The sequence below is a fragment of the Phascolarctos cinereus genome, unplaced genomic scaffold (genome assembly GCF_003287225.1).
Source record: "Phascolarctos cinereus isolate Bilbo 61053 unplaced genomic scaffold, phaCin_HiC Scaffold_3;HRSCAF=262, whole genome shotgun sequence".
Taxonomy (NCBI): Eukaryota; Metazoa; Chordata; class Mammalia; order Diprotodontia; family Phascolarctidae; genus Phascolarctos; species Phascolarctos cinereus.
This window is the reverse complement of record NW_027555736.1, coordinates 119,064,086-119,184,478: the sequence shown is the minus strand read 5'-3', so window position 1 is coordinate 119,184,478 and position 120,393 is coordinate 119,064,086. Positions and strand designations below refer to the sequence as shown.

General features: G+C 40.5%; 6 protein-coding genes across 15 annotated transcripts; 3 read left to right on the top strand and 3 right to left on the bottom strand.

Moving 5' to 3' along the window:
* Positions 1-2,696: 2,696 nt before the first annotated feature.
* On the top strand, positions 2,697-7,338 carry LOC110192018 (ras-related and estrogen-regulated growth inhibitor-like protein). Its single transcript, XM_020963044.2, has 4 exons — positions 2,697-2,885; positions 3,298-3,351; positions 4,713-4,789; positions 6,309-7,338. Exons 1-4 carry the CDS (start codon positions 2,747-2,749, stop codon positions 6,732-6,734), a joined length of 696 nt encoding a protein of 231 aa, XP_020818703.1. The 5' UTR covers positions 2,697-2,746; the 3' UTR covers positions 6,735-7,338.
* Positions 7,339-8,717: 1,379 nt separating this feature from the next.
* Positions 8,718-34,802, bottom strand: PLIN1 (perilipin 1). 7 transcript variants are annotated; one of them, XM_020965112.2, is made up of 9 exons: positions 34,778-34,802; positions 22,415-22,473; positions 19,756-19,960; positions 18,673-18,755; positions 16,919-17,183; positions 15,926-16,110; positions 14,585-14,773; positions 13,727-13,966; positions 8,718-11,628 (listed from the first exon to the last, which is right to left on the bottom strand). In XM_020965112.2, exons 2-9 carry the CDS (start codon positions 22,457-22,459, stop codon positions 11,215-11,217), a joined length of 1,626 nt encoding a protein of 541 aa, XP_020820771.1. In that variant the 5' UTR covers positions 22,460-22,473; positions 34,778-34,802; the 3' UTR covers positions 8,718-11,214. The 7 variants fall into 7 exon arrangements, with proteins under 7 accessions (XP_020820771.1, XP_020820742.1, XP_020820735.1 ...); XM_020965083.2 differs by lacking the exon at positions 34,778-34,802 and adding an exon at positions 23,200-23,400; XM_020965076.2 differs by lacking the exon at positions 34,778-34,802 and adding an exon at positions 23,228-23,400.
* Positions 25,296-34,862, bottom strand: PEX11A (peroxisomal biogenesis factor 11 alpha). 2 transcript variants are annotated; one of them, XM_020965139.2, is made up of 3 exons: positions 34,778-34,862; positions 31,714-31,829; positions 25,296-27,216 (listed from the first exon to the last, which is right to left on the bottom strand). In XM_020965139.2, exons 1-3 carry the CDS (start codon positions 34,831-34,833, stop codon positions 26,648-26,650), a joined length of 741 nt encoding a protein of 246 aa, XP_020820798.1. In that variant the 5' UTR covers positions 34,834-34,862; the 3' UTR covers positions 25,296-26,647. The 2 variants fall into 2 exon arrangements, with proteins under 2 accessions (XP_020820798.1, XP_020820806.1); XM_020965147.2 differs by lacking the exon at positions 34,778-34,862 and adding an exon at positions 34,067-34,590.
* A 214-nt stretch (positions 34,863-35,076) lies between these two features.
* Positions 35,077-46,732, top strand: WDR93 (WD repeat domain 93). 3 transcript variants are annotated; one of them, XM_078151132.1, is made up of 5 exons: positions 35,077-35,205; positions 39,887-40,192; positions 42,562-42,757; positions 44,628-44,692; positions 46,616-46,732. In XM_078151132.1, the coding sequence occupies exons 2-5, from the start codon at positions 39,929-39,931 to the stop codon at positions 46,706-46,708; spliced, it is 618 nt and encodes a 205-aa protein (XP_078007258.1). In that variant the 5' UTR covers positions 35,077-35,205; positions 39,887-39,928; the 3' UTR covers positions 46,709-46,732. The 3 variants fall into 3 exon arrangements, with proteins under 3 accessions (XP_078007258.1, XP_078007257.1, XP_078007256.1); XM_078151131.1 differs by having other exon boundaries at positions 35,077-35,291; XM_078151130.1 differs by having other exon boundaries at positions 35,077-35,325.
* Positions 46,733-47,631: 899 nt separating this feature from the next.
* Positions 47,632-81,004, top strand: LOC110193322 (WD repeat-containing protein 93). Its single transcript, XM_078151620.1, has 13 exons — positions 47,632-47,665; positions 48,385-48,566; positions 52,292-52,324; positions 53,050-53,131; positions 53,769-53,940; positions 56,519-56,589; positions 60,109-60,279; positions 62,025-62,156; positions 71,859-72,069; positions 72,435-72,498; positions 72,994-73,150; positions 77,465-77,654; positions 80,255-81,004. Exons 1-13 carry the CDS (start codon positions 47,632-47,634, stop codon positions 80,355-80,357), a joined length of 1,602 nt encoding a protein of 533 aa, XP_078007746.1. The 3' UTR covers positions 80,358-81,004.
* Positions 81,005-96,165: 15,161 nt separating this feature from the next.
* On the bottom strand, positions 96,166-98,402 carry LOC110192340 (mesoderm posterior protein 1-like). Its single transcript, XM_020963450.2, has 2 exons — positions 97,341-98,402; positions 96,166-96,683 (listed from the first exon to the last, which is right to left on the bottom strand). The coding sequence occupies exons 1-2, from the start codon at positions 98,046-98,048 to the stop codon at positions 96,621-96,623; spliced, it is 771 nt and encodes a 256-aa protein (XP_020819109.1). The 5' UTR covers positions 98,049-98,402; the 3' UTR covers positions 96,166-96,620.
* Positions 98,403-120,393: the final 21,991 nt, after the last annotated feature.

Sequence of the window (120,393 nt, the reverse complement as noted above, 5' to 3'; positions counted from 1 at the left end):
TCTTGCTCCACCCTCCAGTCCTCTAACCCGAGAGCATTGAGAAGGTGTTGAGTATCAAAAACTGAGCTAACCTGCATGGTTTGAGATTTCAGGTGATCTGCTTATCCTGGAGGAGGCACGATGTTTTGTAGAGTAGAAGCCAAGCAGAGCTGCTAATGGAAAATGGAGAGTCATTATGCCTTGCCTTGAATAACGGCATCAGTGGTATGCTCACCATATCTGCAGATGACCCAAAGCTGAAAGGGACAGCTAACATCCTGGGTGACAGAATCAGGATCCAAAAGGATCTTGAAAGGCTGGAACATTGGGCTGAATCTGGCAAGAGGAAACTCAATAGAAATAAATGCAACATCTTGTACTTGTTCACCAAAAAAAAAAAATCAACTTTATGAGTATAAGATGGAACAGGCCTAGTTAGAAAGCAGCTATTCTGAAAAAGAACTTGGACTTCAAGGTCAAAATGAGCCAGCAGTGTGATCTGGTAGCCAATTTTATTTTTTAAAGAGGTAGTCAAGCTTAAGTGACTTGCCCAGGTTCACACAGTTAGTAAGTATTAGAGGCTAGATTTGAACTCAGGTCCTCCTGACTCCATGGCTGGTGCTGTATCCATTATGCCACCTGGCTGTCGTAGTAGCCAAAATTTAATATGATCTTGGGGGTTGGGAGGTAGGAGACAGGGAATAAAGCTTATAAGAATATGGATTATAGGGGCAGTTAGGTGGCACAGTGGATACAGCACCAGCTTTGGAGTCAGGAGGACCCGAATTCAAAATTGACCTCAGACACTTGACACTTACTAGTTGTGTGACCTTAGGCAAGTCACTTAACCCTGATGGCCTCGCCTCCCCCCCCAACTTAAAAAAGAAAATGAAAGGGTTGGATTCCATGATTTCTAAGATGCTTAAGAAAACAGAATATGGATTATGATAGTCACACTGTACTCTGTCTTGTCAGACCTCATCTGAGTATTCTGTTTAGTTTTGAGCCTCAGTGTCCTGCATCTGCAAAATGAAGAGACTGGATGAGTTTTTAGGTACGTTTGACTGGACCATCTAGTGCACAAAGAGGAGTAATAAGACTGGAAAGATAGAGCTAGCACTTCCCATGCCGAATAGACAAGTTTGTATTAGAGTCTAGATATAATAGGGAGCCACGAGAGTTTATTGAGTAGGACTATTGTAGAGGGCCGGCTTTGGGGAGTTGGAGGGCTTAGGCCAGCCCGGGTCTTACCTGCAGCTTGTACTAAGCCTGACAGCTGTGAAACTCAGGATGTCGGCTCACCACTTCCCTGTTCCATCTCTTGAGAACAGGATGCAGGAAGGGAGGAAACGGATGGGGTACAGGACAGGATGCAGGAAAGAGTGTAACAGACAAGGTACAAGGAAGTAAGGAAATCACTTAATTAGATTTGTACTTTTCATGAATAATAATGTTACTGTTGCTTGATCCAGTACCATATAAGCCTGAGCCCTCAGATCAGTAAACAGAGTTTGTTCTTCACTGCTCTCACCTGGCCCGTCATTCTTTCTCTCTTCACACTCAGCCGGCATCAGACCACAGCCGGGGATGCAGGCACTCCCGGCAGACTATAACATGATTGGACTGCCCTTTAGGGAAACCTTTTTGGCAGCTTGTGGCGGATGCATTGGAGGGAGGAGAGAGTCTTAAAGAAGGTATAGAAAAGTAAAAATTAGCAGAGCTTGAATTCAAATCCAGGTACTCTGATTCCAAACCATTCTTTTTATAGGATAAAAAGAGGAGCGGAAGAAGCATGTTCAGAAGCCCACTGCCTTGTAATGACCACAGTAAAAGGGTATTTCCTTAGGAGGTACCAACACCACCCCCAAAACCTCATCTTTTCATAAACCGCATGGACCACATGGGTGGCTGGGGTGGGATGGGGCCAGTAAAAAGATAATGGGCCCAGGTTATAGGGCACAGGGCAGCTGCTGGGATGGTTGGGTGCCCAGGTTATCCCTGAAGGGACAGAGCCCCAGGATAGAGCATACTGTGTGTGTCTGTCTAGCCCCATCTTTCTATAGCTCACAATGAACAACATGATAGTTAAATGAAAATCAAAACTTGAATTACAGGAAAAGAAGTCACAAGGAGGTGGGCAGGGGAGAAAAAGAAAGGGATGGTCCTGACTATTTGCCTCAATGAGGGTAGATAAAGTAGATGTTCTTTCTAGGTAGAGTATATATATGTATGTATATATGTATAAAACCTGAGTCCTTTAATAAGCCCTTTTGCTCTTCCCCACTAGCTGCCTCTCAGGATGCTAGTCAAAAGCCTTCACCACGTTCCTCTCCACTCCCAAGGTCCCCTACCCCTCAAATACGGGGCCCTAGGGATAGTGCCAATCCTGTGAACCTTCAAGATGGCTTTGCACACTGTCCTCTCTCTTCTCTGGTGCCCCTCTCCTGGCTTACCTCAGCATTTTTAGAACTACAGATTGTAAGCACCATGGGGGTGGCGGGAGGTCCTGGTGTGCAAGCATGCCCACTCTAGGTGTATACTTGCTAGGTGTCTTCTGCATGGTGCTGTGCTCTCTGTATACATACTCGGAGGGAGTCTTACCTAATAATAAGTGCTCTGTAGGTGTCCTCCTCCTCTTTCCTGTTCACTTTTCCCCCCTCCCCGAAATGGTATGACCCATGTTGATTACCTGTGTCCTGGCCAGGAAGGGAGTCTGCATTTCAGTCTCTTCAGCAGCCCAGGCAGAAGGGCAAGGCTGGCTCTCCCAATGGTCCTCCGGTTCCCCTTGCGCCGAAGTGCCAGCTTTACCCTGGAGTGCAGGACCTTGTTTGAGACACCTGATCCCACCATTCTTACCATGGAAGCCAATGTGTTGGTGATGGGAGCAGAAAACGTTGGGAAGTCAGGTGAGAACCCTTATCCTACACAAGTCTAGATCCCTATGCTTCTGCCATACCAGGAATGGGTACAGAGGGCAGAACATGGGAAGGGGAAGGATGATTGCGTGACTCTGGTATTGGGTGAGATTAATCTGTTGGCAAATTGACTATCTGCCTGGTGTCCTTGGCAGAGAAGTGCAAATATTACCTGGTTAATTAAACCTTGGTTACTGCCGATGCATCTAGCCCAGGGCTCAATCACTGATAGTCACTTGAACCAATATTCAGCTAGCACCCAACAGGTACCCTTCTGGGAGCAAGACCTAGGTATACAGGCAGCTCTCTCAGTGCTTAGCATCAGTGTGAACTAGGGTCATCCAGGCAATATGGATGCTATCCCTGACCAAGGGTCTTCCCTCTGTTTCCCTTTGCCTTGCAGCCCTGACTGTTCGTTTCCTGACCCAACGATTCATTGGAGAATATGGCGACCTGGGTGAGTCCTGGCCTCATTGTTGCTGGGTAGATGCTGCTGATTGCTTCTTCCATGTTCAGGGCAGAAAACGTGGCCCACTTAACATATTGGGAGCTGTTGGTTAATTGGATGAGGAAGTGAGAGAAGTGATAATTGGCACAGCCTCCGGTGTCCAGCCCTAATTATGACCCTCCTGGGGACTAAGCTGCTAATGAGACTGATGAGGCTCTCATCATGCTCAGAGACCTTTTGTCACTTTCCTTCTATGAGCTCAGGAAGCCCCCTCCAAGTTCTAGATTTCCTCTGGAAACCTCCATCTCTCCTTCTTCAGCTCCCTGTGCTCTGTCTCTTCTTTATGGTTAGAATTCTCTCATTTACTTTTCTTGACTGGCAGCTGCCCCAAACATATAACACGAGAGTTTTGTCTTTTTCTATCCACGACAGCCCCAGCACTCAACACTTCCATAAACACATGAACCTTTTCTCATCTTATTTGATATCAGCATGCTTAGTCCTACCTGGCTGTCCTGCTCCCCCTTGTCCTGTCTTTACTGCCTCTACCCTGGTCATATGACCAGTTCTATCACCCGTTTGAGCCATTCCTTTGAGTTACTTATCCCACCTATCTGGAGGAGTCTCTGTTTGGAGGATCTACTCTTCCCCAGCAGGTTAGTGCCCAATCCCAGGCCAGTGTCAAAAAGGCTTCCTCAACATGGAGAGAGAAGGAAAGAAACATGAGTATAAGGTAATGGGATTGGTCAGCATAACTGGCTATATTCCAATGAGTGTTATCACTCTTAGAGTCATCCTCTAGAGAAGAAAGCTATGGGCTCATCCCAACCGTACAGCTACTAAACATTTCAGGAGGCTCCAGAACAAGTTCAGGAATCTTAGATATCTCCCTCCTTCACGGACACTTTGGTTCAGCTTGGCAGGCTAATTACCACTCCAAAACTAAAATCCTCTCAGAGAACGAAGATTCACCACCATCGATACCAGAAGATGATTTTTGCAGCTCTGAATAGAACACTATACAACATGAATTTATTAAGTGCCTGCTACATGCTAGGTATCGTACTGGTCAGTAGGGGTACAAAGACAAAGAAATGAGTAGGTCCTACCCTCAGGGAGCTTGCATATTACTAGAGACAATAAAAATGCTATGTTGCAGAGAGAATGTTGTTTCCTCTGGACCTACAATATCCAAATCTTGTGCTCCTTCCATGCTCACATTCTCCTCTGCAACCTTGGTGAGATGGCAGAACTGGAGATAATCTGGAATCTGCGTGATAGGGATGAGAAGATAATGGAAAAGGAAAAGAGTCTTGATGAAGAAGGTTTCTGATATTGAAAAACATGGTCTCTTTTGTTCTCTGGCACAGAGTCAATCTACAGCCGAAGCTTGGATGTGGAGGGCAGGAAAATTCTCTTCCACATCTGGGACTTTCCCAGTTCCCATGTAAGTATACTCTCACAATAGGAATTAACACTTCCTTGGTGTAAGGAGAGGCCAATAGAAGTTTCATCTTGGGCTCTGGGGGCTAAGAGAGAGAGAGTACCAGACAGGCCTGTTGCATGTGCCACGTAGAGCAATCTCTTAAGCCTATAGCTCTTGCCTAATACATTACAGTCAAGAAGACCTTGGGCTCAAATCTTCTTTCTTGCTAGCTCAGTAACCATAGGCAAATAACTTGGCCTCTTTAAATATGTTTCCCCTTCTCTAAAATGGGGATAATGGTATTTTGCAGTCTATCTCATAACGTAGTCATAAGGCTTAAATGAGGAAACATATATAAAGTGCTTTACAAACTTTAAAGCACTTTTAAAAAGTCAGTTATTATTCCATGATGCCCCCTGCCCCAGCTGACAACCCAATCATGCCTCATGAGGAGCTATGTGGACAGGCCTGAGTGTTGGTCTGTATGACGTGCACATCAGAGCAGGTTTTCTCCTCAGAGATTCTGGCAGCTCCTGACTTTGGGTACACATGACACAATATTTTTGTCCCAGTCTCTGATACTAACTAGTTGTGTGACCTTGGATGAAACATTTATCTTCTCTGGCTTTAGTTTTCCCACCTGTAAAATGAGGAGCTTCAAGGTTCTTTCTAGCCCTGATATTCCCTGATTAGATGCTATGTAAAGTTCATTTCTATTCTACAATTCTGCCAATCAACAAGCATTTATGAAGCCTTTACTATGTGCCAAGCTCTGTGCTAAGCACTGGGGATATAAGCAAAGGGAAAAACAAGGTCCTTGACTTCAAAGAGCTCATGTCATGATGGGGGAAACAGCACACCAATAACTATGTATGTCGTATAACTATGTACAAGAGAAATAAATTCTAAACGGGAGGCAATTGCAAAGGAAAGGCCCTTGCAGAGGAGGGAGGCTAAGGAGAAAGGGGCACTGGAGAGGAACTCTTCCAGAAGTTTCTGTAACACGGACCTTGGGAATAAAATATCTCGGGAAAGGAGAGAGTGTTTATTAGGATATAGATTGATATACTCAGTTTCCTAGTTTCAGCCTTGCTTCCAAGTATATACATATCATAAAACCAAAGAGCTCAGGCAAAGCAGTTATTTAGTGGTTTCAGACATGCCTGATTGTGACCACGTTTGGGGTTTTGTGGGCAAAGATACTGGAGTGGTTTGCCAAATGAGGAAACTGAGGCAAATAGGGTTAAGTGACTTGGCCAGGGTCACACAGCTAGTGTCTGAGACCAGATTTGAATTCATGAAGATGAGTCTTCCTGATTCCAAGCCCAGTGCTCTATCCACTGTACCGACCCAGGTATGTTGACAGATGACGAATTACCAGGAAAGAAGAGCTTAGAAACACCTACCTGCCCTTGGCCAATGTCTCAGGAAAGGGGAAGGAAGCGGAGCATCTAAGACTTCCCTAGATGCACAGATTCACCTTCTTAGTGGTTCTTTACTCTCAATACTCAACCTCAGCTTCTTTTGTTCCTCTTCTCAGGGTCAGGCCGACCAGGACTCCACAGAAGAGAAGAGGATCCAGTGGGCGGATGGCTTCATCTTGGTCTATAGCATCTGTGATAGGGCCAGTTTCCACGTCCTTCCCACCAAAGTGCAGTTCATTAAGGTGGCCAAGGAGGGCCAGAGCCCTGAGAAGGTGCCTATCGTCATTGTGGGCAATAAGAGGGACCTAGGGCACCACCGGGCAGTTTCCATTGAGGAAGGGCGGCTTTTGGCTCTCACCCTGAACTGTGACTTCTATGAGGTGTCAGCAGCTGAGGCCTCTCATGGAGCCCTTATGGTGTTCCAGGGGCTGGCCCAGCACTTTTGGCAGGCTCGACTGCCACCCCGAAGAGGTATTGGGATCCGAGGTATTGTTAAGAGTATGTCAGCAGTATTTGCCCGAAAGAGAACAGATTCCTTCTAGGCTGGTTCACCCAGCATCAATTTCCCTCCTAGTAAGTTATCTTGGGCAGTCACACATTTATTGAGCACCTACTATGTGTAAAACACTATCTGGGACTGGGATAAGGTAGTAGAAAAGAAATAGAGTGCTCATTCCTGCCCTCAATGAGCTTTTAATTCATGTACCCAGTGCCCACTCGACCACTTTCAACTACCATCTCTAGGGAGTTAGTTTACAATCTCCCAGATTAACATGCCGTGATTCCAGCCAAGATGGTACTGGCTTCTAGATTAGACTTGGCGTGTAATTGAGCCTCTTATGAAGCCCATGGGCCATTTTCTTTAGGTATGATCCCACTTTCCTAAACTCTAGGAAAGACTAATTGTGAGATGTGGCATCAGTGGTTCTTACCTATCTGGGGTCTTCCATATTTAGGATCCTTTGTAGCCTGGTAACTCTGGTCATAAATACTCAATATGACTGCCCTAAGTCAAGGGCAATGCAATGTGGCACAGTGGAATTAGAAGTGAATTTGGAGTAAGAGCGACTGACCTTAAAACCTGGCCATGTTTCTCTGACCTTGGGAAAGCCATCTTCTGGACCTCAGTTTCTGCTTTTCTCAAATTAGGGATGGGACCTGATAATCACTAACATCCCTTCTAGTTCTGATACAGGTTTGTAAACCCCAGAGGCTGGATCTTTGTGAAGTTGTGTTTTGTGACTGTAAAATAAATTCCCTATGATGGAGACTTTCTCATTGTCCATAATGACTTGGGAAGAAAGGACAACACTCACAGGTCAGAGTTCCTAGGTCCCTGTAATAGCAGGAACCCAGGAATGTTTACCCTCTCAGAGGTTTCTGGTGGCCAGATCTACTACATACACACACATCCGGCATTTGTCAGTTTGCATCAAATTGCCTAATCCCAGCTTGTATATGTCTCCTTCTGTTCTCCCCTGACTCCTGGGGGTCTTTTTACCCCTCTGTGGCTAACCTCAATTGGGCACTTTTTGCTGGGAATCCCAGGAGTGCTGTTGAAGACAGGCAGAACACCCAGCTTTGATATTCCTGCTCATATCCCAGAATCTGCTGCTTCCTACCAATGAGAACTCCCAGGGCCCAAACATGGGGCCCTTAAGTAGCTAACCACTGTCCCCAGTGACCAACTCTCCATTCTAGAGTCCTTTAGTTACGGCCAACCATGACAAAATTGTGGAGTAGATAAAACTTATTTTCATTGTCCCTCCAAGTCAGTCATCTTTCACCCTCTCTATTCCCATTCTTACTCAATGCTTTCATGTTTTCTGTCACTTGGCATTCTACAGATTCTCACAGCCAAGTCCTACCAAAATCAGGCCTCATTGGATCCTAACTTTCCTTTCTCTATGCCATTTAAAAAATTAGCAATGGGGTATGTCATTCCTTCAGAGCCCTATTAAGTTACTTGCTAATCTTATCAGCTCTAAGGTGCTAAACCTGCTAGAGCTATTTATGTTTTTCAAAGGAAGATAGTAAAGAAATTAATTTCTACTGGTAGGAATTTCAGAAAATTGAAGGGAGGTTGCTTAGCAGGCCCCTCAAACTACACTTTACATAAAAATAAGCAATTCCAATAACCCCATGTTCACAGTGGTCTTAAGGCCCCTCAACCATCTTGCTAATCTGGACCAGAAGAATATTAATGCCTTCCAGAGCCCATTTTCATACACAAGGACTTGGCAGAGGCCTCTACTGGGATAGGAAAGTCCTGTGAGGGGGTCATGTGCTTCTGGGTGTGACTTACTCAGCAAAAGAGTGAGATCCTGGAAGAGTAATTCAGCCACATTCTACAAATAAGAAATGTTTCCAAGGGCTTTTGTAAAATTGGGCAGCTCAGGAAGATGAAGAGACTTAAGTCTTGCAGCCCTAGGGCTGGCCTGACCCCCCCCTCCCCACTGCCCACCTCCCCAGTAAGATGTAGGAGAAAGAGACAGGGGAGATCCACAGCCAAGCCAACAGTACAGTAGCTTATTATGTTGTGTTTATTGTACATCTATAATAGTTGAGGCACAGGAGTAGTTATAGGTAGGGAGATTTTGCTGCCCAGGACAGTCTCTGGCATCAATCCCAGGAGGATGGTAAAGGGATGGAGGGGAGAAGCCTGAAGACTTCCCACAGAGATGAAGCAGCAGAGGGTGGCTTGGAGACTGAAAAGTAGTTTTAAGTGGTTCCCTGGAACAAAGGAATGTTTCTTGGTTGCATTTCTTTCCATGAACTGTGACATAATTGTGTAGCATATGAAGAGACACATGCTCAGGACCTTTGCTGAGAACAGACCCAGGGTATGATATGGGTGTCTGTCTTCTTGGATGTTGGTTTTCCCATTCCCTGTGATGAAAAGCTAAGAATCTCTCCACCTTTCCTGACATCCTAGACTAGATCCACCTTTCCACCTTGCCTGGGCCTTTCAAACAAAGGACAAGGAGAGAGGTAAGAGGGGAGCTGAGGTTTGAAAACCTCTCCAAAGACTTTTCTCATATTCTAAAGGGTCTCAGGGAAGCCCATGTGTCCTGACAGCTCTTCCTGCCCTCCTCTTCTTTCACTCCCCATTTTCTCTTTCTTCTGTTGTCCTTTGCCCAGGCTGCCCTCTCCATATTTGGATTACTTGACACTCTTCCCTACTTGGCAATGGGAAAATGATCCTCATCTTTCTTAGGATCAGACTAAGAGTATTTCCAAATCCCCTCAGAGTCTCTGATCACTCCCTTCCTGTTCCATCCTTGGCCCTGCCTCTTGTCTCCACAGTCCAGGTGCATAGAGCTTCTCTGTCTCCATGCACTGCATAGAAGTAATTAAACAGGAATTACGCCAGACCACTAGGCACAGACTGGGCATCTCTGAGGCCTAGAGATACCAATGATAGTGAACTAAGGCCCACAAAGTGATCACACTCAAGCTCTCCCCGAGGTAACTAAGTCAGTTTGCAGGAACACTTCTGAAACTGCTTCCCCCTACCAGGGAATTCTCATGGGTTGCATGGGGGTGGAGCTTTTGTATTTAGCAAAGTATACATATACATACAGGTAAGAGGCATCAGTGAGGGTCAGTGTAAGAGGAGCCTAAAGAAGCTTAGGGAAAGGGTGCTATGGGGATTAGCCCAAATTCTAGTGATGTAGCTAAGCTAACAATAAAGAAAATGGTTTAGGATTCACTGTGGTTGTGCATAATAGAAAAACAGGGTGGAAGAGAACCCAGAGTGGTCATCTTTTTCATCACTCTGCCCTTGGATAACCCTGAAATCAAAATGCAAATGGAAAACCTGAGAAGGTAGGGGTTATTTTAATAGATAAAGAAATATGTTTATAAACAGCCAACCCACATGCAATGGAAGGAAGGGTTACTAGCTAAGGTGATACTATCAAATTATGGCACTTTTTTTTTAAAACCAATGTCCTACATTTTACATGCCCAAATGAGTATAGTCTCCCTCAAAGAAGTCCCTTGGAGAGTCCACACATTCATTCCAACACATGCTGCCATTGCTCAGAACACTTTGGGGACAGTTCTTTGGGAATTCTCTTCAGAGCTTGCAACACATCCTTTTGAATAACCTCATTGGTGACACACCTTTCCTCCTTCCATGATGGAGTTGATTTTTAGAAATAGCCATAAGTCATTTGGAGCCAAGTCTGATAGGTAATTCATGTGGGAAATATAATTTGGGGTCAAAAGTAAGAGACAGGTGGATGTTGAACCAAATGGTCTGAGTCTACATCCTATGTGACCTTGAGCTAGTAACTTAACCTTCCTGGGCCTCCATTTAAATACTCATCTGTAAGATAAGCCAGTTGAACTAGATGATTTCCAAAGTTTCATCTAGGTTCCTATTAGGGAGTATGACTATACAGAGAGAAAAGCTGGCTTCCTTGTGTGGCTGCAAATAGGCCTTAGAGGCTATTGCCAAAGAAAAGTTCTAAATGTGTTTGAGCAAGGGTTACACCATTGGAAGACTGAATCAGCTCCCAAGAGCAGTACTCTGAAGGGCACAACTCCGATTTAAATGGATGAGTCAAGTTTAAAAGCACAAATATCCTTAATCCCCCAATCTCATTCTTCATATTTAGACCTGATTCAGTCAGCCTGGGAGCTCCTGATGTGCTGAGTCTGTGGGTCTCATCTCACTCTTTGGTTTTGATGGCTCCAAGCCCAGAAGCCCTCAGCTTTTGCCCTCAGGTTAGTCTCAATGCTGATGGTATGCTTCTGGCAAGCAGGCAGGCAGAGGGGGAATCCATCTCTACTAGGATATCTAGGATTCTGCCACAGCAATGAATAAGTAGGTAGGTTGTAAGCAAAAGCAGAGGTCACTGGATTGAGTTCTCTTAGGATGCAGGCTTTGCTCTTCTTTGTGGAGGCAGTGGGGATAAGCTGGGAGTGGTGATGGTAGCAGGGCATGAGCACTAACCAGTGGGACCAACTGAGGGCACCAAGGAAGGACTGGTTCTGCAGGGACCTTGGCCTGGGTCAGTTCTTCTTGTAAAGCTGGTTGTGGTGGACCCGGTTATAGATGGGCTCCATGATGCTGGGCCGGTAGAAGCTGTCACTGACACGGCGGGTGGGTTTCTCTCGGTGGTAGGAAGAAAACATGGAGCGGCTGGTGACAGGTGTCTCAGGCTCAAAGGTGGGGCCACGATGGAGGGAGCTGCGCTGCTGGGGCACCTGGTCCAGCACTTTCTGCTGGGTAAAGAGTTTGTCTTCTAGGCCCAGGAAGGAGAGAGCATTGCAATTCCGGGTACTCCTCAAGCTTCCCCGGTGCTGTAGTTTGCCTGGGAACTCAGGGGTGGGTGAATTGGCACCTTCACTTCGATCAGTCTCAGATGGAGGGTTATCTATGTCCTGAAATTCACTCTCTGGCTCCATCAGTGACAACCTGGGGAGCTGAGGAGCCAGGGGTCAAAGTTAGAGAGCAGGGCCTTAAATTTGATAATCCTCACCTGAATCCGCCATCCTCTTTACTTTTCCCTCCATACTCCACTCTCTCAGTTATGTTAGGTTCAATATTTTTAAAATTCGCTTTACATTTATTGAGCATCTGCAAAATGCAAGGCATTGTAGAGTATATAGATAGCTCAAATGTCTATAGCACTTTAGGCTTTACAAAGCATTTTCTTCATAACTTTCATATGTACATAGGGCCCATATTATTACCATCCCTGTTTTACAGACGAGAAAACAAACTCAAAGGTTAAGTGATTTCTGGTCAGGATCAATGGCAAAGTCACAGAAGGGCTGAAAACACCAGGGAGGCCCCAGACACAGCTGCTGGCCATGGCCATGGGCTGCTTGGAAGAACTTCCTAGTGATTAAAAATGCTTGAAAATGGTCCTGGGTGGCTTCTGTGACTTTAGATGACCACTAAAGCCCCTCGAACTCTGAGGTTTTACAGGAGCCAAGATGAAGGTCTTCAGGGTAGCTAAAGTCCCTCAGAAGTCCTCCATACACTCATTAGAACATCACTGTCACCACAGATCCTTTCTCAGAAAGGATAGTTAGCTCAGTAGTATTTCCTGACAGCTTAATAATACCTGGAATTTATATTATAGTGCTTTACATCATCTCTGGGGCAACCTCTGGATGAATTGCTTTCCTCTGCAATTATATCTGTATTAAAAACGCCAGTTTTGTCTGAAAGTAGAGCAGCTAATTGTCACAATGAATGAAGGGCTAGACAAGGGATCAGGAAGACCTGAGTTCTCAGCCTGCCTCAGACACGTAGTACCTCTATGATAATATAATATAATAATATAAGCAAGCCTCTTGGCCTCCTTCAGCCTCAGTTTCCTCATCTGTAAAATAGGAATAATAATTAGCATGCACCTAACCCTGAGTGGTTATTGAGAGGATCAAATGAGACAACAGATGTTGGTGCTTTGCAAACCTTAAAGTGCTCCATAAGTGCTAGCTATTAACTACAAAGCCATGGTAGGGGAATCAGAACAAAGGGGAGGGAAGAGGGCACAGCGTGGCACCTAGAGAATTCAAGGATGGGAAGTATGACTCTACCTGGTAAGGAGGTGAGGAGATTTTAATTTTATTTTTCTTTTAAAGCATTCCAACAGAAGCTGGGAGAGGAGCTTCTTGGGGCACTAGGCCTTAGTTTGGGGGCCATAGAGTTCAGGAGGTTCCAGAATTAGAAATCTAGCCCTAGCTTTCCCACTGACTCTGTGTGTCAGGGTGTGCAGTGAAGAAATCAGAGGACCTGGCCTTGTTACTTGTTGCCTGTGACCTTAGGGAAGTCGTTTAACACCTTTGTTTCCCGATTTGTAATGTGAGAGAGTCAGGTCCCTTCCAGCTCTAAATTTATATTCCTGTGGCCTTGGACAACTCACTTAACGACTCTGGGCTTCAGTTTCCCCATCTATAAAATGACAAAAGAGCAAAGTCTCTTCTAGCTCTCACAATCTATAATGTTCCCTGATCTAAGTAAGATGCTTTCCCAGACTCCTGGGGCTAAGACTTCCAGTCTCCACAAGGGGGCCCTGACCGCCGCTCCAAATGATCCTCAGTCCTATGGGCCAGAGGGGGAAGAAGAAAAAGGAAAGAGGGAGCCTAAAGATGAAGAATTGTTAAATATAGAATCACAGAGCCAAGAAGAATTCTAAAATCATCCAGGCCAACTCCCTTATTTTACAAATGAGGAATTTGAAACTCAAGGAGGGAAAGTTGGAATAGAATCTTGATCTAAGATACTTACTGGTTTTATAACTCTATGATGCCATAATTCAATTTTCCTAAACTAGTTAATGAGAACTGAGATTTGAACAGATCCTTCTGTTTCTTTCTCCAGGCCTGATTAGAGGACTCGACCCTAGTATCCAAACTGACCTCAAGACTTGGCATTCAGCCCTCAATGCCCATGTTCACCTGGGCTTAGGCTCAGCATTCTCCCTTCCCCCCATGACTGCTCATCCTTCCAGTAGACACTGGGCTTTTGCCAGGCCTCCTGGGATGGGAGTGGCCATAGGGGACTACTCACCGGTACATAATGCACCACTGTGTCCACCACATTATCCGTAACACCTTTCAGGGCATCTGATAATGACATTGCCCTGCCTTTGGCAAAGGTCTCCTGACCGGAAGTGAGGTGAAGCAGTCTTCCAGCGGTGTTGTTCCAGATGGCAAAGGGTGCCCACTTTACAGTGGAGACAGTGGTCAAGTAGGCAGACTGCAAAGTGTGAACCACACTACCTAAGAGGCTCTGGTTACTGGACATGGTCTGTGAGCAAGAACTCAAGTTAGTAACTTCACTGTGAACCCCTGACCCCCAAACACCCTATTACTCTCCATTCCATCCAGACACTCTCTTTCACATACATCTTCCAGAACTTGTTCACCAGAGCTATAAGTAACTATTTTTGCTCCCAGGCTTATGTACCTCCATCTTGTACCCACTGGCTCCTTCTATTTCCACCTCACTCTGTGGACATCTCTCTATGGGATTAGGGAAGCATAAATCCACTTCTGGGTCAGGAGGCAAAGAGCAGTTTTCAGGTGATGATTGAGGAGGCAACGATAATGGAAAGAATATTCATTGGCTTTGGAGTCAAGGGACTGGATTCAAATCCTGACTTTGCTATTTACTACCTATGTATCTTTGAGAATGTCACTTAATCTTCTGGGTTTACCTTTCCTTATCTGTAAAATGAGGGGTTGAACCAGGTGATCTTTATGTAACCTGAGACAGTTTGGTGTGCAATGGAAACAATGTCAGATTTGAAATGCCAAACATATTCCTTCTATCCTAAATCTGATTAGCCTGGCCCTCCCGGTCCCTCTCCTCCTCCTCCTTTCCCTGCCCTAAAAGACACAACTCTCCTTGGCTCATTCTTTTCACCTCATTTAGTTTGTTCTCTTCCTTCTTCACTTCAGGTTCTTCTTCCTCCTCCTCTTCTTCTTCCTCCTCCTCCTCATCCTCATCCTCCTCTTCCTGAGCCTGGTTGTACTGCCAATTTCCACTTGATGTGGATCGGGGTCTTGACACCACCTGCAGGGCAGCTGAAACACCCCACTGGGCCATACTGCTCTGTGAGGAGGCCAAACAACACTGGGTGAGTGAGGATGTGCATTGGGGAGGAAAAAGGGGTCAGGAGGGAGGAAAAGGAAGGGGCAATAACCCCCAAAGAGTGTACAGACCTTGCCAATCCTCCTGATACCCAAAATCAGAAATACACAGAACTTCTAAGTTCCAGAGTAAATATTCCTTTGTGGAAGGGTATGGGTATTTGTTATTGTTGTTCAGTTGTTTCAGGCATGTCCACCTCTCCCATGACCCCATTTTGGGATTTTCTTGGCAAAGATACTGTAGTGATTTGCCATTTCCCTCTCCAGCTCATTTTACAGATAAGGAAACTAAGGCAAACAGGGTTAAGTGACTTGCCCAGCTAGTAAGTGTCTGAGGCCAGATTTGAACTTGAGTTTTTTGAGTCTTCCTGACTCCAGGGCCAATGCGCTATCCATTGCACCACCTAGTATGTATGTACAGGTATATAAATACAACTATATATAAATAGATTTTCAAAGACAGTTCAGATTTTTAAAAAAAGAAAATATATTTTAAGCAGTTTTGAGGCAAATCCATTTCCTTATCTGAGCTTCAGTTTCCTCATCTATGAGATAAGGATAATAGTATCTTCTATTCTTCTTCATAGGGTCTATCTTCCTCATAGAGTCACTGTAAGGAAAGCACTTTTAAAACAGTCGAGGATTATATAACGTGAGCTATTATCAAATATCATGTGAACAAGGTAGCAATGCCCACCCTTTATTCACCTTTCTTACTTCCTTCCCCTACCCTTGCTCAGATGACTGGCCATCTCCCTGAATACCACATCAAGAAATAAAATTAGATTTTCAGAGTCACCAATCCCTGGGTTCAAATCCTGACTCTACTAATTACTACCATTAGGACCCTGAGCAAAGAACTTAACTTTGCTGGGCTCATCTGTAAAAAAAATCCTCTAAGGTTCCTTCCTGTTTTAAATCCTCTGATCTTAGTATCCCAACAAGCCTTTGTGTTCAGGAGCTCCCGGTCCATTTTGGAGAATGAGCTCTCTATTTTGGGAGAGTAGAGCTAGGATTGAGGGACTGGGGGTAGAAAGCAGGAGCAATGGAAATAAAGACAGATGAGTTGTGCATACCAATTCTTGACTGGCCTGGAGACCAAATGGAAACTCACCAATGGAGCCACACCTGGAATCCACTTGGCTAATGCATGGCCCCAGCGGAGGGTCTGGACTGTCGTCTGAAAAGTGTGCTGGGAGACAGTGTTGGTTAAAGTTCCAATTCTTTGAAGGAAGCTGGGCTTTTGCTTTGGCAACTTCTGCTGGGGTTGGGGAGGATTAGGGTGCTCCAGCACTGTGGCTGAGTTAGAATTGGGGTAGAAGGAGAAAAGAAAAACCAAACAAATGGTGAGAAGTGGATCCAGGATATCTGGAAGTACTAAGAATATCCTTTTGGGAAGCAGCACAGTCTAAGAAAGGTGTTCTTAGTCCATGGACCCCAATAGGATAGAACCTGGCCAACTGTAATGGGAAAAAATGAAATCTTTATTTCACTAATCTCTAACTGAAGTTAACATTTCTAATAATTATGAATGTAGGCAACAAACTATAGTAATATTATTTTTATATTACATTACAGTGGTTGCAGATATCTCAAAATATCACCAATACTCATTGCTACTTAAAATTGCTGATTGTTATTAAATCTGCTGGAAATATTACTATAATTTTAAAAAATATTTTGATAACTATTTGATAACTGGTAGAGATCATACTATCTAACTCCCTAATTTTTGCAGATGAAGAAGCTGAGGCTCAGAGAAATTCACACAGTTACAGGGGCTCTACAATGGCAGAATAATGACGCCAGATTGCTGATCTTTCTATTGTATTCTGATTCCTCTCTGAAACCTTGCTCCCTGGCCCCAGTTTTTCAGGCACAATGGAATCCAGGCTAGTAGAACAGATAAACTTATTTGTAAAATGATGGGTAATAGTTAAGGTTCCTTCCATCTCCAAGGTCCTCCGTCCCTAACCTTTCCACATCATTTCTGATTTTCACGGAGCTGAGAGAGTCTGGCATTCTCCAGCAAAATGTTTCTGCTTAGTTTCTATCTTAGTCTCCCTGCCTCCCCCCACCCCTGCTCAGCTTTCTAGACATTGGATACCTGGATTTTCCTGGGGTGCTGGCATCAAATAGTTCACCACCTTCTCAACATTGCTTAAGGCCAAGTCTGCCCCTCCAGCTGCCAGCTGACCCACCCGGGTGCTGGAGGCATAGTTAGCTGTGTCCCGTGCCATACCCCAGGCAAGCTCACAGCCAGCCAAAGCTGTCCCCAGGACCTTATCTGAAGTGCTGGCAATGGGGACACTGAAGCTGTTTCTGGCACTTCGGATCCTAGTGGAGATGGTTTCCTTTAGTTCAGAAGCAATCTGTAAGCAGATGAAAGGGCAACACAAATCACCCTCAAAAATATTTTTTAAAATTTTATTTTAGAGCATCTTATATCATTTTCATGTACCTGCCAAATCCTAATTTGTACTGCATTTATCTGTATACCTACCATACTCCCACACTAGAGGGTAAACTACTTTAGGGGAGGGATTATGTCATATCTTTATATCTCTCCTACTACTAAGTACAGCAGGATCATTGGATTATACAGATTTAGAGCTGGTAGGGACCTTAGAAGTAATCAAATCCAACCTATTAATTTTACAGTTGGAGACACTGAGGCAGAGAAAGGTTAAGTGACTTACCCAGGGTTACTCAGCTAGTAAGTATCTGAGGTGGGTTTGAACCCAGGTCCTCTTGTTTCTGAGTTCACTGCCCTATGCACTACACCATATTGCATATGGTAATACTTAATACCTATTTGTTGAATAAAGGAGGATTTTCTTTGTAAAGGTCTCAGGCATGGAAGGCTCAGAGCATCTCTTGTCTGTTCCATATTTCAAGGACCCTAGCATTTGGATGAACTTTTAGACATGTGGTTTTAGCTGGAAAATGGATGATCCCTCTCCTGTGACAACTGTAGATATACTTCCTAGCTTCTTTTCCCTAGGACCCCAAAAGAACCAAATTTCAAGAACATGGATCTCAGCTCCTAGGGGATCTTGCCTATTTTAAGCTACAGCCTTAAGGGGCACCATCTTCCCAGTCATCTGAGCTCATAAACTTTGAATCACCTTTGACTCTGATCCTCAGCTCTCATTGACAGTCAAGGAGTTGCCAAGTACTATCATTTCTATCTCTGCAAGATCTGTACAATCCGGCTCCTCCTCTCCACTCCCACTGCAAATACCCTGGCACACACCCTTATCTCTTGTTGGGACTTTTATAATAGCCTCCTAATGGTCTTCCTGACTTTAGTCTATCTATTCTCCAATATAGCCTTCAAGCTGTCTCCCTAGTAATCTTCCTAACATACTGCCCCTGCTCTATTCAAAAACTTTCAGTGATTCCCCACTATCTATCAAATAATTTAAAACTCTTGATCCTGGCATTCAAAGCCTCACAACCCACCTTTACCCTACTTCTGTAGACTTAAGCCCTAGTATATATCCCTTTACATACTCTCTGTTCCAGCCAAACTGAACTACCGCCTTCTGTTAAATTGACCAAAACAAAGTTATAGAAGCCATGGAAAACTCACAGGAACACCCAATCTGAGAAACATAGGGTCAAAGAGATAATAGGGTTCATCCCTAGGCTTCAATGAGGTGATATTTCCGTGGATGAAAATTGAATCTTTTCACAATTCTCTTCTCCCCACTCCCTACCCCCCCCCATCCAAACATTATTTTATCTGTTCTTCAGGAAGTAGAAGAAAGTAATTCTGACACTGGGAGTAGAGTTGTCTGATTGCCTGAAAAGAAAGCAGGCAGTGAGATACAAATCATGGGGAAGACATTTCCTTACCTTTTCTGGAGGGTATTGGAGAGCAGGAATCTTTTCTTCCAAGTGGTCTAATCCACGGCAGGCCAGCTCGTTGGCAGCTGTGACTGAAGCAAAAAACAGACAGCGTTGAAGCTAACAAATCCACCTTACTTTGAGAAAACAGAGTTTATTGGGAGAGATATAAGGCTACAGAATATTGCCAAATCACATATCACATAACACCTGTCATCTTCATGAACAGACCTGAACCCTAGAGTTTAATCCCAAGTAATACCATCTCCTTGGGATCCTTTGGCCTGATTCTGATCTGGGGCCAGGAGGGACCACCCTGGGGTTATTTCACTTCTAGGTCAGCTTTGGGGATATATGATAGATCAGAAAAAGGTCTTTTGTCTATAGTGGTGGAGGCTTGAGGATTGAAGGCTAGAAGGGAACCTGGTGAACAGATATTCCCTTTAGAAAGTTTTCTCTTAAAAAAAAAAAGAAAGTTTTCTCTTTATTGGCCTATGAGGTCTCAGGGGCTGCATATTCCCCAAGAAGTGAAGGAACTTAATGCAGTGCCCTGGAAATCCTTATTCATTGGATCAGGAATGTCAATTGAAACAAAAATTTGCTTGGTACATTGAAGTATTCTAAAATTCTGGTCTTTCTACTGTTAAATCTGCTTAAAATGTTATACAAGATCATAGAGGCCTGGGTCCAGGATCAAGGTCTTTCAGTCTGACTCTCTTCTTATTGCTGACCTCTGAAAGTCTCTGAGATACATCTCTCCTTAAGAGAGTGAGAGGTGCTGGACCAGTAAAAATTCTGTTCAATGTAGAGAGAATAGTGGACTCTTCAATACTTATATAACTTCTGAATTTTCTAGGGTTGGAACTATAGACTTTGAATCTATGCCAGGCTCAACATTGCCTCATTGCTCTCGATGGGTGCATTGCTTAAGTCAGTGGTTCATTGGTAACTGGCATCTTCTCCCATCCAGTGTGTACAGATCTCTTCCTACTCCACCTTTCCAAAACATTTCCTTGGTGGAAATAAAGTATTCTCTGAAGGCTGAGTAATGAAATTCAGACAGAGAGATAGCCCAGGCTCCCTGCAACTTACACTGTGTTGACAGCCGTCGGACCACAGGCTCCATGCTCCATGCAGCCAAGTTGCTGGCTCCTTGTATACCTTTCTCATAGGCATTACATACAGAGGCCACAAGTGGATGGGCTTCTTTGGTGCTGGTGTAGGTCTTTTGGAAACACTCACAGGTTCCACTTACCACAGGCAACTGAAAGACTCTCTGGAGTACATTTTCCTGCTCCTAGAAAGGAAAGGAAGCATAAAAGATTTCCTTCTTTCCCCCCTTCTTTCTCCCTCTCAATACCTCCCCTTTTCTGTCTGCAGAACCTCATGCTCACCTTTTCCTTATATAAGATTGGACTAACCTGAAGAGTCGGTGTCAGAAGCAAGGGAAGAGAGAATGCTATCATGCCAGGGGCCTCTGGGCAACCCACTCATTACATGAAGGAAGAACATGGGTAGAGAAAGTAAGATGGTGCACATGAATGTGAAAGCCCTATTATTTACAGCCCAGGTTTTCAGCAAAAGCCAGCCTCTCTTTGTCAAATAGCCAAGCTATATTTTCCCCCCCTTTCAACTGAAATACAAGTACATCTTTTTTCAGAAAGCCTTCCATGACCAACAACACCCAACCTTCCAATCCACTAGCAAAATCTTCTGCTCTTTTTCCTGTTTTGAAAATCAGGACAACTTAAGATAAAGGTGTTGTAAAAAAAATACAAATGACTGTACCATCTAGTTGATGGTAAAACTTTGCCTCATACCTCTTGTTCCCCCATTTGCCTAACATTCAGGAAAATGAGAGCTCTGAGCTCTATGTCTACATTCATACTTTTAACAGCATAGGAGTGGGAGAGAACATATTAGCATAATCATAAACTCAGAGGTGCTGCACTCAAAAAGTAAGCTTTGTTGGCAATGGAATGACTGATTAATCTTTGTATCTAAGTGTCACTAAATACTAGAGGGCACTTGATAATGAAGACGGAGTCTTTAATTAAAATAGTCATAGGAGTAGTACTGAATTATCTTTTATGATGGTGAAATAGAGAACAGACTCAGGTTCAAATTGTAGGGACCTGAGGTTTGAAAACAGGATCCTCAATGCTAGAATGTCCTTCTCACACTAATCCAACAAGCCAGCCAGCAAAGTTTGGTTAGACTCCTAGATAATGGTGCAAATCCCCTTCCTGCCATAGACTCTACCCAAATGGAAAAGAAACCATGTTCCTTGTACTACATATCAGCGAGTTGTTTTTCTTTTTTCATTTTTACTGAATTTGATTCTGAAGTTGCTGCATCTCAACTGGGAAGAAATAAATGTTGTAAGTCTTCAGAGAAATGCTATGATTTCCATAGGCTATGCGGTCTTGGGACCATCTCTCCTGTAACATAGTCATACATGTGTGTTTCTCAGTCACAATTTTTTTCCTTTTGTTTGAAGCATGACCACAATAGTGTTAAAATGAATAGTGATAAAATTATTTTCTCAAGAAGCCTGAGGCCAGGCACCTTGGACAATGTAGGCAGATTAGAGCAGGGCAGGCATCCATACTTTGGGTTTAAGAGATTAACACGAACTTTCTGATCGAAAAGGGAGAAGAAATATATCTGTCAAGCAGGAATGTTAGATGACTTATTGCCAAGTACTTCATGTGTTTATGAGGAAAGTACCTTGGGCATTTATAGAATAGAGTGAACTAAAAAAAAAAATAGCTCCCTCTCCCTGGGGTATATCAGAAACTAGAAAATTATATGTATATAAGCAAGAAAACACTATCTAGGATACCTTAAATTGAAATTTTAGACACATCTGTGGTAAAGCCAAAATGTAAAGTGGTGCTAAAAGGGTAACAGAACCTCCTATTCTGAATGACTTAGATGTTTACCTGACTGAAGCTGAGGCCTAGCTGGCCCAGGTGTTTTCAGGTCCTTTCCAGCTTCATCAGTCTATGGTTCTTTGTGGCATTTATAAGAACAATGGTGTTTTAGGGTTAACTTTAGGATAAGGAAGAACACTGTTTCAGGGACATAATTTTGAATTTCCACAAATGACATGAAGTGAGTCTGAATCATAGAGAGCTTGCTGGTCACTGGCAATACACCCTTGTTAAGTGTTGAAGCACTTCTTGTAACAGAAGTTCAGAGATACTTTAAAGATACTTAAATCTGGTGACATTAAATCACTTAACACTAGCTATATTATGGTGTAGTAGAAAGGGATTTGGAATTAGAAGATCTGGGCTCAAAATCTGTTAACTTACTCCCTGTTTGAGCTTGAGCAAGTTATTTCTACTTTTCTAGGTCTCAATTTCCTCATCTGTAAGGAATGTAAAATGAAGATGATGTTCTCTAAGGTCCTTTCTAGTTCTAAAATCCCATAGTACTATTTTTGAAACTTTTTAAAAACTATGATAACTAATATAATTGTAGAATGATTTTTTAAAAAGCATATTTCTAGCTAGTATTTCTCTACCACCTTCCTTAACTACCTTGCAGATATCAATTCAAATCTTACATTATCATACATGCATATATACATATTTTTGAGACACCAAGATAATTTCCTCATAGTCAGGAATAGTAATATAACCTGGATATATTCTGTTATTGAATCCCTAAACCTATACTCCCTGCCTACTCTTGTTCCCCTCCCTTAGGTCCCCATTAATTGCCTCAAACATGCACAACTTACTGGGTGGTTTCCATCCATCGCGGTTGGGCTTCTGTTGACTGCCATCTCAACACTTCAGTCTGCAAAGTAGAAGATCCTATGACTATCAGTGTCCAGTCCTATGCTCTCAAGGTTAGCCCCTCCCCCAATACTTGAGGTTCTGTGGATAGGCCACCACAGTAGGTGGTTGGTAGTTCTGGTTCCTGGCATAGGAAACACGGCACAGAATCACTGCAAAGAGGTTACCTTTAACCTCCTGTAGACCTCAACGGCAAGGCTTCTACTAGTCAATAATGGTTGTAGCTGGTAAGGACAGCATAAAGCAAAAAGGCCCAGGTAGCTAAAAGTTGGAGCATCAGGGAGGGAACAAGACACATTAGCAAAAGTGTAGAGGTTCTTATGTTAGTAAAACTAGGAGGAAAGTAAGCAAATAGGATAAAAATATCCTATTTTTAGTATCTTTTAACATAAATAGATACTGGATTCTTCTTGATACAGACCAGCACATCTTAAAGTCCCTTTTTTTCCATGCTCAGATTAAAAAGAAAGTACTCAGTCTATAAACCAACTGAGTCTTCCTTCTGAAGGAAGGCAGAATGGAGGGGTATTTGCCTGGCTCCACTGTACCTGACATAAGCTGAAAATCCCTTTCTGTCAGAATCCCAGTTGCTTCACAGTCAGCGCCCTTTTCCAGTTACTACTCGAGGGCTATCATGACACTCAACAACCTTCCAGAAGCACTTACTACTAACTCTGTTCCTCCTAAGCAATGGGAGCAGCACAAATGAGATGCCCTTCCAGCATACCTCCCTACTTACTGCCTCTCCAACTCACTCTAATTGACCGTTACCCCGTGCTGGGCCAGCTATCCAGCAGAACTTGCAGAGTGGGCTTCTCAGGCAGTATTATCTCCAGTAGCTCTGGGGAGCCAAGTCTTGGAAAGTCCTAATCACTTCCCCAGCCAAAGGAGACAGGGGACAAAAGAGGTGTGTCAGCTGGCTGCCATGGTAATTTGACCAATGGTCCCCCTGGACAAATCCTAACTTTTACACGGATGATTGGATAGCTGAAGGGGTGGTTCCTAGAATTGAAGGGGATCCAGGTTTAGAGAAGTTGCTGTTCCAGGCTTTGAACGTGGAGGGCAACAAATATTCTGAAGCACATCCCATACTTTTTGAAGCCTGGGTCTCTAGATAATGTTGTCAATGTCTCTTAAGACTTATTTCCTAATCTAGCTCCCTTTCCACAAAAGGTGCTCTCAATTTGCCAGTTTCCAGGTGACCAAGTCAATTCTTGTGATTTCTTTTAGTTACTCATGAGAGGGAGCCTTGAGGCTGGATATTCTGACAGATGAATTCCCTTGGATAATCTCATAATGAGTTTGTCTTAAACACCTCTGCTTGTGAATATGGAACTAAACTACTGAGTAGAGAAGAGACTTTGAACAGGTTATTTAGCACCAAACTCATATGTGTCCTTTGGACAAATGACTTTCAATTTATGACTCTGCTCTGCTCTGTTACGTATTTTGCTGGGCGTAATCCACCAGGTAATTCTTAAGTCATAAGTTATAAGACGCTCCCAAAGTATAGTTCAGGAGTGGCAACTTTTTCCCCCAGCCTTGGAGAGCTAAATTTTGACTGGTTTGTTCTGCCAAGAATAGAAGCCAGACAAATAAGAATATACACCTACCCATCTCTCTTTATACAAGAGGGCAGAGCAAATATAATAGTACTGAGGAGCTAATACTGGGCTGACCCTAGGAAGACAAAGAGGAAGGCTATATTAAGTTCACAAGAAGGTACTTAAGTACTTGGCTTTGGTCTTACACCCTGATTGAGAAGTTGGGGAAGGATAAATACTTATTTTCCTGGCTATTAATAGAAACCTAATTATCTCACTTCTGCCATGACCTGTGATAGGTCATTGGTGGTGGCAAATAGGTAAGAAGACAAAGAAAGCCAAGCAGGTGACACTCCACCTAAAGCTTTAAGTACAAAGAATTCCAGTTATCTGCCTAACCAGAACTTTTTAAGTCCTTAGTTTATAAAAGTGTGAGAGGCATAAAGGATAAGCCCTCTGATCAGGGCAGCTTCAGGGCAAATTTTTAAGGTTCTGCAACCAGTCAGGGACAGAGGTCAGTTAAGTGTTTGGTGTAATGGCTTGGGGCCAGAGGGAGTATAGGGCTTGATTTGTAAATATTGCTCTGCTGAGGGAGCTGTGTTTTTGCCCTTTGGAGCTTAGAGCCCATAATGTAAGTGAGAGGTAAGGATTGGTAAAAGGTCCTGGAAAGGCTGCTGAGGTTGTGAAAGAGCCTCACTTTTTTCCCCTACATAGGAGGCTGAAGGGCATCAGCAGCTATTATTCTGAGATAGCCCCTAAGCTGGTCTACAAATCTATTTTATATTTTTTTGGTTCTAAGAGCCTTCTGATAAGAGCAGCTTTCTCGTTTTAGGATCTAGGACACTATTAGTTCTGAAACTAATTCTGAGGACACCATGTTTTTCACAAGTTTACCTAAACAAACCAATGCTATCAATCTTAGGAGGCAAACTTCAGAGTTGTTTGGTTTTTTTTAGTGAGGCAATCAGGGTTAAGTGACTTGCCTAGGGTCACACAGTTAGTGTCAGGTGTTTGAGGCTGGATTTGAACTCAGGCCCTCCTTGACTTCAGAGCGGGTGCTCTATCCACTGTGTCACCTAGGTGCCCCTGCTGTCTTAATTGAGGCTGATTTCCAAGATCAGGTTCTCCCTATGGATAGTGATCTTATCTAGCTCTGATGTTCTCTCTACAGAATTACTTTCCTGTGTAAGTGAAAGAGCCTGACATTAATGAAGGGGAGTTACCTGCCTTACTTTCACCTTCCTATACTATCTTCCAAACACATACAAAAACACAAGAATTCAAATCGGTCCAACAATTTATTGGTCACAATTTACATTACAATTGAGCATCATGATATAAAAATAGGGTTATTGAGATAATTTGTCTTAGCCTGACATTTTCCATTTTACTTAAAAAACCCCCAAACCCAATATTTTTCAGATCTGGTGCCTTGCCTGAGAAATGGAATTAAGCCATGGACTTGAATGTGCTCTTCAAGAGCAGGAGTCAAATCTCTTGGAATTTGAATTCATATGGCCTATTAAACATTTTTTGTTTTGGAGAACCACTCAAAGGAGCAAACCAGACCACTCACCAACCTCTTAATTGATGATGTGCCATATCTGATTCACTTCCATCCTGTAACTCCTACAAGAGCAGAATTAGCATATATGTATCAATGACTCAAGGCCTTCAGGCCTTCTTTAGAAGGTACTGCTGTACAGTGAGCAATGGCATCACAACTTGCTTCTCACTATAACTCAATATTCCAAATCTGATCATAATAAATTATGCTTTTTAATGATTGTCTTTCCCCTCCATTTTACTCCTTACACCTTTCCTTCTTCTTCCTGCTCTCTGCTCCCTCTCTTTCCCCCAGGAACAATCTACACACCCCACCCTATAAGCTTAAAAACCTGATTATCACAGAAAATTGTGAGTGGCTCACCCATACCCAGTTTCTAGATAAACAGAATTTCATTTTGTGAAAGCAATTATTTGCAGACCAACTACCAAATGATGGAACCTAGCATTAAATTAGGCAGCGGAGACATGGCTATTGTGAGCGCATGTTTTGAAGGATACTTATAACTAATAAATGTGGCTTACTCTTTTTGTGGGGTAAAACGAAGCAGAATATCCTAAAAACTTCATCAATAGAGTGGCTTTCCCTATATCATCATTAGTTCTTACACATCAGATGTTAGAGATCTTATTATATGGACCTAATTTATACCACAGATGGGGAGGGTAGAGGGTTTAAGAATTGTAAACTCATTTCTGTCCTCTCTCAGTAGTGAGAGATGGGGGAAATGGGAAAGGAATAGGCATTTATATGGCATCTACTATGTGCCAGGCACTGTGATAAGCGCTTTTTACAAATATTATCTCGTTGGATCCTCACAACAACCCTTCAAGGTAGGTTCAGAGACTGCCTCTGAACTTATTTTCTTTTAGTGCTGTGGGGAAAGGGACAGAGGAATACATATATAGTCTGTGTACCCACATAAGCATAGGGAATTGAACACTTTTGTGAAAAACCAGTTTAAACACAATGAATGTGACATTTTCTCAGTCATAGGCAAAATGCCCATCCCACTGAGAGGGTCACCTTTTCAAACAGGTATTAGTACCCAACACGACAGAACTTCAAGTCCTTAGTTTCATCTGTGGATAAGCCACTGTTATCATGCCTATTATGGAGGATAGGAGGCCTCCAAGTCCAATGACCCCAGAATTAGACTTATAAATATCAAGTTGGTCCAAAGGATTCAGGATATCACACAGGTTCTTCACTGTGTCCAATAGCAAGGGGGGATGCTTCCTCAGAGATCGAAACAAGAGAAGGAGAAAGGACTGGAGCCACTCTGTTTCTTCATCAGCTACACAAGGTCCGAGGTGGTTCTGGGGCATTGATTTCTCTCTTTTTGCCTTTTCCTGTGCAACGTGCTCCATTTGTAGGGAGATCTCATACACATCTCTGATGATGTTCAGCAGGAGTGAATAGTAGTAATGACGTGCAGCCAACTTTCGCCATTTCTCCTTGTTGATGTCAGAAATGAGTCCTACACTCCTCACCCAAAGGATAGTGTCACAGACAAAGTAAATCACACGGTTCAGGTTGGCTATTGTTAGGCAGAATCGGGGAACAAGTTCAGACACATGAACGCTCTGTTTAGTTGCCTGGACAGCGTGTACCACGTTACCTAGTCTGAACCCTGTAAGAAAAACCCATGAGTTTTAGCATAGCTTCTCACTGACACTGAAAACAGAATCACTGAGGACAGATTATTGTTGTGGTAATAAACTGACTTTTCATCAATTTATTGGCCTTTTCGATTCTGTACCCTAATTGAGGGAAATACTTTTGTAGAGTATAATATGAGTAGTTGGAATTATTATGAAAGACATTGAAGTGTTTTGTTGTATGCCTGTCTCCTACCACTACAATGGATATCTCATTCTAATTCAAGGCCATTAACAAATAAAGACTGCAATGTCTGAATTATACAGAAACATTTCTCTGGAATGAAGGAGTTGTTGAATTATCACTATCATAACCTTCAGTTACTACATTCTTTTTTACCCCCCAATCAACAAGCATTTATTAAATGCCTTTGTGCCAGCCATTGGGAACACAAAGGCAATGAAACAGCTCCAGTCTTCAAGGTGCTTATAACATACAAGAGAGATAACATATATATGCATTAAATGCTTTATACAAAATAAATACAAGATAACTTTGAGGAAGGAATCAGCAGCTGGGATGGGAGGGATCAGAAAAGACCTCATAAAGAAGGTGATTCTCCCCACCCCCAATTTATTATTTTTAATATTTTTTTTTGGAAATTTTTGAGTTCTGAAATTTCTCTCTCCCTCTCACCCCTCCCCCACTCTTTGAGAGGGCAAGAAATAGCAATTATACATATGAAATAATAAAAAACATATTTCCATATTAGCCACATTTCAAAAAAAAAAAGAAAATAAAGAATTATGCTTTATTCTGCATTCAGATTCCATCAGTTCCTTCTCTGGAGACAGACAGCAATTTTTCTCATAGTTTTCTTCAGAAATGTCTTGGATCATTGTACTGCTGAGAATAGCTAAGTCATTCACAGTTGATCATCATACAATATTGCTGTTACTGTTACAATGTTCTCCTAGTTCTGCTCACTTTACTTTTTATCAGGTCATATAAGTCTTCCCAGTTTTTTTGAAACCATCCTGTACATCATTTCTTAAAGCACAATAGTATTCCATCACAATCACATACCACAACTTGTTCAAACATTTCCCACTTGATGAACATCTCCTCAATTTCCAATTCTTTGCCACTACAAAAAAGAGCTGCTATCAATATTTCTGTACAAATAGGTCATTTTCCTTTTCCTTTGATCCCTTTAGCATACAGATCTAGTAGTGGTATTGCTGGGTCAAAGGGTATATACACAGTTTTATAGCTCTTTGAGAATAGTTACAAATTGCTCTCAAAAATGGTTGGATCAGTTCACAACTCCACCAACAGTGCAGCAGTGTCCCAATTTTTCCACATTCCCTCCAACATTTGTCATTTTCTTTTTCTGTCACGTTAGCCAATCTGATAGATGTGAGGTACTATCTCAGAATTGCCTTAATTTGCATTTTTCTTATCAATAGTGATTTTTCATATGACTATAGTCTTTGTTTTGTTTTTTAGGCAATTGGGGTTAAGTGACTTGCCCAGGGTCACACAGCTAATAAGCATCAAGTGTTTGGTCTGAGGCTGGATTTGAACTCAAGTACTCCTGACTTCAGGGCCAGCGCTCTGTCCTCTGTGCCACCTAGCTGCCCCTATAGTTTTTATTTCTTCTGAAAACTTCCTGCTCATATCCTTTGACCATTTATCAGCTGGGGAATGACTCAAATTCTTATAAATTTGACACAGTTCTCTACATATTTGAGAAATGAGGCTTTTAACTGAGAAACTTGCTGTAAAATTTTTTCTCCCAGTTTCCTTCCTTTTTAAAAATTAATTAATTTATTTATTTTTAGTTTTCAACATCTCTTTTCCTTCTAATCCTGGCTGCAATTACCACATTCTTCAGGGGATTTGTTGTTTTACAATTTAATTACTCTAAGACTTGCTTCCCATGTCTCCTTCCTTTAATATATCTTTTATATCTCTGACAGATTAATCTTCCTTTTTTTCTCTACTATTTCTTTATTTATAGCATTTTTTTAAAAAATGATTTCAAAAAACAAAAAAATTCTGATTTCCAAATTCTCTTTCCTCCTGCTCCCTCATTGTAAAGCAAGCAATCTACCAATTATAGTAAATGAAAGAATTTCCATATTTGCCATGATGCCAAAAAACACACCAAAAAACATAAAATGAAGTGAAAAAAAGTATGTTTCAATCTGTACTCAGAGTTCATCAGATTTCTCTCTGGAAATTGATAGCATTTTTCATCATAAGTCCTTTGGAATTGTCTTAGATCATTGCAGTGATCAGAATCGCTAAGTCTTTCACATTTGATCACCACTACAATGTTGGTGTTACGGTGTACAATGTTCTGGTTTTGCCTTAATTCATATCTTCCCAGGTTTTTCTAAAACCATTCTATTTTTCATTTCTTTAGGTACAATAATATTCCATCACAATCATATGCTATAATTCATTCAGCCATTCCCCAACTGATGGGCATCCCCTCAATTTCCAATTCTTTGCCACCACAAAAAGAGATGCTATAAATATTTCTGTACATGTGGGTTTTTTTCCCCATTTGTCTGATCTCTTTGGGATACAGACCTAGTAGTGGTATTCCTGAGTCAAAGGGTATGCAGAGTTTTATAGCTCTTTGGGTGTAGTTCCAAACTGTTCTGCAAATGATTGGATCAGTTCACAACTCCACCATCAGCTCATTAGTGTCCCTATCTCTCTAAGTCCTCTCCAGCATTTACCATTTTCCTTTTCTGCCATGTTAGTCAATCTGAGATGGTACCTCAAAGTTGTTTTAATTTGCATTTCTCTAATCAATAGTGCTTTAGAGCATTTTTGTCATGTAACTATTGATAGCTTTCATTTCTTCTTCTGAAAACTGCCTGTTCATATTCTTTGGCCATTTATCAATTGGGGAATGGCTCTTACTTTTTACAAATGTGGCTCAGTTCCCTACATATTTGAGAAATGAGGCCTTTATCAGAGATATCTGCTGTAAAAAAAAACTCCCCCTCACCAATTTCTTGCTTTCCTTTTGACTACCTTTTGTTTGTTCAAAAACTTGTAAATTTCATTTAACCAAAACTACCCATTTTATTTCCTGTGATCCTCTCACCTTCTTGTTGGTTATACATTCTTCCCTTATCCACAGATCTGACAGATAAAATTTTCTATGTTCCCCTAATTTCCTTATAATATCACCCTTTATGTCTAAATCATGTATTCACTTTTACCTTATTTTGGCATACAGCGTAAGATGTTGGTCTGTACCTTGTTTCTGCCTAACTGTTCTCCAGTCTTCCCAGAAATTTTTGTCAAATGGTGAGTTTCTGCCTCAAAAGTGTGGATCTTTGGGTTTATCAAACACTAGATTACTATGGCCATTTAACACTGTGTATTGTGTACCTAATCTATTCCAGTGATTTACCATTCTATTTCTTAGCCAGTACCAAATTGTTTTGATGATTACTATTTTGTAATATGGTTTGAGATCTGGTAATGCTTAGGCTGCCTTCATTCACATTTTTTCCATTAATTCCTTTAATACTCTTGACCTTTTGTTCTTCAGACCAATCTTTCTAAAATAATATTTCTGTGTTATTCCCTTGTTCAGAATTGCCTCTCAAAGCTGAGAGGAATAAACAGAGAAAACACTTGTAGAGGAATCAGCAATCCTGGATTCTAGTCCCACCTGTCACTAAGAATAGGCCTACACAACGTGTGGCCCACTTATGGCTCATGGGCCGCATTCCAAAGGATTTTAGGCAGCTTGAAAAAAATGTAGAGAAAAATATCTCCTATATTTTTCATGGACCACCTGAAATCCTTTGACATGCGTGCAGGCCACTCAGGCTGTAGGTTGTACAAGCCTAAACTAGAATATCATTACTTGTGATGACAATGACTTAAACAGGTGTAAAATGCTGACAACTTGTATATTTTATATATATATTTTTTAATATATATATTTTTTATTTTTATATTTCCTAGCCAGCTAGGAAAAAAGCCTAAAAAGATTTACTCATCTCTCCATCACTTACTCCAAGTGAAGAGTAGGAGGAAGAAGAAAACAGGGAGTCAGAAATATGTAGTGGGAAGGCATTAGAAGGGTAAAAATTAAAGTATGACAGCTCTACTTTTTCAAAGAGCCTGAATATAGGTCCTAGAAGCTAGAAGAATGTGAAAAAGTTGCCTTTCTTGACTTGTCCAAACATTTCAATGATTTTAGGGTAAAAATGAGCTAATGGTCCTACTGGTTCTGATTACGTGGGAAGAAATGGCATAGCACCAAAAAACTCAGCATCATGCCTGTGCGATGGCCCTTTGTTACTAAATCATTTACTTTCTTTGTCTCTTTCAGTTGCCCCATCTGCAAAATGAGGTCAGCAACACTGGATAATAGCAACAAGTACTATCAAATACAAATTATAATTAGAAAGTGATATGAACACTACATGTTCCAAGGCTAAGGATTCTCAACTAGGAGGCTGTGTTGCTCAAGGGACAGTGTACTTACATTTACGGCCAGTGCTCACACTAGATTCCAGTTTCTTGAGCTTCATTACCACCTTCTCTCTATCAGCCTTAGGCTCTAATAAATACCTAAGCAACATGCATGTGTACTGAATGGCTCTGGAATGGAAAAAAAGTGAGGAGAATGATTTATAAGTTAAACAAAACAATTCATCAGAAGGGAAAGAGAAAGGTACATTGCTAAAGGCAAAGTACTCAGGATGATTTCTATGAAGCAGAACTTATAAGAGGAATATTCTGCACCAGCTGCACAAGGCCAAAGGGTAGCACAAGTAATGAAAATGCAACACAAAGATGATGGCAAAGGACTTTGAAACAATCCAGCAAAAAGCAACCATTTTATTGACATGAGTGGTAGGAATAAAAGTGGATGGGGATTAAGGACAGAAATAGCTCAAAAAGCCATCTCGTGTTTGAATCAAGTATACAAAAGGGACCAGATACAAAATAAAGGCCCATAAGAGACTATGTACAACATGACTAGTATAACAGACTACAGAGGACTGGCCTTAGAGTCAGGAAGACCTGGGTTAAAGACCTGAGGACATCCTAGCTCTGTAATCACTGACAAATCAAGCAACTATCTTGCTGATTTGTACTGGGAAGTTGCCACACCAATGAGTTCCTGCACTGATGAAATGACAGGCCCAGGAAAAACAATATGTATTATTACATACAGAAGAAAAGATATTTTCTTATACGTGGCTTTCAAATGGGGTTAAATCTAATAAATAAAAAGATATAAAATATAAATGGAAATCAACTTGAATGAATACTCCATTTTAATATTCAGCTCAACAGAATGTTTCTTCCATGTTATAAATCTACAGCCCCAAACATTGTTTCATAACATAGACACAATGAATTAGAAACCCTGAGTCACAGATATTCACAAGCCCCAGCACATTTAGCAGTCCATATGATTAGCTAACTACTTCATAGCAAAGTGCTTCTTTTTCCATACTGCATTTCTGTAATCACATTTTAATATCTATATATTAAACATTCTGACCAAAATTTAACATGATATTCAGAACGTTGTATCAATGATTTGGGAGCCAAAGGTTTATCGATAAATTTGGGGGTTTTTTCCTTTTCATTTTAAAAAAGAAAAGTGCTTTCTAGCCATCTGGAAGTACACAAAAAAAAGCTATACCCTTTGACTTGGTAACCCCACTGAAATATAATCCAAGGAAATAATTAAGCAGAAAAAAAGATTTAGCTGTGCAAATATATTTACAACTGTGTTATTTATAATAGCAAAAAACCTAAATCACCTAATCGTCTTGGGATTAGTTAGGATTAAACAAACTATATTAATGCAATAAAAGCATGATGTCACTGTAATATATGAAAGTTGATTAAGAATAATAATAGAATTAAGTCCTGTATACATACTGACAAATTATGTTGAACATTTTTCAGCATGTAAGGCTAAAGAGGTTATGAGTATTATAGACTTTTATCGTATAGTTAAGTAAACTCATATATATGAGCTCCTTGGCTATAGATCCTCAGATTAGGTCCAAAAATAAGATATTTTCCCTGAAGGAAAGTTTAAAGACTAGAGGGAGACCCTCTCATTTTAAAGAAAGTCTGCTCCTGGGGCAGTTAGGTGGCATAGTGAATACAGCTCTGGCCTTGGAGTCAGGAGAACCTGAGTTCAAATCTAGCCTCAGATAGATACTTAACACCAGTGAGTGACCCTGGGCAAGTCACTTAACCCCAATTGCCTAAAAAAAAAAAGGTTTACGCCTATTGTTAGTGAGGAGATTGGATAAAGTTCTGCAAAATAATAGAGCAGAGATCTGGGATCTAGCAGAGTGCATGTATAATGAACAACTGTACATCCATCCTGTGTATGCTTATGCTGATATTTTATTGAAGTGTACTGAAATATAGCATTTCTGTTGTACTGGGAAGCTCATCATAGAAGTCCAAGAGTATTAGCAAAACTGGAAAAATAGCCAAATGAAATTGTAAATTTAACTACCTGAATTTGAATTTGGGCAGGATGATTCCTAATCAAGTTTTTATGAGGCACAGTAAAATACTTTCTAATTATTTGTGCTTAACATTTTATAGGTACAGAACTGTCAAATCCTGTGGTGCAGTGAAAAAAATGTACTGTATCTCAAATAAGAAGGCCTGAATTCAAATTCCTGCTCTGTGTGACCTTGGGTAAATCATTTATGGCTCCATGGGTCCGTTTCCTCATCTTTAAAATAGAAGTTAGGCTAAATAATCTCTAAGTCACAACTCTAAATCTATGATTCCCTTTAACTAAAAGCTGGGAACAGGGAGTACTATCAGGGGCATCTCATTTCTAAGCATACCATAAAAAGGGATTCATCACAGAATTCTTTCTTAGGACATCTGACATCAATGACTCTTGGTTTGTTTCCCTTCTCAGAAGAGCAAACCCTAAAGTCCTCGTCTTAAGAAAACTCCTCCAGGACAGACTGTCCAGTGTTTCCTTTCACTGGGAAAAACTATGAAGAAACAAAGTCCTCGGTTTTGGTTTCACGATGTTAATGGCATCAGGAATTTTGCAAGAATACACTGATTTCTAAGCTGAAAGGCATTTATACAACAGGTCCTTTGTGTGAAGAGAGGCTGAGATGGGGCCCTGGGGCAGGAGTTTTCACTCAAATTGGAAGGGTTTGTGGTTTCCTCCGGCTTTATCTACGTTTTCCCCCCAAGTCATACATTTTTAAGCATTTAGTCCGTCTAACCCTTTCCTTCCTTCTGATGAAACTAACTGGGTCCTAGCGGACCCGAAGTTGGGCAAAAGGAGAAGTCAAGGCCCGAGGGAGTGTGTCCTTTCGCTGGCTCGCCACTTTTCACGTACATAAAGAAATGTGACCCCAGGGCAGTTGAGGGTCAGCAGGGCCAGGGATCACGCGGAGGCCTCGGGTATCTGCTTCGGCCGCTCCCCGGCTCCCGGGGGAGGGAGTCGGGGCCTTTGGCCGGACTGGGATGGGGTCCAGTTAGGTCTGCAGGCGCGCACTGTGCAGCGGCATGTGAGGCCGGAAACCCAGACTCACCTGAAGAGCCGGTCCCTGCCCTGAGTCTGGTTGGTGAAGCGAGCGAAAGCGTCCATCTCGCCGGCCCGCCCCCCCACCTCCCCACCGACCTCGGTCAGGACAGGCCCGAGTAGGGACCGCACCGGAACAGAGGGCGCCGCAGTCCCCCGGGGCCCGGGTGACCAGACGCTCTTCGGCCCCGCCGGACCGAGCTCCCTCCACCCTCACGGGGACTGCACTACCAAGGGCGAGGGCGCGGGCTGGAGGAAGGAGGGACCGCCCCCACTCCGCCTCACCCCTCTCCGAACCTAAAGCCTCAGCCAGAGGCCGGCAGAGGTCGCAGCTTCGAGGACTTCCAGGCTTGAGCCGGAAGTGAGGGTTACCGCGGCAACAGGGTGGAGAGACGCCGAAAAGAGAGCGAGCATTTTCCCGGCAGAGCCAGATACCAGGTTAGCCTGGCGACGGGGCTCTAGTTAAGACGCCTCAGTCCTACCTTTCCGGGACAGCGAAACCTCCGTGGCTGGTGGCCTCCTGGGTGGGTGCTCCTCCCGTCTCCGTGCGTTTCTCGGGTGCGTCCAACCCCGTCCTAGCGCCCTCCCCTGCCCTCTCTCCATGCGAGAGCTTCCAAGAATTTCCCTTGACCACGCCGCCTGTGTGGGGGATAGCGCACCGGGCATAGAGTTAGGAAGACCCATTTTCACGAGTTCCGTTTCTCCACTTACTCATTTCTGATGAGCGCCATCCGCCCAAACTACACAGAAGTGGTCATACCCATCAAGATCTTGCCATCATCCACAAATGTACCATTCCCAAATTCACAAACTATGAAATTAGTTTATCTGATCACAATCTATTGTCATTCCACCTCTCTCTTTACCTTGCAACCCCAAAACCTATTTCTTGTCACCATAACTTCTAATATTTCCAACTCCTTGGTTCTTTTCCCGGCAATCACCCCTGCACTTCTCCAGCGTACCCTGTATGGATCCTATTTGTACTTAGCAGTTTGCAAGTTGTTTCCTCTTTTAGACCGAACTCCTTGAAAACAGAGACTGTCTTTTGCCTTTATTTGAATCCCTGTCACTTAGTATAGTGCCTAGCACATAGTAGGCACTTAATAACTACTAGTTAAATGACTAACTAAAACTTGGTTGCTTACAGCATTTAAAAATTGAGTCATCCTGCAGGTCTAACTTGCATTGAATTCTAGACTATCTAGTTTAAGTTTCAGCTGCTTGGTCAATTTATACCTTAAAAGTCCCTGCCCAGTTTTCGTTTTCTCATTAGGAAAGAATTAAAGCTTCTGAGTTCATGGATAAATTATCTTTTCTCAGATAGAGTGTTTGTGGTTCTACAGAATAGATAAAGTCTGTAAATTATAGAGTGTGGGGCTTTGGAAATCAGGGAGGAGGAAAGATTATCCAGAAGGGTAGTCAGCAGTCTCAAATGCTGCAGAGAATTTAAGGAGGATAAAGAAAGAGAAAAGGCCTTTGAATTTGCCACTGAAGAAGTCATTTAATGTCTTTTGAGATGGCACTTCCAGTAATGATGGGGATGGAAGCTAGATCTCAAGGTATTGAGCAAAGAAGTATTTTATGCAGTAGAGCCATGAAGTAAAGATATTTTTCAAGAAGTTTAGTGCTGAAGGGAAAAAAAGAGATCAGATAGTACTTGGACATAGGTAGACGGATTAAGGAAGGGCATTTTTTATTGGAGAGACCTGAGCATGTCTGTAGGCAGATGGGTAGGAGCCAGTGGAAAGAAAAACTGAATGTCCGTGAAGCAGAATGTACAGTTTTTGGAGAGAGATTCTTAAAGAAAAGTGATGAGGAGATGGAATTAAGAGGACAGGTAGAAAGAGAAAGGACACTTCTTTTAAGGCAGGAGAAAGGAAGAAGAGAGAGCAGGGAATGATAACTGAGAATTTTTGAGAAGAGTTTGTTAACAGGTTTTTCTGTGTAGTCTGGACAGGACTGGTCTCTAACCTGTGAATATCTAGAGCCACACAAAGCAGGCCTAGAGACAGGAGTGACAGGAATCAAGTAGCAGTTTGATTGATCAATTTCAGAGTAAGGAATGCTCTCTATACTGGAGTAAAGGCACAGCTTATATACATAAATCACAAGTCGGGGTGGGGGAAAAGGGGGATTACAAAGCAACAATTTCTAGGGTTTGAGTGGTTTCCCACAACGAGCCCAGAAGTCCGAAATACAGGTGTTCTGGAGTCCTGTGGGAATTGCATTGTTTCAAGTCTTTGGGGTTGTTACTTAGTGGGATGCAGGACCAGAGTTCTGTGATGAGAACAGGTTCTACCATCTTTGATTCACTTCACTTAACATTCATGGGCACAGGAATGTAGTGATTGGGAGAGCTTTGTCAAGGGTTTGATTGGTCATTTCAAGCTACATTGTAAGTCTCTGACTCCTAAGCCAGAGTCTCCTGAGAAATCTAAATTATTAGTATATGCATTATACATATCATAGAGATTGATAGAAAAATCATAATTCCCTTCACAAGTTAAAGGATCAATTATCTTGATCTCAATAAAGTAGGCTTAGGTCATCCACTGTAAGTTGGGGACTTAAAGAAAGAGTGAACAGTTTGGAACAGCCACAGTATGTAATTTTACAGATGATGAAAGGAGGCCCAGGAAGATGAAGAAGGAATTTTTAAATAACAGAAAATTTGATGTCATTATTTGTTAACCAGTCAGTCAGTAAATATTAAGTGCCTACTTGTGCCAGTCTAAGCACTGGAAATACAAAAAGAGGAAAAAATAGGCCTTGCCCTTAAGGACCTCACAGTCTAAAGGACTAGGACTACATGCAAACAACTATGTGCAAACTACGTACAGGATAAATTGGAGATAATCAATAGATGGAAGGCACTAGAATTAGGGAGGAGTGTTTAAATTGTAGCATGATGTTAGGCATAATCACTTTTTTTTCCGCTTTTTTTGGTGAGGCAATTGGGGTTAAGTGACTTGCCTAGGGTCACATAGCTAGCGAGTGTCAAGTGTCTGAGGCCGGATTTGAATTCGGGTCATCCTGACTCCAAGGCCAGAGCTTTATCTACTGGGACACCTCCCTGCCCCCATAATCTCTTTTAATAGAGTTTGGTGAATACTGAAAAAGCTTTACTTGGGGAAGCTATGCAATATTTATTTTTCTTGGGAACACTGTAGTAACTTTAAGCAGATTAGTGTCTCTGAAGTTTAGAAGGTGAGAAAGAATTCAACAAACACAGTACCTGCTATGTATAGAGCACTGTGCTAGGTGCTGGGAAAAATACAAATTTTAGATAATGAGCATTTTGACAATTCATATTTAAAACACTTTAAGATTTATAAAGTTATTCCACCCCAATAACCCTATAGAGTAGAGAGGTCAAGTCTCATTATTTTCATCTTACAGAGGAGACGTGTTCTTAGAGGATAAGTAACTTCTCCATGTTTATACAGCTAGTGAGTGCTGGAACCAAGGTGTGAACCTAGGCCTCTCAAACCCGAAACTCTTTTCCTCTACCATTTTGCGTCTCTCAACATCATCCTTGTCCTCTTGGACATTATAGCCTAGTAATGAGGCATAAAAATAGATAACACACTATTGTATGATAAGTGCATTAGAGAAGTACCAAAAATGGTACTATTGGATTTTGTGGTATTCAGTCAGAGGCTGATGAGACAACTTGTCAGCATATTATAGAAGGGATTCTTGGTCAAATATTCTTCAAATTCTAAGATTCTGTTTTTCTGCCTAAGATTCAAAGTTGATATTAACAGGGAAGCTCAGAGAAAACTTCACGGAGGAAGTAGTATTTGAATTGGTCTTTAAAGGATGAGTAGGAAGTCAGCAGACAAAGATAAAAGGAGGGTGGGCAGCTAGATGGCGCAGTGCATAGAGCACCGGCCCTGGAGTCAGAAGGACCTGAGTTCAAGTCACTTAATCCCATTGTCTAGCCAAAAACAAAAACAAAACCCAAAGATAAGAAGGGAAGACATTCCAAGCTAGAGTGAACAAAGGTAGACGATAGATATGGTAACAAGGGGCTTGAGAGTTCATCTCAAATTTTTGTGAGTTAGTGCCCAAAGTGAAAATAATAACTTTGGATGTCAGAGTAACAGTAGTTGATGGAAGGCAAGAAAATGAGATTGAGTAGTTGGAATTGTTTTCCTCTTCACAATCTTTAGTTTGCTCCAGGTAAGTAAGTAGTATGATGAGGAAAGTGTTATCAGATATCATTTGGGTCATAGGCCTTGGAACGTAGGGCACGTCTATTTACAAAGACCTGTCATCTTATCAGAATATGTGTTTTCTCCACTACTGCCCATTATAACTCCTCCATAACTTTTCATCGTGTATGTTTTTTATAAAAAGTTTTATGTATGTCCTTTGCATTTACATCATGATTGTTTCAACTTTAACCCCAGATTGACAAGAAAAGCCCTATTCCTTGTGACAAAGAAAAACAAACAAAAATATCCCCTACAGTGACTGCATCTGACAATATATCAAATATTCTGTTCTAGTAGTCTCCCACCTCTCTGCCATGAGGTAGGAAGTATATTTCATTATCTGTTTTCCAAGACATTTATTGGTTCTTTAGTTTATTCAAAATTCAATTTTGTTCCACATCTTCGTGTTTACTCAGTATTTAACTCTGTGTTTTAATTGTGTTTCTTATAAGGAGCAAATTGTTGGGGGGGGGCTATCATTTTCCATTCCTTTATCCTTTTTATTTGAGAATTTAATCCATTGTATTTAGGATTTTAATTGTTAACTTTGTGGTATAGTTCCAAATTTTTTCCAAATGTGTGAATTTAATGATAAGTATCAGGAAAGCTATTGAGTATCAGTAGAGAAATTCTCACCTTACATCACAGCTGACAGTGGGGAATATACTTGATAAATAAGGTAAGGAGCATGGTATAATGAAAGTTCAGGTTTCCAGAGAGAATAGTCTCATTATGTTTGAATTAATAGGAAATCAGGCTCATAGACATTGTGTGTTATCCTTAGAAAGCTACTTTTTATTTGTTTTCAAGCATCTCATTCCTTCAGTAACGATTCAAAATTTTGCAGAAGTTCCTGGAAAGGAAATTGCTGCTTTCTGCCATTATGTCTCCCACAGAAAACTTGTTTTGAGCAGAACAGGTAAACCAGTACGATCAAGATGCCAGTATATATCCGGAAAGGACCCCTGGAGATTCCCACTTATGAAGAACAGGATTGGATGAAGGATGAAGAAGGAGATTATTTCCTAAAGGATCCAGATCAAATCCTTGATTCCCTGCCTCAGCCCTTCCGGATGATCAATAAACTAGTGAACCTACTGTTTGACCGGGCATGGGAAATCATTGAGGAGAGAGAAGCAGCAAAGGCAATTACAATACTTAAGATTAAGCCAACTGTCTACTTACCAACTAAAAAATTCCAGGTATATAAATTCATTGAAATTAGGCTGGTACAATAGACACCACAACATTTAATAATAATAGCATTTATATAGCATTTGAAGGTTTGCAAAGCACTTTAAAACTATAATCTCATTTTATTCTCACAACAACCCTGGGAGATAGGTGTTATTATTATCCCATTTTTCAAATGAAGAAACTGAGGCAAGACAAAGTCAAGTGAATTGATCGGAGTCATGCAACTAGTAAGTACTAAGTACCTGAGTATTTGAACTCAGATCTTCCTGACTCCAGTCTAATAGTCTGTCTACTGCAACATCTAGCTATCTAAATGTTATGTTAAGTTTAATGTAACAGTAAGCAAATATAACTTGGGGACTATTGAGGATCTCATCCATTAACTTCTGATTAGTGGGAAAAGGAAGGAGGAAGATGAATCTACTTTGGGGGAGACATTTTCCTAATATGGTAGAAAGCCAGGGTTTCCTATTGCTTCTTTGTTTTTCCAGTTACTTAGGTCTGACTTTATATGTGTGAAAAGTGTTTTGTGATCATGTTTGTATAGTTCCCGAGTTTGTTTTGGTAGGTAGACTCCTAAATATTTTAGGAGTAACTTTGCAGTAACTTTAAATGGAATTTCTCTTTCTATCTCTTGCTGTTGGCCCCTGTTGCATCTTTGGTGAGAAATGCTATCAGGTGTAGCTTTTTTTTGGTTTGTCAGCATTATGTGGTGGTTTGAGAGCTAGCCTAGGAGCCGAGAAGACTTGGCCTTTAATACATGCTGATTGTGTAACCTCTGGGCAATTCACTTGTCCTCTGACACTATGTTAATGAAAAGGTAACCTTATGGGTAAAGCGAATGGCCTGCTTGGGGAGTTCCCAATACCAGTAAGATCCCAAGTCCAGTGCCTATCCTTATCTGTGACAGTCATGACTTAATTCAGTAAAGGTTTATTTAATACTTGCTGGGTGAAGGACACTGTGTTAGCCTTAGGGATATAAAGCCAAAAAACAACACAGTCCCTGCCTACAAAAGGCTTCCTTTGGTGTGGAGGATAAGACGTCTACCCAGGTAGTTAAAATTTAAATTATAGTGTAAGTGGATAAGAGAAGTCAAATGAAAAGATAAAATATTAAGGAGAGAGGGATTGTTCCAGGCTGGATAGGGCAAGGAAGACATCACACTGAACAGTGTCATGAAGGCAGAGAAGGATTTCGTGGGCAGAGAGGTGGGTGGTGCTCATTTTAGGTATGGGGGAACGGCTGTGGAAATGCACAAAAGTAGGGGAGGTCAAGATGAAAGAATAGAATCTGGCTGGAACATGGAAAAATGTGAAATAAGCCTGAGAAGACAGGTTGGCATCAGCTTCAAATAAGAGGGGCTCTTGAGGATCCCTTTGCTCTATTGCTCTTCCCACCTACATGTTCACCCAACACATACCTCTAGATTGTTCTGTGTTCTTGACTGTTACCTAGCCTTTGCCAGCTTATTTGAGGTGGGTGGTGGCATGATGGATAGAGTACTAAGTCAGGAGTCAAGGAGACCTGGGTTCAAATACAGCCTCAGCCTGTGTGACTCTGAGCAAGTCATTAAATCTCTGCCTGCCTCAGTTCCCCCATCTATAAAATGGGGATAATTGTAACACCTGCCTCTCAGGGTTGTTGTGAGAATTAAATGAGATAATATTTTTTAAAAGCACTTAGCATGGTGCCTGGCACATAATAGATACTATATAAATGCTTATTCCTTTCCCCCCTTCATCTTGTTCAATATCTCTATATTTCCTTGCTGGTGCCTAAAAGCATCTTCCTGAGAATTTTTTTCCTGAAAGGTATAAGCCCTTTGATACATTTTAAAATTATCTGTTAAAGACATGTAGAGGGGCAGGTAGGTGGTGCAGTGAATAGAGCACCGGCCCTGGATTCAGGAGGACCTGAGTTCAAATCAGGCCTCAGACACATAACACTTACTAGCTGTGTGACCCTGGGCAAGTCACTTAACCCCATTTGCATCACCCCCCCCAAAAAAAAAACCACATGTAGAAAAGTATTTTAACCAACAGGAATGCAGACTATTGTCTCTAGAACAGGAGTTTTGTCTGTGTGTTCTGTGAAAAGATACAAGTTTGAATGAAGGAGGCTTCTTCCTCCATTTATCCCCAGCTATGTAGTTGTATGCTGTAGAGGTGAAAGAATACTTTCATAAAATAAATCATTGTTGATTCTTGAAGATTAAAATGAATAATGTGAGGGGTTTGAGGTAGAATATGTTATATTTATGAAGTTTTTTCTCCCCTTCAAAGCAGCTTGTGTTGCAGAAGATTTCTGGACTTAAACATAAGAACGGTTGACAGCTGATGATCGTATGTTGTGCTCTGATTTGTCTTCACAGCTTTCGAGTGTGCCCAACTGCATTGCCATATGTAAAGACTATGTGTTTGTTGGGTCATCCAGAGGATTGAGAGTCTTCAATTCGTTGTTCAATTATGCATGTGTTTGTAGTTGGGATTCAGTCAAAGTTGAGATCGTGTCCATCTCGGCTGCAGAAATTGGGAATGAAGTATTTGTTGCTACCGTGGATGAAATGGGTACCTACTCTTCCTGGGTTGTTTTTGGGTTTTGTTTTTTATTCATTCTAGAGCTGCCTATAGGTTTACATTGAATCAAAAGGCAACCTGTCTTCTGACAGGGATGTGTACATTTTCTGTATGGGTGGAATTGTATTGGCTACACTGGGGTCTGCTTTTCTCTCCTAAATCTAAGCATGGACATCTGAATCTAAACAAATGTTAGGCTTTATATGTGAGTAATATGACAATTGTGAGACTATGGAAAAACACAGAGTTTCTTTGGGGCCCCAGTAGTACTTACATGAAAATTATTCACAGTGTGCTTCTTTTATACCTAAAGGATCCATGCTTTAATCTAAGTGAGTAGTCTCTCTTCTGAAACAAAGCAATTCCTTTATAGGTCTAAAAAGTCATTGTGGCTGAAAATTTAATCACCCTCAAGCCTCTTTGAATTTAGTGAGGCTGGTTCTGTATGTCTGTATGAGAGATGTACAACCATCACTGGGCCTATAATTGAGGCCTTTATAGTGTGTCAAGACCTATCTGAACCTATTCTCTATTGATAAAAACCTTCATATTAGAGCATCCGAAATAAATGTTGCTTTTTAAAAATTTTTATTTTTATTTCATTTATTTTTATTTCAACTTCTTCATTTGAGGTCAACACACTAGGGACCTATAGTCCTTACTGGGCTGCCACTGGTGGTATGCCAGATACTTTTGTAATCCTTATATTGTGGGGATGGAGACCAGATTAGAAATAGGGACCCAGGTCTGCAGAATGAGAAATGATGACATGCAACTATATATTAAAGCTCCTTTTAGGCTAGGCATATAATGGTAACAGAAGAACTATGGTAATTCAGCATATATACCTTATAAATATTTACAAATTATATACATATTTGCAAGTATATGCTTTTTTTGTTTGTTTGTTTTAGACAGTTGGGGTTAAGTGACTCACCCGGGGTCACACAGCTAGTAAGTGTCAAGTGTTTGGTCTGAGGCCTCATTTGAACTCAGGTCCTCCTGACTTCAGGGCCGGTGCTCTATCCACTGCGCCACCTGGCTGCCCCAAGTATATGCTTCTAATGAGTGATCCGTATTCTCAAAATGCTTTATAGTCTTATTGAGGAGGCAAAAATATACACACTCTTAAAATTTTAACAATACAAGGGAGTATGTGATTAAATGGCAAAATGAGTGATATAGGTGATAATTTTTAAAGCAACTCAGAAAAGGAAGGTAAGAATGAATTAGGGCAGTCGAGGAAGACTTCATGGAGGATATGTAACTTCAGCTGGGACTTAGAAGATGAAAGGTTTCAGATAGGTGGAGAGAACCTGGGGGGGGGGATTTCAAGTAAGAAGAATTATATTAACATTTTAGGCTGGAGGGAGTGGTAGAAGCTGAAGTGAGTGTGGTAGGTTTGGGCAGGACAGTTGGGAAGCTGGGATAATGCATGGGATTGCTCTATCATTCAAATTAAATTTCAGTTTAATTAAATTCAATTGAGTTTTTTTTATTAAGGGCTTGCTATATGCCAGCCATCGTCTCAGGCACTGGTAATACAAAGGCAAAAAGTAGGGTATCCTTTGTCCTTACTTAGCTTGCTTTTTGCAAGGGAAATACAGTCATGTCCTATCCTGAAAGGGAGGGAGCAATGTGTTGTAGGTGGCTCAAAGAGGCTCAAAGAGGTGGAGGCTTGGAAGGTTGGAGGAACAAAAGCTTTGGGGTATGCAATGGAGGGTTATCAGGAAAGACAAAAAAATAGTGTTCAGTAAGTGCCCAGTTGAGATTATTTAACACAGATTGGGGCAGGAATTCAACTACATAATTAGGAAACCAGACTGCCTTGCCTTTTACAATGACCTGTTTTCTGTTTCAGGTATTGTTCGTCTCTTTTATTTTTACAAAGAGTTTCTTTACCTCATCAAAGCCATCAATGAAGTGGTGAGTCTTCTGTTTTTGTTACTCATCCAAAGACTTCATTGGAACATCGGAGGGGTGTGTTGGGCTAGAAGGAAAAATGAGCTTGTGTGGCCAAAGAGAGTCACCTTTTCTTGCTACCCTAGTAAAGACCCCATCCCCCTATTAACAATGTTTTCCATACCTATCAGAGAATATATAATATACTCTGGTAGAGAGTGAGAGAAGAAACTTTTTACTAACCCAATTGTTCCAAAAAAAAAAAAACGAAACCAGTCTTGCCCCAAAGTGTCCTTAGGGCCAAAGGAAATATGTGATTTTTTTAAAACAGAAATTTGTCTTATAAAAACTTTGGTGCCTAATGAGCAGACTTGCAGAGAAACTCATGGTAGGGCTACAGTCAGTCTATATCCTATTGAATATCAACACTATCTTATTTTTTTTTAAATAATATTTTATTTTTCCCCAGTTATATATAAAGACAATTTTAAAATATTTTGACTTCCAAATTTTCTCTCTCCCTCCTATACCTCTCCCTTCCCCAAGACAGTAAGCAATTTGATGTAGATCACACATGCTCAGTCATGCAAAACACATTACCATGTTGTACAAGAAAACAGAGAACCAAAGAAAAAAAATCCATGAAAAAAAATATAGAACATGAAAAATAGTATGCTTCAATCTGCATTCAGATTCTATCAGTTCTTTCTTTCATTTTTTGGCAAGGCAATTGGGGTTAAGTGACTTGCCTGGAGTCACACAGCTAGTAAATGTCAAGTGTCTGGTCTGAGACTAGATTCGAACTCAGGTCCTCCTGACTCCAGGGCCAGTGCTGTATCCACTGTGCCACCTAGCTGCCCCGTCCCATCAGTTCTTTCTCTGGAAGTGGATAACATTTTTCATTATGAGTCCTTTGGAATTGTCTTAGATCGTTGTAGTGCTGAGAATAGCTAAGTCATTCACAGTTGATCATCATACAGTATTGTGTTACTATGTACAATATTCTCCTGGTTCTGCTTACTTCACTTTGTATCAGTTCACATAAGTCTTTCCAGGTTCTTCTAAAATCAGCCTGTTTATCATTTCTTATAGCATAGTAATATTCCATTACAATCATATACCACAACTTGTTTAGCCATTCCCCAATTGATGGACATCCCCTCAATTTTCAATTCCTGGCCGCTATAAAAAAAGCTGCTATAAATATTTTTGTTAAGAAAGTTCCTTTCCCCCTTTTTTTAATCTCTTTGGGATACGGACCTAGTAGTGGTATTGCTGGATCAAAGTACAAAGTTTTATAGCACTTTGGGCATAGTTCCAAATTTCTCTCCACAGTAGTTGGATGAGTTCACAACTCCACCAGCAGTGCGTTAATGTCCCGATTTTTTCATATCCAACACTACTTTATTTTAATGACATGTCATTTTAATAGAAATTTGTCTTGTAAAAATTTTGATGCTTAATATTGAGTAAAGTTGCAGAGAAGCTCAGTAGAACTATACTCAATCTATATGTTATTGATGAGCAAAGCTACCTTACTTTTAGTGTCAACAAGAAACTCCTTCTATTCAATAAAGTGAGGTATATGGCTTTGGTCTGTATTTGTCTGCTAGTCTTTCAAGGTATCAGGTGACATGAAATTTTCCTAAACCATTAGGAGAATTTGGAAAATCCCAAAGATTTTGAACATAAAGATTACATATGCCCTTGTCCTGTTCCCTAATTGAAGCAGAAGAGCTTTAAGTATTTTTATATAATGCCTAGATCGGTATTCCTCATTGCTTCTTTCAGCAAATGCTTTTTGGAAAATGCCTTTAATATGAATGACAGATTTGAGAGATTTGTTTCTCTAATGTCAACCAAAAATACAGCAAAATATATTTTCTCTCTCATTGAGCTGAACCTAATCTGTAATGATATTTCTCTTTTTTCTTTTTCTTTTTCCAGGAAGATATTAGCAAACAGACTACATGTTTGAATTTGCAAGTTTCTCCTGGAGGGAATTTTATGGCCGTACTTCTCCAAGGCAAGATAGACTAAAAACCATTATTAAAGTGTGCAAACTTACAATCTCTTTCAGACATATATATATATATATATATATATATATATATATATATATATATATATATGTATGTATTTTTTTTTCTTTTGGGAACATTCAAATGAGCTCTCACCCCACATAGGAGCAGCAGTCCAGTTCTGATATAGTTTCCTATCAGGAACGTGAAGTTTTTATTTCCACATGAGCAGGTATTAGATGTAGAGACTCTGTTTTCAAAATCCTCCCAGTCCAGCAAACTTCCATAGTCAGTTATCTTCCCTGATATTAGTCAACCAGTTAGTAAGCATTTATGTTCCTGATGTTATGCGAAGTACTAGGTATAGAGTGACAAAAGTGAAACAGTCCCTGCCCTCAAGAAGCTTGTAATCATCATTACCACCACTACCATTGTAACTAGTTTTTACATAGCAATTTAAGGTTTGCAAAGTGCTTTACAAAATTATCTCATTTAATCCTTACAACAGCATGAAAAATAGGTGCTATCATCCTTATTTTACATATGGGGAAACTGAGGCAAGCAGAGGTTAAATGAATTGCCCAAAGTCACACATGTAGTAAGTATCTGATTCCAGATTTTAACTCATATCTTCTTGATTCCAGGTCTTGCATTCTCTCCATCATGCCACCTAGCAGCCTACAAGTGTACAATCGACATGTGTGTGTACATATATACATAGATATGTAGACAAAGATATATAAATATATACAAAATGAATACAAGTTAGGAGGGCACTAGCAACTAGAGAGATCTGGGAAGGTTTCATGTAGAATGTGGCACTTAAACAGAGTTTTAAAGAAGCAAGGGATTCCAAGAGGCAGAGGTGAGGAGGAAGAGCATTTTGGGCATGGTGGCCAGCCAGTACAGATGGAGGAGATAGAGTATGTGGAGATAACCAATATGGCTACTGTCGAGCGTATAGAGGGGCGAATGTGTAAGAGGATTCAGTGGATAGGAAGGGGCTGTTTGCGATGAGCATTAAGTGTCAGAGGATTATATATTAGATCCTAGAGGTAATGGAGAGCTATTGGAGTTTATTAAATTTGGTCTGCCAGCCAATGTCTAGCTGTCCTATACTTCTGTCATATTAATGAAGGGGCTTCTTTATACTTTGTAAAGGGGTGAATTTCTTTACATTTACTTTGTACCTTTATACCTCATGGTCTCCATTATCTGCTTCTTACATTCCTCATTTTCATCAAGTGGACTTAGAGGAACACAACTGATCAGAGATCCCACGATCATTTCCCCTCCCCCCATGTATAAGCCATCTTCTTCTCCAGACATTTTAATTTTATAGTTAAGTATTAAAGGTAGAAAACAGAGGCTTAATTTGGAACACATAAAACATTGAGACGAGGGCCCAACACCAAGACAGCTTAAGCAAAATTTCTACTGCTCAAGAATGAGGGGTCTGATTTCTCATAAAACTCCATATGACTGTCCTTAATCTTTCTAGCCTGCAACCTCAATAGTTTGATGATAACAATTGAAGAGTTGTATAGTTGAATATTCATTTCTAAAGGGTCTTATTACAATGTTGTTCCTCAGTAGAAAAAATCCCTTCGGGGGTCACAGCTTGCAACAGTGATTGCATCATCCTTCCCCATCTTACCAGGACATAAACATTCCCCTGCCAGAAGTTCTGAGAAGGCAGACTATTTTACAAAAGACATTTTGCCTATTTAAACTTGCTCAATGACTGGTTTCCCAATGCAGGAACTGGGGACGTTTGGCTAGATGTCTATCGATTGCCCAAGGACTCCTGGCTTAAGGAGATGGAGCAACCTCATCCATCTTTTCTATCAAAGAAGAAAATTAGCCATTTTCATCTAGTAAGAAAATGTTTCATTTTTGATCTGTATATTTCTCTCTAGGTTTACATCTGCACCCCAAATCCTCACCACATTCTAGGCCGAATACTAGACAGCAAGAAAAAGATTAGAAACGTAGGTCACTGGTTACTTTCTAGCCTGGCTCTCCTAACTATTTCTCTAGCTGGAATTTGACATTCAAGTCACAGTGCTTTCAGTTGGGAAATCTTCAATATATAACTTAACTTTTTATTTTTAGGTAGAATTTTTCAAGTCTAACATAACATTTTTTATAAATTTAATTCTCATCAATGGATATTTATTGACCTTTCTTTTTGTTTGTTTGTTTGGTTTGTTTTGGCTAGGCAATGGGGTTAAATGACTTGCCCAGGGTCACGTAGCTATTAAGTGTCTGAGGCCAGATTTGAACTCAGGTCCTCCTGAATCCAGGGCCGGTGCTCTATCCACTGTGCTACCTGGCTGCCCCTATTGACCTTTTTCATAAAGGCAGTGTGATGTAATGAAGAAAGAAAAAACCCATCTCAAATCCAGGAAGACCCAGGTTCATATCCTGCCTCTGACATACGCTGGCTATGGGACCCTGGGCAAATCACAACCACTCAGTGTTCTAAGCTGCTCTAATCTCATAAGTTGCAGAGAACATGCCAGCCTGCTTTGGTAAGGAGAGTTCTCTGCACCAATGAAATCACAGGTCTGCTCCCTGTCTTGATCTCCCTCTGTGCTAATTGCTATGGAGTATGCAAGGAGGCATGATGCATGATCTCCATAGTCCACTGGTAGAGATAATACATATACAACACATATTCATAAACATACATAATGCATATACACATACATATACATATACATATACATATGTGTGCATTTGCCTTCTGTGACAAGACAGAGGAAAACACTTTGTCCTGGGCCTGCATTTCTCAGATTAGCTTCACCAACCGTAGGTAAAAAGGGAGGGAGCTCTTTTGATGATATTTAGATCTTCGCCATTCTTTCACCAAAGTCCACTGTGAACTAACACACAAATGGTTGAAATGCAGCATCAGATTTTATTATAGTAGAGTAAAATTGCGGGGGGAAAAATATACTTTTAAAGTAAATCCTATATACAGCCTTATATTATTAGAATATCAATAACAAGATTATAGTTTTAGAGCTGAAATGTCTCATGGAGGCCATCTACATTTTATAGGCAAAGGAACTGAGGCCCAGAGGTTAAGTAATTTGCCCAAGGTCACAGTGGCATAGTTGGGCTTCAATGAACCCAGGTTATTTGATTCATTATCGAGTGCCCCCTTCACTACGAGGTCTCTTTCTGTTTTGATTCTATGTTCTCCTTTTTCTGGATTCTGGTTAAAACTCCTCTCTCTGCACCCACCTCCCTTGCCAGTGTATCTGGTGTCTTCTTGGGGTTGCACCTAAGCTTACCTGTTATTTTTCTCTCCCTCTTGTTCTTGGGTCCTTTGCAGTCTTTTTCCCTGCTGTATTATGGATCAACTAATTTTTTATTCCTTACATCTCTTCTCCTCATGAACCTCCTGGGCTTAATTATCATTTCTATGCAGATCACTCTCAGAACTACATATATAGCTCCATCCTGAGCTCTATTCCATAACACAGATTGCCTATTGCCATTCCAAACTGTGTGTCTCTTGACATCTCACCCTCTGTATATCCAAAGCAGAGCTTGTTAATTTTTACCCCCAAACCCACCCCCTCTTCTGAACTTTCCCATTTCTCTTGAAGGCACCACTATCTTCCCAGTCTTCCTAGGTCTGAAACAAAAGTGGTTTCTCACTCTGTATGCCTTACCCACTGTATAGCTCTGTCTACCCAATCAGTTGCCAAGTCTTGTTCCCACCTCCATAACGTATTTCACATGAGTATCCTCTCAGTACCAAAACAGCTGCCACCTTAGGTCAGGCCCTCATCACTACTCGACTAGACTCTTGCAATAGCTCCCTAATTGTCTTCCTGCCCATCTGCTACATAGCTGCCAAAGTGATTTTCCTCAAGCATAGATCTGACCTGACACTTCTCCCTCTTAGTAAACTCCACTATCTCTCTATTGTGATTCTGTGACCAAAATCCTTCTCTCTCCTTCTTCTGAACTCCTATAGTATTTAGTCACTGTGCCACTCCTTTGGAACTGGCATATACTGCCCTTATTGTCATTGTTGTTTTGGTTTTTTGTCGAGGTAATTGGGGTTAAATGACTTGCCCAGGGTCACACAGCTAGTAAGTGTCAAGTGTCTGGTCTGAGACCAGATTTGAACTCAGGTCCTCTTGACTCCAGGGCCAGTGCTCTATTCACTGTGCCACCTAGCTGCCTCAACTGCCCTTATTGGCAGTTATCTTTTTACATCCCCAACTTGATCATAAGATCCTTGAGTGTAGTCAACATATTTTATGCTTCTTTATATTTCTCCCAGGTCCTAGAATAATGACTTGCACATAATAGACGCTCAATAAGTATGTATTGGTTTACTATTTGGGAATATAGCTTTGGAGTAGAGGTTTGTTCCCTGTAAGTAATTCAGTCTCTGTACTGAGATACTACTAGCTGAGTAATGGCAGTCCTCTTATTGTAGACAAATGCCATAAACAGCCTCTAAAAATCTGCAACCCCATTGAAATATTTACTGATTACAAAGGTAACTGTGTTCACTTCATATTAAGTCACTTTCTTACTAGTTTGCTCATCTCTCCTGTCTCCTGCTTCCAATTCATTTTATCTAAAACTATCAGATTAAACTTCCTAAAATAGCTCTTCTCTCTTCAAAAAACTTCAGTGGCTTCACATCACCTATGGGATGAAGCCCAAACTGCTTAGTTGAGAATTCAGGACCATTCAAAATCTGACCATCGTCCCTTTTCCTAGTACTCAATAGTATCAGTCCTCTGTTCCAGCCAAGATGTTCTCTTCACTGCCATTTGAGCACCATGTTCATCCTTACCTTTTAGTCTTTACTCATGCTGTCTCCCTTCTTCTCTCCCCTCCCCACAACATCCCTGTGGTGCCTTGTCTCTTTTTTTTTTTCTATTCAAAATTCTGTCCATCCTTCAGGGCTCAATTCAAGTCTCATTTCCTTCATAACCACTCCATGACTTCCCTAACCACTCCACTCCACAGTAATTACTTCCTCTTCTGGACTCCTATAACATTTTCTGTTTGCATTATTCCTATGGGCGGCAAGGTGGCACAATGGGTCTGGAGTCAGGAAGACCTGAATACAATTACGGCCTCAAGACACTTATTAGCTGTGTGACCCTGGGCAAGTCACTTAACCTGTTTGCCTCAGTTCCTCAGTGTATAAAATGATCTGGAGAGGGAAATAACAAATCACTCCAGTATCTTTTGACAGGAAAACACCAGATAGGATCACAGAGAGTTAGACATGGCTAAGACAACTAAACAACAACAACTACTACTATGGTATTTAATCATGTGCTACCTTTTATTATGATTTTGTTGTTTCGTGTCTTCTCAGTTAGATCATAATAATCTCCAGAGGCCATCTGTCTTGTAACTCTGTATATCCTTGTAAACCCTAGCACCTTGCTGTGCACATGGTGGTATGCAGTAAGTGTTTGTTGAATGATTATACTTATTGGCCTCCAAAGTATCTAATTTTATTGGACCATACTGGGAAATTAGAAGGGGCAAAATGATAATATGTCAAAGGTGAACACATTTCTGTTTTGTTTTTGTTTGTTTTTTCCTGCAGAAATCCGTTGAATCGGCAGATCTTACAGATATGGTAAAAAAGCTTTAAGAAAAATTTCCAAAATTTGGATTGTATTTTACAGATTTACTTGAAGACTTACCTTTAGTATCAAATTTGTTATTTGTTCTAGGCTCTCCATTCAGTTCTAGGCTCTCTTCAGGTAAAGGTCCCTGGAGGGAGGAAGAAGCCAACATGTAGAGGAGCCAGCACCTCAATCATATCTCTATTCCCAACTTACCACACTAGAAAAATTGGGGGTTTCCCTCTGGATGAGGTTGAGGACTCTCTTTCTCTTGTGGTTGAGCTGGTACTGCCAGCTTTTCTATATGTTGCCTTCTTCCTGAAGTCTTTCTCACCCTCTGAGAACCTCTCCCTGAAGAAAGCCTGGAGTTACATGTTTCCTTTCTTAATGCCTAAAGACACAAGAACTCACATCTCTTCTCTCCCAAGCTCTTGTCAATTCTATCCCTCACATAGGCATGGAGCATCAAGTTGTCAATTTCCATCAGTGAGAAGACTCTTATGAAAAATGAGCTTGAGCCCTGAGTAACAAAAAGATAGAGTAGGTTCAACTCTGAATCCTTTGTTGTGTCCAACAGGAGTATTTCAGCATAGTCCCAGGTGGATTTCCAAAATGTAAGCTTCCCTTTAGGGTCTTTCCTATATCAGGCTGGTGGGTATGGATCACATGTCCCTGTGCCTTGTAGTTCTTGAGATCTCTGCCTTCTGCTGTGAAGCTCTGTAATTCTCTCTTACAGGAAAATCATTCTATGAAAACAGATATTAAATTAAGTGGTCCAGTTCAAATAATGAAGCTTAAATCACCCAAACCAGTTACAGGTAAGTAACATTCAATTTATAACTATTTGTTTCTTCTTTCTATATAGTAGGACACTATTCAGATGGTTGGCATAGTGCCAAGAAGAAAATGAATAGCTTCTTAATTTCTGGTATTGCAGATGCAAAGATTATGAGAGTAAGAAGAGAGGAAAAGAAAGATGGATTAATATAAAGAAAGAAGAAATGTGGGGTTTTACTAATATTTGCCTTCTGTCCAATAAGTAGCAGTGAACTACTTCTGTCTCTGGCCAGGCATTATGAGGCTCTATCTACTATCTACTTTAGGAGATAGTTCAACGATGGATCAGAGTAAATAAAGGTAGTGGAGATATGGAAACATAGAAGAACAATTGGTGTTTGCATGCCAAAGAAGAGGGGAATACAGAGTGTTGGAGGTATAAGCAGAGAGCTTAGTGTATCTGAGTTTTTAAGACTGAGTAGAAGGCAGTTTCAAGAGAAACTAGAAGTGTTGGAAGAAATATTAGAAAGCCAGGAAGAAGGAAAGGGAGAAAGGTAAGAGAGGGGAGAGTAAAAGAAAAAAAAAAAAGACTACATTTGTAGATATAGGCAACCTAGTCCTTAAACTGTTAAATAAAGTTGGATGGTGCAAATAATTTTTTCTTCTTCTTCAACACAGGTACTCCATTTAAAAGCCCACTGGAAGTCTTTCAAAAGATAGAAGATTTGAGTGGGTTGGGCTCTGGGCAAAACCACATGATTAAAGATAGCCAATTGGAGCAGCAGTCAGCAATCTTTGAAATGTTATTTAAAAAGTATCTGCATGTGGAATGCCCAGAGGAAAGTCCAAGGTGAGATGGAGAAGAAAAATAACAAGGGTTTTAATAATCTCTAGAAACTTTGTATAACTAAGATTTCTAATCTTCCATGGCTTAGAAATTTAGGCAGGAATTAATCCAGGATGTCATTCATTTCAACCAGCATTTGTTAAACACTCACTACGTACAAGACACTGACTGGGGTGCCATGGAGTCAAAGATAAAAGACAGTATAAGTCCTTCCCTCAAGGGGTTTACACTACAGTAGGTGGACAGAACATGTGTCTATTAGTAAAGGATTAAATGCATTGGAGAGGTCAAATGGAGTGGCTTGAGAGGTTCAAAGAGAGGGAGAATCTTCTAACTGGGGGAACTGAGGAATGCATCATTTAGGAGATGGCAGTGAGAGGGGCTTTGAAGGCAGGACAAAATTGGGATGGATATGGAATCCACCTTGGCTAGAGTGTAAAGAGTATTAGTGAGGCAATCATGGAATAATGTTAGAAAAGCAGATGAAAGCCAAATTTTGCCATGAATATAAAGTTAAGGTGCAGATATTGTGTCTGACAGATAATGGAGAACCACTGAAAGTCTTAGATCTAGATCTTGGGAGTAATATGGTCAGACCTGTGCTTTAGGAAAACTATTCAAGGAACAATGTGAAGATTGGCTTAGAGGAGCCTTGCCAGGCCACCTGTGCTCTGCCCTGGGCCAGTGTCAAGGAGGGACACCAGAAGGGCAACAGTTCCCACTGCAGATGGAGAGTATTAAAACCACAGTCAACAAGGGACTCAGTAACTATTTCTAGCTAAGTGCTGGAGATACAAGAAAAGGTAAAAGATAGTCCCTGATCTCAAGGAGCTCGAAGTCTAAAGGGAGACACAGCATTGCAAAAATCTGTGTACAAAAAAGCTAGGGTAAAATGGAAATATTCAGCAGAGGGAAGGCATTAGCATTAAGGAAGATCAGGAAAGGCTTCTTGCAGAAGGTGGGACCTTAGCTGAGATTTGAAGGAAGCCAGAGAAGGGAGAGAGTCTCAGGCATGGAGAGTAGCCAGTGAAAATGCCTGCACATGGAATGTCTAGCGTGAGGAATAGCAAGGAGGCCAGCGTCATTGGATTGTAGAATATGTGGAGATGGGTAAATTGTAACAAGACCGGAAAGACCTGAAGAGTCCAGGTTGTGAAGGGCTTTAAAAGCCAAATAGAGAATTTTATATTTTGTCCTGGAAGTGATAGGGAGCCACCGGCATTTGCTGAATGGGATTTGGGGAAAGGGGAAAGGGTTAGAACTAGTTGGACCTGCACTTAAGGAATATCAGTTTGATAGCTAAGAAGAGGGTGACCAGGACTGGGAAGAGACTTGAGGCAGTGCAGCAGTCTAAGTATGAGATAATGAGGGGCTGTACCAGGTTGGTGGCAGTGCCACAGGAGAAAAGGGAGTGTATATATGATAGAATTTACAAAGATGAGAAGACATTGAGAAGAAGGTAGAAGCATTGGTAGAAGGAATTTCACAGGATGTGGGGGTATGCTCCTTTGTTCCCTATTTGGGGGAAGGTAACTATGGCTGGTGGGGTTGGGAGTTCTGAGCTACAGTGGGCTAAGCAAGTCTGGCATTAATATAGTGACCCCTAGGGACCACCAGGTTGTCTAAGGACAGGGGACCTGGCCCAGGGTAGAAATGGAACAGATCAAAGCGCCTATACTATTTGTAGTGTCTTTGGCCTAGGAGTGGTTCCTGTTCTTCCAGGCTGTCTGAGAGAGGACCATATAAAGCATTTAAAAGTTTATTGACTGACTTTCTGTGTTTCTATAACTACAACTAGGATAGGACCGATGATTTGGGCTAAGGAGGGGACCTAAGCTCTCCTGAGGCTTTATTCATTAACCATTACCTCACTAAGTAAAGATCTCAAAGTACTTTCCAGTGCCACTAGCAATTTAATACCACTAAATTCATGTTAAAATGAAGTCACTAGTCCATACCAAAACAAACAAACAAAAACAATTTCATGTTATGGTTGAAGAAATTTAGGCAAATGTCTTGGCTAAGGTCATTTGCCATATCTTTGACAGAAAACTCTCCTAGTGCTCAAACAACTAGATCACACAATTACTTTAATTTTCATATTTGAAATGAAGTCTTTCCATGCTACTATAATAAACACCTTGAATTTGAATTTTTCCCCTGGTATATTCAGGATGTCAGCCCACAGGGCTGAGCCATAACTAAGATTGCAGGTGTCTCCTGAATTGGAACAAGAATGAGTTTGAATTAATCCAAAGGAGAAAAAGATGTTTCAAAATCAATTCCTTCTATAATGTAGGCGTTCTTTCTAAGGGTGTAGAGAACTTCTCTGCAAAAGGGAATACCTTTTGACACCTTCAATATGGGTGACTGACAGCTGAAACTAATATGTATATGTACGAATCAGCTCATAAATTTCCCTGTCATCCCCAAGGTACACCATGTAATTTGCTTAGCCCTCACATCCCTAGATAGAACCTTGAAGTCTCTCCCATTCATCATCCATCCCTATGCCTAAACAAGAAGATTCTGTCCTTGCCAGGTCGTCTCCCATAGCTCATTGTATCTGTTTCTCTCCTAGTGTTGCAGTGTTCCATTTTCTCCTTCCTGGACATATACTTATGTTGCCTACTGAAACCAAGGTTCCCTCAGGTAAATTAAAAGTGGATGATTATTTTATAGAAGTTGCTACTTTGAGAAATCACTAAATCAAGTCACTGTAAAGAGATTTTATATGATATTTGTAGCCCCAGCATCTTGGCTGAATATTGCAAGTGCTTTCCTATCTTGAAAAGGAGAGGAGAAAGTAAAGTGGGTATAAGAGTCAAAGGTTCATCAGTGATGGCGTTGAATTATCAATTGGGGTGGGGGGGAGGGGAGGCTCAAAAGTGCCTATTTAGCTTTGTGAATTCAGATCAAAGAATCTATTAAACATAAAGGGAAAAAAACCCTTGAGTTATGAGATAATTTGTCTCTAAAGCAAGGGATTATGGGTTTAAATTCGGCCTGAGTGCCTCTTTTGGAGAGCAAGTATTGATCACATTCTCTCAGAATAATGAAAAGAGTAGGACCCAGTGAGAAGCAGCAAGTTGTAGAAGAGAGAGCATTGGAGTGACTGGACTTGTGTTTAAGTACTCCTACATTTACTAGCTATCTGTGACTTGAGCAATTAATTTCTAGCTATCAAAGTCTTAATTCCTCATATTCCTTAATTTCCTAATGTTACCCCAGTTTGCAAAATGAGAATAATAATACTATTTGTTGTTGCGCTTGTCTTTCATTCTCGAAGAAGACTATGACATCAGGGAGATGATGACATGATTTGCATTTGACTTTGATTTGAGTGAGGGAGGGCTGTGCAGGTCACCAGCCTCACTTTCTTCTCCAGAGCCATCTGGGTCCAGTGGCCAGATATTCATCAGAAAGACTGGAGATAGCTCAAGATGCAATGGGAGACCCTGGCCCGCTGTGAGGCTGGCCTGTTGTAAATTATAATAAATTTATTTTTATTATTATTACAAGTTGACTTCAGTCAGCTGCCTCTAAAGCTAGATTGTAGTTCATATTCTGAAGGTATGGATTCCACTTTAGAGAATGATCAAATACTTGATTAAAAATTTTCTTTGAGGGCTCATTTTTGGTGAGAGAAAAGGTGTAAGAAAAAAGAAGATAGGCTGTCATCAATATTTTAGAAGATATAGGTTCTTTTCCTTTCTCCCCAATCAAGTTGGGAAACAGACCTAATAGTGGTATTGCTAGGTCAAAGGGTAGGCACAGTTCTGTAATTCTTTGGGCATAATATCAAATTGCTCCCTAAAATGGTTGGATCAGTTAAGGATTCCACCAACAGTGTATTAATGTCTCAGTTTTGCCACATCCCCTCTAGCATTGTCATTGGCTTCTATTGTTTTAGTCAATCTGATAAGGGTGGGACAGTATCTTAGAGTTGTTTTAATTTGCATTTCTCTAATAGAAATTATTTAGAGCATTTTAATATGAATATATAGCTTTGATTTCTTCTTCTAAAAACTGCCTGTGGGGCAGCTAGGTGATGCAGAGGATAGAGCTCCAGCCTTGGAGTCAGGAGGACCTGAGTTCAAAACTGGCCTCAGACACTTGACACTTACTAGCTGTGTGACCTTGGGCAATTCACTTAACCCCCATTGCCTAGCAAAAACAAAAACAAAAACTGCCTGTTCATATCATTTGACCATTTATCAATTGGAGAATGACTCATTCTTATAAATTTGACTCAGTTCTCTATAAAATTTGAGATATAAGGCCTTTATATGAAAAACTGGCTATAAAATTTTTTCGCAATATTCTGTTTTCTTTTTAACCTTGGCTACATTGGTTTTATTTGCACAAAATCTTTTTAATTTAATGTAATCAAAATTATCCATTTTACATCCCACAATGCTATCTCTTATTTGTTTATAAATTCTTCACTTATCTATAAATCTGATAGATAATGTATCCCATGTTTCTCTAATTTACTTATGATATCTCCCTTTATGTCTAGGTCATGTATCCATTTTGACCTTATCTTAGTAAACAGTGTAAGATATTGGTCTATACCTAGTTTCTGCCAGATTGCCTTCCAATTTTCCCAGCAATTTTTACCAAATAGTGAGTTCTTATTCCAAAAGCTTAGAGCTTTGTGTTTATCAAGCATGAAGTTACTATTGTCATTTGCTGCTGTGTATTGTATACCTACTCTATTCTACTGATCCACCATTCTGTTTTTTAGCCAGTACCAGATAGTTTTGATAATTACCACATTATGATATAGTTTAAGATCTGGTACTGCTAGATCTCCTTCACTTATATTTTATTTTCACTAATGCTTTTGATTTTCTTGAGCTTTTGTTCTTTCAAATGAATTTGGTTATTATCTTTTCTAGCCCAAAAGAATAATTTTTTGGTAGTTTAATTGGGATGGCATTGAATAAGTAGGTTAGTTTAGGTAGAATTAACATTTTTATTGTATTGGCTTGGTCTATCCATGAACAATAAATATTTCTCCAATTATTTATATCTGATTTTATTTGTATAAAGCTCAAGCTCTACCAAATTGGTTTCAGATAGATACTCAAGATCCTTTATCAGTTCCTGCTGTTGCTGATCAGTTCTATATAAAGATTTCCCTGAGAAGCACAGCTTATAGATTGTAAAGCTTTATTGACCAAGTTCACCTTTGTTCATTGTATTCCTTGAAAGGTGTTCAAGAATGAGCTCCCTGTTCAGGAATGAATACCTTGTGATATACACTCTGCTTTTTTGGGTCAAAACCTCAGAATTAACATAAAAATTCTACAGCTTCTGATTAGATAAAAACAGTTACATGTAATTTCTCCATAATTCTAAAACATCCTGCTGGTTGCTTAGCATAACAATTATGTACATATCTGTGTACCTGCTTTTTGATAGAATATTTCATGCTTCCCACCCATAAAAGGATGAACATGTAGCCTGGGCAGGGCATGGTACAGTACTGACTTAATCTGTTCTACTTGGTCCTCCTCATTTGTTCTTTTCATATGTTCTTAACCTTGTCATGTGTTTGTATCACTAATGAACTACCAGCTGTTTTGGAGGCTCCCTTTCCAAGTTAACCCTTTGTCCATCCTAATAAGGAGATTATGTCTCGTGCCAAAATCTTACCTCAGTGCCTCTATAAAAGAGAGCAGGCATCTCTCATTGTCTCTTTGGTATAAGAAGAAAAAGGAATGCGACTTCAGAGCTTGAGATTCAACATCAGGTCTCATAGAGAGATAGGGTGTCATAGCAATATGCTACCACATACTATGCTTTCCAAACCTAGAAAAGGATGTAAATTCCGGAGATAAGGCCCAAATTGAAAACATGCAGGTGAAAATATTTTGAGAAAAATTAATCCAAAATATATATCCCTTGGGAATTACATAGTAGGAAGGCTCAAGAGCAACATGAAGTCCAGTAATGCCCAACAAACTGAACAACAAGGTCAGAGTATTCCACCAGAGAGAGTTCATGCTTGGGTACCCAAGATACCATCTGGCTCATCTTGATAAGCAGAATAGGCAGTGTTTGTTAGAATGAGCTACCACTGATTTTAAATAAAGGTAACAACTTATCTGCCATCCAGCTTCACATCTTTGTCTGACACCTTTTCCCATCTTCATTTCTCAGGTGTGGCCTGTGCTCTGGGTATACACTGGCCTGGAAGTCATAATTTCTTCCTCTATTCACTTGTCCAACCTCCAAGAGACAAAGAGAAAGAGAAGGAAAAGGAGAAGGAGAAAGAGAAGGAGAAGGAGAAAGAGAAAGAGAAGGAGAAGGAGAAAGAGAAAGAGAAAATTGGTATGATAATTTGCTGCTGAGAGGAAACTTCCTTAAATCTAAATCAATTTCTCCTTGAATTTCAGTGGCTTATTAGAAGTTTAACTTCCAGTGTTTCCTAGAGGAGTTTTAGGAACTGTGATTAGGGCCACCTATGGGTAGAGCTGGGTAGAGCATGTTCTAGAAATATGGAATGACTTAGGTTCTGGATCATTGTGAATTAAAAAGCATTTATTAAGGGCCTACTATATATGATAGGCAAGGAGTACAAAAACCAAAGTGAGACAATCAGTTGCCCTAGAGAAGATTGCATTCTAATAGGAGAGGTTTTCAGGGAGGACTAGCACTTCTGGCTGCTGTGAGGGTTTGCTGAGCCCTTTTCAGGGCTGCTCATCCACCTTTGGTGTCCACCTGTCACCCAGCTCTCACTGGTGACTCCAAGAATAGGCAGCATATGCAGCGGCCACACCCTGGTAAAACCATCTCAGCATGCAGACTAAATCAGCTTGAGCATAACTGACAGACCTCAAACCCATTGGTGATTTAGGGATATGTCCACTCAGAGTATATGAAGACTTCCCCTAGCAGAATGGATAGATAAGAACAATTTGTTCCAGTGACCATGAAGGCTGCTGAAGGCAGCATTGTGGGGCACTTAGACCTTGGTTAGACATCAAAGATGCCAAGGTCATCCACTGCATCCCAGGCTATCACCAGTCATTTTGATTTTTTTCTTGCTGCTGGACTTTGATGATTCTGGAAGAGAGACTGAGACTGTACAATTCTGCCTCATGTAAATCAAACTGATATGCAAATAAAGACATCACCCTTGATGTAACTGATCTCCTTCGAAAATGAAGGACAAACAACAACAGCACATGGGGAATTGTGGACAGAGAAGGGAGTGTGGACCTGGGGAGTCACAGGGATTATGAGTCTTGCCATAGGGCAGCTGCTTGTCACCCTTTTCAGGAAAAGTAGGTGGTATTGATTTAATTTTTGGTATTTTCGGAGACAAGGAGTTAGGTGGGGCATTACATTTGTATATCAAGGTAAACAGCAGAATGCCTGAGGAAGGCTCTGGTGGATGATTGGATAGGATGTAAAGCCTCATCTGGGGTAGGGTAGTTAGGGGAATTTTCAGTCATTGACCAATCAGGACAGCTGAGCCCTCAGGCAGAATTCCAAAGCTGAGTAGATTAACCCTCTAGGAAGCTCTTTGGACCTGAGTGGGTCAGTGGCAGGATAGATGGCAGGATGTCAAGTAGGCCCTGGTTTCCTGGTGGATGGCAGGATGAGCTATTTCTTAAAGCTAAGACCACTTAACAAGGTTGATTCACAGAGCCCCGTTCTTCTTGCACCATCTCTTACACTAGCTGGTGGAGATTCTTCTAAAGAAACTCTTCCATTCCCTCCATCTATTCAGAAGGCACAAGTGGTGTGGGCATTGGGCCAAGCCTCCATGGAAGTGACCAAAGAAAAGCAGGGTCATTCTTGAGAGATTGTCAAAGAAAGTGAGCTGTGAAAGATACCCAAACTTTTGATAACTTTATTCTCATCAGATCCCTACTGCCCCCATCACTTGGTATCTACTTTTTCATTATTTCCAGTTAATACTCCTAGTTTGGGACTATGTGTTTGGGTTACCTAGACTCAGAACAAGTTCTAGAATGCTGAATTTTGAAAATTTAACATACAAGGACTGAAAAATGGGAGAAACTGTTGGTAAGGGAGGTCTGAAGTGAATGGAGAATCTCTTCCATTAGACCCTGATCAGAAGCCTGATGGAGTGTGGCCAGCTGCAGCACCAATTACCAAATCAGCCATCAGCCCCTGCACATCTTACCTAGTACTGGCTTGTGAGGATGGAGTAATTACATTGTGGGATAGAGCCCAAGGTGAGTCACCTGATTTCATCCTATTATCTAAGTAAGCAGACTCTTGTTAGGCTCTGAGTGATATTTGCAATGGTGATATGTGAAAATGTCTCAAAATGAAAAGATCTTCTGAGTAGTTTTAAAAATTACAGAAAGCTTCTGCATGCTAGCTCAGATGGAAGGAGACCTTTATTAAGATCACAGGTTTACAGATTTGTAGGTAGAAGGGGGCCCTGAGACCCAGAGAATAAAATGACTTGTCTAAGATGACAGTGCAGGTAGTAAGTAATAGAAACAAAATTGGAACTGAGGTCTTCTGATTCTAAATCCAACCTTCTTTCCACAATATCTGTTTTTTGTTGCTACCATCCTGAGCCATTCAGCAAATATTTATCAAGCACCTATATGGAAGTTCTTTGCTAGCTGCTAGAATACATGTCTTTGACTAATATGGAAATATATTTTGCACAATTGAATGAATAACCCATATCAAATTGCTTGCTGTCTCAGGAAGGAGGGAGAAGAGAGAAAGATAGAGAGAATTTGGAACTCAGAATTTTTTAAATTAATATTAAAAATTGTTTTTACATATATTTGGAAAAATAAAATATTATTTAAAGCAGAATACATGTGTTTAGGGTTGTCTTGATAAAGTAGTGGTCTTACATCATCCCCCCTCATTAGAGAAGTGGGTGACTATGGGAAAGCAATGTCAAATAAGCTTTCAGTCATGATTTTTTATAAATCTTGCTTAACGATTGTCATCTGTTTTAAGGTAATAGCCAATGGATTCAGAAATGATTAGGACATATTAAAAAGGGGCATCAGTATATGAAAGGGAAAGAAGACTCAATTACCATAAAATAGAGTAGTGTTCTCTAATACTTCTGCCATCTTCCAAAGAGTCATTTCCAGTCCCCTTCTACTCCCAAAGATCATATGATGCTTAATCACCCCCATCCTTAACCCCTACTTCCTTTCTTTTATCTTTTTCCTCTTCAACTCTATATCCTATTTCCTATATCCATATCCTATTTCTTCTCTGCCTGCCCTCTGAAATTTTGTTCTCTGAAATTTCTATTCCAAAACTAACAGCCTTTCCTCCATTTTGTATCTTTTCCTCTTACTTCTTCTAATACTCTTCCATCTTCTAATACTCAGAGATCTGTCTTCTACAAGATGATACCGCACTCCTGGCCATCCTCAATAGCACTTCCTTTCATACCTTTCTTCACTCATCATACTGCTTCTGAAGAGAGCATTAGACTATTCCTTCTCAATTTTCCCTTGGATCCCATCACTCAGCAATCTCTCCCCATTTGAAGTTCACCCTATTAAGTTTGGGGCAACAGTGTGGTATGGTGGATAGAGTGATGGACTTGGAGCTAACAAGACCTGAATTCAAATCCTACCACAGATACTTACTGGCTGTTTGACCCAAGACAAGTCACTTTACCCATGTCTGCCTCATTCTTCTAATCTGGAAAATGGAGATAATAGTACCTACTTCATAGGGTTGTTGTGAGGAGGAAATGAAATATGTAAAGCACTTTACAAACCTTATATCACTGTAGCTTAGAATGTGAATGGGATGAATTTACCCATAAAATGAAAACTGAAAGCAGACTTAAAATTTTGAATTCAACAACATGTTGCTTTCAGAAAATACTATAAAAATGAAAGAAATACACAAAGATAAAATAAAGACCAGGAGTACAATTTCTTATGTAAAAAAAGTAAGGGTAGTAATCATAATCTCAGACAAAGTTAAAGCTAAAATAGATTTAATCAAAAGAGAAAATTTGGGCAACTACACTATGTGTCAGCAATATTATTTAATATTGTTTTAGATTATTTAAAGTAACTAGACAGTATAAAATACCTGAGAGTGTGCTTGCCAAAACAGACACAGGAACTATATGAACATGAAAATAAAACACTTTCTATACAAAGTTAGATATAAATAATTGAAGTAATATTTATTGTTCATGGGTAAGTAAAGCCAATATAATTTTAAAAAAATGACAATTTAACCTAGCTAATCTATTTAATGCCATCCAAATTAAATTACTAAAAAATTATCTTCCTGAGTTAGAAAAAATAATAACAAAGTTCATTTGGAAGAACAAAAGGTCAGGAACTTCAAAGAAACCAAAGCAAAAAGATGTAAGGGAAGCAGATTTAGTAATATCAGACCTTATACTATATTATAAGATGAGAGTATTGTTGAAGTGTAATATGGATAATTTTGATTATTTTAAATTAAAATTTTCTTGTATAAATAAAACCTATACAGCCAAGAATAGAAGGAATGCAGAAAATTAGGAAAAATCTTTTATAGACAGTCTCTCAGATAGGATGTGATTGGGTTGGAATATTGGTGTGGTATAGGAAATGATGAACTGGTTGATTTAGAAAAACATGGAAAGATTTGAACTTATAAAGGAAGATGTATCCACCTTCAGAGAAATAAATGATAGGAGGAAATAAGCATAGTATGGCCTTACATATATGTGTATGAATGTATATGTGTACATATAGATATGTTTACGTGTGTGTATGTATACATGTATGTGTATGTTGAGAGAGAGAGAAAGAGAGATCTGTGTATTGTAGCCCCGGGGGGTGGGGGAGAGAACTGGAGGGATAGGGGAGAGGAAGGAGAAAAAAAATTAAGTAAAAAGTGCACAGCAGAAAATAAAACGTTACAAGGAAGCAAAGAAAAGCTGGGCAGCTTGGAAAACAATGTGTAGTATTTATTATATAGGTTTTCTTGAAATGGACATTTGTTGTTTTATATTGAATCCTCTCTTATGTTCTGCTGAGTACATGGCAATGTTTTTTTTCTTTTTTCATTTTGTATTTAAGTTTAAAATAAATTTTAAAATTTTAAAATTATATCACTTATATCACTATGTCAGTGTTAACTGTTAATAAAATTTACCTCTCAATTCAGTTTATGGTGGCTGTTATCAAAGGGCCTCCAAGCTCCTCCTTCTTAAATGTAATTTTATTTTACTTTTTAAAGTGAACAATCATTTATTTTCTCTCTCCCATCCCACCCCTCCAAATGAAAAAAAGAAAAAAAAACCTCTGTAACAAACATGCATGGTTAAACATAACAAATTCCCACATAAACCAGTGTCTCATTCTGAATCATGAGTCTGTCCTCTCTATCAAGAAGCAGGTTTCATGTTTTATCTTTGCCTTTTGGAATTGGTCCACGTTGCATGGATCAGAGTTCTTCTGGCTTTCAAAGTTATTTGTCTTTGCAATGCTGTTATTACTGTATGAATGGTTTTCCTAATTTTGCTCCGTCCATCCTGCATTAGTTCATATGACTCTTTCCAGGTTTCTCTGAAACTGTTCCTTTCAGCACATCTTAAGATACACTAGTATTATTCCATTACAATTCACATCCCATGATTTGTTCCACCATTCTCCAATAGATGTTTACCCCCTTATTTTCTAGGGTTTTTTTGTCACTATAAAAAAAGCTCCTATAAATGCTTTTGTATGTTTGAGTCCTTTTCCTCTCTCTTTGGGGTATATACCTAGTATTGGTATTACTGGGTAAAAGAGTATGCACAGTTTAGTCATTTTTTGAGTGCTTAGTTCCCAACTGCTTTCCAGAATGCTTGGATTAATGCATAGCTCCACGAAAGTACATTAATGTGCCTGTTTTCTCACAGCCCCTCTAACATTTGTCATTTTCCCTTTTTGTCAACTTTTCCATTCTGTTGAGTATGAGGTGAAATCTTAGAGTTGCTTTAATTTACATTTCTCTAATTATTAGTTATTTGAAACATTTTTTCATATACTTGGTTGTTGATAGCTTGGATTTCTGCCTTTGAAAATTATCATATGTTAGTTGAGGAACAGTCTCCATTCTTTTTTTTTTTTTTGGTAATTGGAGTTAAGTGACTTGCCCAAGATCACACAGCTAGTAAGTGTCAAGTGTTTAATCTGAGGCGGATTTGAACTCAGGTCCTCCTGACTTCAGGGCCGATGCTCGATTCACTGTGCCACCTAGCTGCCCCAACAGTCTCTATTCTCAAGGAGTTCAGTACCTGACTCACTGTCTTCCTCCCTCCCAATTCCTACCTTTATACTAGAAGATGTCAACATACAGGTTGATGCACCTTCAAACATCTTAACCTCTCAGTTCCTTAATCTCTTCCTATGCCATACATCGAGATAACCATAGCCTAGACCTCATCATCACCCATAGATGTTCTACTCCTGTGATTAAAAATCTTGATATTAGGGGCAGCTAGGTGGCACAGTGGATAGAGCACTGGCCTTGAAGTCAGGAGGACCTGAGTTCAAATCAGGCCTCAGACCAAACACTTGACACTTACTAGCTGTGTGACCCTGGGCAAGTCACTTAACCCCAATTGCCTCACCAAAAAGCAAAAAAGTAAACAAATAAAGACTTAGGAACTCTGATCAGGGTAATGAGTGACTGAGATTCCAGAGGACTAATGATAAAAAAAAATGCCACCCACCTCCTAATAGCAAGACAGAGTACAGAGTGAGACACAAATATACACATACACATAAGCACATCTATATTGGATATGGCTTAATTATACATGTTTATAATAGAAATTTTGTTTTTCTTTTTTTTTTTCTCAAGACGGTGGGGGGAGTAGAAAGGGAGACAGCAGATTTTTTCTTTTTGAAAAAAATTTAAAAAGTTATTTTTCATAAGTACAGGTCTGTCCATTGTCATTTTCTTATTCAATAAATTGCAGTGGTTCCCTGTTGCCTCTATAAAATATAAACTCCTTTGTTTGCCATTTAAAATTCTTCAGAACCTACTTCCAACCTAACTTACCAGCCCCATTATACATTAATCCCCTTCCCGCATGCTATGGTCTAATCAAACCTGCCTTGCTATTCCTCATGCATGCCATTCCATATCCCACCTCAGTGCCTTTGTATAACCTGTCTTCACCCATGCCTGGAATGCTTTTCTTCCTCATAGAATCCCTTACAGCTAGGTCCCCATTAGTGTGAATGAATCCCATGAAGTCATAGCATTATTTGAACTCACACTATTCACAGTCATGATCATATGTAAAATATGGCAATTGATTCTAGCCCAATGGAAATATACAATGAAGGTTTAAAAAATAAGTTTATCTATTAATGTAATGTAATAGTGAAAGATAAGAAAATATGTATTTCTGATTCAAATTTATAGCAAAGTAATGAGTCTATAGAAAGCAAAATTATTACTATTTTTTTACTTACTGAATATTGTACTTAAAGATAAGCCTGCACAGACAATATGATACAAATATCATTATAGTGAAAATATCAAAATTCATTTAAAATATTTAGCTGCATAGAATGAACTGTTTTCTTTTTCTTTAAATCTTCAAACATGCATTGATGGGTACTGAGAGGTTTATCCACTTTTCAAAGAATTTGCATGCCAACGTTTTCACGAAATGAACCAAGTGTAGATGGGTGACCTGAGGATAGAGGGGTTGGCCATATTATGGTCTGGAGACTAAGTCTTGCCTCAGCTCCTTTTTTTTGTATGCTCCCAGCTAAGAATGGTTTTTACATTTTAAGATATAGTAAAACTTCACTTTAAAATGCAAAAACCATTCTTTACTTGCTAGATGTAGGAAAGCAGAGGTCAGGCCAGATTTGGCCTTCAGGTCATGCATAATTTGCTGATCCCTGACATAGAGCATTTTCTAAAATCAGTAATGTTTTAAGTGCCACATTGTTATCCTTGGAATGTTCTTCAACAGCTATGGTAAAATAACTTGAAAACCAGTCTGTGAAAACATTAGTCACCCAGTTTTCTTATTTGACCACCAAAGAACTTAGAAGCAATGGATGGTTGTAGCCTCACCTCTCTGAGCAAGAGGATTTGGAAACTAATAAGCATCAGCTTTAATATATAATTCCCTTCAGTATTAGCTCTGAAAACAATGGTCAGATGATCCTTGGACATTAAATTCAGGTTGAGTTTTTTCTTTCTTGGAAACGTAAGCTCTGGAAGGCCTCCTTTTCAGAATAAGTTCATCTCATCCACATTAAAAATGTGTTAGTCATGCGTCTGCTTTCTTTGATTATTTTCTTTAAAACATCAGGATATTTAGCTGTCACATCCTCGTCTGCACTAGCCATTTCTCCAGTAATTTTAACATTATGCCAATGAATTCAGTTTTTAATGTACCAACTACCACTTGCAGTAAAAATTTCTTCACTATGTACTTTTCATTTTATTTCACCGCCTATAATGTAAAACTTGAATACTCAACGCTGTGAAGCTTTTGTTTGAGTAGATGTGCTCTGCTAAGAAGGAATAAGTTTTTTAAAAAATTGTGATCTTCAAACCATCTAGCAAAAAGATACCACATTTCCATCATTATTAGTCAGTCGGTCCCTAAACATTTATTAAGTACCTACTATGTGTCAGTCACTGTGCTAAACACTGGAGATACAAAGAAAGGCAAGACACAGGCCTTGCTGTCAGGGAGTTCACAGTCTAATGATGGAGACAGCATGCAACCAATTATGTACAAACCACCTATAAATGGGCTAAATTGGAAATAATCAACAGTGGTAAGGCACTAAAATTAAGGGGGATTGAAAAAAGCTTCCTGTAGAAAGTGAGATTTCAGCTGGGATCTGAAGCCCAGGGAAGTCAGGAGGTAGAGATAAGGAGGGAGAGAATTCCAGGAGTAATGCACAGCCTGTAAAAATGCATGAAATTGGGAGATGGAGTTTCTTATTTGAGGACAGCTAGGAGGCCTGTTTCACTGGATCTCAGAGTACAGTGAAGGCAGTTAAGTGTAGGAAGACTGGGAAGGTGGGAGAGGGCCAAGTTATGAAGAACTTTGAACACCAGGCAGAAGATTTTATAACCTGGAAATGATAGGGAGTTTATTGAATAGGGAGGAGTGACATGGTCAAACCTTCTTTGCTTTAGGAAGATGGCTTTACCAGTTTTGTGAAGGATGGATTAGAATGGGGAAAGAATATTAACACTACTCTTCCTTATCGTTGTTTGCAAACCAAAAAAAAATGGATGTAACTTTTCCTTTTTCTCACCTGCATGTTTTATAATATTCTGTACCATAGATTTAGGCATTCTGCCATATCAGTCTATTTTAGAGTTATTATAACCATACTTATGCCATTCAATAATGTCAGGTTTTTTTTGTTCTAATGTAATAACAACCCTCTCCTTTTTTTGTACTGGCAATGTTTCCATCCGGAGTATTTTTGGTTTTTTGCCCATTTTGTTAAGGGTTCTTTTTTAAAAAATTCATACAAGTCTTAGTACTATGGTGCACAGCATGTCACACTCACACATGATGAAAGACACGTGTATACAGAAGATATGTTGGCATGTTAAAACCTCAACTAGTTTGCAGGTATCTCATTAATTGAATTTTGGGTCATATTACATGCTACCTGGTTTCATTTTGTAATTCACACTAAATCAAATTTCGAATTATTTTTTAATTTATTTTGATTCATCAACAATCACTTCCATAAGCTTTTGAGTTTTAAATTTTTCTCTCCCTCCCTCCCCAAGACATCATGCAATCTGATATAGGCTATACATACACATTCCTATTAAACATATTTTCACATTAGTGACGTTGTAAGGAAGAATTAGAACCTATAGGAGGAACCACCAGAAAGAGGAAACAAAACACAACAGAAGAAAAAAATAGCAAATAGTATGCTTGATCTGCATTCAAACTCCATAGTTCTTTCTTTGGATGTGGACAGCATTTTCCATCCTGAGGCCTCTGGAGATGGCTTAGATCCTTGTAATGCTGAGAAGGGTTCAGTTTAACAATATTAGTCATCGCATAATGTGGCTGTTATTGTGTACAAAGTCCTCTTGGTTCTGCTCACTTCAACTCAGCATCAGTCCATACAAGTCTTTCCAGGTTTTTCTGAAGTCTGCCTGCTCATCATTTCTTATAGCACAATAGTTTTCCATTACATTCATATACCACAGTTTGTTCAGCCATTCCCCAATTGATGGGCGTCCCCTCAGTTTCCAATTCTTTGCCACCATATAAAGAGCTGCTATAAATATTTTTGTACATTGGGTCCTTTTCCCATTTGTATGGTCTCTCTGGGATACAGCCCTAGAAATGCTATTACAGGGTCAAAATTTTATAGCTCTTTGGGCAAAGTTCCAAATTGCTCTCCAAAATGGTTGGATCAGTTCACAACTCCACCAACGATGCATTAGTGTTCCAATTTTCCCACATCTTCTCCAACATTTATCATTTTCCTGTTTTGTCATGTTAGCCAATCTGGTAGGTGTGATATGGTACCTCAGAGTTGTTTTGATTCGCATTTCTCTAATCAATAGTGATTTAGAGCATTTTTTCATATGACTATAGATAGCTTTAATTTCTTCATCTGAGAACTGTGTATTCATATCCTTTGATCATTTATTGATTGGGGAATGAAAAATTTCAAATTATTAAAACTTGCATTAATTAGGACCTATCTATATTTCCTTCAAGACTTAGTTCAAGCATTGCCTTCTTCTACATCAGAGGTTCCCAAATTTATTTAACCTACTGCCCCCTTTTCAAAAGAATAATTATTCAGCAGCCCCCCTCCCAGAAATCTACTTTTCTTCAACCCTTTAATGATTTTTTTTAAAAATTGCATCATTTCAAAAAATATATAAAATTTTCTTTTTAAAAATAATGCATCTTAAATTTAATCATTTGTTGAAAATTTGTGGGCTTTTTCCTGCGTTGAAATTTTGATGATACAATATTGCATCATGTAATTGTATAATATCATAGTATATTGTAAACAAGTCATTATACACACATGCTAGACTTTCTGACAATGTGCAACCTGTTGGCAGAGTAGACCACTGATTGGTAATAACTTGCATTTTGTGTGTTTATTTGGAAAATAATTAAATCACTATGACTTTAACTCTGTTGCACAACAGATGAAACATGTGTGAATGGTTTTTCAAATTTTTCTTATCTTCTCTTCTTTCCTTATACTTCTACCGCCCCCTTATTTTCATTTAACCTCCCTAAATTGCACCAGAGGTTACTACTGCCCCCCGGATCGTTCCAGCATGGTATTGCCCACTTTGAGAACCTCTGTTTTACATGAAGCTTATCCTGATTCTCCCAATTGCTAGTTCTTTCCTGCCCTAAGTTACCTTTTTAAAAAAATTTGTATTCTGTATATCCTTATAGATGTACATGTTTTCTCCCTTGGTAGAATACAAACTCCTTAAGAGCAGGAATGGTTTCATTTTTGTCTGTAGTGTGTGGTTCAGCACCTGACACATAGGAGGTACTTAATAAATTCTTATTTACTGATTGATTGATGAAGGAGGTTGCTCTTTATTCTATCAGCACCACCCCTTCTTTAGTCCTAATAGCTCTCTTAAGATTGGTTATGCATGTTTCTTTCCTACCTAATCTACCCTGACTTGCCTGTAGGCATGCCTCTCATATCTTTGGCTCACATTACATGCGACCTGATGTCATTTTATAATTCACACTAAATCAAAATTCACATTATTTAATCTTACATTAATCAGGACCTATCTGCATACTTCCTTCAAGATTTAACTCAACCACTGCCTTCTACATGAAACTTATCCTGGTTCTCTTATGGAGAAAAAATCTTCCGCCTCTATGCAAACTCTTTTTTAACCAGGCTGTGGGCATTTGCTTTTCCTAGGATTCCTACTTGCTGTGGTCTCCCTCCCCGAAGGGTGTTTATGCAAAAGTCTTCACTTCATGATAAATTGTGAAAACCCCAAGGAATACCCATTCCCACAGTTCGTGGCCACCTCCAAAGTGCAGGTTCTGGTGTTGTGCACCGATGGGTCTCTTCACCTGGTAAAATCAGAAAGATCCAAGGAACCCAGCATCAGTGTGATTGTGGAGAGGTTAGTAATCTAAACAAAATTCATTGTGTATTCTGAGGATTTGGAGAAACATGACAAGCATTTTTGTTTTTTACTGTTTGCCTGAAAAACAGCAGCTCTACAACGTAATATCTCTTACACTGTATTACACCTCATTTTTAATAAGGAGATGAGTGGAAATGGAGTGACCCTCTCAGACCAGTATGCAAGTACTTTCTTTCATAGAGGTGTGTACAATGACAAGCACCCTTTCGGGCACATGGCATCTTGTAACTGACTAAAGAAGATGCCTGCAAATCTCTGCTTTTGAATTCCAGGGTTCTTGTAATTATCATTGCTCTTTAGTGAGCATCTCAGGATCCTCCATATTTTCTTCTTGTTCATAGGTCTGTGAAGCATCCAAATGAAACTATTTGTGCTGTGGCTCCCATCTCATCCTTACCTTCTGTGGTAAGTAAGTCACTTTCGATCTTTAAATTTGGTGAAAACCCAAAATAAGCAGGGACGATAGGACGATAGAGCTCATCCTCTTGGAGGACTTGGAGCTTCTGTAAAACACTGATGGATTAATTTAGTCCTAGTCCTGTGGCAGCGGTAGGATGTAGATGATTACTAGCTCAACGCTGGGGCCTGAAATCATGGTCCCTTTTGTTATTAACAAATATGATGAGTTAACAAGTAATATTCCAGCAAACAAACTCTTTATCGGACTGTTTTCTGTTTCTCTTGTTTTAATTTAAAGCTCTTATTGGTTCTAGGCACTGGGTGAGTAGTAGCAATACAGACTTCTCTTTGGGAATGTTATCCAATGTAATCCATCATTCTAACCTAGGATTCCCAATCATTTTCTACCCACAGTCCCCAGCGATCTTTCTGTGAGTGAGGAATATTGGCAATGTAATCCACAATCCTTGTAATAACTTCAAGGTCTGTTTGCTTCCCCAGGTACTGCTCTTTATTTGGGATGGATCAGTGTATCTGATGGATGTGACCAAGTCACAGATCATCTGTGAATTGGGTCCCCCTCCCTCTTATCATTTGGGAAACCCCTGGCAGCCCGTGTTTACCCTGTCTCCAGAAGGCCAGCATGTGCTTATCCGGGGTAAGAAGGAGAAATTCTTTGCTGCAGCCCTAGTTCAAGGATAGGGGCAGGGGGGTAGCTTGAAAACACAGGAAATGTGGACATGTTGTCCCTCTTTTCAGCTTGTAGGTCCTTTCACAAAGTACACATTGTGGAGGTGTGACTAAATGTTCTGAAGGCCTCTGCTACTTTTAACAATCACTGAATCACAGGATGTCATAGCTGGAAAGGACCATCGAGGCAGTCTAGTCCAAAGCCTGTCTGGCTAAGAATCCCTTCTGTAGCATACTCCACAAGCAGACATCTAGCCTCTGCTTGAAGACTTTCAGTGAGGAGAATACTGTAATGCATGTGTGAGCGTTCCCTCCAGGAGTGCAGAGCATAAGCCACCCATGCCTGCTGGTCCAGGGCTGCTCTTGTCCATCTCTTCTCTTGAGCGAACGGTCACCTGTTATCCCTGGGTGTTGCCACTTGGCTAGCCCATCTCTTCTTCTGTTCATAGAATTCCTTGATGACATCTTTTACTCCCGTTCTTTGAAATTCCTCATTGGTGATTTGTTCCAACCGCTCACACCTGCACCATTATGCTCAGTGTGACCATTTCTTCAGACACTATGTTCCCATGTCTTCTATCTATGTCTTTCAAAAACTTGACTTGGATGTTGAATTCCCGTAGGAGAAGCAGTGATTTCTTTAGATAGTACTCTTTTCCTCCTAATCAGAATAATTTCTACTTCTTGAGTATTTCAAAATTTCATTCTTGAAAGAGCTTCCTATCTCTCTTCGGCCCACTTCCCATGTAAAATATGAACCCATCAAGTCCCACTTGTCATTTATCTGACCCTTTTGAAATCTGCAGACACAAAATCTAAGGGGCATGACAGCCTCTGATTGGCTTTTTTCTCCTTCTCTGCCATGAATTTTATCTTGGCATAGTTATTGCCAGTTCACCAAAATGACAGGATTATTGATTTAGAGGTAGAAGAGACCTCAGAGACCACTGAATCCAAATCCTTTATTTTACAGGTGAGGAAATTGAGGATCAAAGAGATTGTGTGGCTTGCCCAGGGCCACACACCCAGTAGGTGTTTGAGGTAGGATTTGAACCTAGGTCTTCCTAAGTCCAAGTCCTGTGACCTACCCCTACACCAAGATGTTAGTCAGAATCTGATTCAGACTACTGGGTTTTTTCATCACTTCCTCCACCTTTTAAAGAATGAAATTATCACCAAGGCAAGGCACAAATGGATCAGTATCTTTGCTTTTGACAGAGACAGTAAGCTCCAGCAGAAATCCAAATAGTTGCAGTCCTCTATCACTAAAATATTCTGTTTCTATACCGAGTTTATAATGTTTGTTACACTCACATCTGATTCCTCCTTCTAAGTGGCTTGTTGTATAATCCCATAACCAAATCATTTCTCTTTTTTCCCTCCATCTGGTCTCTCCCAAATACTCACTACCATATGTTCCCCCATGAATTCCTGGATTTTTTCTTCATGTGAATCTATCTTTTTAATAAATATATTGTTTGTTTATATATATATACATATATATATATAATTCTTCCCTAACATACCTCCCTTTTATCTGTTTTGTATATTTTGATTTGATTTGATTGATTGATTTGATTTGATTGATTTGATATACCCTTCCAGAGACATAGTCCCATCATGAGTCCCATTTCATCTCGATTAATTTTGTCTTGTTGCGTCAGGATCATGGGTACTCTTGGTTCATTGCCCACACTCTGTGCATTTGTGTATAAGCCCCTGCATTAGAGGGGTTTCATTACTGCCTCTCTTCTTAGATAGTATCTTCTGTGAGTTGCTGTTTTTCTCTTCTGCTCTTCCTCTTTTGTTGACCTGCTGCTCCGTACAGAATCAATTGTGTTAGATTGAGATGGACAGTTTTATTCCTTTCCATCCCTTTTCAGTTTAAAGCCCTCTTTATTAAATTATAAATAATCTAATTCAAAAGCCCTTGTAAGGTGCACTCCACCTCTAGTTAAAAACACATCATTCCCATAGTTTAAAGCTATGGTTCAGAGATCCAAATTTCCTCAGTCACCATCTTCTTAGCCAGATATACATTGGCTAAATTCATATTTCCCTTAAGCCCCTATCTTTAATCAGGAATGATGAAGAAAATGCTACCTATGCTCCTAAGATCTTCATTTTTCCCCCTTGGGATTCAATAGTCCTTAGTTTGGTTGTTGGGTTCCTTCATGAATCACCAGAAGTGTGAGTACTGGTTGTCAAGTGTGACAGGCCTCAGGAGGTGCTCTATCAGTGTACCAGATACATGCCCCAGGAAGACTCCTGACCTTTAGTGTTTATGTTAGGCAGAAAAATAACTAACTCAGGGTGCTTTAACAGAAAATTACCAACTACCCCTCTTTGTCTATTCTTCATTCATTCTTCATGGTGTCACCTGTGAGTCAACATCATGATTCCTTGGTGAAAAAGAGGCTCCAGTTCAGTGCTTTGCAAATCTACAAGCGCTATGCAAATGTGATCTACTATTATTTTTATTATTATCTTTTACATAACTTAAATGTTTGGTGGTCCTTCTTCACTTCTTTGTCTGTGTCATGTTCTATAACTCTTCTGTGTCTCAGCAGATAATATTTCCTCCCCTCCTTTACCTACCCCCAACCTCTTCACATCCTTTTTCTTTGCTTCCTCTTTGAAATACCTCTGTTCCTTCTCCTTGATAACCTGTGGAAAGAGATGTGTATCTTTAATCCTTTCACTTTCTTCTTGAAGATGGAGACCAGCTTGAACTCTGTGCTACACAAGTAGGTGTTAATTAATACTGGCAGAAACAACCTTTCTGTTATGTATTGCTTGAAGTAAATTCCACTGTCCTTTATTCTCCTTCAGGTAGCTCTTTGGCTAGTCCTTGTGACTAACTGTTGTGGCAAACTCCTTATTTGTAAGATTGAAATCTAATGCCTACCACAGTTCCAAAAGACTCGTGATAGAAAATGCTATTCACTTGCAGATAGAAAATCGATGGGCTCAGAGTACAGATGGAAGCTTTTTTCTTTCTTTTTCTTTTTTAACTTTTTTTGGTTTTGTTTTTTGTTGTTGTTGTTCAGTCACTTCAGTCGTGTCTGATTCTTCATGACTGATTTTGGGGTTTTCTTGGCAAAGATCCTGGAGTGGTTTGCCATTTCCTTCTCCAGCTCGTTTAACGATGAGGAAACTGAGGGAAACAGGGTTAAGTGACTCGTTCAGGGTTATGCAGCTAGTAAGTGTCTGAGGCCAAATTTGAACTCATGAAGATGAGTCTTCCTGACGCCAGGCCTGGTACTCTATCCTAGCTGCCCTTTCTTTTTTTATTTTGGCTAATATGGACATTTGTTTTACATAACTTCAAAATTTATAGTGAGTTTTTTATTTCTTGCCTTATCAATGGGTAGAGGAAGGATATAGGGATGGAGAAAATCTGAAACTGAAAATAAAATAAAATGGGGTAAGAATTAAAAAATAAAAAAGAAATCTGAGATGTGCCTAGTTTATTTCACTTCCAGATAACTCCAGATAACTCAGACACTAGGATTTCTGTCTCTGTGAGGAAGGGGCAAAAAAAAGCTTAATTCACTTAGCCAACTGGAGACAAGATACATGCACACAAGACACAAGGAAACAATGCATAAGAACCCAAGACAATCCAGTTATTTAATAATATTTACCCACCCTGTGTCACCTTGATGTTGATCTTCAAGTAGATCTCTGGTCACTAGGCTCTCTCCTAACTTCTTTCCTGAAGAATGACATTTTTAAAATCTTGGGATTACCACACACCATCTTTTCTTTCTTTCTTTCTCTCTCTCTCTCTCTCTCTCTCTCTCTCTCTCTCTCTCTCTCTCTCTCTCTCTCTCTCTCTCTTTCTTCCCTTCTTTCTTTCTTTCTTTCTTTCTTTCTTTCTTTCTTTCTTTCTTTCTTTCTTTCTTTCTTTCTTTCTTTCTTTCTTTCTTTCTGAGTTAAGTGACTTGCCCAGGGTCACACAGCTAGAAACTATCTGACATCACCTTTGAACTAAGGTCCTCCTGACTCCAGGGCTCTATACACTATGCCACTTAGCTTCCCACAGCAACTTTTTCTAAGTCATTCTATTCTGCATAAACCAGGCATGCAAAGTCAGGAAACACAGTTAACTACACTGTGACAAACAGAATTAAAAGGTCACATAAAAGAAATAGAGCCACCTCTAAAAAAGGGACCATCCATCCTGTTAGTGTCCCAACTAAGTATCCTTCATTGCAGAGACTTCGTAGTATATCTTAAGAGACGGTGGTGTTACTTTTTTCTCTTTTCTTTTTTTCAGGAGACAAAAAAGATAATACTAACTATCTGAGGAATAACTACAGCATTTTCATTTTTAAATTTGATTCCTACCAACTAATAAAGACTTTTTTATCTGAAGATAAATCTTCTCACCCTGGTTCATCAGAAATTAGCAGCTTTACCCAGCAATTGCCTTTGGATAAGAGATGTGAAATTCTCCTTCAAAACCGGTAAATAATTCCAGTTAGATAGTTCTATCTCACCATACCAATAGCCTGGACCTTCTCAGTATTTAGAAAAATGAGGGTTTGTATAAAGCATTCTCAGCATATCACTAGTTCCTTCCAGGACCCTGCTATATGCTCTTATTCTCATATCTTGTGTAGGTTAGTGAAAATAGGGTATTAAGCTTAGGGCAGTATAAAGGACTTTTTTTTTCCCTCTCGTCTCTTATTTTCTCTCATAATTAATCTTTTGAATGTACTTTGAGGGAACTATGCATTTTTAAAGAGAATGATCCCAGAGCTCTTTATTAATCATTTTGAGAAAATGAGCATCTTTAGTTTTGCTGACATTTTCCTCAAAATCAGATACAACTCTGCAGTCTTCATAATTGGTATATTAACTATAGTCTACCTATTAGAGACGTCCTTGATTTTTCACAGAATCAAAAGGATGGATCTTTGAGAGTCAGTAAGACCTGGGTTTAAATCCTGCTTCTATCTTACTAGCCATGTGGCCCAGAGCAAGTCAAATGGCCTCTCTGAGACTCATAAGAGTTTCTTCATCTGCAAAATGAGGGTGAAGGACTAAATGGCCTCAGAGGTCCCTTTTAGCTCCAAATCTATGATCCTTTGATCTATTTCAAAATGCTTCCAAACAGACTGACTAATCAATCATAGAAAAATGAGAACTTTACTATTTTTTTTAAATCTCTAAAGAAAAATATTTTATAACCTATTCCAGGAACTTCATTAAAAAAGTTGTTTCCATTATCTAAGCCAGGAATCCTTAACCTTGGCTCTGTTTTTTTTTAATTATTTGATAATTGTATTTCAACATAAATTGGTTTCCTGTGAAATCTTATGTATTTTATTTTATGCACTGAAAAACATTCTGAGAAAAAGGTCCATAGGCTCTACCAGACTGGAGCACTCTGGGTCCCCTAGAATCCCCATAAAAGCTGCTGTTACTGTAAAGCCTCATAGGTCCCTTTGAAATAGCCCCCATTAGCCACTCTTCTAAGAGCACCATCATCATGGCTGAAACTTGAGACAGAAAAAAATGAAGACTTTATTTCAACCTGGCATGTCAAGTTTATTCAGGACCCACTATTTGTATAGTTCAGCTATGTACTAGGTTAAACAGATTTCTGAGGTCTGGCCTCAAACACTTTCTAGCTGTGTGTCTCAGGGCAAGTCACTTAACCTCTATTTTCCTTAGTTTCCTCAACTGTAAAATGGGAATAATTATAGCACCCCTCCCCCCTTCCCACTTCCAGGGGTTCAAGACATGAAAAAAGGTTAAGAACCTCTGTTCTAAGCTACCAACATATTTGTCAGCTAATTGATCACATTGCCATAATGACTCTGCACAGATTTCTGTCCCTAATTGACTCTTGCCCATGAGTCCAGTCATTAATACAGAACTTCTCAATGTAGCCAGTAGATGGTGCCATGAAACCTCCACGTATCTCATTTTATTTCACACGTGGAGGTTGTGGTTTCAGGACCACTAGAGCTGGGAGGGACTTTTAGAGACCAGCTCCCCCAACCCTCTTGTTGTTGAGATGAGAAACCTGAGACCCAGAGAACTGAATGAAATCCCTAGGCACAAAATGGAGAGCTGGATCCAGATGGCACTTTCTGCCGTCTGGTCACAAGCTTGCCCTGTCCGTCTCAGTGTCTTCAGTGGGTCTTGCTGATTTAAGAATACATTTTTCTGCAGGAACAAAATTACAAGTAATTAGGTTCCTGAATGAGAGGCTGCAGGGTATATTTCTATAGTGTCTACAATGTGGCAGGCACTATGCTGTTTTGTTTTTTTTTCAAATATCTCATGACCTTTACAACAACCCTGAGAAATAGGTGCTATAATTACTTCTGTTTTATAATTGAGGAAGCTGAGGCAAACCGAAGTTAAGTGACTTGCCCAGGTTCACACAGCTAGTAAGTATCTGAGACCAGACTTCTATTTAGCCACATAGCTGAACTATACAAACAGTAGGTCCTGAGTAAACTTGATATGTTGGGAATCTAGTCTTTCCCTTTTCCTATCTCAAATTTCGTGTGTGATCATGGTGCTCTTGGGCTTAGAAGAACTGCTAATGGAGGCTATTTCAAAGGGGCTGTGAAGCTTTACAGTAACGACAACTTCTATGGAAATCCTGGGGACTCTTGGAAGCTTTGCAGGTACTGCTTTGGAATACGTAATACGTTGGTTGGCCAGATCGTAACTTTACTAGGCCATCTGAGGCACTGGCCTGTTTGAAGATACCCAGATCCCAGTGGAAAGCTGTTAGACACCTCACGCAGTTATTTACATATTTACGTGCCCCGTAACTGTTTCTTCTGTTGTCTTTAGTACAGAATCCCCGCAAAAGGCCCTTCTGATTGGGGTACAGGGGATGCCCTGACAGTGGGTCTTTCAGTGCCAGCTGAGGAAATGAGGCCCTCCATAAAGTAAAGTTTGTGGGGAAGGGACATGAATCCTATCTTTCTTGAGATATTCACTTATTAGCCCAAGCTCTGATCCACATAAAACCCCAGGGACCTAATGAACAATAAATTTAAGAAATTGCCTCATACTTCCATGGTTATGTTGTTGGCAGACTTAAGAAATCTGGCAAAACCCAGCACAGTGCACCAGAGTATTTGCCTCAACTACAGAAAAGTTCCTTATTTCTGGAGAAAGAATGCCACAAAAAGCTATGATCATCTGCTCTTCAGGGTCCTATGAGAAAGGTACTACAGTTCTCCAGCTCTTAGTAGATATCACCTGGACTGGTATTTGTTGGGGTTTTTTGTTTGTTTGTTTGTTTGTTTTTATACTTGTACCCATCCATTCCCAAACAGTTGATGACTTTAGCACTGTTCAGTACTGAAGGACTATGATTTCAAAAGGCTAACCCTTTATTTAGCATGGTACTCTGGAGATAAGGAACATTTTTCCCCAAAATTAGCTTTAGGACATCAGTGTGATACAATAACTAGAAGTAACTAGAGTGAAAAGACTACTTGGCAGGGGTGGGGGGCTCCAACTGGTAGGTTTTTCCTCTTACACTTGTACAGATTGGATTGAAAATCAGCTCAGTCATCTAAATAAAGAGCGATTTATTTTCTGGTCACCAAATGTCGTTTGGTTTGTAACCTCTTATCCCAAATACAGAACTCTGTGGAAGTATAGTTATATTTTTTTCACAATAGTAATTAAAAATCCTCAGTTCATTAATTGTCAGCAGGAAAATTGTCTAGTTGGATTTGGTTCTTGTTTGGATTGGAGAGAAGATAAATCAGTAGCTAGGCCAAGACATCAATCCACTGTACAGTGCTTCAGACAAATAAGCCAACATAAATGCTGTATATCAGTAGAAAAGATATTAAAACAAGAAAGAGAACATCATTCAAAAGAATGAAAAAATAGAAGAAAATGTGAAATATCTCATTGGAAAAACAAATGACCTGGAAAATGGATTGAGGAGAGATAATTTAAGAATTATTGTGCTACCTGGAAGCCATGATCAAAAAAGGAGCCTAGATATCATCTTTCAAGAAATTATCAAGGAAAACTTCCCTGATATTCTAGAACCAGAGGTTAAAACAGAAATGGAAATAATCCATCAATTACCTCCTCAAAGGGATCCCAAATTGAAAATTCCCAGGAATATAGCCAAATTCCAGAGCTCCCCAGATCAAGGTTAAATATTGTAAGTAGCCAGAAGGAAACAATTTAAATATTATGGAGCCACAATCAAGATAACACAAGATTCAGCAGCTTCTAGATTAAAGGATCAGAGGGCTTGGAATATGATATTCTGGAAGGCAAAGGAACTAGAATTACGACCAAGAATCACCTACCCAGCAAAACTGAGTATAATTCTTCAGGGGGAAAAAATAGATATTCAATGAAATAGAAAACTTTCAAGCATTCCTCATGAAAAGACCAGAACTGAATAGGTCACATACTGATGAGGAAGACAATATATATAGAGGTTTCAGCTGTAAGATAGAAAGGTCCCACAGTTTTTGAGGTGTAGCAGTAAAGCAGGTAGTAATGCCTCTTCCTTAATGTCATTTCTACTGATAAAATCATATCAGTTTCTAATGTTGAACCACTTGACAGTGCCAAGGACCTTGGTATCAAGAGCTGTCTTTTCTGGATCTTCCATAGATGCGACTATCTCACTTACAAAAGCAATTGATAGGCTGAATTTCCACAGTTTGTTTCCCCAGATGATGGCTGTGGGTTCTGGGCTGGAAACTTTGCTCTTCCCAGGGCTGTTGGATTCAGGGTCCTAGGCTTGCTCTCCAGGGTCTAAAGAAAGATGGTGGCTGAGGTAATGGTGGTGGTTTAACTCATCTGGCATATGAGTTTCTTTCTCTCCCTCAAGGAGGCTTGCTGTTTCGGCTTTGCCTTTCCCAATGGTGTCAGCTTATGGGAATGACTGGCTAGCCCTTTCTCCACAGGAGCTGCTTTCCTGATGATGGCTGGCTGTGGGGGTTGGGCTGGAAGAAAGACTGGTGGTCTGTGTGGTTCTACAATCCCTGGCTCTTGGACTAACTTGCCAGGTGGTGGCAGTTCTTCAGCATCTGGTGGTGGTGGGATGAGGAAGGTGGTCTCCTTCATAGTGATTGCTCCCCTCAATGACTGTGGGAGTCAGTCTAGAAATAGGGCTTGGGGGGAGGATGTGCTGCTATTCCCAAGACTCCTGGGTTAAGGGACCTGAGCTATCTCCAGGTGCTATCTTGGGGTTCAAGGGAGGTTGATGCTTGAGGTGGTGGTGATTTGACTTAACTGACTTACATGCTGCCTCCTGTCTCTCCCTTAGGGTACCATGCTGCTTCAGGTGAGGCAGACTTTTTCTAGGCCTTTGGTTATAAAAATTCCCAATCTGACTCCTTTCTGAGTTTTGGCCCTCCAGCTATCAATAAAAATTTATTGTTTTTTAAATTTTAAAAATTAAAAAACATTCCCCCTTGGTGACAACAAGCTCATGCATGTTTCAGGTATTATAAGTTTGTTTCTGCATCAATTTAAAACCATTATGATCAGGTGTGCAATGATTTTGGCGTTCATACAGAGATTATGCCAAACTCTGACCATCTGTCACTGAGTGTTGTCTCCAGCCTACCACAAGGGTTGAACATTTAAGCTCAGTCAAGTTCCCAAGGAATGGTCAGATGCATGCACCTACTCTCATTTGCACCAGAGTAGTTCCCTGATTTCCCAGGATTACCCTGCAATTATACTTCATCAGCTGTGTAATCACATGATCAAGATGTTACAAAAATTTCAAATCTTGTCACACAAATGTCAGGCTGTTTGAAAACTGTGATTGCTCATAGCATATGCCTCAAAGCTATCACTTGATAGACCATCACAAACATTGTGCAGAAACAAACTTTCTGTTGTGTCTTATTGCAGTAATATTAAGGCTGTTTTCCTGTTTCAATGTATCCTCTGCTTATGAGACTATTCTTCTCTCTGGTAGATTTTCAAATGAACTAGTTGACCACATTGGTCAAGAAAGTGAAATTTATAGGTAAACACTTAAAAATGAAACAATATATGCAACTGACCATCAAGTAGATTTATCTTTTAATATAGCACTTGTTACTAACCAGCAGAAAAATAAATATTTTACAATGTAACTGGCCACTCATTTTTTCATTTGGCTAGTTGGCCAAAAACCAAAAAAAAATTTCTTTTTCTCAGAAAGAAAGCTTTTCCTACCATTTTCTACCACGTATTTGTGTAAGCAAGCATTTTTACTTTATTATTGTTTTAAACTGAAATACAGAAATGAACTAGATTTAAGACTGTGTTTGATGTTGAGCCAAATAGTGCAAATATTTGTTCAAATAAAAAAGTCCAACATCAAAATTAAAGTCATATATGATTATTATATTGTATTAAACATCTTCAAAGTTGTAATTAATTTAATTTAAAATGTTATTTATATTTAACAAAATATGTAATATGAAATTTTAAATGAAATCTTACAGATAATAGTAAGCATATGAGGTCTTGCCAGATTACTTCTTCTAATTTCTTATAGAATGTCTCACATAAAATATTGGTAATTATTTTATAATTCATTTTATATTTAGCTTTCATAATTATAGGTAGAATTAAATTTATGTTTTATAATTATATAATGTAAATTTTAATTTGGAGCTTTTTAAGCCAAAAGTTATCATCGTAGTTATTATAAGCACTTAATAGATCTAAATACTATTATGAGTGGTATATTAAACTACCCTGGAGATTCACAATGTATTTTTTTGTTCATGTTAAAAAACTACTAACAACTACTGAGATGCCCATAGCAGCAACAGTAGTGCAGGTCCCATCAGGAAAATGCCCTCTCCTTGCAGTATATTCACCCTCTGTCTCCTAGTGGCTGCCACAAGCACTCCTTAGGGGGCAGGCTCTTGCACTGCAGTAGTGAACAATAACAACACCCTTCCTTTTGAGTAGAACGGAGTAGGTCTCTCAAGATGAATAGGCAGGGACTATTTGTGATCTGTATCTCAGATCTCATTATATTATCTTTACCCCCAACTTCCTCATTTTTGTCAAATCTATCACCATTCTTCCAGTCAGTCCAGTTCACAATCTCAGTATCATCCTCAGCTTCTCATTATCACTCACCTCACATATTCAATAAGTTGTCAATGCCTGTGGTTTCTGTCTGTTCTCAGCATCTGTCTTCTCTCTATTCACACGGCTACCACCATATTTCAAACTCTCCTCAGTTCTTACTGGGATAATTCCAATGATCTCCTAATTAGTCCCCTGGCCTCAAGTCTCTTCCTTCCCCCCGAGATCCTCCACATGGCTGCCAAATTGATTTTCCTAAAGTGCAGGCCTAAGACCAAATATTATTTCATGTTTATATCATCCTTTTGAAATTTCTGTCTCATCCTTTTGAAATTTCCTCATATATGTTTTTTAATGACAAAATCATTAGTTCAGAATTTCATGTATATAATTTACAAGTAAATAAATATGTATTGGGATTGAGTAAATAAATATGTATTGGGATTGCATGCTCAAAAATTTTTACTGATGGGGTATGTGATCAAAAAATTTACAGGTCACTGCTTTAGGAAGTGACTTGGACTAGATAGTGGCTGAAGTCCCTTCCAACTTTCAGATTCTGTGACTACGTATTTCTTTGACAATAGCTTGAGAAAATAGAAGGTCAAGTGAAAAGGGTTTTTGTTTTGTTTTTAAGGGTGGGAGAGGCAGCTGGGAAGGAGCCTGGGAAAAGACTGGGAAAATACTGAAGATTAGAAAAAGAGAAGGTAGGCAAGCTCCCAGAAAGAGATAGAAAAGATAAAAGCAAGAGTACAAGTAGAAGGGTTGACCTTGGGTAGAAGGGCCAGCTTTTCCTCTGAGGAGGAGAGGAAGAAGGATGGTGTTGAGGAACTTTTGAGATGGAGATTAGATAGATGGTCTCCGTTTTCTCAATAATGTATGATTGGAGGTGCTTTCCTAAGAGGGAAACAACACAGAGCAGTTAGTGTAAGAGACTTAGAAAATAGAGTAGAACCTGGCTGTGTCAGAGAGAGGATTCTAGAAACTAGAGGATTTCTCAAAGTTTGGGTAGTGGGGGGAGTGAGCTGGCCCTAAAGCCATTCTGTTGTCTGATTCTCAGTTAGTCACCATCTTTTTCCCCATCCCCATCCTGCTTCTCTCTCACCTGCTGGGAAGGCAGGGCCCTAACTGACTCCAGTGCAGGGATGAAGAGAAAAGCCTAACACTGGGGCTGGCCAAGGCAAAAACATTTGTATGTCAAAGGTTTTGCTTCTAGAATGAAGGAATTAAAGTTATTAGCAAGTCGTTTCACAGGTAACTGGGGCTCTTTAGCCTGTACTCCCTTCCCTGCAGTGGACCCCTCCCCCCTCTCTGAGGCCCTGACTGAGGGGAAAAGAGGAGGTGATTGTTTATTAGCACCTCGGTGTGAATCTCCATTAGCACCTCAGTGTTAATAACATGGCCCAGACAGTTCTCCAGTCCCATAGCCAGCTGTAGTCCAGAGCTGAGAGAGATTGGGCTGGGAAGTAAGCCTTCTCCCACGCCCCCTTCCTGCTAGAGCTCCATCCTTCCCAGGAAACATTCCTTGTTTGTATACAGCTGTCCTACATACCATATTTTTTTTGTCAAATGTGGGAGGATGCCATCCATAAGTCTGGGCTCCAGCAGGGCCTTCTGAGTATAGAGAACTCTTGAAACTAGTTGCTTTCTAGACTAGAGCCCTTTCCTGTTTGAGCACTGTGCTGCAATTGGCTTCCCCAACGTGGTGAAGGCCAAATGTGCTTCCCCATGGGGCACCTTCACTGCATCCTCTGGGGAAAAGGGCCTCCCCTGAGAAGGTTCCCTGCATTTCCAAGAGCAACACCCAGTGGGCTGTGGGCCCTTCCTGTGATAGCAAAATATCTGTCACCAAGCTTACTGCTGCAGCATTGTACCTGGAAGAATATGAATTTGATCCATTTTCTCTTCCTTCTCCACTTAGCCTGTTGAATTACTACCTATCCTTCAAACCCCAGCTCACATACTTCCTCCTCCATGAAGCCCTCCTTGAGCCCCTCTGGGGAGTACGACCTTTTTTCTCAAACCTCTTAGAACACTTTATTCTACAAGTCTCTAATGCATCGAAGTAATAATGGCTATCATACTTATCTTTGGTTTCTTACCTAATTCTTCTCCCCCCTCCCCATTATATTCTGCATATGTCAACGCATCCAAGATCTTGTTATGGATGTGGGTACTTCCATTCCTATGATACAGATCACAACCTATCCAAGCCTTCTCATCATATGAGATTCCAGTTCCATCTCCTATAAGGCTGTACAATGTGCTAGAGGCCTCCCTCTAGATTGTAGCGTTTTATGCATACTAGTGAAGCCTTGGGACTATTTGTTATCATTTGTTCTTGCTGCATGACTAGGCTATCTCCTTTTCTGATCAAACATGGCCTAGATGATAAGTTGGCTACTCTTTTTTTTTTTTTAGTGAAGCATTCTGGGTTAAGTGACTTGCCCAGGGTCACACAGCTAGTAAATGTCAAGCATCTGAGGCTGGATTTGAACTCAGGTTCTCCTGACTCCAAAGCCGAAGCTCTATCCACTGCACTACCTAGCTGCCCCATATCTTGGCTACTTCTTGTGTGAAAGTCATCATTGGTGATGCATTACCCAAATTATACCCCCTTACACAACTTCAGTGAGATCATAGATAGTAATATGTGGGGATAACAAAGACAAGTACTTTAAGAAATAAGCCCACAGAGGTGGTTTATTTTGATGCCTGGAATCCAACTGGCTACACCCAGAGAACCTAGGAATCATTGCCCAATCAATATCACTTGAAAACTAGGTTTGGAATTAGGGCTCGATGTGGTTACCCAGATAAACCCAACCTTGTCCGTTCCATTTTTGGTGGTCCATTATCTGTTAGTAGCAACTTACTTGAGTAGATTAGTGGAGAAAGAGCTGGCCTTGGAGTTCAAGTATCACCACTGATACATACTGGCTGTGTGACCCTGGGCAAGTCACTTAAGCACTCAAAAACCCCTAGATGACTTTCTAAAATGTTTAAGTTACAGAAGGTGCCGACCTACATTGGGAGAGAGAATTTACTCAACTGGGAGTTCTTTTTATTAATGAAATCATAGGTCCACTCTCTTTCATTTACTCTTAGCTAATCGTCAATCAGTAAACATTGATTAAGCACCTGTCATGTGTGCTAAGCACCAAAAAGAGACAAAAGACAGTTCCTGCCCTCAAGGAGCTTACAATCTAATGAGGGAGCCAATATGCAAACAAATATATACAAACAAGCTATATACAGGATAAACAGGAAATTTATAGAGGGAAGGCACTAGAATTAAAAGGGGTTGGCAAGGCTTCTTGGTAACAAGTAATGGGGCAGCTAGGTGGTGCAGTGGGTAGAGCACCAGCCCTGGAGTCAGGAGGGCCTGAGTTCAAATCCAGCCTCAGAAGCGTAATACTCACTAGCTGTGTGACTCTGGGCACATCACTTGACTCCAATTGCCTCATATTAAAAAAAAAAAAAGTAATAAGAATTATTGAATGAAAAAAAATTTTTTAAATACTTATTAAAGTATTTACCATGTGTTACACTATGCTGAGAACTGAGTATACAAATAGAAAAAGTGACATAGTCTCTGTTCTAAAGGAACTTACGTTCTAAATGGAAGAGACAAAGAAAGTTCAGCTGAAGGGTGAATGGAAAGGCCAGGAAGTCCCACAAGTGCAATGGTGGGGTGAATGTTAGGGCTCAGGGAGCCCTAGACTACTTCAGTGGTTCAGATGACTGTCACAGAGGTCTGAAGTGTATAGAGGCAGGGTAGATGGTAAGGCCTGATGGTTTTCCATGTCACTGTAAGGAACAGGTTTGGTGACTACTCTCATTCAAGCAGCTAGGCTGGGTTGTGGACAGTCCAGAGCCAGAGGAGTGGGTAAAGAGAAGGCAAAGGAAAAAGGGCACCCCCCCAAGTGGTGGCAAGTCTTCCTGACTATCCATCCAGAATGGATTCCAAGCAACCTTGGCTTGAAGAAGAAGAAGGAAGCATTATGAAAAAGATAGCTCTTAAATGCCATGGTTGATTAACCATAACAAGGGAGGTAATAGTCCTTTCCTACTAAGAATCTATGCTCAGACCACATCTGGAGTACTGCATCCAGTTCTGGGCAGCTCATTTTAGGAAGGATATAAACCAGCTGAAGAGGTACAGAAGAGGGTAATCAGAGTGAAGAGGGGACATTTGGCCATCCATACAAGGGCCAACTGAAGAAAGCCTGACAAAGAGAAGGTTGTCATATAGAAGAAGGATTAGGTTTGTTTAGCTTGGCTCAAAAGACCAAAACCAGGGAAAATGGGTGAAAATTACAAAAAAAGTCAGATTTTGGTTGGACGTAAGCAAGAATTACCAAATACGTAAATCTTTTTCAAAGTGAAGCTGTCGAATCCATATACCTAAGAATTTGTAATATAGTCATTCAAATGTGTGTTTCTCTAACAAAGGAGGTCAAGCAGTAGAATGGGGAATGTCATAGAGGGGATTTCTATTGAAGTCCAGATTGGACCAGATGACCTCTGAGGTCTCTTCTCACTTTAAGAAGCTGTGATTCTGTGATTTGACCATTCCAGGAATTAACCCAGATTCAGATAATATCATCTTTGGTCTAAGCAGGGGTGGGGAATCTGCAGCCTTGAGGCCACATGTGGCCTTCTAGGTCCTTGGGTGTGTCCTTTTGACTGAGTCCAAGTTTTACAGAACAAATCCTTTTATTAAGAGGATTTGTTCCGTGAAGTTTGAATTCAGTCAAAGGGCTGAACTTGAGGACCTAGAGGGCCACATGTGACCTTGAGACTGAAAGTTCCCCATCCACAATGTAAGGAGATTAAGTAGATGTATGTGGGGGTGGGAGGAAAGTCTCAGGGTAAGATAAAAATATCTGTCAAGGTTGATAGAGAAGGTTCATGTTTGGGGCTTTTCCAGAAATAGGACTTAGCTCCAAAATGAAAAGTGTTACAGTCTTCTAATTTTCTTAGTTGAGAGAAGGTATGTAGATAGTGGTCTTTTCCCTGCTTAGGAAGTAGTGTGGCTCCATGGAAAGAGTAGTAATGCCCTGGCCTGAGAATCAAGAGACCTAGGTTCTGATCCTGGGTCTGCCACTGACTGTTTGGCTTTAGGTAAATCAGTTACCTTCTCTGAGCTTCATTTTCCTCATCTGTAATATTAGGGGTTAGACTAGTTAATCTCTTACATTCTATTCAGTTCTGTGATTGTCTTCTTTCAATTTTCCTTCTTTTCTTATAGAAAAGCACCTTATAAATCCAAGAAATTGTGAATGTACTACTGATGTAATTTTTATTCTTCTCTCATGGTTTACAATATGAACCAGTGTCTCAATAATAGGCAGAAATCACTTTCTTCAAATCAATTATTCTGTTCTAGTGTTGAACAGTTCAGCTTAATTCCATTGGCCCTGATTAAATGTCAGATACCATGCTAGAAAGGTGCTCTGGGGGGACACAGAAGAAGCATAGGACAGTCTCTGCCCTCTAGAAGCTTATGTTCTAATCGAAGAGACAAGACATATGGACATGATATAGTTAAAAAGAATACATGACAATAATTTATGTGCCGAGTCAAATGGTAAAGAAAGTGCTCTAGCGGATATGATTTAATTCAATTCAACATTGACTAAGCACTTTCTAGCAAAGGATACAAAGATAGATATAACATAAACCCTGCTATCAAAGTGCTTACAATAGAATTGCTTTAAGATCCAAATTCCAACTCAACTCTGCTACTTTATCTGTTTGTGCTACTTTATCTGCTACTTTATCTATCTATATTTATACTTTATTGGTTTCCACCTGAGGGTGTTGGACTAGATGAAGGGTTCTTAACCTAAGGTCTATGAACATGTTTTTAAAATATCATGATGACTTCCCCAACTGATAAATGATCAAAAGATATGAACAGGCAGTTTTCAGATGAAGAAATTAAAGCTATCTATAGTCATATGAAAAAATGCTCTAAGTCACTATTGATTAGAGAAATGCAAATTAAAACAATTCTGAGGTACCACCTCACACCTATCAGATTGGCTAATACGACAGAAAAAGAAAATGATAAGTGTTAAAGAAGATGTGGGGAAATTGGGACACTAATGCATTGTTGGCAGAGTTGTGATCTGACCCAACTGTTCTGGAGGGCAATTTGGAACCATGCCAAAGGGCAATCAAACTGTATATGCCCTTTGATCCAGCAATACTATTACTAGGTCTGTATCCCAAAGAGATCATATAAAAGGGAAAAGGCTCTATATGTACAAAAATATTTATAGCAGCTCTTTTTGTGGTAGCAAAGAATTGGAAATTGAGGGGATGTCTGTCAGTTGAAGTATGACTGAACCAGTTGTGGGGTATGAATGTAAGAGAATACTATTGTGGTATCAGAAATGATGAGCTGGCAGATTTCAGAAAACACTAGAAAGACTTACATGAATTAATGCTGAGTGGAGTGAGCAGAACTAGAACATTATACACAGTAACAGCAACACTGTGCTATGATTAACTATGACTGACTTAGCACTTCTCAGCAATACAATGATCCAAGACAATTCCAAAAGACTCATGACAGAAAATGCTATCCACATCCAGAGAAAGAACTATGGAGTCTAAATGCAGACCAAAGCATATTATTTTCACCCTTTTTTGTTTGTTTTTTGTGGCTTTTCCCTTTTGTTCTGTTTCTTCTTTCACAACATGACTAATGCGGAAATATATTTCCATGATTGCACATGTATAACCTACATCAGATTGCTTGCCATCTTGAGGAGGGGGAAGGGAAGGGAAGGGAAGGGAAGGAGGGAGAAAAATTTGGAACTCAAAAATCTCATAAAAATGAATGTTGAAAACTATCTTTATACATAATTGGAAAAAATAAAATGCTATTTACAAGAAAAATTATGATGACTATATTTTAAAGTGATTAGTTTCCATCATAATCCTATGTATTTTATTTTATGCATTTAAAAAAGTTCATTCTGAGAAGGGTTCACCAGGGTAGGCTTCCCCAGACTCCCAGACTGTCCATCACACACACACACACACACACGCACACACACACGCACACACACACACACACACAAATTAAAAATACCTAGTCAAGGGGAGCTAGGTGGTGAAGTGAATAGAGCACCAGCCCTAGAGGCAGGAGGATCTGAGTTCAAATCCAACTCAGACACAAAAACACCATAACACATACTAGTTGTGAACTCTGGGCAAGTCACTTAAAAGGATTAAGGGAGAAGCTGTCTGTGACTATAAGCACGGGAAAGTAGGGGATACATACGTAGAATGTATGTTTTTAGAATGACCTTTTCACCAGCCACTGACATTTCTGAACTTCACCTGATTCAGGCTCTGCTTTTTAAACTCTGGTTGCCAACTGAGTGCTCAGAACCAGCCTAGGTCTCAGCCACCGCTCAGCGGGCTTAGCTCCTGGCCCGACTGCCAATTCTTTCCTTACCCCTATCCTGCGTTTATGGCTACTAGAAAGACTCTGCATTGCAAAATGCTTGTTGGTGACTTGACTTTCCAACTCTATTATATATTACTCCCATTCTTGCATTGCACAGTTCATCCTACCAGGCCTTCTTGCTGCTTTTTCACACACAGTAGTAGCCCACCTCCCATCTCCCCTCCTGGAATGTACTTGCACCTTGCCTCTGTCTCTTAGAATCTTTTTTCCTTTAAAACTGTTCAAACATCACCTGATACAGGAAGCTTTTTCTAATTGCTAGCCCCCCCTCCTCCTTTTTTATCCTCTCCCTCCTCTTCCTAGATTTACATAGCATATGTGTGTGTATGTATATGTATATGTGTATATATATACACACACACACACACATATATATATATATATATATATATATATATATATATATATATATATATATATATTTCTTGTTGTTGTCATTTGTTTCAGTCATGTCCAATTCTTCATGACCCCATTTGGGGTTTTCTTGGCAAAGATACTGGAGTGGTTTGCCATTTCCTTCTCCAGATCTTTTGACAGATGAAGAAACTGAGGCAAACAGGGTTAAGTGACTTGGGGTCACAGAGCTGGTAAGTATCTAAGGCCAGATTTGAAATCAGGAAGATGATGCTTCCTGTCTCCCAGCCTGGTACTCTATCCATTTTGCCATCTAACTGCCCCCCCACATATATGTATGTAAACGTGTATATATATGTATGTATGTATAATAGTACATTTAATTATTACATATTGTCTCCCCCTTCCCTTGAGGGCAGGGAGTGTTTGTCTCTGCATTTCCAGTGCCTAACAGTGCCTGGCACATAATATATACTTAATAAATGTATGTTGGTGGATTGGTTGATTAATTAAATCAGCATCCACACTAGGGAGGGAAAAGGGAGAAAAGCCAGCCACAAGATTTACATATCCAAATGAAGTTTATTGAAGTATATTTTTATAGCCATCTGGAGACAGAATGGGTATTTCAGTCTTCCAAATCTACATTTTTTGCAGTCTAGATGAGGCTTCCCAGTTCTCCCCTTTCATACAGAAGTGCCATCTCTAGCGAGCATTTAGAGATGCTCCTCAGGTCTGGGGAGGCTCCAGGCAGTGACTGGTAGGGAAGCAAGGTGTTATCTGTTAACCTCCAATTTCACTTCTTTGGGATTTTTGAGCATTGTAAGGGCAAAGGAGGGAAGTAAGGAAAAGGGGAGATAGGATGACTCATCAACCCATGGTTAATTTTGGACTTTGTTCTCATAGAGACAGGAGTCTGCTCTTTAGTGACTTGGCTAGGCTTCTGAGAAATTCTCCCACACAGGTGGTCATGAGCTCATATGAAGAATGAAGATGCCAAAGTTTCATGTTGATGGCCTGAATTTCTGATTTAACTCAAGTCTCATGAACCAGTCTCCAAACTCGAAAACATGCTATAGGTGTAGTGAGAATGTTAACATTCATTCTAGGTTTCTTATTCAGCACTTTACACATTAGAGTGTCTTGCATCGGTGATATGGGCCTGTTGTTGTTGTTGTTGTTGTTGTTGTTGTGTTTGTCCTTCATTCCTGAAGAGGACCATGACATCAGAGAGTTGATGACATGACTTGCAACTGACTTTGATTTGAGTGAAGAAGAGCTGTGCAAGGTCACCAGCCTCACTTTCTCCTCCAGAGCCATCTGGGTCCAGTGGCAAGATATAGATCAGGATGACTGGAGATGGCCCCTATGGGCCAGTAGATGACTGCCCATAGAGTAGTTAAGAGTAGGCCCTAACACGGGGCAACAGACTGTGCAAAGGCACAGAGATGGGAAAAGTATGGCAAACAGCAGACAGGCTTATTTGGCTGAATTGTTGAGTGTATGAGGGGGCTACCATGAAAAAAGTCTGGAAAGATAAGGGAGAGCCAGACTGTGAAGGTCTTCAAATATGAAAAAGATGAATTTGCATTTGATCCTAGACGTTGTTGGAGCTTTTTGAGCAAGGGGAGTAACAAACATGATGATACCTGTAATTAAAGAATATGATTTTGGCACCTGTGTGAAGAAATAGATTGGAGAGGGGAGAGGCCTAAGGAGACAACTGTAGTAATCTAGGAGAGAGATGATAAGGGCATGAAACAGGGTGAGATTGGAGAGAGAGGGACAGATGCCAGAGATGTGGAGGAGGTAGATCAACAAGACTTACTGACTGATTGGCTGTGAGGTGTGGGAGGAAGAGTGGGAGGGCTATGACTGATGACTCCAAGGTTGTGAACCTGAGTTACCAGAAAGATGCCCTCAACAAAACAAAGGAAGGAAGGAAGGAAGGAAGGAAGGAAGAAAAGGAGGGAAGGAAGAAAGGAAGGAGGGAAGGAAGGAAGGAAGGAGGGAAAGAAGGAAGGAAGAAAAGAGGGAAGGAAGGAGGGAAGGAAGGAGGGAGGGAAGGAAGGAAGGAATAGAGAAGAAACAGAAGTAGGAAAAGCCAGGGGAAATAGGAGGTAGAATGGGACTCAATGAAAGAGAATAATAATTTTAACTGGGGGTAGGAGCGGGAAATATAGAATCTATGGACCCTAATCTTGAGTAGAGCATTAGTGCAGCCACTAAAAAGAGAAATGTGATGATAAAGAGAACAATATATTAAAGCTGATCTAAGCTGTCCTCAAATAGTTGTTTGATCTTGGGAAAGTAACCCAGATCTGTGTAGAAATGGCAGTCCTATCTCTTTGAGTCCTTGGTGCCAGCTTAGTGTTCAGGGTTATGGACTTATATATATGAGTCTTTGACCTTCGTAAACTTTGTTCAGCAACTAGATACAATAAACATTAAGTTCTAATGTCTTCAAGAGCTGGTGATACAAAGACAAAAAATGAAATTGTCCCTGCCCTCAGTAAGGGCAGAAAGCGAATGAGGATTTATATAATGCCTACTATGTGCTAATCACTATACTATTCCTTTTTTTTTTTTACAAATATTATCTCATATGATCCTCACAGCAATGCTGTGAGATAAGTGCTATTATTATCCCATTTTACAATTGAGGAAGCTGAGGCAAACAGAGGTTAAGTGACTTGCTTAGGGATCGTTCAGCTAGTAAGTGTCTGAGGCTATATTTGAACTCCAGCATTTCCTGACTGCAGGCCCAGTACTCTAACCACTGTACTATGAGCTTCCTCAGGGAGCTGTTCTAAGAATCCCATTCCTACCCTATATGCTGGACCAAGAGCATCACTGACCTGCTGATGCTACACATCCCCTCCCCCTATAAGCTCAAATTAAGTGCTGGAGCATTCCATGGATACCAAGCCCAGGACTTCCCCCTATCTGCTTCAAAGCCCTTAGGTTGGTTCTGTGGAAGGAAGCATTTCTGATACCCATTTTCTGACAAGTCCTTTTGGTTTTCTTCAGATGCACATTGTTCTCTAATTAAGGTATTCGTTTATTCATTCAAACAACAAACATTTAATGATCATATATCCCAGTGTGATGGAGAGAAGTTCTTAGTGTGTAGAAAGGTACATATATTTTTTTAATTAAGATGAAATAGAATATTAAATGAAATACTGTATATATTAAATGAAATTATTACATTCGGTAGTATGTGAACTCCTGGAGGGTAGGGACTATTGACTTTTCTTAATTGAATTGAATCCCCTGCTCTTTGTGCAAAGCCCCTTCAATTGGCCAGGCTGAGAACTGCCCTTTAAACTTTGACCACGAATGGTAGATGATTGGAGAGGGTAACACCCCTACAAATATTCTCCCTCTCTGTTATGGGGGTGCAAAAGAGGAAAAGCTCTTAGGAAAGAGAGGTCATTGTTGTCCCCACACACACAGCAGAACACTCAGAAAGACTGCAAAAAGGACCTTAAAGAATTTATGCCTTTAGCTGACTTCAGAAAAACCTGGAAAGACTTATATGGTCTGAAGCTGAGTGAAGTGAGCAGAACCAAGAGGACTTTGTACACAATAACAGCCATGTTATGCAGTGACTAAGATTGTTAAATTGTACCCTTCTTAGCATTACCAGGATCTAAGACATCTCCAGAGGCCTTGGGATGGAAAATGCTGTCCACATCCAGAGAAAGAACTATGGGAGTTGAATTGCTATCACTTATTTTTACCTTCTGTTGAGTTTTGTTTCATCTCTCTGATAGTTCCTCCTATTGGTTTTAATTTTTACTTACAACTTCACTAATGTGAAAATGTTTAATGGGTATGTAAATGTAAAGCCTGCATCAGATTGTGCGCTGTCTTGGGGAGGGTGGGGGGGAGGAAGGGGGAGAAAAATTTTCAACTCAAAAGCATATGGAAGTGATTGTTGATAAATCAAAATAAATTAATAAAATTTAAAAAAAAGGAATTTATGCCTTTACCTGAGGCAGAAGGAATTTTCCATTTACAACATTCAAAAGCAGTTGATTTATTATTTACAAATAAATAAATACAGAGGACATATCTCCTCCATCCTTCCTTCTCCATCCCTTAAGGGAGTTAATCCCTCCAGTTCCCAACCCCTTCTCCTAGGGAAATGCCCATAATCTTTTTCCCAGGCGATGTTTCAAGATCATACCTGGACAGTAGCACCTAGCTTCCCAGTGGTTGGAAGACTGGAGCCAAAGTCCTTAGCAGCTTACTGAAACCCAGATGTAAGTGAGCTCTGCTCAAATTAAAGGCAGCCTAGAGTCTTTAACCAGGATCTTGCTCCGGCCTTCCTGCTCCATCCCCAGCCTTGATCTCAATTCTCTAAAGTCCAGCTCCTCGGTTCTGGATCTCTGAAGAATGTTGACTTGGGCTGGGGGAGGTGGGTCAACGGCTTCTGTCCGGCTGTAGAAGGCAGTGAAGGGCTGAGCGTCGTCATCTGTGGGACTGAACTTCACACTCGAGCTTTGGTCTTTCGAGATCCTGGTCACTCCTGTGGTAGGAGAGGCACCCAGGTCTCCAGCAAGGATAACATGTCTCCGGGGAAGATCTGTAGGGGACAGGAGGTGGGGGCATCTTGGTCAGAAATTTAGTACCCTCGGGCGCCACCTCCCCAGGGTCACCGGCGCCTCCCTCTGCAGGAGGGTGCAGGAGATGGGAATATAGTCAGGGAGTCCTTGGGTGGTAGAAAAACACCACTAAAGGGACACCACACTGAGGAAACCTCTGACCACTGAATCCTTTTTTTTCTGTTTCCTTTCCCCCTTTCCCTCCTCCCTTTCTTGCAGTCCACTTTTGGTGAAGTCGAAGTACACACACTTCGGGGTTAGGGGAGACCGGCTGGGATAAGATGAACGAGGCTAGACTTTATTCAAATGAAAAAGAGAGGATTCAAGAAATCCTGAATTTTACACCCTGGCCAAGGTCTGACACAGAATAGCAACCCTAGCCTGTCCTCTCTTCCCCTCCCCCAGGCTGGTCCCTACCCCTAGCTCAGTTTCCATTCTGGACTAGTTAAGTGGTCCGCCACCGGAGCCAGACTGGTCCTCGGCCCGCAGACAGGACTGTGGGAGTCAGCAGAGGAACTTCGAAGCGAATGACTAGCACAAGCCATATCTGCTGTGGGAGGGGAGGGGAGGGGAAGACGACTAGCTGGAAGTGACCAAAGACCCGGGAAGTGGGGAAAAGGCGGGAAAGAGATACGCACCGAGGACGAGTCCAGATTTGCCACCTGCTCTTCTAGGAGCAAAGTATCAGTATCAAGCATCTGCTCCCCACATCTCTCGAGCTGGGGTGGGACCGCCGAGCAGGAAGATGGGGACTCCCACCCGTCGGGAAGCTGGGGAGAACGGGCCTCAGGGACCGAGGAGGCCGGGCTGAGGTCATGGGTCCATTCGGAACAGCAGCCCAGTCCATTGGGGCAGAGCGGGAGGCCGCGGGGTGCAGGCTCGCTCCTCCGGTGCCTCAGACTCTCTTCGCTGAGTCCCAGCAGGGCCGACAGGTGGCCAATGTAGCGAATAGCCAGGCGAAGGGTCTCAATCTTGGTCAGGCTCTGCCCAGCGGGGGCCACGGACGGTGGCAGGTAGCGCCGCAGGTCATGAAGTGCCCGGGACAGGTTGCGCATCCGCAACTTCTCCCGCTCGCTGGCGCTCTGCCGCTGCCCGCTGCCGAGGCGGCCCCTGCCAGCTCGCCGCCCAGGCCCTGTCCTGGCGCTGGGCGCCTTGGGAGTGTGGCCGGAGAAGCGAGCTTGGGGTCCCGGGGGAGAGAGGCCCCAGGAGTCCGAGGAGGAGGTTGGAGAGCAGTTGCAGTCTCCTTCCGACGGCGGCGGCTGCAGCTGGGGCGCAGCCCCCCAACCCCAGCCTTGCGGAAGGAGCCAGGAGTCAGAGCTGAGGAGCGAAGCCGGCGAGTGGGCCATGGCGGAGACCAGGGGCGTCTGAGGAGCCAGTGGGGCTAGCAGCCCGCTTTATCCGGAGCCTGGAGGTGTGAAATAGCACCTTCCAGGCCCCATCAGCACATCAAAGCCAAGCAGGGCAGGGGCCTGAGGGACTAGCCCTTTGAACCTGGGGTGTCGAATTTTACCCGAGTTGGTCAGCGTGGGGCGCGCCTGGATGACCATCTGCGGGCCGGAGCGAGACCACCTCTCCTCGGCCACCAGCCCGCGGTCCCCCTACGCTAGCCCCTAACCCATGCTGCTTGAGTATGTGTACAGGGCATGGGGGCAACAGGGGGTTCCCAGCAGTGAGGAGTGGCGCTGGGGGACCTGGCACAGGGGGTGAGCCCAGAGCTCGGGACGCAGGTGTAAAGGCCGCAGGAAAGAGGCTGGGGGAGGGGGCTGGCGCCTGTCCCGCTTATTTCCACCGGATCTGCCAGGACCGCGGACGGCTAGGACTGAGCGACCCAAGCTCAGGGTGTAGGTGGGAGAAAGGGGGAAGGGAGGAGAGGAGGGAGCGGAAGAGGAGCACCTTCCCGAGCCGCTAGGCTGGGCTCAGTGGAAGCATTTCCACATCTCCATTGGGCTGGTAAGAGTCTAAAAGGAATGAATACAGTTGGCTTTTGAGAACTCTAGGGATGACCTGTGTATATGCATGTCTGAGTTATTCTGGCTTTTGAGGACCCTGGGAGGCAGCCTAGGATGGTGGAAGGGACCTTGCTTCAGATTCAGTCTCTGCTACTAATTTACCTGTGCAACCCTGGGCAAGTTGTCCTACCTCACTGGGCCTGAGCTTCCTCATCGGTAAGTAGGGCCCCTTGGCCTTGCCCAGGAGGTCAGGATACTGAAGGGTAGTTATGTTTAAAGGAATGGTGAGATGCTGATGGCTAATTCCCTTCCAGCCTTAAGTCTGTGATTGTATTATCTTAAACATGATTTATAATGAACATAAATCCTATGATGTAGCTGTGTGACCCTGGGCAAGTCACTTAACCTTTATCAGTTTCCCCATCTGTAAAATGGGAATAATAATAACACCTACCTCCCAGGGTTGGGTTTTTTTTTTCTAAAGCAGTTTAATAAAATACATAGTTCCAAACACACTATTATGAACCAAATCTCTTTTAGAAGTAAATCAGTTAACAACACTCACTTCACCAAGTATGTATAATTGTTACAAAATATGTTAAATAAGGGGAACTTAGAAATTCCTATACTGTATCATTTCTGTTGTTCTTTCCCCTTTACACAATGCCTCTTCAGTAATTTCTCAATTTATGAATGTAATGCAATTATAGCATAAATGGCAATCTTTTTAAATCGTTAAGTTTCTAAACTATTCTCAGTCATCATCTTTTTGTACTATTTTTCTTTACCATTAAAGCTATATTGTGGCCTCAGATACTTACTAACTGTGTGACCCTGCGTAAGTCACTTAACCCTTATTGCATCCAAAACCAAAATACACACACACACACACACACACACACACACACACAGAGCTATATTGATCATATGCAACATAATAAGACCAGGAAATACTGCTAATAGCTCTACTTTATCAAAGAAAATGTAATAAACTCCTTTTCTTTTCTCACTGATTCACAGGGTTGTTAGAGCTGATGGTACCTCATTTTACAGAGGAGGAAATGGAAGCTCAAGGAGGTTGTGACTTATCCTAGTTCACTTAGCTCATTTATGGTTATGTTTGAATCCTAACCTAGCTCTTCTCAGCAATACAATGATCTAAGACAATTCCAGAAAAACTCATTATGGAAAATACTAACCACATCCAGAGAAAGAACCGTGGAGTCTGAATGCAGATCAAAGCATACTATTTTCACTTTTTTTTTGTTTTTTCTTTCTTACAGTTTTTCCCTTTTGTTCTAATTCTTCCTTATGATTATTTTTTTTTAATTTTTTAAAATCTAAATTTATTTATTTTTGGTTTTCAACATTCACTTCCACAAGTTTTTGAGTTCCAAATTGCTCACCCCTCCCCCCACCCCAAGATGGCATGCATTCTGAATACCCCTTCCCCTGGTCTGCCTTCTCTTCTATCTCTCCCCCCTCCCTTCTCTTATCCCCTTCCCCTTCTATTTTCCTGTAGGGCAGGATAGACTTCTGTACCCCATTTCCTGTATTTCTTATTTCCCAGTTGCACGTGAAAATATTTTTTTTAAAACATGTGTTTTTAAAACTTTGAGTTCCAAATTTTCTCCCTTCCTCCCTCCCCACCCACCCTCATTGAGAAGGCAAGCAACTCAATATAGGTTGTACATGTGCAGTTATGCAAAACACTTCCATAGTAGACATGTTGTGAAAAACTAACTCTATTTCCCTTAATCCTATCCTGCCCTCCCATTTATTCCATTCTTTCTTTTGACCCTGTCCCTCCTCAGAAGTATTTGCTTCTGATTACCCTCTTTCCCAATCTGCCCTCCTCTCTATCATCCCCCTGCTCTCTTGTCCCCTTTTCCCCCTATTTTCCTGTAGGGTAAGACAGATTTCCATACCCAATTGAATGTGTATGTTATTCTCTCCTTAAGCCAAATCCTATGAGAATAAGATTCCCTCATTCCCTCTCACCTTCCCCCATTTCCCCTCCACTGCAATAGCCTTTTCTTTCCTGTTTTTTTTTGTGAGATAATTTACCCCATTCTACCTCTCCCTTTCTTCTCCGAGTATCATCCTCTCTCATCCCTTAATTTTATTCTCCAGATATGACCCCTTAATCTTCAACTCACCCTGTGTCCTCTATCTCTCTATCTATATATACATACATATAATTTTTTTCCTTCAACTACCCTAATACTGACAAAGTTCTCATAAGTTACAGATATCATCTTTCCATGCAGAAAATGTAAACAGTTCAATCTTAATAAGTCTCTTATGATTTCTCTTTCCTGTTTACCTCTTCGTGTTCCACTGGAGTCCTGTATTTGAAAGTCAAATTTTCTGTTTAGCTCTGGCCTTTTCATCAGGAATGCTTGAAAGTCCTCTATTTCACTGAATGACTATTTTTTCCCCTGAAGGATTATACTCAGTTTTGCTGGGTAGGTGATTCTTGGTTGTAATCCTATCTCCTTTGCCCTCGGAATATTATGTTCCATGCCCTGAGGTCCTTTAATGTAGAAGCTGCTAAATCTTGTGTTATCCTGATTGTGTTTCCACAGCACTTGAATTGTTTCCTTCTGGCAGCCTGTAATATTTTCTCCTTGACCTCTCCCAGGGTTGTTGTGAGAATCAAATGATCAAATATTTGTAAAAGTATCATGACTGGAATATAGTAGTCACTTAATAAATGTTCATTTCCTTTCAATTGATCATAGAGCTATAGATTTAGAGCTGAAAGGAATCACAGAGAAGTTAGATTTGGTTTCCTTAGAATGCAGTTGGGAAAAATTAGTTAGCTAAGTAATTATATAGTAATGAGTTTAAATTGTAATCCTCCTCCATGCCTCAGCTTGGGTTGGGAATGGAGGTCATTCTGGTCTGCTCTGCTGGTCTCCCTGAGCTGGAAAACTATTCCTGTATGGGCCAGCCTGTAGGATGGAAGAGCCTGGGATTAGAAGAGTAGAGCAGTGATTACCTTATGGTCTATTCCCCAGCATTCTCCTCAAATCTCTCCCCACTTCTGAACTATCTCCCCATTTTAATATTTTCTTATTTTTCCCAATTACATGTAAAACAGTTTTAATATTTTTTAAAGTTTTGAGGTCTAAATTCTCTTCCATGTCCCCTCTCAGAGACAGTAAACAATTTTATATAGGTTATACATGTGTAATCAAGCAAAATATATTGACATGCTAGCTTGTAAAAGAAAACACGTGTTTAATATTTCAAATGAGATTATAAACTCCATGAGGGTTAGAACCATGTCTTATTTACTTTTTTGCTAGCCCAGCACAATTGTATCCAATATGTGGTTAAAATGAAAAGAAGTAGGCTTCAATCTGCGTGCAGACTCCATCAGTTCTTTTTCTCCAGGGAGAGAGCATTTTTCATCATGGTCCTTTGGAATTGTCTTGGTTCACTGTATTGCTGAAAACAGGTAAGTCATTCACAGTTGATCATAGAACAATATTGCTGTTACTATATACAGTGCTCTCCTGGTCCTGCTCACTTCACTTTGCATCAGTTCATGTAAGTCTTTCCAGAGTTTTCTGAAACCATCCAACTCATCATTTCTTACGGCACAATAATGTTCCATTATGATTATATACCACAACTTGTTCAGCCTAATTGATTAGCATCCCCCTAATTTCCAACTCTTTGCTACCAAATAGGTCATTTTTCATTTTTAAAAAAAATCTGTTTGTATCCCCCAGTTCTTAAAGTGATTTTCTGAAAGCACAGGTCAGAATTAGGGTTAGAAACGATCACTTGACAAGCTATCATAGCTCCATATTGCTTCCAGAATCAAATATAAACCCCTCTGTTTTTTCTGTTGTTGTTTTTTTTTTCAGTTTTCAACATTCATTTTTATAAGGTTTTGAGTTCCAAATTTTTCTTCCTCCCTTCCCTCCTTCCTCCCCAAAACAGCAAGCAGTCTGATGCAGGTTATATAAACTCCTCTGTTTACAAAGCCTTTCACATTCTGGCTCAGCCTACCTGATTACACATTATTTGTTTCAAACACACGACAGTCTAATCAAACTGTACTTTTCCCTGCTTCTCAAATATGACACTTTCCCTTCTCCATGCCTGGAATACACTCCCCTCCTGACCACCACGGACTACAATCTCTAGCTCAGGTCAGGATCCATCCCCCTCTGTATGAAGCCTTTTGTGATTCTACCCACGCACCAATGCCTTCTCCTCAAACTTACCTTGTATCTATTGTGTATCTATATGTTGTCTCCTCTCATTAGATTGTAAGTTCTTGGGGACAGGCACTGTTTCACAACCCAGCTCCTCACAAGGTGCCTAGAACATCATAGGTCCTTAATAAATGCTTGTTGATTAATTGTTTGAAAGCAAACTCCTCCTTTTCCCTCTCAACTCCAACTTTTACACCTTTTAGTGCTTCTCTCATCTCCGTTTCCTTTCCATCCTTCATTAATGCCAGTTTGGATAAAGGTCTCTAGAGAAATGTCTTTGGGAATGCATTCTTGGCTCTGTATATTTACTGTTTTTATCAATGACATGGATGAAGACATAGATGGTGTGGTGCAGTGTAAATAACCCTTGACATGGATTTAGAACCTTTGGTTCAACTTCCTCTTCTAATACTTACTAGTTAAACCATTGAATCTCTTAGCCTTTTTCCTCATCTGTAAATTGGGGATAATATGTAAGGCTCAAATGAGATAATCTAGATAAAGCATTCTGCAGAGTTTAAAGCACCATATAAATATCACTTATAATTATTATGGCATTCTTATCAGATTTGCAGATAACTCAAAGCTGGGAGGAATAATGAACATGTTGAATGAGAAAGGTGGCATTCAAAAAAGGTCTTAAAATATTAACAGTGAGTTGGAATCTAATCAGATGAAATTTAGTAAACATGGGAATTCTTGTTCTTGGGTTCAGAAAATCAACTTTCCAAAGGCAAGTCAGGGAAAATATGGCTAGAAACAATTCCTTTCTGTAAAGAAAAGATCAAGAGATTTTAATGGAATGAAAGCTCATTATCAGTAGTGGTTTGAAATGGAGGCTAAAAAAATCTAATGCCGACTGAGCTTGAATTAAGAAGGGCATAGAATCTGTTAAGGAGCAGTAAGGAGCATCTGTCTTACAAAGTAATTGTGAGGATCAAATGAGATATTACAGATAAAGAAAGTGCTTTTCAATCTTAAAGCTCTTAGATGTTATTACTGTTATTAGTTCACCTGTCCTCTGCCCCGTTCAGACCACATCTGGATTATCGTGTTTAACTCTGGGCACCACATTCTAAGATGGCTGTTGATAAGCTGGAAAGGGCTTATGTTCAAAGAAATGCAACTGGTATAATAATAAGCGTTAAGTCCATGTAATAGGAGAATTGGTTGAAGGAACTACAAATGCTTAGCCTAGAGAAGACTAGACTTAGGGCAAACATGATAACTGTCCAAGTAATTCAAGAGTTGATTTGTGCAAGAATTAGACTTGTTATATTTGACCCAAGAGGGAGTAACTAGGAGCAATGAGTAGAAGTTACAGAGAGGCAGATTTGGCTTTGAAGGGTATAAAGAAAAATTTCCCAACAAATATAGTTGGCCAAAAGGGGAGGGGAGCTGCTTTGGGAGGTAGGGGGTTCCACATCATAGAAGGTCTTTCTGAAATGGCTAAATGACGACTTGGTGATTTTGTAGAGATTCTTAGTCAAGTTTGACTAGATAGTTTGTGAGGTACCTTCCTACTCTGGAATTCTGAGATTCTTCCATTTTTTGGTAGTCCTTGTCTCCCCTCAGACACCCACAAAGTAACTCTACTTCCCCCACACACACCAATCACAGACAGCCCCTCACCCCCACCAGTTACTTTTCAAAAAGTACAAACTCTTCTCTGAAGGGTTGGTTGGAGGAGAGATGATGGGACATCCATTCATTTAGAGCCATTCTGTTGCTAGGGATAGCTCACAGAAAGCTATATGATCATCCATACCGTCTTTGTTTCCAGAAACATCACCCTGATTCTCTGTCTGCCTCAAACTATGTTAAAGGTCACTGCTAGATCTTAACTGAGAAAACTACTTGCTGAAAAGATCTCCTGGAACAGAGTTCAATGTCTTTGGCCTTTTAGATCAAGCTGAGGCCAATTTGAGTTTTAGTTAGAGACATTTGTTTGCGAAAGCTGAAGTTAAATCAGTGATATAACTAGGCAGAAGTAAAGGAATGGCTATTCCAAGATACTGAATTGGAAGTGGTGATGACATTGAAAAGACCAAAGATATTTCTCAGGTGTAAGGGGACGTGAAAGGTAAGCATTTGGTACCTCCTTTTCTCTAAATCTGAATGTGCAAAAGTTTATACTGTAATTCATAGGGTCAAATAATATTGATGAGAATAATTTTTCAAGAATGGAAAATTCACAGAAAGGGTAGAAGGGCAGATGGAAGTGGTCAGCAAGGAGGGGAGCTTAAAGAACTCATGAAAGACTATACTAAACAGGATTTCTTCCATATGGGGATGAGGCTTTGGGGACCAAGGGGGAATGGAATCCACCAATAGGTATGACGTACAACTATTTTTAAAATTTCCCTTCCTTAAGCAAAGGCAACCCTAGGACAAACAGAGCCTTGAGGCACTAAAGACTTTCCAAGTTGCCATTCATCCATTAATAAGAAAGTATAACGGCCTCAGTTTTCTCATCTGTCAAATGAGCTGGAGAAGGAAATAGTAAACCTCTCCAGTATCTTTGCCAAGAAAACCCCAAATGGGGTCACAAAGAGCCTGACACAACTGAAATGACTGAACAACAAAAAACAATACATTGCATTGTAGTGCCCTAGTCTAAGATATGGAGTGTTCCTCTACCAATGGCAGCTGGCAACTCTCTCTAATTTAGAAAATTACCTAGGCCACTAAAAGGTTTAGTTATTTGCCCACGTTGATACCACTGGTATACGTCAGACGACACTTGAACCCAGGTCTTCATTAATCCAAAATCAGCCAAATGTCATTATTGAAAGGTTCTTTTAAGGGAACTATGGGTGGGAGTCCTTAGAAGTGAGTTGATCGGGGCCTCTAGCACAAGGAGGCATTAGGACCAATAGATAGATTTCTAGAAAAGTTCTGAGAATGATGCCACACTTGCTCCTCCTGCCTGATTTAAATGTTTTTTTCTTGGGGGGCACTTGCCAGCACTCTGAGGTTAAGATTTGAGGTTTCCAGAACATCTCTAAGGACCTCTGTGGCCTTTTGGATTTTTCTCCCACTCAAAGTGAAGCTTTCAACCTCCTCTCCTGGGCATCTCCTCCAGTCATACTGAAGCCTGTTTGTTGTTTGTTTGTTTCAATTAGCAAGCTTTTAAAAATTAATCTGTCCCTCCTACTGCCCCACTCCCCACTGAGCAAATAAAAAATACAAACCTGAAAAACAAAACCTTTGATAAACAAGTCCTGCAAAACAAATTCCCACATTAGCTGTGTCTAAAAATGCACATCTCTTTACACATTTTAAGTTCTTCACCCCTCTGCCAGATGAGTGTCATGTTTCATCTTCCTTCTTTTGATGATTTATCATTGTGCTGATCTGAGTTCTAAAGGCTTTCAAAGTTGTTTTTCTCTATGAATGTTATCATTGTTCTCCTAGTTCTGAACCTTTCACTCTGCTATCAGTTCACAGAGAGCTTTCCAGTTTCCTCTGAAACCATCCATTTCATTATTTCCTATGGCACAATAAAATTATAGTACCTTCACATCTATTCCCCAAAAGGATGGCACTCCCTTAGTTTCCAATTTTTAGCTTCCATGGAAAGAGCCCAAAGGTCAATTTAAAGTCAATGAGACCAAAGGGACAACCATTTAAAAAATTCCCCCTGCTTGATCAAAGGCAGCCCCAGACCAAATCTATTGCAATTAGTCAGGTTCCCTACTGAAGTAATCGAGCTGGTCCTCCCCACATGACCGCATGACCATGAGAGGAAAGCCTGAAACATACGTGGTGATGGGTCCTTTTCAACATAACTTCAGGTATTTGACTTCTTAGGGATCAGGCTATGTTATAATTTCTCACATGTGGTCCTTCACCCCCTACTGGATAAAGTACAGCAAGCTGAACCCTAGCATCATGGCCCTTCCTTCACCATATGGGTCCAACCTCACTTTCTCCCTATCTCCTACAGTTCCCTCTATACTCTCTATGCTCTAGCCAATCTAGGCCACTTCCTTGAGGTTCCAGAGGTTCCATTTCTTCATTCCACAAACATTTATTAGTTGTCTACTGCTTTGTTAGGTATTGGAGATACAAAGACAAAATCCCATGAGAGGGCTTTATATTCTACAGTGCAGGGATGAGAGGGTTACAACATTTATACAGAAATAATGTAAGGAGGAGAGTGCACCTAACTAGAGGACCAGAAAAAGGCTTCCTATAGGGGTGGCTCTTGAAATGGCCTAGAAGGAAACTAAAGGTTTCTAAGAGGTGGAAATGAGGAGGGAAGGAGTCAGTGCAGCTGAGACATGAGGCATATCCTGTGTGAATGCTTGGGGCACTGGATGGAATACTGAATTTGAATAACAGCAAGTTATTCCCACTTCGGTAGGAATCTACAATGTGTGAAAGGGAATAATATGAAATAAATCTGGAAAGGTAGGTAGGAGGAATTCATATTGCATCCACTGACAAATTTGGGAGTGGTATGTGTGTGTGTTTTTCAGGGGGAACTAACCCTAACCCTAATTCTGAGGTATGTATGTGGGGGGAGGGTAAGCAGACGTGAAATGTCTGCTTCCTTGTATCTCTTCTTTTTCTCAAGGCATTCTCTATGTCTAGAATTCCCTTTCTCCTCACCCTGTTTCCTGCCACCTCTTGAAATTATTCCCATCATACAGGCCCAACTCAAATCCTCTTATCTCCCACCCCTACCCTACCCCCACCATCACCACAAGATAGTAACTGGTAGTAATCTTCTGCTATTCTGAGCTCATGATGACTTTTTACTTTTACTTTTCTTTTGCCTCTATGATACTGTATTTGTATTGGAACAGAATAGAGAAGCAATGTGGTATAGTGGATAGAGGTTGGACAGGCCTTAGAAATTTCAACGTAATAAGAAAGAGCTGGGTTCAGTTTCTGCCTCTGAAATGTACTGGCTGTATGACCATGGGTTATTTCACCTCTCAGTGCCCCCCAGACAATTTTCTAAGATTAGGAGCTCTATACAAGTCCCTGATTTCATGGACAGAAAGGGTTTCCCCACCAGGAGCCCTCATCCTTCATGAAATCATGGGGCAGACCCAAAAAAGAAAGTTAAAGTAATGTTATGACCCTCTTCTAGAGTATAAGATTCTTATTTCCCCCAGTGTTGGAGCTACACCTTACACATAAATACTGATTGATTGCTCATGGTAGGGGCTTAATAAATGCTATGTATGAATGTATGAATGACTAGCCTCACCAAACAATTTATTAATCCTATTGAGTAGATTGATTATTCATGCCTAATACAATCTTTTACCCAAACTTGCTCCCTTTACCAAGTAAAATTTAGCCTTAATTGTCCCTATTTCCAGGCCTGCCAGGTCCTGGAAAATTAAGGAGGTGAACAATGATTTCAAGATCAGATCTATACTTAAGGGCCAAGACTTTAAATTTAGTGGGTCTTGGGCCAGATCTCCCCAACCATGTTCAATGTTTTATTGAGTTATCTATAATCGACTTAAGTCATATAAAAATTCCACCAGCCTTAGAGAGAGGCTAAGGGATGGAAATTTGAATGTGGAAGAAATCTCCCAGAGAATTTGAAGGGTGGATCCTGGGGTAGAGGCTAGATGCCAGGAGGAGGAGAACTCAGGAATATTGGCCCAGCTATGGACAGACCACTACTCCAGTTAAGGATTTCTGTCCTGTATCATCACTTCCAGCTTTCCTTCAGTTTCCACTTCTCCATTCCATTGCATTGGTTCCCCTCACCTTTGAAGTGTCGTTATCTGCAAGCCCTTGCTGGTGAGTTCATTCGGGAGCTGCTGGAGTTAATGAGTTCTCCGGACCCAGAGAGAGAGGCTGCCCCTCCTGCTGGGGGTGAGGACTTCACGCCTTCTCCAGGCTGCTGATGTTTTGACAAGTGCCCAGAGCTGCTCCCTCCACGCTCCCGTCGGTGGGGTTGCTGCTGCTGTTGCTGAAGTGTAAGGCTGGGAATCGGGAACTCCAGCAGGACTCACCAACGGTAAAGGTGAGAGTTCACAAACTCACAGTCAGAGGTCACTGGCTTTAGGGGCCTAGGACCTCTCCCTCTTCCTCCCCCATCCCAGCCTAGGCTTCAGCCCTGAGCTGTTCCTCCATGAAAGACTGGGTGTCAGGACTCCTGGGACCTGATGAGTTCCATCTCCTCACTTGGTAATCATTCATTTATTTCACCTTCCTCCCAATTTAATTCCTTACTTCCCTCCTCCTTCTCCCCTCCCCAACACAGGAGTGCTAATAGAAGGTGCTGCATAAACACCAACCAACTAACTAAGGCTTAATCCAGTAATTGGGGTTGGAGACTTCCCTAGTGGAGCCAGAGGCCCCAGGGGAAGGAAACAGCTTCTCATCTCAGCCAAGTGGTCTCAATGGAATACTGAGTAAATGATCCTCGATTATTCAAAGGCTCCTAAACTTAGTGTCCTCTACAGCAAAAGCAAAAGTCTCATGGATGACACTGGTTATCACTGGATCATGGACTCTCTGGGTCAGGTCCTTGTGCCTCAGAGTCCCCATGGGAAGATATCAGGAAGATAATTATTTAAGAAAAACTAGCAAATTTTGTGTTCTTGAAAGATAGATGGGTCCCTGTCCAAATTGAAGGTCAAGTTCAAGTCTAGGCAGGGCAGCATTTCCATAGTCAGTAGAGGCCTGGAGAAAAGGGCATTAGGAGAAGAGAGGTGATGGGCCCAGGAGATACAATCTCAGCAAAAGATTGTACAACAGTACTGTAGAATTGTAGAGTTGGAGGGAAAAAAGGAACCTTTACTTCAGAATCATCTGAAGTAAAATGACATGGTGAATAAATAGCAAGCTGACCACAGAACTAGGAAGGACTGGGGAGTCTCCCAGAAATTCTCCAGTCAGTCAACTAGTATTTATTAAACACTTGCTCTGTATAAGACACTGAGCCATGTGTTGGGGAGTTTTCAATCTAATGGGGGAAACCACATACAAACAACTACGTACAAACGAGACATATTGGATAAATTGGGGTACTCTCAGAGGGAAGGCACTAAGATTAAGAAGAAATGGAAAGACTTCTTGCAGAAGGTAGGACTTTAGCTGAGGCTCAAAAGAAACCAGGGAAACTCAGTATAAATTACAGAAAGTGCTGACTGAATTGGTAGAGGGGTTTCAACATCTGAGAGTTCCCTACATCAATTAAATGACAAATCTAGTGTCTATCCTATCCTATTTTATAGGATACTGAGGCCCAGAAAGATGAAGTGATTTGTACGAAGTTTATATAGCTAGTTATTGACAAGGCTCCTCCCTTTTCCTCTCATTAAGATTATATTCCCCTTTCAGATTCTCTATCCATCCCACCCCTCAGAGAACAGTGAAAATAAGAGGGTGGCCTCATTTCTTTTTTAAATTAAAAAAATTGAATAATATTTTATTATTTTCCCAATTATATATAAAAACAATTTTTAATGTTCATTTAAAAAAAATTTGAGTTGCAAATTTTCTCTCCCTTTTTCATCTTCCCCACCCCCAGACTGTGAACAATTTGATATAGATATACATGTGTAATCATGCAAAACATATTTACATATTAGTCATGTTGTAAAAGAAAACACAGATAAAAAAAGAAAGAAAGAAAGTGCAAACAGCAGGCTTCAATCTGCATGCAGACTCCATCAGTTCTTTTTCTCCAGGGAGAGAGCATTTTTCGTCATGGTCCTTTGGAATTGTCTTGGTTCACTGTATTGCTGAAAACAGGTAAGCCATTCACAGTTGATCATAGAACAATATTGCTGTTACTGTGTACAATGCTCTCCTGGTTCTGCTCACTTCACTCTGCATTGACTCATCATGTAAGTCTTTCCAGATTTTTCTGAAATCATCTTGCTCGTCATTTCTTATAGTGCAATATTATTGCATTACCATCATACTTGTTCAGCCATTTCCCATTTGATGGGCATCCCCTCAATTTTGAATTCTTTGGGTTGCCTCATTTCAAAGCGTCTGGGGATCTTAAAGTGCCTCATCGCTAATCCTTTTTCTCACATCTAATATGAGCAGGCATTGGTTAGGATTGGGTAGGAGGAGGGTAACAATAACTAAATCGTGGGATGTGAGATCTAGAAGTAAATTTAGAAATCATCTGAACCCATCCAATCCCCTCATTTCACAAATAAGGAAACCAAGTTTTAGGAACCCTAAATGATGCTTTTGACAGTTTACTAGCAACAGTTAAACTGGGTCCCCTGACTCCCACTATTTCCACTGAGCTGTTAATTAATTAAAAGAAACACTTGGTGAGACACCCAGTAATCGAAGCTTTCTTTAAAATCTGCATTTTAAACTGTTTACTATCTTCTAACCAAAACCAGTTTCTCAGCCCTGATCTCTTAAGGCTCCTATGGATGGGTTGTGATTTGCGTGGTAGGAGGGAACCTGCAAATCCATGAGACCATAGATCCTTTTGAGTCTTGGCTAACTTCTTAGGACTCCTATATTGGACTTTTTGGGTGAAGGCAACTCCCCTTCATTAGGATATTAAGAACTCACAACTTCCTAAATTAGGTCACCATATGGAATAAATTATTCTAGTGCCATGATAATCTGGTTATCTCTTCCACAGTATCAATTGGCTATGCATCAAGTGGAAATCCCAGGACCGTGAGGGAGGGAGAAGGAGGAGGGATTTAGCAGAGGCTAGGCTAGGATCAAGCTGAAGTCCCTTATTATCTATTTGAGGCTCTGCTGATAAACCAGCCTTGAATAAATGCCACTTCTCTGCCGAGATAGTCACTGCCCTTCCCTTAGATTATCTCATTTATCTTCACTACATTCCTGTTAGGAGGGTGTGATGTGGAGGAGGGAAGAGATATTAGTGTATCCTGTTGTTGTGTGGTGGTGGTATTAATGTTTCCTGTTGTTGTTCAGTCACGTCCCACTCTTCATGACATGGTTTTCTTCAGTGGTTTTCTTGGCAGAGATACTGAAGTGGTTTGCCATTTCCTTCTCCTGCTCATTTGGAATGAGGAAACTGAGATAAATAGGATTATGGGTAACTTGCCCTGAGTCACACAGCTGGGAAGTATCTGGGGCTGGATTTGAACTCATGAAGATGAGTCTTCCTGATTCCAAGTTTAGCGTTCTATCTCCACTTTGCTACCTAATAGCGCCCATTAATGTATCTTACCAAAGTGGTTAAGAGGGTTATGCTCAAAGTTCCACTGCTAATATTTGACAGAGCTGGGTCCAGACCCAAAGGAAAAGGAAGGGAATAAACATTTATATAGTACCTACTATGTTCCAGGCACTGTGCTAAGCACATTACAAATATTATCTAACGTGATCCTCACAACAACCCTGAGAGATGAATACTGTTATCATCCCCATTTCACAGTTGAGAAAACTAAGGCAAACAGGTTAAGTGGCTTTACCAGGATCATATAGAGAGTGTCTGTGATTGGATTTGAACTCAGGTCTTCTTAACTCTAGGCCCCTACCCAATGATCTCATTGTTCTGACTCCTTCTTAGACTAGACTCCCCTATATCTCTTAGTTTTGATCCTACTTTTGCCATTTTAACTACCTGTATTACATTAGAAGAGTCTCATATCCTTTCCAAATCTGAGTAAAATGAGTGGGTTGGATTAACTGGCCTCACTTCCCGTTGGCACTGTATCTATCCATCTTGTACGTACATAGTTTTTTGAACGTTGTCTCCCCCATTGGAATATATGCTCCTTGAGGGCAAGGTCTGTTTTTTGCCTTTCTTTGTACCTCCAGGGTTTAGCAAAGTGCCATAGTAAGCACTTGATAAATGCTTATTCATTCGTTGTTTAATTCCATCCCTAAATCTTTGATCCTCTGATCCTGTGTTGAGTTTCTAGGACAGTGTTGTTGTTGTTGTTCAGTTGTGTCTCTTTGTGACCCTGTTTGGGGTTTTCTTGGCAGATACTAGAGTGATTTGCCATCTCCTTCTCCAGCTCACTTTACCAATAAGGAAACTGAGTCAAACAGGGTTAAGTGACCTGCCTATGGTCACACAGCTATTAAGTGTCTGAGGCCAGATTTGAACTCAAGATGAATCTTCATGACTCCAGACCCATCGCTGTATCCACTGTGCCACTTAGTTGCCCTTTTAAGACAGTATTGTAACCTAATCACCTAGAGCCCTACTTTAGGAAGCCAGAGCATAAACAATGTTTTTCAACTACACACCTGGGGCAGTATGTGTATTGGGTTGAAATCACGGCTCCCTATGCCTCAATTTCTCCAGTTGTAATATGGAATGGTGTTCCCTCAATATGAGATTTGTATTAAAAAAAAAAAGCTATCTGTCAAATCTTTCAAATGCCTCAGTGGTTAGATATAATCCCTTACAATTATCCTTCAGCCCCAATATTCCACAAGTTTTTGTCCCCAGCTCTCCTTAATAGAGAGACAAAAGGAGGCAGGACCTGTTAACACCCCTGTGCCAGAGCTATATAATTTCCCCTTTGAAGCTCTCTGAGACAGTGTGCCAAGCATTCTGCATTTTTAGGCCTGGCTTGAAGAAAATGCCCAGAATAGTCAGACAGCGCCTTATACACAACAAGGACTGAAAAAAAAGTTTGTTAAGTTGTGACACATGAAGGTAATGGAATACTACAGCTCAGCAAGAAATGACAAATGCAGAGAAACCCAGGAAGGCTTTGTATGAACTGATGCCAAGTGAAGTAAGCAGAGTCAGCAAAATAATCCAGAATGACTACAACAATGTTAATGGAAAGAAAAGAAAAGCAATTGAAGCTGAACTCTGAAATTACAATGACAAAATTTGGCCTCTAAAAAGACAAATGAGTATGTACCTCCCTTTCTGCTTTGCAAGATGAAGGAACATAGGTGTGGAACAAACACTAAGCTTAATGTTAAACTTGGTTGATGTGTCAGTTATGCTTTTTTTAAAATAATATTTTATTTTTCCCTAGTTACATGTAAAGACAATTTTTAACATTCATTTTTAAAAAATTTTTGCATTCCAAATTTTCTCTCTCCCTCCCTTACCTACACCCTCCCTGAGACAGTTAGCAATTTGATATAGGCTATATATGTTCAATCATAAAAAACATATTACCATATTAGTCATGTTGTATGTTGATTAGTTTTGCTGAATCTTTATTTTTCCACTTTTTTCCTTCATTATAAGGTATAACACCCTTGGATTCCTAGCTTATGGGAAGGCATAAAGGAGTTAGGAGGTCTATAGTAGTGTTGGGGAGAACAATTAAACCAAATTTAGCCAGAATATAGAATACAAGTATGTGTGTGATGGATGGATATGTCTATGTGAGGGAGACAAATATGAAATTAGTCTAGTCTAGAAAGATAAGTATTAGCAATTAAGACTAATAAGTAAAAAGAATGCAAAGTAATCCTAAAAGAACTTTATAAAAATGGAAGAGGGAAAGAGAACTGATGAGCTCTGAGTGCAAAATAAAGTATAATTTTTTCCACTTCATTTTTCTTGCCTTTTTTTCTTTTGCAGAATGGCTAATATGGAAATACGATTTGCATGATTCCACATGTAGTATTGATATCATGTTGCTTGCCTTCTCGCGGGTTGCGGGAGGGGCTACAGGGAGGGAGAGAATTTGGAACGCCAAATTAAAAAATAATAATGTTAAAAATAAATAAATAATTTTTTGGAAAAAAAAAGTGGAAGAGGTAATGTGGTGCCGTGGAAAGAACACTGCCTGGGTTCAAATCCTGCCTCTGCTATTTACTGTGAACTGGGCTTCAGTGTGCTTATCTATAAAATAAGGGGGACTACATGCCTTCTGAGGTTTGGTCTAGCTCTACCATAGATCTATGCTGCTGGAAAATAATGCAAAGGAAGTAATGAAAAATAGGAAGAATATTATGACTATATGTGAGGAATAATAATAATAGCTAATATTTATATAATACATTGATATTTGTAAAGTGCTTTACAAATGTTATCTCATTTTATCTTCACATCAAGCCTGGGAGACAGGTGTTATTATTAGCCCCATTTTACAGATAGAGAATGTCTGACTTCTCCTAGGCTTTAGAGGGAGAAACTTTACAATGATTCTTTATTTGTTGAAAGTAAATAATTTTAATCTGAATAATGGCTATGTAAGGTTAGTTGATTAGATTGAGCTTCTATATCCACTTTTTAATAAAATATGTTTTTAAAAAGAAAATATTAGGCAGTTTAAGGAATGAACCACTTCCTTTGTATTTGAAATCACTTCAGTCAGGGTGGAGGGGTGTGGGGGAATCTATGTCCCAGGTCCTGCACTTTTCCAGCAGAGGTCAGGAGTGCACAGCTATGGGCTGAGCATGGGTCTGTCCTAGCGATTTGACCTGCCTCCTCTAGGTTGGTCCAAGAAGCTGGACTTGCAACATCTCCATCCCTGCCAATATGGCCAGTGGCCTCTGCCACTTGAGTTAGTGTCCTACGGACGGCACTTAAACGACCTTTACAAACTTTGTGGGAGAGGCATGGAATTCAATGAGATAAAATCTGGCCAACGGCTCTGAGCTCTTTGGATCTAGGCTGAGAACATGGATTTGAATCCCCATTCTGGACACTTCCTTGTCACTTTGGCAAAGTCACTTCACCTGGAGAGGGAGAAGAAACTTCCTTTACTTCTCAAAAAATGAAGGGGCTGGGTCCAAAGATCTCAAAGGTCCCTTTCATCTCTAAATTCTACGATGAATTCTAGATAAATTCAAAGTCAGCACGCAAAAGCACCGGCAGAAAGTCTGACTGAGTGATCATACGCAAGTCTCTTCAATTCTCTGGGCTACATGTTTCTTCATCTAGAAAATGAGAGGGTTGGGTTAGATGTCATTTAGGTTCCTTCCACCCTCCAGCATTTTGAGGTTTTAAGGTATTGTTGAATTTGACTCTTATCTTCCTCGTCAGGAGACAGGGAAGTTTTTCTATTGTAAAATAGCTTGCAGCCCAGACAGGGGTTTATCTAAGGTTCTCATCACCATTAGTATCCAGGGCCAAGAGAGGAGGACTAAGCCTCCGGTGCTTGCGTCTCACTATGGAGGCACAAGCAAACCACAAACCCATACTGAAACCCACAGGGGGTGAGGGAAGGGGGACCAACATGTTTTTCAGGTTTCATTCGCCTGCCAACTTCCCTGTTCAATTTCCAAACACAATTTAGCTGCCAATTTATGTCACAATAAGCAGGCCCTGCCTTTCTCTTTCCTTTCTTACACGTCTTTTGAAAACCTAGGCAGAAAGTGCAGTGCGCCATGTACGTCAATGGTCTCTGCCTTTCCCTATAAGAAAAGAGCTCCAAGCGTCCTACAGAATGAACCTATGTTCACCATATGCAAAACATTCTCCGAAATGTACAACTGCAACCAAGGCCTCTCTCTGGCTCTATCTCTGTCTCTGTCTGTCCGTCTGTCTTTCTGTCTTCTATTCTAACACCCTCGTGTTGCAGATGAAGAAGGAAATTGAGATTGTAAGAATGATCGCTGATGTTAGACATGTTAGAGTCAGGAGGATCTGAATTTGAACTCTGCCTCTGACACTGCCCAGCTGTGTGATCACTTACCCTTTCTGAGCCTGTTGCCTCATATATCAATTAGAGATATTAATACCTGCAGTAGCTGCTTAATAGGGTTAGGTTGTTATAAGTATAACATGGATACCCTAGCCCCACTTTCTCAGAGCCAAGCCTGCTAGATCTCCCTCTCAGAATTATCAGGATCCCTAAGAGGGTTGGAATTATCTTTCCTTTACCGCCATCAGCTCAAGCTCCCACCTGATGTGTTTTTCCCTGCTTGTTAGGGGCCAGTGACTAGTGCTCCAGTTCCATTTAACCATATAACATCAATTGTTTGGTGTGTGTATGTGTGTTTTGGTTTGGTTTGGTTTTTTGTTTTGTTTTGTTTTGTTTTTGTGAGGCAATCAGGGTTAAGTGGCTTGCCAAGGGTTACACAGCTAGTATCAAGTGTCTGAGGCTGGATTTGAACTCAGGTCCTCAGGACTCCAGGGCTAAGTGCTCTATCCACTGTCCCACCTAGCTGCCCCTCAATTGTCTTTTACAAAGGGATTATTTACTTTACAGATATCACAAGAACAAATGTATGAACATTTTTCTTAACATTTTGGGGGCATAATCCCTCCTATACCACCTTGGTCTCTGGGGGCAATGTCTCATAACTTTGCTCAGTTCCTATATAACGTTGGTCCCACCAAGTTCATGTCCATATGTGGCATGAATGGTTGGTGAGTCTGTCACCATTGACCATTAATCTTTGCTGCTCAAGGACATTGATACTGGACTGGTGGCAACACCCAGGCTGGATTCTGACCACTAAGATTCCCATGGCTTATGCTCCCAATCAAGGTTGGAGACGCCACTCCATGCATCTGTCTCAGAAAGGACAGATGAGAGGTCTCACTGGATGCTGTTATTGAAAGAGTCACTGAGCAATCCAAGACTAGAATGGAGTAAAGAAAGGTCCAAAGCTGACTCCAGCCTTTTTGAAGACATGGAGAGTTCCAGCTGTGGGTATGAAAGAAACAGGTTCCTCTCATTGACATAACTGGCAAACCAGAACCAGTTACAGAATGTTCCCCACAGTCTCGACAGAGCTCAGAGTTCTGCTGTTGTCAGATGTGGCTCTACCTCTAGCACTCTTCTTTCAGGTTTGGTATTGGGATGAAATGAATCTTTGGAAAGTCACTGAACTATTTACAACGGGAAGTTTAGCTTGGATATGAAACAAAAACACAGTGGACTTTAGCTTCTCTGGATGTAGGCCCCCTCCTCTCCATATAAAATTTCTGGTCATCAGTACATGCTGTGGTGAAAGACACAATAGCTCATGTGATCTTCTAAAATCCACCAAGTCCAAGGGGGCTAGAAGCTAGAGAGGCTGAGACTTTTTATGCCCTTAGACAAACAAGACAAGAAGAGGGCACAGCCAGGTCCTTGGATTAGCTTTTTCTTCATTTGGTGTGGGAGGAAAGAAACTGAGTCAGGAAAAAGCTGGTCCTATCAAATGTAGAAGCTGAGGTCTTCCAGGCAGAGATACTACTTGATGAGCTGACCCCAATTACATAAGACTCAGATGAGATGATTTATGTGTAAAATAGTGCCACTCTCAGACTTCAGCAAATTTATAGGTTATCACTTGTAAGTTACAAAGACAATGAGACAGAGACCCTCTATTTGGACTATGTAGAAAATGACCCCCTTTTCAGATGTTACTGGATCATCCTATGCCCCATTCAGACTGCATTTGCAACTAGGAGAGGGTAAGCCCTTTCCAGATAAGAAAGGATCTTAGTAGCTCATTTGTATATGAACCTGCCAGAAGAGATAATAACTTTTCTCCAGGGCATAGTACCCACAGTACCTTTTTCTCAACCACTCATTTACATAGATAAACAGGGCTGCCTAAAGAATTTGTAAAAATAAATATTATTGATATCTTTTGTCTTTGTATCAACAAAAATTTCATACTACTATTTAATAAATCCAAAGACTCCAATTTCTGGGATAAGAAATCACTATTTAACAAAAACTTCTGGGAAAACTGGAAAAATGTATGGCAGAAATTGGGCAAAGACCAACATCTTACATACAGCCTATACCAAGATAAAGTCAAATGGGTACAGAATTTTGATATAAAGACCAATACTATAAACAAGCTAGAAGAGCAAGGAATAATTTACCTTTTAGATTTGCGGAGAAGGGAAGAATTTATGGCCAAACAAGAGATAGAGAACATTATGAAGTGTAAAAGGATAATTTTGATTATGTTAAGTTGAAAAGTTTTTGCACAAACAACAAAATTTCCCCTGTATCCTTTCCTTTCTCTCCTAAAGAGACATCTAAAGAAACAAATAATTTTTTTAAAGGAAAAAAAAAGGAAAAAGAGAAAAAAATCGGCATAACTGATCAATACATGGAAAAAAAATTGAAAAAATTTTTCTCACATCAGATCAAATGAAACAATAATAGTGAAGTGCTTAGCTTATTATTATTATATCTCTTCTTTGGGACCTTACTTGTCCTTTGTAATTTTACAATATTTACTCCCCATTGTTTTATGGCTGTTTCTCTTTCCTTTTACGTTGTTTTAGTCACTGTATGTGTGTGTGTGTATACATAATATACATATGGTCTTCTTGACTCTCCTTACTTCACTTTGCAGAAGTCCGTATATGTCTTTTTTTTTTTTGGTGAGGCAATTGGGGTTAAGTGACTTGCCCAGGGTCACACAGCTAGGAAGTATTATGTGTCTGAGGCCGTATTTGAACTCAGGTCCTCCTGACCCCAGGGCTGGTGCTCTACCCACTGCACCACCTAGCTCCCTTCTGGTCCAGTTTATTAAACAAGGCTGGGTCCCCTTCTCCTTCTCAATGTACTTCACTAACATTATACTCTAAATTTTAACTTACGTACTGTATTTAAGCAAGAGTGTGCCTAGGTTTAAGGGGAGAATGTTTTGTAGTTACGGCTTTTACTATGTTATCTTGGTAAATGCCTTTGTAAAGAGATAATTGTGTCTACTGGCTAATTGTTAATGGGAAGCACATTGGTAGCCTCTCATGAACTATAGTAAGTGCTACCCCTCAAACCCGAAATAACAGCCATCCTCTGGGGAACCAACCTGTGAGTTCATGGTAGGGGGAATCACAGAGGAAGTGCTTCACATGTATAGCATTTTGCAAACTTTAAAGACCTAGGTAAACAGTCAGCTATTAGTAATGTGCTAGGTTGAACAGCTAATCCTTGTCAGAGATGATATCCTAAATAATCTGACTCTAAAAACAGTGTTCTTACTCTTTCAGGCTTCCTAGTTTCAGTAATGTTCCCTATATTCCATTTTTACTGTCTTCTGGGTCTGGCTGGGCTAAGATGATCCATTTTAGTTAATCCTCATTTAAAGCCGACAGGACTAAATAAATTCCTTGGCTTTTTGCCTGAAGATTGAAGTAGTTGAGGCCTTCAAGGCAAGCCTGCCGATTCAAGCACAGACCTAGTCCTGAGAATTGGTTCCATTCATTTATTCAATATGTACGTGATACATCCTGGGAATACAAACTCTATCATTAAGTGGAATTTGAATCCAAGATAATTCTGTAGGATCTATGATGAAAAATACTGTCTACCTCCAGAGAAAGAACAGATGAATTCTGAATGCAGACTGAAGCTACTGGTTTGTTTTTTTAACTTTATTTTTCTTGGGGTTTTTTTTGTCTGTGTTTTCTTACATGACATGACTCACATGGAAATATGTTTTGCATGACTGCACATGTATAACCTTTTTCAAATTGCTTGCCTTCTCAATGAGGGGGGAAGGAGAGAAAGGGTGGAAATAATTTGGAACTCAAAATTGTAAAAAACAAAGGTTAAAAAATTGTTTTTACATGTAAGGAAAAAAATAAAATGTTAAAACAGTCTTTAAAAAAAAAGTATAATATGACCAGGTACAAGTAGCTCTGCTCTGTGACTCAGTTTCCCACCTCGGGTAACTGTATGAGG

What these genes read in the sequence shown, in the direction of transcription:
- LOC110192018 (XM_020963044.2), top strand. Translation starts at nt 2,747, where the DNA reads ATGGTCCTCCGGTTCCCCTTGCGCCGAAGTGCCAGCTTTACCCTGGAG. An exon ending in AGAAAACGTTGGGAAGTCAG is followed by an intron (nt 2,886 to 3,297) that starts GTGAGAACCCTT and finishes TTTGCCTTGCAG; the next exon opens with CCCTGACTGTTCGTTTCCTG. An exon ending in GGGACTTTCCCAGTTCCCAT is followed by an intron (nt 4,790 to 6,308) that starts GTAAGTATACTC and finishes TCCTCTTCTCAG; the next exon opens with GGTCAGGCCGACCAGGACTC.
- PLIN1 (XM_020965065.2), bottom strand. An exon ending in TTCTGACACCGACTCTTCAG is followed by an intron (nt 19,961 to 20,084) that starts GTTAGTCCAATC and finishes TTTCCTTTCTAG; the next exon opens with GAGCAGGAAAATGTACTCCA. An exon ending in CAGTGGTGCATTATGTACCG is followed by an intron (nt 11,629 to 13,726) that starts GTGAGTAGTCCC and finishes CTGGCTCCTCAG; the next exon opens with CTCCCCAGGTTGTCACTGAT.
- PEX11A (XM_020965139.2), bottom strand. Translation starts at nt 34,833, where the DNA reads ATGGACGCTTTCGCTCGCTTCACCAACCAGACTCAGGGCAGGGACCGG. An exon ending in GGCAGGGACCGGCTCTTCAG is followed by an intron (nt 31,830 to 34,777) that starts GTGAGTCTGGGT and finishes TTTCCATTCCAG; the next exon opens with AGCCATTCAGTACACATGCA. An exon ending in TGTGAGCACTGGCCGTAAAT is followed by an intron (nt 27,217 to 31,713) that starts GTAAGTACACTG and finishes TTTTTCTTACAG; the next exon opens with GGTTCAGACTAGGTAACGTG.
- WDR93 (XM_078151132.1), top strand. Translation starts at nt 39,929, where the DNA reads ATGCCAGTATATATCCGGAAAGGACCCCTGGAGATTCCCACTTATGAA. An exon ending in TACCAACTAAAAAATTCCAG is followed by an intron (nt 40,193 to 42,561) that starts GTATATAAATTC and finishes TTGTCTTCACAG; the next exon opens with CTTTCGAGTGTGCCCAACTG. An exon ending in TGCTACCGTGGATGAAATGG is followed by an intron (nt 42,758 to 44,627) that starts GTACCTACTCTT and finishes TTTCTGTTTCAG; the next exon opens with GTATTGTTCGTCTCTTTTAT.
- LOC110193322 (XM_078151620.1), top strand. Translation starts at nt 47,632, where the DNA reads ATGGCTACTGTCGAGCGTATAGAGGGGCGAATGT. An exon ending in CGGCAGATCTTACAGATATG is followed by an intron (nt 52,325 to 53,049) that starts GTAAAAAAGCTT and finishes TCTCTCTTACAG; the next exon opens with GAAAATCATTCTATGAAAAC. An exon ending in TGAAACCAAGGTTCCCTCAG is followed by an intron (nt 56,590 to 60,108) that starts GTAAATTAAAAG and finishes TTCATTTCTCAG; the next exon opens with GTGTGGCCTGTGCTCTGGGT.
- LOC110192340 (XM_020963450.2), bottom strand. Translation starts at nt 98,048, where the DNA reads ATGGCCCACTCGCCGGCTTCGCTCCTCAGCTCTGACTCCTGGCTCCTT. An exon ending in CAAATCTGGACTCGTCCTCG is followed by an intron (nt 96,684 to 97,340) that starts GTGCGTATCTCT and finishes TGTCCCCTACAG; the next exon opens with ATCTTCCCCGGAGACATGTT.